General features: G+C 42.4%; 3 protein-coding genes across 3 annotated transcripts; 1 reads left to right on the forward strand and 2 right to left on the reverse strand.

Annotated features, from left to right (window-relative positions):
* Positions 1 to 5,670: 5,670 nt before the first annotated feature.
* On the reverse strand, positions 5,671 to 69,152 carry PRKAR2A (protein kinase cAMP-dependent type II regulatory subunit alpha). Its single transcript, XM_086469829.1, has 11 exons — positions 68,900 to 69,152; positions 44,077 to 44,112; positions 26,093 to 26,145; positions 24,445 to 24,528; positions 20,749 to 20,855; positions 15,358 to 15,511; positions 12,174 to 12,275; positions 10,280 to 10,354; positions 7,153 to 7,218; positions 6,356 to 6,494; positions 5,671 to 5,809 (listed from the first exon to the last, which is right to left on the reverse strand). Exons 1-11 carry the CDS (start codon positions 69,150 to 69,152, stop codon positions 5,676 to 5,678), a joined length of 1,203 nt encoding a protein of 400 aa, XP_086325955.1. The 3' UTR covers positions 5,671 to 5,675.
* A 23,489-nt stretch (positions 69,153 to 92,641) lies between these two features.
* On the reverse strand, positions 92,642 to 104,894 carry SLC25A20 (solute carrier family 25 member 20). The gene is made up of 9 exons (XM_086470154.1): positions 104,787 to 104,894; positions 103,973 to 104,065; positions 101,938 to 102,065; positions 99,509 to 99,599; positions 98,417 to 98,534; positions 97,099 to 97,171; positions 96,400 to 96,509; positions 94,320 to 94,444; positions 92,642 to 93,831 (listed from the first exon to the last, which is right to left on the reverse strand). Exons 1-9 carry the CDS (start codon positions 104,889 to 104,891, stop codon positions 93,769 to 93,771), a joined length of 906 nt encoding a protein of 301 aa, XP_086326280.1. The 5' UTR covers positions 104,892 to 104,894; the 3' UTR covers positions 92,642 to 93,768.
* Positions 104,895 to 107,310: 2,416 nt separating this feature from the next.
* ARIH2 (ariadne RBR E3 ubiquitin protein ligase 2) lies at positions 107,311 to 137,246 on the forward strand. The gene is made up of 15 exons (XM_009951221.2): positions 107,311 to 107,410; positions 109,411 to 109,757; positions 122,837 to 122,904; positions 124,624 to 124,687; positions 127,052 to 127,199; positions 127,909 to 128,030; positions 128,930 to 129,039; positions 130,086 to 130,203; positions 131,664 to 131,714; positions 131,815 to 131,836; positions 133,527 to 133,678; positions 134,755 to 134,898; positions 135,229 to 135,297; positions 136,238 to 136,321; positions 136,759 to 137,246. The coding sequence occupies exons 2-15, from the start codon at positions 109,509 to 109,511 to the stop codon at positions 136,828 to 136,830; spliced, it is 1,473 nt and encodes a 490-aa protein (XP_009949523.1). The 5' UTR covers positions 107,311 to 107,410; positions 109,411 to 109,508; the 3' UTR covers positions 136,831 to 137,246.
* Positions 137,247 to 138,009: the final 763 nt, after the last annotated feature.

Consider the following 138,009-nt stretch of genomic DNA (forward strand, 5'->3'; position numbering starts at 1 on the left):
TTTGGAGAGAAACAGCAGAAAGGATGGAAATATCTTTGCCAAAATAATGAAACATCATCCTCAGCATATGAACTTTACAGAATCCTACTACTTTTTTAAAAAAGTTGAGCCCAGAATTAATATTGACCCCAGCAGAGTAACACTGTAGTAGACTACATGCCCATCGGACATGCTTGAGTTAGTGCCCAACTCACAAGCCACCTATTTGCTTTTGCCATCAAGCTTTTCAGTCTGTGCAAAGAAGCTTCGGAGTTCAAGATGTTTTCTCTTTGGGGGTTTTCTCTCTGTCCCACAGGGAGCCTGGCCTCCTCTGTCCCAGGTGCTTGGTAAGCTTTGGACCTGAGCCCTAGCACGCTGACAGCCCACTTGCGTGTCAGGCTGTAAAGGGCACATCTCCCTCTCCTTTACAGGCACTGATCTGTTTTCATCTTCCTGCTGCTGATGTGGCACAAAGCCTGGAGACAGTGTACTTGCGTCAGCCAAAGCCCCTGGTGATTTTTAAAGAGGTATTCATAAGAAAACAGCAACATATCTCAGAAAAGCCTGCCCAACAGGTTACCTAATCCACCCCTGCCTCAGACAAATATTGTAAGCATTTAGCAGAGCTAGGTTACAACTGTGAGGAAAAAAAAAAAAATATTTAGTGCTGGAAGATTTCATGCTTCCCCAAGCAGTCAATTCTAGCCCTCTTCCAGACATGTTTTCAATGCTTAATCAACAGCTTCCCTAGTGTAGTTATGCCCTACATTAATAGGCCTGTCCTAATCAATATGGGATCATTCCTCTTTGAATAGTCCATGCTCCCTTTCCCCCAGTCCTTCTTTCCACAGAAAAAAATCCTGTTTTTTCCTTATCCTTCTGGAAAATGTATTGTTTTCTAGATACTCATTTATCATGCTGCTGCCCTCTGGCCCCTTCAGGTGTCAACACCTCCCCTGAGCTGAAGTGCCCGAAGCTGAAGTACTGTATTCCGCCAAGGCCTTCTCATGTTAGCACCACAATCCATCTGAATTACTCTCCCAGACCAATTTAAAAACTGCACACAAAATCCTAAAGATTTCGAAAGAAAACTTCAGCAAAAGCAAATATTGAGTATTTGAACAGGCAGTTTTCACACGTACCAAAGTAACTTCTTTTCAAATTGTTAGTTAGGTTAAGAAAAAGGCAGCTTGCCACATAAAATTCAGTAGCTGTAAGCGTAGGCCAGAAAGAGACCTTCAGGAATACTGTGTTTCTCCTAGGAACAGAGAACCAGTTAGCACAGTGCTCAAACAACAAAACAGTTCTACGATAATTTGGCAGACATACCAGAGCAGCCAGTTTTATTGGGAGCAATAATATCTACAGAAACTGGTATTATTTTTAAGATATTAGTAAAATTTTATCACCAAACAGCAAAACTTGGTGGTCAGGTAATGTATAAATCTCTTTTGGTTATTGCAACAGGGCGAGTGCTGTTCTCCATAAGGCTCTGATAACACCAGCAACAGTAACTCAGGCACTCCGAGTAGATCTAGTCAGCTGCTGTAAAGTCCGCTCCTGATGTGAGCACTGGGGGGGTCAGCTGCAGTAAGTCAATAAAGAGCACACACAGGATTGTAGAGGAAGGCTGGACACAACATGTCAGTTTTTTATTAACCAAAAGTGGAGCTGAACCCCAGAGTGGTTTAACTTGTTAAAACCATATGTTTATATGGCAGATTTTTTTTTCCATGTTCAACACTATAGTGCAAGAACCAAACTTTGCAGCTGTTCATCTTTTGAGAATCAAGTACTAAACGTAAAATGAGTTAAAATAAGGGTCCCTCAATGAATCAATTAAAAAAACACTTAACTCAAAAGAACAGACCAGTTTTAAGAACTGTCTTATTAAATTCTCCCAAGTGAAAGACCTTTAAAAGCACCTGGAGCCTTGAGGTAGCAACTTTATGCAGAATTTAATTCCCCTCCTGCCTCACAGAGCAGAGGAAAATTAGTAGCGCATTATTAGCTCCAGCCAGCTAAGCAGAGTTGAGTGTTCTCCTATGAGGTTAGTGACTTTCCCTCGCATCTTGAAATAGCAGTGTTGTGCTGCAGCCCGTCAGCAGGAAATCCACAAGGAAGGCCTCTTGAAATAAAATACATGGTTTGAAAAAAGTGAAAATAATCAGCAATAAGCGTAACAACAAAATTTACCTGGAGTGAAAAAAAAAACACAAACCAAAGCATTTGTATTTTGGCAAGACTAGTTTACAAATACATGTCAAGAACAAGAGTCCGCTTTCAGCCAACAGAAAAAAGAATGGAAGTGACATTCAAAGGGGTTTCAGTTTTTTGCCCTCTGTGCAAAATTGCACTTTGTTTTTAAAGTTGTAACTTCTGCACTTTTGTTTCCAAAAAGAGAGCACTGTCACCCTTTTTTGTTCTTTTACAGTGTGAAACCTATGCCATGACATTAAACAGAAATACCATATGCCAGGATATTTGACCACTGAAAGCTCCTCTCACTGACTTCACAACAATCACAAGCAGGGAATCGCAAACAAGAGACTTTTCTTCCTCTAAGTCTCGAAGACACTATCCTTTTTGCCCACTTTGCTGCTGAGTTCTTTTATTAAAAACTAGATCGATCTCTACTGCCAATTTCAGAGACCCCACGGCAGATTTACCAAACGCTGAGCAGTAACAACAAAAAACCTGGGCTCGTTCTCCACGACAATGAGATGCACAGCCATAGCGCAAAGGAACAAGCTGAGAGACAGTGATGCAGGCAGATCATTACAAACAGGCGCCTCACTTCACTGCCTCGTCTTCGTATTGCCACTCACGCTTTCCGACTTCGCTCATTGCTGGTGCTCTAACCAGGTATCTGGCAATGCTGAGTATCTTACTACAAGCTTCTCTCACTACCCTCATGCTCCAAAACTGTACGGAACAGGTTGGTTAAACCAGACCAAACTAATCAGGCACATTGCAAATTACAGCTTTTAAATGGATGAGCCTTCTTTCAGGTTTGTTCGTTTCAGCACAAGGTCAGGTTGCCTCTCTGCACCACAGAATGATGCCACATGGATCCCGGATGCAGGATGGCATTGCCCAGTACACCTGTGCTTCAGGGAGTCTAGAGAAAGGTAAAACTTCAAAAGCTTTTTCTTGCTTGCACGGGATCCAAATCTTTTTGATTTTACATTCTCATCCTTTCCTTTGACTTCTAGAAGCCATCAAATCCTCCCTCCCAGGCAGAATTACCTTAAGAATTTAAGATCAGCCTTGCCTGTTTTTTTTTGGTTAAGCTTCAGAACAATTGCTGATGTTTGCATATGCTGAGGTATACAATCCTGTCCTGCAGAGAAACGAAGGCTGTAAGAACCAGAATCCACCTGTAAGGCAGCCCAACCTGCCAGGCTCCTCTGGATGAAGGATATTCTGTCTGGGAGCAACAAAGGCCAGCTGATGATCATGCACAGCGAGTTTCTTTTTAGTTCACGTGACAGTTTAGGCAGCACAGAAACTCATATTGGAGTTTTGGAGACCAGTTTATGTCTGATTCGCAGGACAGTCACAAGCTGGCTTCAGGAAGACTCTTGTCTTGGAGCCCAAAGTATCTTAAATTTTTATCTGTTATCAATGCAAGGACCTGATGAGTGGGTCGGTTTTGGTTTGGGGTTTTTTTGTCCATTTTTTCTTGTTTTCAGTTTGTTGGTTTGTTTTTGTTTGTTGAATTTTTGTTTGGGTTTTTGTTTGATTGGTTGGTTTTTTAATTCTGTAATCAAAAGAATCATTTTGTCTTTGGTGTTAAACCTTGGAAGCATGAATGAGAAGTACCTGCTGCTTCTTCGGCTGCAATCTACAACAAAAAACCCAGCCCAGTAAGCAAGGGAAGTTCACTGTTCTAAAATGCATGCAGTTAGAACAGCCACTAGACATCACAACCAGGACTTTAATAATATGGAAACACCTAGTTCAGTGGTGTCCATTGCAAATCATTTGCATTATATAAAAATATGACTCCAATTACAGTAACTGGACAACAGCCATTCAAACTTGTCAAGTTTCCATGTTACCCATATTGCAGGAACCGGGAGGAGCTCATCTATTTAGGGAAAAAAACTGTCCAGAAATCAACTTAGAGTTGCAGCTAAGCATCTCGTGCCTTAGAGAAATGTCCACTGTGATAACGAGAAGCAGGAATTTAACATCAGCATCCTTCTATTCTTGCTCACGTGGCCACGAATAAGAGCAGGTTCTGTTATATTACCATCCACAATTAAAATTTTATAGCCCCATAAAACACCAGTAAGTTTTGCATGAGCTGCAGAAGAATGTAAATTCAAAGGGTCACTAGATTTATTACCTACAAATTCAATGTCTTAATATTCTGTTTGTACACCATAAAAATGTCCTTCTTATGGTCTGATTCTTATTTAGATAATACTCTGATAAAATCTCAGCGGTATGCCAATTAAGATCGTTAAAGCTATAGAAATAGAAGCTACCTAATAAATGCTGCAAATTTAACAGGTATTTTAGATAAACATCATTAGCTTAGTTATCACCTAAACCAAAAAGACTCCTCAAACACACCAACTGCGTAGTTAGCAAAGACATTTGCTTTACAAAGTCAAATGTTGCCAACTTTTGAAAAGTTCAGCAAATCAACATGGTATTTGGAAGCATTCACGTGTCTAATGAAGTTAGAATACTGTGAAATGTTAGGACTGGGGGAAATCTCCTGTAAACAAGTACAGAAGTAGTCTTCATTTAAATTACAAAACATTCACCTCCTTAAAAAGCTTTAAAACTGACCCAGTCAACAATGGCGCCCTGGGAAATCTAGCAGTATAAAGGATCTCTGTAAGCAAGAGAAGGTCATATATTGTGATCTCACCACAATAAAATGTACTCAGTGTCAGGAACAAGGAGCAAATTTGGAGAGATGACAATTATGACACCTTCAGGCCATTTGATCTGAACCACTGAACCACTGCACTTTTTTGGGCAGCATAAAGCAAAACAATTTTCTTTGCTGCTCAGAAAACATTTAAAATACAGTAATGCTTCGTTTTATGCCTTTTGTTGCTAAGCAGACTCTCCCATGTCCCCAGCTCAGTTTACTTGGTTTAAAGAGCTATAGTACCTGCTGCTTTCAGCAGGTGGAAGAAAACTTCAGTGCCACCTTATTAACTGGCTCCATTGATATTTGAACTTCAAACCCAGATGCTACAATTAAAAGCAAATTTGACATTGTGTAAGGAAAGCATCAGATGAAGGTAGTAAGCCCGTAAAAGGCTCGTATTCCACAGGTTGCCTCTGCAGAATAGGCAACCTCCCACTACAGAATCTGATCTGAAAATTTATCCCAACAGTAACACCAGAAGGAAGGAGGCTTCTACGTCTTGCACACTTGGGGTTTCATATCAGGCACTTGAACTGTTGGAGAGATGCCATTCTGAACCAAGTAAGTGAACATAGGGTTAGAATCATCTTTAATCTAGGTCTAATAATGAAGTATCAGCAGCAAAGTGGAGGCAGGGAGTGAGCAATCCATCTGTGCTGAGACTTGTTTATGGTTTCTAAAATGCCCAAGAAGACAGCAGCAGTAACTGTTCCGTAGTGTCCGTTTTCCTTGTGAGTTGTGTTGCTGATAGGAGGCTTTTCTGTGTCTTGAACTAAGGCGGCATTGAGGTACCTTGTGCCTAATTCCCTGGATCCAACAGGTCCATGCTAGAGCCAAACATTGCCACCAGCTGCTCCTCATAATGTGTTATATTCCTCTTCATAATGTCCATGCAGGGTCCAAGCAACCTCTCAAACGCTTGCACATCCATGACTGCAAAGGAACAGAAGTGAAAACAAGACGGTTTGTCAAGGACACCACACGCCCATCTATTTTTTGAACTCAAAACACAGACCCCAAGTCCAACCCATTCAGGTTTGAGGCTTCAATAGAAGCCACAGAAACAGAAATCATATTTCTGATTTCCCTCTGTACTGTTACTTGGAGAAGCAAGATTAATGAAGTACACACCTGACCTCAAGGATAAATACAGAAGCCAAATAACGCACCACACTGGCATTAGAAGATCACCTGAAAGCTGTGTGTGACAAACAAGCCACAGGCAAGAAGCTGATGCCACTTACCCCTTCAAAGAGTACAAACCACACAAGCAGAAAAAAGAGAATCTGCTGGAAGGAAGAGCAGTGCCTCTCAAACTTCAACACGGAGATCCGCTCCAGCCCACACTCCTAGCTTCTCATGTCTGACCACCAGTTACCAAAAGGCCGATAGGTTTTGAATAGCTGCTCACTCAGGCATGGTCCACAAAACAAGCAAAGACCAGAAAAGCGTAACTAGAAACACAGAACATCTGCTTACCTAAACATTTGACCTCTCCAACAGCATAGGCAGAGGCTGCTCTGGGTTTGTTGGTAACAAGTGCAAGCTCTCCAAAATACTGCCCTCTGTGACACCGGGCAATCTCCACTTCTTGGTTCACTTCTTTACTCGTCATAGTCTGTTAAACAGTACATTTTAATTATTTGCATACAGTTCCGGTTTTGTACGAGGCTGCAGTTAATCCCAGATACCTTACAGATGTACAGCAGCTCATTGGTTTAGGGCTTTTCAACTAACAATTCCCAAGTCGTGCTCTGTGCTGTTCAGTTAGAAGTCTGATGAGAAAAGTGTACGCCAGCTGACAAGTTTTAAGATTAGCAGGTATTTACCATGACAGCTTTGGGAACTGCTATTACATTAGCCTAAAACAGGTTTTATCATGTACAACATGTTGTTGTTCCCTTTTCAGACTGTACAGAGATCTGTTCAAATGCCAACTTCTAGTATGTCACTAGAGACAACAGAGGCCAGGTTTTGTAAATTGCAGTTTTCTATAATCCCAGAAGAAGAGTTTCATCTCCACCCCTAAGGCCAGGGAGAGTATATCAGGTTAGTTTGCAGAGGAGCAGATAAAAGTAGAAGACTTTCCAACTTTACTAAAGTGACTTCTGGCCACTTCAGAACAGGTCTGGGGATTTACAACCTACATCACATGAGTGACAATGATAAATATCACAAAATAATATCTTAAGTCAGGGTAGGCTTTTTCACACTACTTGTATTAATCAATTAAATCTGGGATTGACCTAAAGCCTGATCATCCAATTTGAACTCACCTTGCTTTTAATCAAGATTTTTACTTCACCAGATTCTACAATGTAAAAACAATCTGCTTTATCGCCCTGTGAAGAAGAAAAGGTAAAAAGTATTTTTTTAGTTTACTGTAAAAGTATGTATAAATAGTATTAAAGCATTCATTCTGAACTAGGCCTTGTGCAGAAATCTGCTAGAATTGACATACACTCAAATTCTTACCATTAAGCGCTGCCTGGTTAGGTGATATAACAGAGGAACCCACAGGTTAGTACACATCATTCAGTGAGAGGGCAAGTGGAAAGGAAAAAACAAAGGAGATCGACAATATATAGCAAAATCACTAAAGTGCAAATCTTCTGATCCTGATGGAAGTATCCAATAGCTGGTGAAACTAAGCAGGGCCTAGAATTTCCAGAAGCACATTTTAATAAAACACCAATTCAGTGACCGTGTTTCTAGATGTCAGTAGGAAGAAGGATCCATTAAGCCAAGTACGAGCTCAGTCAATCCAGGATAAAATAGTGGGAGTCAGCAGAACCCAGAATAGCTGAATTTGAGGAGCATGAACACGGAAAGTAAGAGGACGACAGTTTACAGAAAACCAAGTCCACGATACAAGCCATCTATACAAGGAATGATGCAATGGCTGTGTAAAGGTAGTGAGAACAGTGAGGAATAAAGCACTCAATAGCATCATGCCATTAAAGGAAATTAAGTCACATCAGGCAAGTGGGAGAAAATAAAAATCAATAGCCATTTTATATCAAGTTCTAGAAAGGTATCACAAGGTGTTGTTGAGTAACTGAGTGTGAAATAAAAAAAAAAAAAAGATTGGGTTAGTCAAATTCAGCTGTTTCTATGAAAAAGTCACTGTGAGGGTGACCAAGCACTGGCACAGGCTACCCAGAGAGGTTCTGAAGTCTCCATCCTTTGGGATATTCAAAAGCCACCTGGACATGGTCCTGGGCAACTGGCTCTAGGTGGCCCTGCTTGAGCAGGGGGGTTGGACAAGATGACCTCCAGAGGTCCCTTCCAACCTCAACCATTCTGTGATTCCATGAGAGTTTCTAGAACCTTTTTCACATCTCTCTAAACTGCATCAGGTTGCAGACCTTCAACAGATCATAGCTTTCATCTGCTCTGGAGAGCTTTGCCAGAACTTAATATTTTGAAAGTTTTAGCTGTGACAGAGAGTACTTTCCTTCTCTATACCAACCCCTGTGGGCTTGGTATAGGACTGGAAGTCAGAGTGGACAGCCAGCATGTGCCTCCTGATATGAATTGGAGGCAAAGGGACTAAAGGCTTCAGGGAGACAGAGGCTGGATAAGGAACTGGTAAGGGAATGGGAGCAGCTCAGCAAAAAACCCCTGTGAAACAATGTGAAGAGAGAGATAAATCTTGACATTACGTAACATGGGCAAGGAGACTATGAATGTGACGGGAAGGATGGAGAGAGATGATTACAACTTGTGTATGAAACATGGGCTGGGAGAAGATGATAGAAGATTTAAACATGGAGTTACAGAAGAAACTAAGCCCTCAGCTAAGCTTCCTGGGGATGGTTGTAAACCATCTAGCACAAAGCTCTTCATTCGGTGTTGCCATCTATCACAACATGACCAATACACTCAGCACACTTCTGAAAGAGTAAGTACTGAAACAGTACTTGTATTTTTAAAAGAATGAAAATGGAGTAGGAGACATCCTTGTAACACTGGCAGGCACTAACAACTTTCAAGTGCTTTAAAGCATATTGCCCTTAAGTGAAGGGTCAAATTCCAGAAAGGTAATTAAAATGTAAAATTATCCACGAGAGAAAAGGGGTTCAAGGTATTGATGCAACTGCTGTAATATAAGAGCTATCACATCTTTTCCAAGCATAAAATTTCATCATCTTTAGCAGGGTATTACCATCACCCAGACCTATCCAGACCATTAATCCTCCCTTTAAGGGTAATTACATCCCTCTCCTCAATGTAGTTATTACAAAAGATTAAAGCCAACTGCGTAATTGGATCACTGATTGTGTGATTTCCCAGTTTTGAGACTGATTTATAAGCTTTGATTTTGCTAGAGTTCAATTTTCTCACGGCCTTAAGCAACAAGATTTTCAACTTACAAAACTGAGTATTTTTGGAGAGAAGTAATTTGGCAGTATTTGGTTATCAGCAAACTAAGGTTTCCTACATTCAGAGTTAATTGACATTCAAGGTAATTAAGATTAATTATCCAAGACATTATCAAGAAGTCATATTCTGTTTATAAAACAAGACAACAGTTGTGATCAAAAGCCTGCAATTTCAGGTAAGCCAAGGACTTTCTTGCATTAACTTCTACTTGAACTAGAGCACTTTTGCAACAAACGAAGTGACCTCGAGCTAAACTTGATGGAAAATTCCAGTGTTTCATCAGGAACAGTGTTCCAAAAAGTTATTTGTGTCCCAGCCAAAAAATCACCACTGCTTTAGTTTGAGTTTGTCCAGCCTCATGTTCCACCACTCTGGCCTTGATCTTTTACAGCAGACAAAACATGTATCAACAGCCAAAGGCTGTCAATTGAAGCTAGACTATTCCAGCATTGAAATACTCTTCTTAAGAGCACCAGGAAAAACAGTGGTTTTAATTAACCCAAATAGTTTCTTAGAACAGTTAACTGAGTTGAGACCAACTAGTGAAATATTCCCAATGACTTCATTTACTTGCATCTAAATCACGCTCCTGTTGAATTGTTTGGGGTTGTGTTTAGTCAGACCTAGGCATTAGAGATGCCTTTACTACATGCTTGTGACTCCTGGTTGTAGGTGCCTATGAAAAGTCTAGCTGGGGGCTTTCATGGAACATTGCATAGGCAGACATTTAATTTCAGCTTCTTAAGCCATACTCCTCTTGAAACCTTGCACAGACCATTTATAAAAAACAAACAGATGAGTGAAGAAAAACCCAGAAGCTAAAGTAATAGAAAAAAATTCTAGTAAAAGACGTACTGTCTATTACCAAAACATTCACACAATCCTTAAATAAATTGTAAGTATTAAAACAGCAAGTGCCAAGTTGGTCCAAGTAAGAGGATTCTGTAAGTCCATTCCAAACAGGAGAAAAGCAGCAGAGAAAGAAGTATGCTAAAGAGAAATTTAGACTTCAGGTACCTGAGAAATTATACGCTCCCCATCTTGATACACCTTCTCCCCTATAACATCCACTATCTTCATTCGCTCTGATGCCTGGAACAAAGAGGAAAATTAAACATAATCACCTATTATAGTATATCTCTGGTAAACTTTGTAGCCCTGAAGCGGCATTCACTAGACACACAAACACACAGTATCTGGGTACTGAAAAATACAGCCCCTACAATGACATTGTCACACTGCACCACAGCTTTCAAGACTACCGTAATCAATAGGGAAAGAAAATTGCCTAGTATCCCATTGGTGTGCTTTTCTTACCCCCAAAGTTAACAAATAACTGATTTGGCTAGTTTAGAGAGGAAAAAAAAAAAAAAAAAAAAAAAATCACTTCCTCTAAGATTCAGTTGAAATTTGAGGAAAACACAGAAAAACGTCATAAACTACCTAAGAACAAACTTCAATGAGAAGCTTCAACACATTTTCAAAATATTTTAGTCACCATATACTTGAACATGTGCGGTTCTTTTGTGTTCCAGCACTCATTCCTAGTGTGGAGAGACGAAAGGGATATGAAAAGGATACCGGCTCTAAATTGTAAGCAGGCACTGCAACAGGATGCCCAGCAGCAAGGGCAAGAGGTACTGATCCAACATGCAATGAAGCATGCCTGAGCCTTCATAAACAGCAGGGGAGAAAGAGCAGTTAAATTTACCTCCAATGCTTCCCACTGCCCATCTAGAACACCATTGCTTCAGAGCAGTGTAAAAAACATATTAAGAAAGGAAGAGAATCCTACAGTTAAAATTAATATCTCAACAGACGATTCAGGTGTAATCCATTCATTCCACAAATGCACCTTAATCTAGCACATGTTTGAGGAACTTAATTCTGATTCACGCATGATTCAACTGCAGCGTGTCATGCAAAAAGCCATCCAGTGCTAATGAGCTATTTTTCTATATCTTTAAATATTTATGAGTCATTTTGTGCTCAAAAAAGTCACATTGATGGAACTAGTTTAAGCCGGGCACCAAGGGAGAAGGTGTGGTGCAATTTACCTCTTCCAGAGCTACCAACGTATGTTCAAAATAGTATGTATTAGAGGCTGCTGTTCACACTAATGATACTTTGCAATTCCATAATCTTCTTTCAAAGGGATTAAAAGCTCTTCTCAAATACCAAAGATTAATGCTGAAAAATATCCTTATGATGAGAAAACAACAAAGAGCTAAGTTATGGTGTAAGGCAATGACAGGCACACACTAATTTCAAAGCAGTTTGGTATGGCTCCAAAAGCCCTCTCAAGATACAGGCTGCATCAATAGCTTAGAAGTGATAATTTACATGTTGTTCCTAAAGTAATGCACCACATTATCAACATCTGTCATTTTGTTCCCAGGCAGTAGTGCTTCCCCATAGCCTATTCTTAGTTTACCTCCTGAACATCGGTTAAGGTTAAAGCAAGACCTACTATGGCCCACATCTTTGTCTCGAATTTAAAATCATTCATGGCTGATAAAGGCTAACTATCCTAGTGACTGTATCATTACTTCAGTATCACATCCTCAAAGGAAACCACAGCCCTGTGTTCCAATTTTCACTTTAATACCTGTTCTCCAACATATTTATAGATTTGTTTTGTTTTGTGGTTTTTTGTGATTTTTTTTTTTTTTTAAATCTTTACACAGGCCGAGATAAAAATCAGCAAATCGCTTACTGGGAATAAAGAATAGAAAAAAACAGCGTACAACTTCAACAATGCAAATTAAGTTGTACAGTAAACACAATACCAAAGCAGCTCTTAATATTTTGTTCTAAGCAAAACCAACACACATTTCTGATATAGCAGAAACACTGGCTGCGGAGCTTATGCTAACGCAAGAATTCAACGCAGATGTCTGGGAGGCTTTACCTCCAAGGATTTCAGAAGGGGCACAGACTCAATAAATAATTCATATGTCTTCCTCTTCTTTGCATTGTTTTTCAATATAATTCTTCTGAATGTCACTCGATCCTGCAGGAAACAGCACAGAGAAATACATTATTCCTCTTCACTAAATGCTCCCTGTTTAAAGAACTAACAAACATGAACTACTATTTGCGACAAACACTGCGTTTGACAAGCTGGCTGTTAAAATGATACCATGTCCATCACAAGAGTGATCCTAACAGCTCTTCTGAGAGTACTTGTTGAAATACAGACTGAAAAACAGGGAGCTGTAAGACCCAGTCCTTCTCAGACAAGCATTTAAGAATCCCATTTTTAGTCTATCTCATACTGGTTTTCACGGTTGAGGTTTTGGATGTTGTTTAGCTGATAACATATCTTTCATGCTTCCACACACAATTAAAAATCTATGCTTTTCTTGCTGAAGCCATTGCAAATTCGCATTTCCAATGCTTATTTGTTAAGGCAACTGCGGGACTAAGTCTGAACTGGATTCTTCTCCACTCCAGTCACAGATTTCAAAAGTACAGGCTCGATTCTCTCCTCCACCTTCTCGGATCGGAGAGCCAGCTTTTTGCAGCAACTGCTTCCCAATCGCCAGCTGTCCACGCGTACCATCAGCACCTTCCCGATGGAAAACCGGTTTGGTTTTGAAGCCCAAGCAGTGGGCAGGATTCCCCACCAGCCCTGCCGCCCCGCTCTCCCCCCGGCAGCAGCCGGGGCTGTGCAGGCCCCGAGCCGCTGGGCGGCACTGCGCGCCCGGCGGAGGCAGCGCGCGCCGGCAGACATCTTCGGGAGCTCGTCGTCGGAGAGCTGCACGAAATGCCTTTCCCCCCCCCCCAGAAAAGGCAGGGCTCGCCTACCGGCCAACACCGATGAGAAAAGCCACAAGAGCTGAACCTAAACAGGCTGAGGGGAAGGGCACCTGCCCCCCAGGTGGTTTTGTTTGTCTTGGCATGACAGTAATGCCCGTGGGCCCTGGTAGGATCAGCACTAACTTAGGAACAGTGAGAGTTGCAGTTAACCTTACACAACATGAGGACATCAGTGTAAAAAATCAGAAGACAAGTCAGAGGAAAGGAGCAAAAATTTGGTTGGGAAAACGGTACCAAAACAAAACAAAACAAAAATATTTTAAGTTTACATATACCACAATTAACAGAAACATCAAAAGTCCTGAGAGCCTTTCCTCTGGATCTCATTTTCTAAAAACATCAACTGATACCTCAGCAAAGACATTTTTAGGTGAAGAGTAAGAGAAGCTTTTTGATTTTTAAGAAAAATTTTTCACGTAAGAGAACAGTTTTATAGATGCAGGTTGCAAATACTTGTAACTTGAAGCAATGACTGACACAGGTGACACTAGTGGAATGTGAGGTGAAAGATAAAGGGAAGAATGGTATTACTGGTATTACTGTTATCCAAAGGAGAACAAGAGATGATAAAACATGAGGGGACTCTTCTTTTTTTTTTAAAGAAATTCTTCAGTGGTAGAAGTCTCTTCAAATGTACACGTTTGGAGAAGCAGAAAGGCACAGAAATGGTCAGGGGAATTGCAGAAGCATAAAAAATTCAGAATTCATTTGTTTGAGAGCATCAGTGAGGGAGGAGCAGCAGTATTTGAACAAAAAAGGCAGAACAGTGAAGGAAACGTGTGCGATCGTCAGGTTTTCCCCAGACACATTCAGTAGCAAAGGCTGAGGACGTTTCTCTGCTCCAGAAGAGACCCACGTTTGATAGCTGCTTTGTGCCTGAACCTTCCAGGCTTTTGTTGGCCTAAGTCTGCAGAGCAGCAGAAGTAATCCACATTTCCTAAACAGCAGATAACCTATGAGCTTTAGCAATGACTTCTGCAGACTAATAAAAATATATTAGGCACAAAATAGTACAGTAAAACATAGCAATGCAGAATAACTGGAAGAAATAACAAAAGTTTTAGGCAGGAAACATGCAGCCTAAATTAATAAAATATCCACAGGACAGATGACTAGCAAGAGGTCCCCCTTCAACTACGCCTTGCTAATTAAGTGAATGTAATCACAGAAAAAAACAACCCAATTTGTGCAGTTCTTTTCAAAGGCAAACTGGAACAAAGAATCATCATCTTATTTTCTCCCTTTTTGAATGAGCTCAGTTTGCAGGTAGCTGCTTTCTTCTGTCTTGTTCAAGAAATTAGATTCTGACATTACTCCCTGGTTGATTTACCAGAATCTTTTATTTCAGTTCACAAAGAAAAGGGAAGTCACAAGTCAGTTACTTCAGCAAGTGCAGAGATTGCATAAGCACGCCATGTATAGCTGCTCACCAGTCCTATAATCAAGGTCACAACACACGGTCAACCCCCAGCGATAGCTGCAGAGGAGCCCAGTGCACACAGAAAGCATACACCACTTCTGGCTTCAAAAGCTTCGTTGATCACACAATCCACTTATTATGTGAGCCCTCATAGATGAGTAAGAGCACTGTGAAAATAACCCTATCCAAATACTGCAGAGAAAAGAACTAAAAAAGGAAACTAATGTCTACAGCTTTGCATTTAATACTGCTGGTCCAGAGACAAAAGCAACACCATAATTTAGCTTGGCAACTCATAGGTCATGATGACCTGAGAACCTCTTCCAGAGTAACACAAAGGAACCAGAAACATCATGACAGTTTATTTTGAAGGAAAACAAAGCTTTGGCCAGTTTTCCTAGCCCTTCAAACTACTGACATCCTCAAGAAGATATTTAACACCTTCCCATTCCCCTTAAAGCAGACAAAATGGTAGGAAGGTGAGTTGAAAATAAAGAACATCATTTAGATAGTTTCCCTCTCCCACAAAATACACGCATTAATGCCTCCACTATCCTCTGCAGGATGAAAACAAAACCAGGGTTTTTTTTTTTCCCCCCTAACAAAAGCCACAATTACAGCAAATGCAAAATAATAACGGGACAGATAAAACTAGCGATATAGTTTTTACAGTCAAGTTGTTCTAGAAAGGTGGCCAAGAAGATCTGCACAATGGATCTCTTATGCCAGGAGGCGAGATAACAGATCACGATAAAATAGCTATTAGCACGAGGAGCCATACTAAGAGAAGCACTGGTCACAATGAGTTACTGTTTAAAACATTATGCATATGAGAGCAACTTCCTTTCCTTACCAGTCCCCAAAGGGCTCCTTCTGTTGTGGCAACAATGGTGGCAGCTCTAGGAGTGTTGTACATCAATGCCAGTTCCCCAAAACTGCCGTGATTATCATAGCAGCCCACACAGCGTGACTGGTTGTCTTTTGCTACAACGATATCATACAATCCCCTGGAAAACAACGAAATAGACACTTTTTATTAGACAAAGTTCCAGTATAAATCATAAAAATAGCTTTTTGCTGTTATACAAATAGTCCTCCTCTTGCTGGGTGGAATGGAAGATGCTTTATTGAGCTTTCCAATTGCCTGATACTAAGCTGCTTCTATCTACACTATTTTCACAATAATTCTCTCTTAATAAAGCATCTCCCTCCTGATATAACCGGGCAGGATCTACTTGGTTTCCTCTACATAGTATTTAGACATTGCTATTGTAAGTGTTCTGGCCAGGGTGACAGGTAGTTTCATCATCTTTAACAGTGTTTGTCTTTTCACAGCATGCATGTTATCCAGCAAGGCCTCTTTAGAGTGACCGGGATCCACCTACACCCATTTTCTCAGTGACAGTGTTGCTGCAGTACCTTCGGGACACACTCAATCCAACTGCTCACCTGCTCCTGTGGTTTTGCCTCAACTTCAGCTTAAGCACATGTCTATATCATAACCCCAAGATGCAATTGTAGCTTGTATCTGCCTATGCCTGTGCTAAATTTAAACTATCCAGCTCTTGTATGGACAAGAGTGGTGCCGTAGAAGCACAAAGATCACAAAAAGGGTCTTTCTTTACATACCTAAGGTACTAGAGTGAGTTTCGCAGTGCAAACTGATCAGTTTTATTATAAGCAGCACATACTGATCTTCAGGCTGGAGGATTTAAAGCTAGTTCAGGGATGTTATACACGCCACATCTTTACAGTGCAGCACAGAGATCTCCAGAGGCAACCATTTCTCACCTCCTCTTTGTCTAATAGCTCCCTTAGTTCAACTTCACACCATGCTGCAACTCCAGGCACACTGACAGTTGAACCAACCAATTTTATCACCATTTTCATGGAGATGTGGCTACTAAAGAACACAGGTTACAGTATGCAGCATTGGAAGAGGATCTGTTCAACTCAAACCTCTGCATGCTGAGGTGACCCTGTAGGATGCACAAGCTTAGGAAGCACGGGCAAGTAACTTCCATCAGTTCTGCAGAACATTACAGGTTCCACTCTAGTCACACTGAGCTGCTTCAAATTAAAGCAGCTAAAAGGTTTTTAACTTTTTCTTTTTTGTTATAGTTCACTTCTACAAACAGGAAAGTTCTCTAAAATTTCTGACATCTAGGCAGGATCTCTGAACAGATCAAGAGGAAAGTGTTCAAGTACCAGAAGCCTCCTTGCACTTTGTTCATAGGAAGCTGTAACCTGTTTAAATTGGAAAGGCCTCCTCCCCTGTTCCTATACTTCCTCCACTATAATGAAGTTAAGGGAACAGTATTGCAGAATTTCTGATGAAGATGCAGGTGCAAGTCCAGAGCATCAAGGCTCAAGACACAAACCTGGATCAAACTGCACCTCAGCAACTGCGTATGAAGAAACAGGCTGTGCACAGAAAGGCAGCCCTTCTAAAGTCAAACGTCTGTACCAACCTCAGGCCTGTCTTACGCTTAGGGCTTTAAAAAGTTAATTTATAAATATAGCTTGATTAGGCTTGATTAATTCTTGGCTGTGGCACCAGAGATCATTCAGGGACTAGCCACTGGCCTAAAAGACTTTACAAAAATACATCATGCCCTGGCAAAGAGCGGGTAGGGAACACCTTCTTGGTTTTAAGCAGCTAGCACACATATAATTTTCTTCAGGAGTTTAGATCTGTGTCAGAAGGAATGGTATTATCTCCCAGAATATCACTACGCATGTAAGAGGAAAAAGAAAAAAAAAAATCATCAGAAATGGCAGTAGGTGAAACTTTCTCATGGCAAACAGGTATGGGAACACTCATTGGTGAGACCTGCCTAGTATTAACAGCAGAGGGTTTCAGAATTGCTGATGGACAGCCCTGGGTTTGTTAGATAACTTTTTTAAAAAATTTAAAAAAAAAAAGTACTACACAATAGCTTTATGCCAGCTTCATTTGTAGGAGATTCCACAAAGTGGACATTACATGCATCCAACAAACAAAATACATCAAAGGGAGGAAGCTCTACACAGTGACTTGAGGGTCTACTGTATTAAAGCCTTTCAGAGCCAGTGAAAAGTTTGGGTACTAGATCAATAGTAGATGGTCCAGATTCAGCCATACGAGAAGATCCAAGAAATTTAGTCTCTCTGTCACCCAGAAAGCTAGAGGAGCAAGCTAAGTACATGAAGACTGCATAACATCCTTACTAGACACTTTTTACATTCTACTGCTTACTCACACCTAGGAGACAGAAAGAAACCAACAGCAGACTAACAGTAAACTAAGTAAGGATTAGTGTTGATGGAAAGTTTCACTAATTCTTGTAATGTCCAATATCTATTAATGATTCTCTAGGCACCAGAGGCAACAATCTTCAGAGGTTTTTTTGTTCTAGGAAAGCCATCTGTGAGCACCTGCAGCAAATGCAACAACTTCTTCCCATCCCTCAGCCTGAAAGTCACTTACAAGTGACATTTATTTCCAAATAACTATAACCACGTAACCTTCAGCCAAGCAGTCATCTGCCTGTGGCCCAAGGACTAAATTGGTGAGGCACCACTAGGTGACCTTGGCTCAGCTTTATTGAGAAAACTGCTGCCGAGCTGTGAGGCAGTCTGTGAGCTAAAGCCCTGCGAGATAAGAATAAAAACACAGACCGAAGTGTAATTGTTGAGATGGTAACAAGGAGCTTAAGGACTCAAAAGAATACTACTGACATGAAAAAATATAAAACCCCAAGGAAAACAAAAAAAGGCAGAAGAAAAACTCAGCAAGATCGTGGATCAGTCTGTTCCAAGAGGCAAGAGGCCAATGCTGCCCCTCCCGCCTGATGACTGCTCAATCAGCAGAGACTCATCAGGCGCCTCCTCAGCAGCCATGAGCATACTAATGTTCAGCCACACAACACATTCATCCCAGCTCCCCCTTCCATGCAGTAAGCACTAAATAGCTGCTGCATCCTCAAGTTACATCTGTCCTGCCTGCTGTCCCTCTGCTCAGACAAAAGTGATCTGGTGACGAACTGTTACAATCGGAAGACTTTGGGGGAAAAAGGCCTGTGCCAGAAAGCCCATTCTTCTGTGTAGACAAGAAGCTGAGAGTTACATCTGCAACACAAAGTCACTGTTCATTCAGACAGAAAGAAACTAATCCTCAAGGACATTTAGGCATTAGTGACTTATCTATCATAGAGTAACAAGACACGCCTACTGATGCCTTGAAAGAGTCACCCTTGCAGGCAAGTGGAAATACTGTAGCTTTCCATAAGCACCGGTGTCCTGCTATTCTTTTGCAGGAAAAAGTGAGGGGGTGGGAGGTGGAGGAGGAATGGAAGGGAGGAGGACTGGGAAGGGAGAGAGTGAGACAGAAAACTCGTAACTGTAGAATTCTTTCTAATAACTGAATAGCCAACGTAAGAGTTGCAGCCAAGTTGGTGTTTACAGCCAAGGCTGGTGTGCTCTATTGCTAGACAACACTGAGTTTAATTTCCCCTCACTGTAGCCTTTCTGTCAGGTACTTTTGGCAAAATATTTACATTACTGGTGCATTATACCTTGAAAGTAAAACAAAACAAAAATTTAAAAACCTGAAATCTTCCAAATCCCTGTCTCCTGATAGAAAAAAACATTGTGGAATAGCATTACATCTGTGGAACAGAGACCATAAAAACATTTACCAGACTATCAAAGCTAAGGTTCCATTTCACTTTTTTATTTTAGGTTAAAATTCGTAGCAGGAAGAGCTTTTTAGTAACCAACAGGTTAAGAGCCTTATACAGAAGCAAATTAAAAAAGGCTGATGGTATTTAACGTTTCTGAGAGGCTCTCAAACTGAGTTTAAGTTCCCTCAAGATTAGGAACCACTGCTTTGCATATATCTCATCTTTGCAGAGCTGGTGGCTCTGGCTCCCATGAGTTCTGATCTGCAGTACCTTACTCTTACCTAAGACAGCCTGGTCTCCCCAGTGAACATGGCAAGAGAAGGAACTTGTCCTATCTAGCCAAAGACATGGGACTGGTCTGAGGCAGAGCAGCTGAGGGAGATAAGTGTAGAAATGGAGCACGGGTTTAGGCTAATGGGATGGTGTGGTAGAGGACAGGGGAATGGGCATACGGGCAGAATATGTTTGAGGTAGCCTTAGGTTCTGTAACTCCACTAATCAAAGGGGAATGTCCTTAAAATGAAAAAGGATCATTTAAAATGAACAATTTCTAACCTAGAAATTCTTTTGCAAATTCTTAAAACACAGCACAAATGTCAAATCAAAAGGCAACAGGTTGTCTTGAAGTACTCCTTTGAAAGTATTTAATACAATATTAACGGTGCCATTATTTCAGTGATAAGGAAGATAATGGTGCATCAAAAAAGTAGTTTGCTGAGATCGTGTTCCAACAGACATTTATAATTTGGTCAGTAATACTCCATTTAAGATTACAGTTTAAATACATCCATGTCCTTAATTCTTCTTCAAATATGGTGATTAAAAGTAACATTAGCTACAATCTCTTCCAACAGGGTAAAAGACAATCAAAATGTGTATGCACACACATGTCTATTACATGCCTGTTGCACATATGTATGATCCACAAATTTATCATGTGAATTTGCTTGATGCAAAATGGCACCTTAAACTCCGCGAGTACAAATCACGACCAACAGAAGCAAAGTAACCACAAGTCTCTCTGAAGTCAGTGATCAAAACTAATTGGACAAAGTCCAGGTTGTTGCATGGTGGCCACTACCATAGATTTTTATTTCTTGTATTCTCCTTCCCCAAAATAATCTCCTATCCCTTCTCTTACCATATGGTTTCTTTTGCTGCCTTTCCCCCTCCTTTCTTCAGAAAAAATACATCCTGGTCTAGAGACAGAATGTAATACGGCTGGTTTTAAGCTACGCATATGCTGATGGGCACAAAAGTGAAACGGAACAAATCACAGACAAGCTCATGCTGCGGCCCTTCCCTCAGAGAAAGTGGTACTTGAGTTTTTATGCAGTTGCACAGAATGTCTTAAAACCCAGCAGGTTTGGAACATCCACCTCTGTCAAATTTGATTGCCCCTGGGCAAACGATCCAAAAGTTAATGGGGGCCCAAAAAAGAAAACCGAAAGATCAAAGGAAGAGGCAATGACTGCAAAAAGAAAGTTTCCTTCAGAAACTGTCCTGCAGTAAGCATTCCATGCCATTTCTAAGAAACAGAAAAGAAGCAAACTCTACATTTCAAAGGTGCAGCTGCTTACCGCTCAATGACATAGAAGTTGTCTCCATCGTCACCTTGGTCAATCACATGTTCCTGAGGTTTCACCTTCCTCTCAAACATGGCATCAAGGACCTGAGACAGCTGCTCCTATAAAACCGGAAAAGAAAAAAGCAAAAGATCAAAAGACTCTCAGAAAGTACACCTTCGCATTACTGCTGGACAAGGGCGAGTTCATCGGACTTGGACAGCCAAGTGCAACATGCATAGCATTATTTTTACTGTACGCAAATACAAGTAATACTGATATAAAATGTTGATTCCCTCTAGCACCTCACTTGTTTCCAGCTTATTAATGTAAGTTCAGTAATGCAGACAAACATAGATACTTCCATTACACAAGAGATAATATCTCAAATTTATGTCCAAATGCCTTAACTGATGCCTACCATTTCAGTGCCAAAGCGCACATGTACAGCAAGCTCTCACTTGGTATAATCTGACGCAGCTTCTCTGCAGTGGATACATACTGATTTACATCAACAGTACATGTATTTCATTGTATGTGTGTATGTCTAGAAACTGCACCACAATTTATTAACAACCTATTTTACTGTCATCATTTAAGAGCCCCATCACGATCAGGACTGTATTGAACAAGACTCTATACACAGTTATTTCCCTGGATAGTTTGTGTCTTACAGAACCTGCAATTCCAGCACAAAACAAGATCGGATAGGTACAGATGGGGAGCACACACACACACACAGAAAATGGGATAACACTGGTCTGCACAGCAGATTCAAGCTAGGTTTCTCTGATGAGCCATGACTAAACTTTTTTTGTAGGCAGCACAGCCAAAGGAAGCTGTGAAAGCCAGGAGAGATGCTGCCATATAAATGCCTTGCCTCAATGCTGAGCTGCTTTACCATCTTTTATTCCGAAGTCCATTAACAATAGACTTTCTTTGCATTTTCAATGACCAGATGTTCAAAGTTGAAAATGTAGATCACAGCTGAGTTTCTAAAAATATACTGCATGTACACAAACTAGTCTGCCTGCAGCTAGATACACTTGAAATATTTACTGTGCTCCTTAAGTTGGCAATAATCATTGCAGCATCTCTAGGCACCACTGTATTGAAAATATTGCCTGTCTTTTCACTGGTATCCTATTTTTAAAAACTCTCCTGATATTTAAACTAAACAAACAATCATTGCATGAAAGCCTTTTATTTTAACCACATATTTCACAGTGTGCATTTAAGTAACAGTTGTCAGAAACGACGCAATGCAGATTTTTTAAAAGCTTTTCAAAAATACTGTAACTCAATAATGCTTTATTTGGAGAACAAACAGGCAAAGGCTTAGCATTTTAAGTAAATAAAACACTTGAGCTCTTCTGTCAATAACAGGACAAGCTTTGTCAGATTTCTAAACTGCAAAAAGCCCTCTTGGTTTAAATATAGGCACTGAGCATGCTCAGGGGCCTTGCTGGTAAGGGTAACAGTCATGGCTCTCACCCCATACAAACTTCAGTCATAACTAGGATTCTCCAAACTCATTTATAAAACACTATGGAGCCTACACATGATACAGAGCTTTTAACAGGTGAGAAGTCAGCTGCTCCCCCAGCATTTTACATTGAAACACAAATTGGTTTTATCATTGGGGATGCTCAAAATGTCTGGGCTAAACTCTGTGACAATTCAAATTGATTTTAGTCCCAAGTTCAACATGAACCTTGCCAGAAGCAATCCAGTGGACACTGTCTCCCTTGTGTTTGATACCAAGTACTACAGCAACTATTCATGCAATGAAGACATTTAAAAGGGTTGTTGAGTCACTGGGCCTAAATTCAGCCCAGTTCAACTAAATGCAACTAGTGGAAAAGGGATGAATTTGGCCAGGACATTTGAGCCACACAATTCTATTTACTCCTAAAGGGGGTTTAATGCAGTTTTGTTGCTGTTGGGTTTGTTTGCTTGTATTTAACAGTTTTACATTACACTCTTTAGAGGTTAAGAAGCAGAATGTATTTTGAGCCTTAATTTGAAAGGGTTCCTCACAATTATTAAAAGACAATATACACTGCACAAAAGCAGCAGCCACGCATTCCGCCTCTCAGTGGGTATTCTACAGCCAGCCTTCCAAACCAGTCACATTATACAGACGGAATTAAAAAGAAATTATTGGGAGGAGCAGTGAAAGGATACAAGTTCCATACTCCCTTTATACCCATTACTAGGAAAGCTCTCCCCTCTCTCCTAAGTGCCTTTTATATACTACCACCAATGTACAGACTGCAGTCATCTTTTTCAGCCATGTGCTACCTTAAAGCCTGAGTCTTTAACCATTGCAGTTAAGATCATTTCCATTACTTCTCTCCTCAGCTGCTTCGAAAGCTTTTCCCAGGAAGCAGTATTTTTCCAAGCCCACTTTCTCAGTTCAACCTTGCTTTTCAAAGTCATTTTGAATATAAACTGGTTATTAATTTTTGCTTCTGGGTGATTTTGCTGGAAGCTAACAGATTGGCTTATTCAGTTCAAATGGTGATCACGTTTTGTACATACCACTTGAGCTGCTGAATGTTCTTAAACATATTTCATTTCTTACTGTACATAATCAGGTTACTTGCAAAAGGAACCTTTACATTGTCTTAAGTAAACAGCCTTACTGACAACACGAATCCCAGAACAGTGAAAGGCCAACCTCAGAAAGGACAGCTTTCAAGGAAACTTTTTGACAGAATGTCAATTCCTCAAGCCTGCTACAATCAAAAGCTTTCAACAATTATGTTGAGAATGCAGTTCAGTGGCTCTTGGGGTTTGTACAGCAACCAAGAACTGGCAGAACTTCCTGGTTTTCAAGGAAATCTGAGCAGCATTTCTGAAACCATAAGCTATTACATCCATCCTTTCATATCTCAGGCAAAGCTCAATGATTCAAAGCAGGAAGCTACAGGGACCATTACCGGTGTTGCAGCTTTCATTCTTCCCCAACCTGCAGTACAGATGTCAGTTGTGTTTTTATGGAAACAACAGAACAGAGATGAGACTCCTTTATTCTATGGCCTCTCAGAGGCTGGATTAGAGGATTTCCAAAGGTCTGTTCCTGAACTAACTTATGATCCTCATTTAAAAAATTCATACCAAGTATGATTACTAAGTGTGCGCAGTGGAGATGTTCATCATTAAAACTCAATGCTGAGGCAGCGAGTAAAAATAAGACGAGTAAGACTGAACAACCTAAAAACATTACATTCATTTATAGAAAATTTACTGACATATTGGCATTTAAGAAAAAGGTGCAGCAATCTGAAATCATGCAAATATGGACAGTGTTCAGCATCACAACTGTGTAAGAAATTTCATTTTCAAACTGCCCCAAAAATTACCAACTGTTTCCTAGGGAAAAGGAAATCAGGTGCAATGGTACCCAACAGCACGTACTGAAAGATAAGCAAAAGAATTACAAGAAAATGCCCAAACTTTTCTCTAACAGAAAAAAAAAAAAAAAAAAAAATCAAATTTGCAGGGAGAAGGATCTGACAATTATGGTAACTGACAATTTGACATGTTTATATTGTTCATTGTTGATCTCCAAACACATGTCCCAGTCCAGCCTGCATATAATTAATAATTCATGAACTACCACAAGTGTCTGGACTGTTACATCATCCTATTACCTGTACCTGTAAATCATCAACTCCAGCTAAGATTTCCTTAAAATGATATTACCTGATCTAGGTTTTTGAAGAGCAGGATATCTTTACATGCTTCCTGCAGTCTGCATCGCTGTTCATCAGTTTTTGGATGAACTACCTTTAAAACAAAGTAAAACAAAACTGTCATGACAACAAAGAAATACGATTACAGACTAAACCTTCATTGCAGAGTGAAAAAGCAGAACACAATGTAAGACTGTCAAAGTATACAGGTTTTTTTGTTGTTTGCAACATATATATAAACATGCAATGTAAGAGAGAATGAAAGAAAGAGACATAAATACATTATGCTGACAATTAACACATGCAAAGTAACAGTCAAGACAGACAAGAAAGAAGAGGATGCCTTTTCCTTTCCCTTCCCTTCTAACCCAGCCAAAGGCTTGAGCATTTGGAACAGAGGGAAAAATCAACAGTTTTCTTTCTAAACTCTGGCTATATTAGTCCCAATATACTTACTGTTGGCATAGTAGTAGTTTATAAAATTTAAGATACATATGTATCTCAGTCCATCTAATCACAGAAGTTATCTAAGAAGGGCATTTTTTTCCTCCAAGATAATTACTTAAATAAAAGCTTTGCTGTTTGAGAGATATGTTTTGTTACTACTTTCAAATTATAAACATCTCATCAGGTTAAAGGAACCAACACTCACCATGTCATAAAAATGTTTATATATGTGCTTGTTGGGGGCTAATTATGAAAACATACAGAAAACTATTAATTACCTCACATTCATGACATTAACTATATTTCTGGAATAACAAGGATTCCAAAAACGAGTTACATTAGCAGGCATTTCTAAAAATTCATTGTCCAAAGTTGAGCAGACCTCAGATACTTGTTTTAAAAAAGTCAGGAAAATCAAGACTTTTGATGGAATAAATGTATCCAGGTTTACAAACATCTGGATGATCAGACACGCTCACACAGTCTTTTTTTCTTTTTTAGCATCTTATTTATGAAGTATCTTCTTTTTAAAGTGAAATTAAATTAGACTTTAGTTTTTTATTGAAGAAGTGTAAGCATCCTTGGGATGGAATCTGGAAATGGAACACCAGAAGTCCAGAGAGAAAACATGGACCCTCACCAGCCAGGCTATACAATTTGCTCACATAAAAGCACCTCTAAAGAAATACAAGTATCTGGACTTGCAATTCCTAGAAATGCCCAACTTTCAAAAAGAATAGAACAACAGGTGGTCAGAGTCTCAAAATATTTCAACAAAGTATTTCTCCTACCCAGGCAGAACTGCTTTGACAAGAAGGGCAGTAAAAAGCATGTGAGGAATTTTAAGCACCCATGAAGAAACAGCTGTGATAAAGCTTAACTAATTCTTCACAACAGCATTGATGCTCTAGGAATTGCCTCAACAAGCCTTTAAGATAATTAAGAAAGGAAAATATCCAAAATTTTAAAGATGGTAGACAAGCACAGCTCTCGAGTCCTTTGAAGTAAAATGATATTAAAACTATAGTGACTAAACAAGTGCATGAGATAAAGCGGCCCTAAATTTCAGAGCAATGTCACTTTGTCAGTGTCAGCATACCATGCAGCCTCTCAGACCGAAATGCACAAGTGGCAGGGAAAAGGTGACGTACAGACATCTGCCTGTCAAGCTGTAGAGAGAACCATGCATGATGCAGTTCACTCATTCTTACCCTTTGTTCTGTATCTTCTTCCTCTTCATCTGGATTGAAAGCTTCAGCACAAACTTGGAAGAAAGAGAGAGAGGAAATTAGTAAAAAGAAGCAATTACATGAAAACAAACAGATCAAGTTTAAATTCCTTTCGTCTACATTTTATTTTCCTACAGGAAAAACTAAATCGCTTTTGGTTTTATGTCATTACAGTGTCAGAGGCTTAAATCCTATCTATTCTCTGAGCAGGCACAGCATGGCTGTTCTCAATACTGATCTAAGTAGTCTGTAACTTACAACAGAAAATAATCTTGCCTAGCGAGTACTCCAAAGCATGCACACAGATTTTCCTTTCAATTCTTATCAAAGCATAACAATCTCCATTCAGATTCATTTACAAACACCTTCTCTAAAATGCAAGGGAAAAACACTCCAGCTACATTGCCTTGTTCTTTGCAGCACAACCTATATAGCAAAACACATTAAGAAAGAAGTACAAGAAGGCACGTGGCACCTACTCCACCTCTAGTCAGATTTGCAAGTGAGTACCTGTATTTTGTTTTTTTCAACACAGAGAGATCACATTTACACAGAAATTAACCTGGGAAATGAACAATCAGCTTGACCATAGTATATTCTATGACAAAAAAAAAATGTTTAGGCCCCTCTCCCATATGCTTCTGTATCTTACTACATTTGAATCAAATGAATGTCAAGTTTCAATATAAAAACAACTTTTTTAAAAAAAAAGGCACAAAGTGATTTTTTAAGAAGGATGAGAACATCTGTGGAAACCATACACTGTAGTGCATAGGAACAAGACTCTGCCAAACATGTCATTATAACTACAGGAACAATCGTAAGAGAGGCAATGATAATGGTGAGCTTCTAAAATTTCAAACCATTTTTGTTCAGTTTAATACTTCAGAAAAGGCTTATCTGCACTTATCTTAACAGTTATGCTGTTACACAATTTTACAATACTAAACACAGACAGCTTTGGCTGCCAAAAGCCTATAGCTCTACCTCAGACTTTCTTATTAATTCGTGGACATTTGCAGTTCTTACATGTCAAAGTGAACTCTGCACTCTAACCAGCTGTACAGATAGAGAAAGTGAGAGTCAGTCCTGTTTTCATCTAGTTCTGCTCTTACTCTAATAAGGGTGGTCTCACTTCTGAGGCTATACGTTACTTGCAAAATTTTACAAGGAAACACAGACAAGCATTTTTCTTTGTACTTTATCCAGCATCCTGACAATACTGAAGACTTGGCAGAATGCCCAGAAGCTCGGTGCACCGACATCTAACCACTGAATGGACTTAAAGTACAAATAAAAATAAGCAGATTTTTAAAATAAATAAATAAATCTAGAAGGCCAAGCATTCAGCAGCTTGCTAATAACTTGAAAACACATACAGGAATATTGACCTTGTCATCATGCTTTCAAAAGGACTATAAAAATGCACAAGCCCAGCACAATTTGTGAGGAAAGGCTTGCATTTTTAGGGGTTTTTCCTGCCTGAAAGTTACAGGTCTGTCTTAGCAAATTACATTTTAATTCCTTTTTTTCCTGGAGAGATTGCAGAGACTGGAATACAACACAAGCATTCCATTTATCAAACCACAAAGTAAAACCGCAATTACGTGATCATTAGGGATTTAAAGAGTGGTTATTGCTCGTACAATAAACCCAGTGTCGCACTGCCTCTTCTGGTTTGCACCATTTAACAATACAGAAACAGTACATTAACAGTGCACCTACAACACACACATGCTTTTAGTTTAAGAGAGTGGTCGACCCACATTTAGGGCAGATACTTTACAAAGGATGAACAACATTCTTCCCTAGCTGAAAAAAAAGTATAGCCCACCACACAGTCCAAAGATTACCAAATTATGGGAAGGTAGATGTGTACAAAGCTGCAGAACTTGGACTGATAGGCAAAGATCCACTTAATATGCAATACAAAGGCACTAACAAAGAGAACATTATTAGCATTTCGGTCTGAAAGCTTTCCTCCTCCTTTCACTTTACAGTAAGGATCCAAGTCTATTGTGAAAGCTTTGGATTTTCTAATAAGGAACATTTTCTTAGAAGAAAGGCTCCTTGGTTTAACAGTATGGTGAAACTGCAAGTAAAAAGTATCTTTATTCTTTACAACCAGTATATCTTACCAGTAACTAAAGCTCAATTCTTTATTATGCACCATAGAACATACTATAAATGCACTTAACGTACATTTCTGAAAGAACCTGGCATATAAGCACATTCAAGCTGTGCATCCATGAATTCAGAGATCACTGTACTTCATTATATCATTCTAGCATTTACATTCTCAATATTAAACTGCAAATTAGATTTTGTTCCTACCTCAACTGCAGGGAAGCTATTGCTAAGAATATGCTTTGGAACTGAGGAAATTCTCTTCAAGATTTCTTTGGGAAAACAAGTGTAATTACCATGGCTAAGACCCTGGTATTAGAGTAAAACCTTATCTTAAAACATGCAGTAATCAAAACAAACAGTTCTCTGGAGCTTCAGTATCAAACAGCTTTGGCTGGCATTTGTGTACGTAAGTCTCCCCTAGTTCACCTTACCCAGTAAGGGTGAAAACAGCTTCATAAAGCCCACTAAGGCTACAAACCAGGACTTAGTGCCCTTCCCTTACATATGGAAATCACTTCTGTAGTGCCCATGAATGGGCACCACAGAAATACAAAAAAAACGTGGCAAAAGTACTACTTCTTCCTATGCTGTCATGTAGAATGCCTTCCCATTATACTTTCCGTTCTTCAACCTCCTGCTTGGATTTCTTTTCCCATGTAGAAGCGGTAGGGCAGACACTTTGGACTTCAACTGACAGCTCTGATTGACAGGACTTTATTTATTTGCAGGCAGAGCTATAACACTTAATGTAACATCTGTTGTGGGATGGTTAAAAAAAGGGGAGAGAGAAATGATTAATTTTGACCTCAAGCTTAAATTAATATTGTGATATGCTGGAAAGCCCACAGAAAGCTCTTCAGCCTACTCGTAACAACGAACAGCATTTTCCAAATATTTTAAAACATGACTAATGCAAAGAAAAGGCGAACATTACGTCAACATCATCCTGTGGTTTATGTTACAATATGTCCAATTTTTCTTTCCACTATTTTTAATTGGTAAATTACTTGTGGAAGTCTATACTGGTGTACATATTACCTGTCAAGGTCTGTGTCAGTCTTACCTTCAATAAGTTTCATGTTATCTATGTTCAGTGTTGCTTCTCTGTTGTTCCTACTGAGAAAAACCCCTGTAACTACCCTAAACTCTGCCAACCCCTGTCAGATATCTGTGGCCGTTGATTTCAGGACTCCTGAAGGTTAGTCATTTGCAGGTTACAGTACAGCCAGTCCCAGTAAAAAGCCATTTGATCTTTCATCTTGATGGAGTGAAAACATACGTGCTCCACAATTTCACACATGACTGAATTAACATTTTAACTGTTTCAGTATCCCAGTAAAACCGGTACTCCAAGGCAAGCTTATTCTCACAAGATTATCCTGAAAAAGTGTACTGCTAGCATCTTTTCAGACTCAACGAAACAGCAGTTGGAAAGGATCTCTCTCTGAAGGTCATCCAGTCCAACCTACCCCTTAAAGGGGAGCTATTTGCAATGCTAGATTAGGGCTGACCTGGAAATCTCCCTGGGCAAAGATTGCACATCTCTCTGGCTAACCTGCTCCACGGCTGCACCACCCTTCTGGGAAAGGAAGTTTTTCTTAACGTGAGACCTAAAGTTCATGAATATCTTGATATAATTTGAAGTGACTTCTGAAATCACACCTTTCCTATGTGAGATTTTCAGCACAACTCTGCCCTTGAGCAAACACTAAGCATGAATGCATCAGTGAAAGTTATGTACAAGTGTGACACACACCCCAATTACGTATTTCCAATACTACAGCTATATCAGCATATATCATGCAGACCAAGCTTCCTTCCAAATCTACCCACGTAGTTCAAACAGCTTTGGAACATAAAAAACAGTTTTCAATTTTAAGAAGCTTTAAGATAAAAAGAAATTCAGGCTTTTATCCTACCATCTACATTTAGTCCCTCTTAGCTTCTGCAGCTTCTACAGCTAGTTTAGCTTTCTCCTCATACAGCACCTTCTTTGGCTTTCAAGAACAGGCACATCTGTTAACACTTCTGAAGGCTCAGAAATGATACAACTCGCTCACTGCTTTGTTATGCAGGTGACAGCATCTGAAAGCAATAAAGATCCTTCTAGCTGCAGCAATGACATAAGCAGTGGATGGGTGAGGGGGAAGCAACGGGTGGGGAGAGAATGAGAAGTAGCAAGAAAAGTTTGCCAGTACAAAAGCCACCTTTGTTTATGCAAGTTCAATCACTCTCAAGATAATATTGTTCTGCAAAATACGTGTTTGGTCAAGATCAAAGTCCTTGCACTCCATGCAAATCTACATAACAGTTCAGCATTCAGCTCCCATATGCAAATAAAGCCTTCGTGAGAAATGCAGACCATCCCGGTAGCTGAGAGAGTAGCCTAACAGAAGCTGAGGCCTGAATGCATTGTTAGTATTTCTGTTGTTATCAGAAGAAGTAGCAAAGACGCTCTGTCATACTCTCTTTGCAATTTTGGATAGCACCTTCTATTCACTCGTCTTTACTCAAGAGGATGCATTACCTCCAACGGATCCTATGAGACCCATTAAGGAAAACCCACCCCAAGTAGTACATGCAGAACAACTTTCCCAGTTACTTCTTCAGATCAGTAATCCTGCACTACATTTAGGGCGACCTTCTTTGCATGTTAGTTTGCCAAAGCTTCAGGCGTTTTGTAAGGCTGTCTCTCAAGGGACAGATGCATAGCCTCTCCTGGGAGCACTATGCCAGCTGGAAAGGTGACCACTTCCAGGGGCTTGTCATTCCCTCTTTGACAGCTGAGTTGCTAAAGCAGGCACTTCCAAAACGATGTAGTCGAGATGAACTTAGGGAGCTTAAACAGAGCTTTACGTAGGTCTTTGCTGGCACAGCTCAATGTGATTTTCTGCACTTGGGAAACAACTCCAAGTTTCCTCTCACTTCTGTTGCTGGATAGCTCAGAACTTTTTGGTTTAGAAATTGCACTTTGTTTCCCGAGCTAAAGATCTCACCATGTCAAAGCAGGCGACAGATTCATACCTCGACCCAGCAAGTGGGAAACAGAATCTGCCCCCATTTGCACTACCTGAACAATTTTCACAATTTGTGACAGAATGAAAAGCAACACTGAAACCTGAAAAAACAGTTAAGCCATCTTCAGGAAAATCAGCTGTTTCAGCCTTCAGTTCACTAATAAGAAGTGACTGAAATCGAGTGTAAAAAAAGAACGTCATTGCGCCAGCCCAAAGCTCGGATCTCTGGCCTTACAAGACCTGTCTTTTATTTTATGTGCCATGTGAAGATCCCCAGATGCAGGAGTACCCACAGCAGTACCACCTCATGACTTCATTCTTAATTCTCAAGGAGGCATAACTGAGACACGACTTACAATGACTGGGACTTGAGCAAACAACGCCCCCTCAAATCTTTGTCAAATACCAACGCAGAATATTCAAACTCACAATCACTTGCATGGCAATATATGTCAAACCAAGCTTAAGATTTTTCAGTTGAGAAGCATTTAGAAATCATTAATTTAGGTGGCAAAGGAAAAGAATGGATTTTCAGTTCTGGAAACAGCTTCAAATTTCACTTAGTTAAAAGGAAATTAAAATAAAATCAGCTCGGTTCTTCACAGGCAGAGTTATTCTGCATTACAGATTAACTACGAATATACAAAGGCACTCAGCATGGCTGTGCCAAACCAGCTCAGTCCAGCAAGGATTACGGGTTCAGGCGCAGCTCTGCACGTGGTCCCAAAGCCTGCTCAGGTTAGAAAGCTGCACAGATCGTTTTGTCAGGCAAAGAAGCCTATGAGACACTGAGAAGCCTGTAAGGCCCTAAAATCCTGTATTGCTTCACCCAGCTCTGCAGCAAGCCAGCATTGCCTCTCTGTAGTATTGTACATACACAGCAACAAGTGAGAAATGTCCCCCTGGCTTACCCAAAGCTTTGCCTGTACCCCTAATTCAACTTGAAAACGCCCATCTCCGATGTGGACGTTACTGGTATTTCTCAAGGCCCACTACTTTAACAGACTAGTAGAACCGCGGTCACAGGCACAGCTGCAATGGCCCGCTCTAGTTCACAGCTACCCCAAGGCACAATTCTGGATAGACGTTTTTGCCCAGGGAGGTTGAGGCATTTAAGAGGACTGGATGATGTATTACAGTCCTTGCTAGCCTTGCCTTTAGAAACCTTTGATAACCATTTCCTCAGTACGATTACATACTTGCCAGTAGTATTATCTAAATCTGACTCCTCCAGCATGTTTTCTTCCCATCAAGACAGAAATGCAACAGTTCCAGTGACAATGGCTTGTGATATAACTGTAATGCTGGTGTCACACACTCCTACTTCATACTACATTTCAGTCATGAGTTCAGAACAGACTGCATAATCAATTATAAATGCCACCTTTTATGATAATGTGTTGGGTTTTGTCTTTGCAGGAAACCCAACTCCACATGCACAGGCATCTTTTCTCCCAAGATGCATAAGTACAGGCAGTAAAAGCCCTTTAAAATTATGACAACTGGTTAACCACTATTTCCATATGTACGTTTATTTTCTATATTCTGAATGTATTTTTCAAGTATTTTTCCTAAATTCATATAGATTAATAAAAATCTAGTTTTAAGTGTTTATTTAAAAGGCTTTATCATCAGATATAAAGTAAAACAATTTAGACAATGCATTACAGCAGAACAGTCATTAAAATGATACAGCCACAAATTAATTTTTTTTCCATTACAGGAAGATTTAGCAAATTTATAATTAAATTTCCCTAGAGTCAAACAAAAACTTTCATGATAAAAGACCTAGAATAATAAATGGAAAGTAAATAATCACAGTGCCTTCTAGATTTGTATCTTTACATACAGATAATGAAAGCATTACATGCAGACAATGCTGCTTAAACTAGATTTTAAAAAGACAAACATAAAGTACTTTCAACTTAGGATACAACGCATTCCTACTTCATTATTGTTTCTAGGCAGGCTTTGTTCAGGGTTTGTTTTTTTGTTTTGTTTTGCTTGACTCCTCCTGCAACATCGAGTATCTAGCATGGAAACCGCCCCAAGTTAACTGGCAGCCTTGCTTTGCCACAGCCAGCCCACCCAGCGCAGGGCACACAGCGAGAGCCAAATAATAGACCAAAGGCTCCTTCACACGGCGAGAACCTGCTCCTGGGATCTGTTCTGGAAAGGCACTTCCTGTCAAAGCAAGAGGCAAATTCGGGGGGGGGGTGGTGTGTGTGTGCATCCTACTGAACTGCAAGGAAACTTCAGAAGACAATCCTCAGCCTGTATATCTATTTAAATCCTCCTCCTACTCAGGAGCAATCAAAATAAAAAAAAAATTGTGCCAATGCGGGACTGGGGATAGAATTCTCTTAGCCCCTTCTCCTGCCTCGTTGGTATAACCAGATGAATACAACATTTGCCTTTTTCCTTCTTTTTTTTTTTTTACATTAAACCGACAGCTGTTTATTATTCTATTTGCTTTACGTAGTTGCCTGTTCAGTTATATAGAGGCACAACTTTTACTTAATGCTTTTATGTATGACTTATGCAAAGTACTTTAGCTTGTCCTTCCACTTTACGTGCTCGCAAGTGGTTAAAGGGTCATACCCTCCCACCGTGCAGAAGCCAGGTGCTGGAGAATACTACTACTACTACTACTACTACTACTAATAATAATGTCATGAGGCTACTTTGTTTCATAGAACAAAACACTGGCAAAAATAACTGAATAAAATGCTTCTAGATCATCTAAACACACATTTGTGCATACACTCCAATAATTCTATGTAATTCCTAGATAGTAACTTTTGATAATTTGAAATCCTACCGTTTACAGAGGACTTACCATGAAAGCACTCTGTAGATAAAATACAGCACTCTGCAAGTAGTCTCTCTCCTGTACAGCTGGAGAAGCCAAGGGACAAGATTACCTGATTTCACAGAAGTCATCTGCTAACTAAGCCAAACTAGGGCTCCTGCACTTTTGGCTTCCCTGTCTCTATGCATAACAGCAGAACCCAGTATCCCAATCAGACAACTGGTGTGCTCTGGACCTTACAGTAAGAGGTGAATCTGCATGAAAAATAAAAACAACAAAAAGCTTTCCATCATGGTAGAGGACTAAATAAAAATAAGAAAGTTTTCCATGTGGCAGAATCAAAGGAGTTTACAGATCTGACATGGTAACAACCAAACACAAAATATTGCCCCTTCAATCTTAAACAGTAATTTACAATTTCCTACTTCTGTTTCCAACTCCCTTTACTACATTTAAACAAAAAAATCTTAAAATGGCAGCAGGGTATTTTAGAGTAAGACATTATTATTCTGTGCAGTGCAGCCTGAGAAAATCAAATGAAGCAAGCTTTATTCTTGCAAGTTAAGAAATCAGAAGACTGAACTGGATAAACATGCTGCTGACCTTGTTCAAGCCTTCTAAGAGAGCCTTACCGATGAGATAGTCATCCATAAAAAAGGTCTCCTGGAAAACATGATGCTACTACTATTTCAGAGCACCCAGATTCACAATTGTAGAACTAAGCCTTCTGCTTTAATGATCTTCTGTTTTAGCCCATCACATAAATCTTACCACAATTCTAAATGATTACATAAGCAAGGCAGATAAAAACAGAAATTAAGCACCAATAATGTTTACGTGCCTGATAAACACAGTGACACTTTATCTCAGTCAAAAACAGAATGGAGAATGTTCACTTTACGTTCAGTTTACATCAAAACACTACATGAAATGGCTCAAATCTATACCTGCCAAATAAAAAAAAAAAAAAGAGCCATGTATCTTACAGGCTTTTAGTTGCAAACAGTAGGCAAAAAAAGGTAATCTAGTGAGGAATAAAAAAGAAAAAGTGTTTTTCCAGTCTAGAAATAAGAAATTTTCTTTCAGTTTCCAGACCAAGGCATTTTTTGGTTTTACACTTGCAATTCTAATATGTGAATTGCTAAATCTGCAATAAGGCACATAATATTTTAAAAGAACCACTAGCATCTTGGGAAAAGTGCACTGAAGCACTTGTGTGTTAGAGCTGAGCAGATATTTAGCAACGAAAATTACCCACATTTTTCTGATATCTAGCATGACAGAGAATTGAAGGATGTCGAAGTGTTAGAAGGCATTCTGAAATTAATGGTTCAGCAACTTAGAATGATTTTTAAAGATTTCTAGAGAATGTCCAAATAGATTAAAAATCTCATTACCCCTAACAGAAAAAGTAATGCCTATTTACCTGTAGTGACAGGGAACAATGTAAAACTAGTGTGGCTTTGACACAAAAGGATTGCGTGCAGAGCAATGATGTGGAAGTCCCAGGTCCCCAAGCTTTGAAACAGCTGCTTCCTCTCTGAGCAGGCAGGCAAAGCAGGGAACGTGGAAACCTACTGTCCAGCCCCTTGAAGAAAAACCCAGCAGCTGCCCCCATTTCTGTGCAGCTACTGAGCAACTTGGACACCCTGGTGATTGCCAGTAATGGGGAAGGTGTAACTATTTGACTTGATGCAACTCGTCTTCAGGATGAGTCAAATCTCAGCTTTAGCAGCTCACTGAACAAATGGATTTCATTACAGGAAATACACAGCTGAAGTCATCTGGCAAAAGACTAATGCTAGGCAGAACTTCATCAGTTAGATCTTGTGTACTTTATTTATATCCACTTAGTTCTGTGTTTCTCCATTACAGAAGATTAGGGAGTTTAAGAAGAGTACACGCCTTCCTACCCTAAATTTTGGAGATGTGGGAAAAGCATACATTCAGACATGCTAATCTAAATCAGGTGAGTGCTCAGGCAGCCAAATACCCATGCACAAGCCATCTCCCAAAGCTAAGCCTTGATTTAAGTTTCTCTTTAAATGTGAGCACTATAAAAGTGCTCACAGCAATTCTTAACTGAGATTGCTTTAAACCCATTATATTCCCTGTATCTAGTTTTTCCTACACTGACTAAAGCTTTGCATTACTTGGAGTAGTACGCACAGTCTCATCAAGGTGTTCTGGTGTTAAAAACGACTGAGCAAAGTTTCTGAAAACACATGGGATATCCTTCCATATTTAAATCAGGTATGTTTAAACTTTCGTGTTCTACACAGAATCACAGAATGGTTTGGGTTGGAAGGGACCTTAAAGATCATCTACTTCCAACCCCCCTGCCATGGGCAGGGACATCTTCCACTAGACCAGGTTGCTCCAAGCCCCATCCAACCTGGCCTTGAACTATGCCAGGGAGGGGGCAGCCACAGCTTCTCTGGGCAACCTGTGCCAGAGTCTCACCACCCTCACAGTAAAGAATTTCTTCCTTATATCTAACCTAAATCTCCCCTCTTTCAGTTGGAAATGGTCACCCCTCATCCTGTCACTACCCTCCCTGATGAAGAGTCCCTCCCCACCTTTCCTGCAGGCCCCCTTTAAGCACTGGCAGGCCGCTGTAAGGTCTCCCCGGAGCCTTCTCTTCTCCAGGCTGAACAACCCCAACTCTCTCAGCCTGTCCTCACAGGGGAGGTGCTCCAGCCCCCTGATCATCTTCATGGCCCTCCTCTGGACCCGCTCGAGCATGTCCATGTCTGTCTTGTGCTGGGGCCATCAGAGCTGGATGCAGCACTGCAGGTGGGGTCTCACCAGAGCAGAGGGGGAGAACCGTCATTTAATCTGAAGTGACAGGAACCTAAACTTGCCCTGAGTGTATTAATCAGTATAAAAACATAACATCCACGCCTTTCTCTAAAACTTTATATTAAAAAGGGATAAAGTGCTGCCTTATTTATGCACAAGAAAAACACAAAACACATCTAACTTCCGAGGTCACTCCACATATATACATCACAGCACCATGTTTTGCACCAAGTATAAAACTGCCCTTTTAGCCAGTATCATGACATGAATTTTGAGATTCCCTCCCATGTGTTTGCTTTCAGTTTCTTGCACACACACATGGGAATATTTTCATTTGGGCTTTAATTCACATGTTAAAAAGTAGCTTTGGTTCAAAACAAATAGAGGGAAACCCAGCAATTTGTATTGAGTAAATTGGATCAGATTTCATCTGACCAGGTACCGCACTGACTCAAATTTTAAATAAAGATGCTCATTGAGTGTTGTATTTCTCTTCATGTTATAAAATAAATCCAGTAATTACAAGCAAAATTATTCACAACAGTGTAAAATCCAAGTAATTGTGAAGTCACGACTGTTAATTTCCAAAAATAAGCTTTTCATTATTCACTGAATGCCAATTACATGCCAAGAACTTTAAAATAAGTCCCAATATTGCAAACAGAGAAAACAAGCTCTTTTTGTTGTTGTTTAACGAATAATGATTCAGGCACTTTCTTACAGGAGAGCACCCACACAATTTATCACCACTTTCATCTGTCATCCCACACACTTGGCTTTTGCTCATATCAACATTTTTCAAAATGAATTATTTTCACTCTGGTTATGGTATCAGTTTTGCAATCATTAGGGCTAGCAAAAAATGAGAGGCATCAGGTTGTTGGAATCAGAAAGCTGTTTGTGTCATTTGTAAAAATGCAAATTTTTAAATTCGAGAGTCTCTTAATGAACTGCCTGAAAACCTTTCAGCAGAAGTTATTATGCGATTGGTTTTGTAAGTAGATGAATAATCAACATAGAAATTAGATAGCTACAAGAGAAGAAACCAGAACATGATTTTCAAGTTATCCTCTGATAATCTGATAATCTGACATGTAGAAAGCAGAAGAGAACAGCACAGCGAAAGCTAATCACTCAGTCTTCCTCCCTTGATGATTTGAAGTGATGACATTTTATTACCTAAGTAGTAGATAGTAACCTGCAAGAGAAAATACTCAAAATAACTGCCCAAAAAAAGCTTTGCTTCATTGCTACTATTTAGCTGCCCTAATTTAACAGGATCCTCAAACTGTATTCTTTACCAAATACTAATATTTTGCATGGCAATAATTAATATAAAAGCTTTCTTAGAAAATGATTTTTTTTTTTAAAGCTGTCATTTTAAAAGGCTACTAAAAAGATTTTACTACACATAACATTACCATATCCTGACATCACCACTTGCCAGGGTGTGAAGAAAATGCTGTATCTCACTCAAAAGCCCAGAGAGATATCGGACTTTAACAACATATCTACTTTATCAGATCACTGCTCATCTTTGGTAGGAGCCAAAAGAATGAAGAGCTCAAGGTAAAGAGTCCCCCATTGTCAAAATGGAGAACCACCAGTGCGTTTGAAGAACCAACAGTCATACAGGCCTCCTATGGAAGTTCATCTTATGAGGAAAGAAAAAACCAGAAACTGTCAGGGCACATGGATTTAAACAGTATTGGAATACAGAATTCTATACCTATACCCTCTAAAACCAGCATGTAAAAATATTGTATGAAGATGGATAAAAAAAAACAACAAAACCCAACCATACCGTTATAACAGACTGCTACAGAAAAGCAAAAAAGAAACATCAAAAATACTAATTCCAGATGCAACAATGTCAATGTTCTCTATACACAGAATAGCAGGATTCAGTAACATTTAAACAAAATTATTCTCTATATATCTAAACATTTACTCAGCAATTGTACCTTAGGAGATAGCTTAGCACCTGATTCCAGGGACAGCAGACAGGACCCTTCACTGAGTCTGCTGAAAGCTGCCCTACCAAAGCGACTGAAGTAAGTCTTGTTTATTTGATTACTTTTTATATTAACATGAAAATCGTCACCGATCCTGACAGTCATGTTATTTTGCTGGTATAAAAATATTAAGGAAATAACTATCACATATTACTTCCCCAGATTATGTAATTATTCTGCTTATATAGTTGTTCAATGTGAAAACTGTAATCTCATCCCTACCCCACAGAGGCCAAATAGAGCAGATTGAGGAGGGAGTGCAGGAACATGCAAGAGAAAGAAATTATACCAGGTCACTCAGATAAACAGAAATAATTTGAGAAAACAGATTAAAACCTTCTGTCACACGTGTACGGTATGGATATCATATTTTGTCAGATTTTTTTCTATCCCATTAAGAAGTCAGCAAGTCTGCTGGAAAGTGGGTGTTCTGTGGAATGAATCAAAAGTGTCTAGAAATGGCAGAAATCTAGAAAAAACTTTACTTTTTGAAACCTGCTAAAACTAAAAGAGGAGAAACTATGCCCAAGTAAGACTGTAGTAGGCGTCACACTCTTCATTCCAAAGCCACAATTAACTTTCATTCATATACTGCCAGGAGCAAAATTCTCCTCAATATTACGTATCAGTTGTTATAGTGGGACCAATATCAGTGTTCTCTTCCCTCTAGTTTTGAAATAGCTTTGATATCACTACTGAGAAAGGAGGGGTCACTGGTTTCTCCCACCTTCCTGTACCCTGTAGTCACTAATCAAGGGCTGAGATATTCTGCAGCCTCTTTCACTACAGAAAAGGAAGTGACTAACAAAATAAAGTTTGTCAGGAGTCCCTATGCTTGGAGGAACATTAAGAAACGTAATCAAGCAAGTATGAATTTTGACACAATCCAACTATTGGGAGGCAGGAATCTGTATGGTTTTCAGGCCATCCAAACCAAGCCTGGGCAGACTGAGTCAGTCAGCAAGCTGTGTAACATGAGTTACTCACACTAGCAGAAGGCTCAGACATTGCTAATTCACTTAACGCAGCAGCAAGAAGACTGTTCTACTGGGTAATTAGCGCTGAAATTGCCCGTGGCACCCAGTCGATGGCACCCTATAGCTAGGAGATTTCAAAATTAGTGGTGGTTTAGTTTTTTATTTTATTTTTAGTCTCTACATAGGGATAGCTTATGATTTGGCAAACAGAGGATTATTTTAATCAAGTCAGCACCAGCTCATATACACAATAGAACTGACCGACAATGCTTGGGGGTCGTGCACATGCCATGGAACCTCAACGTGTTACATGGCCAAACATGCTATACTCAAATAATCTATTCATTAGATCAATTTCTAGGGGAACATCAAGCTCTCATTTCCCTTTCTCCCTCCTAGCATTTCCTGGAAAAGGTTTTCTCTTCATGAGAACACTACTTTACCACTCTGCACTTCTATAAATAATTCCATGAACGTGATTAGATAAGTCCCCCTTTTCCAGGAAGACCCTCCTGCACAGTCTATGGAGTTTCTCACTACCCCACTCACAGACCCCTGCTTTGCTGGCTGAGTCTCTGGCCAGCACACAAAGCCACGTTTCTCTGGTCAAGAAGCAAATGCAATTCCATGCAGAGCCTTTATAGCTGTTGAACCGTTTGGAAGAGTTTAATGCCAGCCAAGCCAACACTATCCCTCCCCCTCAGGGAGCACATCAGCCTAGGAGACAAATAAGTAGCAAGCATTGCAGAAGTGGGGAGCGTAAGTGAGCAGAATGAATCCCCATGTTCTCAGTACTACAGGATGAGAAAGATGAAGTAGTTTGTGAGAATGTGCTACTATTACTTGTGGGATATGAAAGCAGTATCATCAATTTTGGGCAATGATTTGAAAAATGCAGAAATAAAATTTTTATTCTTTTTGTCCAGAAGAACAAACAAGATACGTTTCAATGTACAAGGTCAGCTTGACCTTTCTAATAGATTACCATTTATCAAGCAGTTTTCTTAAAGACTTCTTTAATATTCAACTGAGGTAATGCATAAGCTAGAAGTAAACTCATTTGCTCAAAGTTTTCAAAGAGCACAAAAATAAACTTCCTGACCAATTCTTGCAATGCGGCAGAAAACTCGTATTTTGAGTAAGTCTTAAAGAATGACAACTAAATATTTACAATCATTAAAGAAATATTTGCCAGTACAGTCAAGAGCCTCAGGTTTAGCTGTTTCATAACTAAAAAGAAACATCTAAATGAAAATTCAGTAATCATTACAACAGATTTTTTCTATAGGTTTATGTATCCTTAGAATTTGCATTAGTGCACCAAGGGAATCGCTATAATCCTGTTATCTTTAGGCAGCTAATAACAACTGACCAGCAGTAAACACTCCGTATTTAATATTGAGGGCATTAATAAAGAAGTTTAAAACAGATGCTGTAACTGCTATGCGTAAGAGAGGGTCATAAACATTGTTAGTCTCCCAGAACAGCTATCCAGTTGAATAGTTTACTGGAACAATTATCAGCCTGTCCTAAACTGCATGTATAATGTAGACAATTACTTTATTATCTTTTCCTTTAATTAGAATTATATTTTTTCTAATTTTTCATTCTTGACCTACTGAACAGTGCCGTACTTCCCTAGACAGCCAAATGCTCAAAAGAAAAATTCTTGCTTGAATTTTAACTCTTTTCTTCAATACATCCAATGTTAGTTTTTAAATTCTTCTCCTATTTTGTTCTTCCAGAGTACTGTAAATCTACAATTTTGTGCATGAGAGTCACGATACCAGCATACAATTTAGGTCTGCTCTTTACTCCCCTTACAAATGTGCACTGCACTGGAAACAAGGTTCAACATGGACTAGCAGAAAGTTGTTTTGAATAGAAGATCAGAAAAGAACACACTAAATGCAATTACAAAAAATTTGTGTCAGCTTTTCTTCTCCATGGTTTGTTCCACTTTACTTAATTAGTTAAAACCAGATACATTTAGATACTACACTGAGTAATCCATAATGCAATGTTGGTTTGTTATTTGTTGCTATTTCTTGGTTTACAAAGAAAAAAGAAATCCTATAAAAATTGCAGAACGAAAAGTTTCTTAAAACCTAACAAATCTAACAAGGAAATCAAACCAAATTCAGAGCACCAAAACCAACAAATCAGCCACTTGTTTTACACAAGGAATTATAAAATGCAGTTGCCTATGATAGCAGGGAGCTGAGTTCAATAACCTAGGAGAACCCTGTCTGTCAATCTCATTCCTATTTGGGTAACTTCTTGACAGACACAGCAGGTATGGAGTGCAAAAAAAACCCAACCAAACAACTCCCCCCTACCCCAAACCAGTAGGTGTCTGTAATTTCCTGCCAAGAGAAGGAAAATGGGGTCTGCTTGTATATGCATGGCTGCTGTTTGCATGTCTTTCACATTTTAACAAATCCCACAATGATCACTGTGTACAGTGTATATAAAGAAAGTGGAGAAAAAAATACTTTGTTTTTATTGTGAAAAGGGTTTAACACACAGTAATAAAATATACATATTCTGTTAATGTTTGTCTCCATGAGAATTCTAACATGTACCGTAAACTCTGAATTATTCTAGCTCTTCTTGGAACAGCAGTGTTATTAAGCATCTAAGCAGTCCCCCTTAATCTAATTGCATAAGTTAGCAATTCAATTTTACATCTGCTGTTTAGTTGTTCACATTAACCTCTAGACTCCTTCAATGAAGGAACCTTTTTTTTAACTAAAGGTAGCCCAGCACTATGACAGCATCAGTATTACACTTCAGTACTGAAGAGTCAAAAAGATTACAACTACCCCCTGGTTAAGGCTCAACTTTTTAACTCTGGGAATAATTCAGCCTTTATTTAAATTTAAATCTCAGATGCATTCACTTCTCATTTATAAGATTTTACTCTGTCAGCAGGTTCCAGGATGGATTAGTTTCATTAGCACAGAAATGAAAATGTCTTGGGACTCTCCAGATTAAGATACTCCGCAACATATGACTCCCAACATTTACTATCAGAGTATCAAACTCCATCATTCAAGATACAGTTTAGTCTTGCCTAAATTTCTCATGTAATAATATACCAAAACTACCAGCACTGTCAAATTTTAAGTTATGAAATTCTCATTACACTCACAATTATTTATATGTAGTGACATAAATACAGACTCATACCCTTAATCATACCCAAGCAACTAGCAGTAAAGCAACTGAACTGCATGGGTATAAGGACATTTTGCACATAAAATTAAACATGTATTTGTCTCATATATATTCATATACCATGTATACAATCCATAATGCCCCACGATAGCTATCTACCAAAGAACATGTCAGATAATATACACAAGTTACAGACTGAGTAGACTTGAACTGAAAACTAGAGAGAAAACAGTGAACACGCTGGCACTTTTACGAAGGCATTTTTCAAATCAGAACCATAATGACCTTCTAGACCAGCTAAATGTTATAATTAAATATTTGAAGAAAAAAAAGTAACATACACAAAGCAATCCACACTGCACCTCAAATGCAAAAATTATACAATACCTTCTCATCTACACATATCATTTTATTCATGTCATACTGTTCAAATATAACTTTAAAAAGAATTTGTTAGGAATAACCAATATGAAATGTTTTAATGAGTAGCTGTTAAGATAGAAAACAAACAAACAAACAAACAAGTACAATCTGCATCTCCAGAACAAGTGAACAGCCACAAATCCAACAACTTTAAATATCAGCTGCACAAGCAAGGGGCTAAAACACCACAAAGAGGGGACACCCCACACACCCCGTGTATTTCTGTATTCTAACTAGAGATAAAATTCTTAGCAACATGGAAGATTAGGAGATGTGTTCCAGCAGAAAGAAGCTGTCACTTTTTCAATTCACTGCAAAGCAAGCCTTTGCCATAATTATTTTGTTGCGTAAAAGTTCTGGGAAGTTTTTCTGGACAGAATCGTTACTACTGCTGAAGTTGCTTCAATAGTCTGTGATCATCCACAGAACTGTTTTCTAAACTAGTCTCAATGTGTTGCTCATTGGTTTCTACAGTGAATTAAACGATTCCCACTATTTCAAACAAAAAAACCTGAAGTAGTATGAGAAACAACATAGTGATGAAGAGCAATGTCAAATACACATTTCAAAACTTTTTCCAAAACATTAAATTCTTAAAAGGAAATCATACCTGATACTCTTCTGTTGTATCGGTTAACAACTGGAGCTGCAAAATAAACAAATCAAAATTACAAATGGTATTATTACAAATTCAAAGTCATCATCTTGAATAATCAAGATACATTTTTACCACACAAATCCCATACAAATGTCTTAAAAAAAAAAGCTTCCATATAAAGCTTTCTTCCACTTAACTGCGAGCCAGTAAGTGTTTATTCAAAGCTAAAACTTGATATTCCAGAAGGCCATTACATGCTAAGATGGAGGGTAAGCATTTTTGAGGTTTTTTTACCCGATTCTGAAAAGATATACCTCTCCAAAGGTTACCAAATCGTAACCTACCATCAGTTCCCAGCTCACTTTACTTAGCATGATTACAGAACATTGAAGCACTCTAAGTTAGCCATACCTGCTTAACCCAGATCAAGAGCTGACAGAACTGATTAGCTACACTGTCCCATACGCCCACGCCACGCAAGCCACGTAACCGCTCAGGCAGTGCTCCCGTACTAACTCCAGGCACCCACCCTTGACCAAGGCTGCCTTCCACAAGGGTACGCATTTAAGTTGAAAAATTCTGCGACGGAGGATACATCATTCACTGCTGCTTTGTTCATGCTGTTAGGTATAGAAGGTATTTATCTCTAATTCAGGATGAACTTCCTGACTTTCACTATTCACATATATTTTGACATTTAGCCACCCCTTAGTAAACAGTATTCTTCCCCCTTTCACTGTAACCAAGTTACTGTCTTTGTGAATTGCTTCACTCTCAACACAAAAAACGATCGACCTTCACCCAGAACACCACCAAAACACCAAGCTCCCCTTCACCACTAACAATCAAAGTAATTTTATTCTGAATGCTCCGTGTTTTCCCATTTCTCTTCCCCTGTACTGATAATTGCATTTTCCTGATACAACCAGTGACATTTCTATTCCGTTCTTTAAACATTTAAGCATTAGATGAGCCTTTATACCACATCAAAGCATGTGCACCACAAAGCCACATTTATTAAACACATGCTACCAAAATCTTAGTGATTTCATTGTTTCTTAGAAGTTAGACACATTTGAGTATCTCGGCACCACCAGAATACAAAGAACAATGCTTTCTTAAGCAAATACACAAGAACTCAGCTTCTTTTGAGCATTTACAACCACCCTGTGTCTATACTAAAACACCTAACTGAAAATAATACCAGAAAAACAAGACCAAAATTATTATTGTGTATTCTTTTGTAATGATAAAGGAAACCAGAAGAAAGAAGATGTTTGGAGGAAAAATAACGAGGCTAACTCCATAGAGTTTTCAGCCAAATCTATCAACAAGGAGACAATGCTCAGCTTAACAAGAAGCTAAGGAATAAAAGCAATATTATGTTACATTTTACAAGATCAAGACCTGAACTTCTAAAATACAGCACTGACGCACTGTTTCACACACCATGCTTGAAGAGGTTCAAAACACTGCATGATAAACCTGAGAATTCAAGAAACTTTATTTTCAAAACTTTAAGCAATTTTTGACAGCAGCAACCCTTTCCTGCACATAAGGGCAGCATATATTGCACTTGTCAAAGCAACTTGCAAGATGTTTATATCACCTTAAGGGGAGACAGGCATTTGGAACAGAGATCTGTTCTGGTGTATTAAACAAACAACAATCTCATGCGACTCCCTGAACTGAAAACGTTCATACGTTTTGCCCTATTCTTAACATTTGCACATGGGCCTGCCTGTGGCCACTGGTTGCGACAGAATACTGCTCTAGACGTCCACCTGCCCTGCAACATTCTTATCTCTAGGTTACTGAGCTAGTGTAACTGAGTCGCCTGAGTCGCTACTCAATTGGCAAGCAAATTGGACCTTAAGAAATAGGAAAACTCACTTCTTGTCTAGAGACACAGACAAATGCCTCCTACCTCAGACACCGAAGAACGAGAGGGCCAAAACCAATCAGTTCCATTTCCACCACAAAGTGATTTAGAAATACTAAATTCAAAACCTAATTTTGATAATTTTGCAGTAAAAACACCTCATCTAGATCGTAACAGTTTCAATTAAATTATTAATTACTCTCATATATGGATTTGGATACTTTTAATCAACACCATTAGTAAGCAAATGCATTATTTTATTTCAGGCACTGTCTTGCACACACAGTCTTTCTTCTCCACTTTTGCCTACTGCACTAATTTCTTACTCATGTTTGAGAATAACATCTCAACATCTTTGAACAGAACTAATACCTCGAGGGAGGTGATTCTCCCCCTCTACTCCGCTCTGGTGAGACCCCACCTGCAGTGCTGTGTCTGGTTCTGGGGCCCCTCACAGAAGGACATGGACCTGCTCGAGCGGGTCCAGAGGAGGGCCACGGAGACGATTAGGGGGCTGGAGCACCTCCCCTGTGAGGACAGGCTGAGAGAGTTGGGGTTGTTCAGCCTGGAGAAGAGAAGGCTCCGGGGAGACCTTACAGCGGCCTGCCAGTGCTTAAAGGGGGCCTGCAGGAAAGGTGAGGGCAATCTTTTTAGCAGGGCCTGTTGCAACAGGACAAGGGGTAATGGTTTTAAACTAAAAGAGGGTAGATTTAGACTGGATATAAAGATGACATTTTTTACAGTCAGGGTGGTGAAACACTGGAACAGGCTGCCCAGAGAGGTGGTAGATGCCCCATCCCTGGAAAGGTTCCAAGGTCAGGTTGGACGGGGCTCTGAGCAACCTGATCCAGCTAAAGATGTCCCTGCTCACTGCAGGGGGGTTGGACTAGATGGCCTTTAAAGGTCCCTTCCAACCCAAACCATTCAATGATTCCATGATTTAATATACTACAGAAAATTCTGCCATACTTTGGGTACCAGAGAAAAAAATCCACTTTTCAAAGACTACGGCTTGTTTTAGAATCTTGATTATTTTATCCCATAGCAGGCTTCAGTGTCATCAAAACAGCATCAAGTTTTCCACAGTGTTAAAAATGAGGAAAAAACCATAACCTTTTAAGGACATTTGAGAGCACTATTATTCTGCCTCCACAAAGCTTTCAAGATTAAAATGATAGTTTGCTTTTCTTACACCAATGACAGTTTTAACACGTATAAAATTTCAGGTTCACTTTAATATGTTGTCAGAAGATTACTATTTTTATGCTAAAGAGATAAAATCTGACATTTCCTACTAGAGAAGATCAGCATTTGCTTTTGTTCTGGCTTACCAATGAAAAGGTCTCTTTGTTTATTACTATTTCCAGTATTGCACAGACAGTAGAGCCACTCCTATGGCATCCTCCTGTTTTGTCATTAGAAGTACACTGAGAAAAGCCTGGCATCAAGGACTGCTGAGAGGACAACTCATGAAGGCTCCACACACACCTAGATTAGTCTGTGGACAGATTCCAAAAAATTAGATGGGGCGGAAGGGAATAATACATTTACGGTTAGCCCGGCCTATTTCCTAGACTGAACACTAAAGGGCATCTAACTTAAAGCAACAGTGATGGATACACTAATAACCACCTCTTACACCAGCACAGCCATTAGAGCACACCTCTGCCTACACTGTAACAAGAATACAGCGAATCCAGCACACCAACCTGGTACCACTCAGTAGAGCTAGTGTCTTCAACAATAAAAAGAAATTGTTGCTTTGAAACAGGAAACAATTCATGGTTTTGAACTCACATTTAGAATTTCCCTCCTGCGCACCAACAGGGCACGTCTCAGGCCAGTTATACGTTAATTGCAGAAATTATAATGAGATTAGAAGATTCTGCTGCAAGATGATTCCATTGCAAATTCTCCATTATGTCAAAACCTCAGGTGCAACAATATTCAGGTTCAAAATGCCTCATCCCTTTGGCACAGTCCCTGCTTTTACTTGGCTCATGGGAGCCAAGACCCAGTAATTGGGTAAACACAACAAAAACAGAGGTATATTAAACCATTGTACCAGAAGGGACCAAAACGGCCCCATTTCCTCCCTGGCAGCCAAAGGCAAGTGACGCCAGCAGTGGAAAGGCAGATCAAGTTCTGCATTCCACAGTTTTGCCAGAACTGACTCAGGACAGCGATCCTACTCCACTGTTCAAGAAAAATCAGAAATTTCTGCTGAACACGTGTGTATTTTCCACACTGTCCTGAGGCACAGACTGAATTAAGCGCTAGATAGGAACACTTAACAGGGGCTGTTTCAAATTGAAAAAATTGTAGGTTTCTAGCTGTAAGATTCTTTTTTATTTATACTTGCAATTTCTAGAACCAGTCAGTTCTCTAGTTTAAATCAAATAAGTATTTATCAACTTTATGTCAGTATCACTTAACCTCACTCATCATTCTCCTTTTCCTGCACTGGGGAAAAAGAAAAAAAAAAAAAACAAACCACACACACACAGAAAAAATAGTGGGCATTCATTCATATATATACACAAATGCCACATATATATCATAAACACTGAAAGAAGAAACAATGTTATCAAGTTGCTCAGCTTCCCAATTTCAAAAACATTCTATACTACCTTCAATCAACTAACTCTGCAAAAATTAGCCACATATATATTTGCTAATAAAAGACTGCACAATTTTTCTTCCTCAAAGCAGAGGTATGTCATTCCGTTTATTTAATAAAAATTATTTGAATCATTTGTATAAATAAATCAGTACTGTACATTCCATTAGTTAAATTCACAAAAGTACCTTATCTCAAACAACAAACACACTACTGCCATGCAGCTATACTACCACTTGTTAATGGCTCCATTCAATTTGGTCATCTTACTTAAAATATAGGGATGTGAATTTCAGAAACAAAGGCTGGTATGTAATAATCCTGGGAACCACTGACCTCAAACATAGATTTATTTGGTTTTAATTATTATGTTCTAAAGACTTTCCAAAAGTGAACGAACAGTAACTTCTCCAATATTCTTCAGTTTGCTTTGGCACTGAGGTTTTCTTTGAAATACCCGATGCTGGATTTTGGCTCGCCATGCTTAACTTACAAGAGTTCTGACTATGGTTATAGGTCAGTGTTAAAACTCAGCCCCACAGGTGAAAAAGGACACACATTACCTTTTATTACCCCTACTTTCAAAACCAAACCAACAATTAAAATATTTAAGCCAAACAAGTGACAGTAAAATTGTTCTTCAACTTTACAAATCAGATCTAAAAGAATGTGTGGGATCCCTTCTTTGTCAGTGTACTAACAAGTGACTGGTAAAAAACACCAGCAAGCTTTTTAAAAGGTACACTACTACCGTAACGGTGTAAGTTATTTCTCTACAGTACTCATAAGCATTGTACAGTTACAGAAAACACTAAAGCTCGAAATGAACAGAAAAGTTACAGCAACCGTTCTCCCAGCTATTGCTACCCTCTTCTTACATGTACTAAGAACACTGAATTCTTACAGAAAGGATAAACAAAACTGAACAGATCAGTTCAGGGTCACAGGAAAAAAAAAATCAGGGACAAACGAAGAACTGGCATTCCAGGCATGAGCTTAAGAGTACTAGATGTTACCACTCTGTACTGGCTACCTTGAAAACTATTTTTCTTCCTCCACAAGCACTTTGCCTTTTACTAGGACCTGTGAGCCCTTCCTAATTACAACTGGGGGAAAAAAAAAAATCCCTACACACTGATTGTTTCCGATATCGGACACAATTTATGGCAGCAGACTAAGTTAAGCTATTGTGTACACAAAAATTCAACACAGATCTTCTTGTAACACTCCAATCAACTCAACAATTTTTGAAGGTTTCCTGTTGAAAGATGGAGCCAAGTTTGTAATAGGTCGCATAAATTCAGTAGTATAGTACTCAGAGTTCATAGAGAACAGGCATAAAATACCAGCTTTATTAAAACAAATTAGCAGAAATCAGCAATTTCCAGAGTACTTTCCCATTAAATCATAGCACAAAATCATCTTATATGAGTAGAGACAAAAAGAGAAACAGAATGTAAACTGTTCTTATTTAACAAGTCAATAAGATTATCCAAACACGCGAGTTGACAATATAAACTATTAAAGGTGAAATACCAGAAGCAGAGCGGAGTATAAATCCGAGGCGTGACTGTCTCTATGGAATGTTCTATCAAGTTACGATAAGGAAGCGCTAGACTACAGCTGTCAAACTGTTTTTCTCCACACCAAGATGTTAATGGACTTACATGAATATGAACCATTGCAACTGTGAGAAAATGTAAAGATTCAAATATCAACTTTTATGATTTCCAGTAATTAAAAAGTAATGCTATAGCAGAAACAAGACTTCCATCATCAGATACGCAATCATATTTTAATAAATGCAAATCTGAACTTTTTTTTCAACAAGTAAGTAAAATAATGGGGTTCCTGATGACTATTACTAATATGATAGTTACGTATCCACGATTTCCTTCAGGCTATCCCTTCTGGACAGCGGCAAACTCCCCTTACCCCTTCCCCATTTCTGCTTGATAAGGTGGGGAGTGTGAGCAGGGCTACAAACTACTACAATTTTTCAGAGACAGTCCTAGAACCCAATAGGCCACCTGTCAACGTTTCTTTCAGAAAAGCAAAACAGACAGAAACGGGCAACAGTTTTACAGGTGCCATTTTTTTCTTTCTTTCTATTCCTGCCCCCCCCAGAAGAGGATGGAAACTCAGAACCTGGTTAGAGGCAGGCAGGAGAGATTCTGATGGTGTCAAATGAAGCATGACAGATATTTGGAGGAATACAAAAGGTCAGGGAACACTAGAGAGGAAGTGAGTTCTTTCAGAGGACGGACAGAGGGAGCACAGAGCTTTAAAAAAAAAAAAAAAAAAAAAAAAGGGGCAGAAAAATGGAAACCGTGGTCCAGGATTGCCTGTGTACACACATATACACACTTTACTCTTCTGTGAGACTTTTACATCTATTAAGTTGGAAAACATAACAAAAACTACATTAACATTAAACATTGTTTTCGTCTCTGCTACAGAAGTAATAGGGGCATACACACCTTTTCATTCCCAATATTTTAAAACAGCTCTCATCAGTAGCAAGAGATAATAAAATATAAAACCAAAGTAATTATACATCCTGGTCTCCAATTTAATTGATTTTTTTATTTGGATTTAAAAAAATCACTGACCCAAAATGGAAAAACACCATCAGGAGTTCCTTGCTTTCAGGGTTTTTTAGAACCTGATAGAAAGTATGTAATAAATATTTCTGAAGGAAAAAGTTGAGTCAACAAGCAAGGCATCTACATCAGTTAAAAAAAGATATTTTACAAAGTTATTAAAGCTGTTGTGCTATTTTGGGTTGGCTCTTTCTTGTTTTTTTAAGGACAGAAGAAAAATTATATGCCCTCTGGAATAGACAGACTTTAAACAGCTGATAAATTCAAGACAGATAAATCTTTACTTGACTCTCCGAAATAAATTTGGGTGAACCTCTGGTTATAATAGCACTTCTTGACTAAGATGTTAAGAGTTTTGTTTTGTTTTTAAATTAAAGACACTTCACAAAAATGTATCACTATTTCAATATTCTCATTCCACGACCAAATTTGAACAGTAAAGCATGGTACTATTTTGATTATGTTTCTTCAGCAGATATTAATTCAACACAAAAAGGACCATGACCCTGTTACGCAATGAACCCTGCTCTCAGAATTCAGGAGGTAACACAGCCTGACTGAAGCCTAAACACAGTAGAATGAATACCTATCAAGCAGCACTCCGTATTATCTGACATTGCAGTGGCATGACCCACGCAGCCCTCTCCTATTTCTTGCTGACATGTCTCAGAGATCTAGCCAAACACAGCACTTTTTTTTTTTTGCATTCATTTTTTATGAGAGTAATCCATGTTATGAAGATCAAAGAGATAGCAATAAGGCATGCACTTGCTTTACAGACACGAAATTAGACAAATTCCCAGTGCTAAGGTACAATCCCAGCTAAAAGATACATTTCACAGTGATTAAGGACATAATGGTCTGCTGATACTACAATGGTGGTTGTCAGGGACTGAAATGAAAGACTTGGTAATTTTGCCAAGGATTAGAAAGACAAAATTATACACTGCACAGAAAAGAAAGGATGCTGCAAAGAACTAGGAGAGTTAAGAAGCAGCTGAAAAATCTTCAAAGTATCGTCAGAAGATGCAAGACACTGGAGGGTACAGCAAGGCAAGACACAGTAAGTGAAAAAGGGACATTTGCTTGGGCTTCAGGAGCAAGCTTAGAGGAAGGCATTTCAGAGACAGGGAAGCAAAGGAGCCACACATTAGTGATATCACAAAAGTTTTAAGAGCCAAAATGATGTTAGGCTTGCAAACCCAACATTAAGTAGATGACAAAAAGTAAAGATCCTGAACATATTTGGAAGTGACTTTCCTACGGATTCTCTGACAATGCAAACACCAGACAGGGCCAAAGGTGAGTATGAAACTACAGAGTAACAGAAACATCACATCAAGGAGAAATAACTTCAAGTTTCCTTAAAATAAATGCTTTGTTCAGGAAAAGATAGTTGCATCTTATCTAGGGAACCACAGGGCATTTCCCCATCAGTAAGAAATATGGGCAACTCACCCTTATGACTAAGTGCAGTGGCAAAGGAAAGACAGCCTCCTCCTTTTCAAAGTCTCTTGAATCTTCCTTTCTATCTTACCAGTCCTGCTTTCAAACTTTACCTCTTTGTTCACCAGACTCCCATCCCACCAGAAGTTATAGATGTATTAGGCAGGAGGACTGATATTTCAGGATGTTTAAGATCTTTGAAATACAATGAAGACAAATTTTGTCCGAAATCTTGGTAGAAACTTCAAAAGTTTTAAAGCAACATTTGACAAGTACAATTCTTTTAAAGCAACACTTTCCTATTTCAACTGATTTTTTACTATGGTTTTGACTTCTAAGACACTGAGAAGACTTAACTTCACATCTTCATATCTTATAAAACATCAAACCCTAAAGACTTTTGATCAGATTTTTATCCTTTGATTGATAAGGTGCAAAAGCATTGCTCTCTGTTACAAATTAACAACACTTAAATCTCTTGGCTTATTTGGAAAGCTGAGTTTCACCAAACATACTTGGAAATCCTGGAGATGGTTTCTAAATGAGTCACAAAAAACATCATTTAACTACGTCTAGCTAAGCTACTCCATTTTTATTATTTCCAACTGCACCTCTTGCACATATTTCTTTCCACAGATTAATGAACTGTATCTAGGTAAATGCAATGTGAATAAAGCTAAAACAAACAAACAAAAAAACCCCACATAAACCTGACACAAATTTTTATACATTTCACTATTATTAAATTTGCATTCTATCACGGCACAGAGCCACTGCTAAGTATAAGTCTAAGGTACGTAAGTCACTGCCCCAAAGACCATAGTCTCAGTCACTCCTTCCGACCTGTCACTGAAATCAGCCAGGATTACTTGTTTTTCCATTTTCAGAAGCCTAATTAAAAGTCCCACTATTATCCTGAACAACTGAACGCATTAAACATTATTATTAAAATTTTAATGAGAGCAACAACCCACTGGAGACTTCTCATGACAGGTAAGGCAGATTCACCAGGCAATTTCTAAACTCCTCCCTAAGGGAAATGGCACCCACACTTGTAGTCTGGGACATCATCATCAAAACCAGCTTGAGTGAGGTCCAGACACAGCTCTTCCTCACTCTGACAGCACCCAGTCACTGCTGTCCTCTCTCAAACCTCACGGGCAATTCTGCTCTCAGTCTCACTGTGGTCTGGATGTTAAAACCATGTTTTATCGAATGAGTATTATCCTCAGGAGCAGCACACAGCCAGCTTCTCTGAAGATATGCATATATCACTTAAATAAGTACCCTTGCTTAAGCCAGGAACCTCCTCTTTACAGCTAGGCCTGTAACGGTGAGAGAAATTTTAGCCAGGCAATGTAACTACAATAGCCAAACATAACCCAAATTTAGGTCTGGGGGAAAATCGTCATTAAAGTAATAGGGATGAAGTGGAAAATTCTATCACTGGCACTGGCCTTAGGGTTTACACAGCCTCAGGTATAAGCTATTGTAAAATTAAGCATGAAAAGGGTGGAAGACAAGCACGTCACAGCTATGGCAACAGCACTAGGGAGTTAAACAGTGTACTGGATTTACATATCTTACACCTCCTGTCACTGCCTTTTCTACCACCTCTTCCCCCTGCACCCAACTGCTCACTCCCTTCTCACACACCTGCATTCTGCCTGAGAGGATAACACAACTGCAGCAGCGAAGAGGTGAGTTACAACCCCCACCCACTTAGAAACCTTTCTACTTTCTGTTTCAATACCACACTTAACCCTGTTATTTCCAAGACTTTTAATATATTCCTACTGCCAAGGCTTTACTCTGTATCTCAAGGACTGCCACAGAAGCATGGTCAATACTTAAGTTATTAATCCACACACTTTCACAGCTGGATTGCTGCCATTTTCTGACAGCTAACTTCGGGTTTGCAACACACTACGCTGCACTGCACCTCTACGCTCCGGTCACTCATTTCATTTCCCGGTTTTATACTACCCCTCCTATCCAAGATGAACTTCTGTTAACACACCTCACAACATCTGCAAACCACAAGTAAATACACACACCTATATATACTTTTACACAAGCTCTCAATGAACAACTCCACAAATGACTGCTACATTTCAACTATTATCTGTTGCCTCATATCTGTCCTTTAGGCAGAGGCAGGTTTTAAGGCACAGCAAATGCTGCATGCTTTCCTCATTTTTCTAGGTACATTTGGCATTTAAGACAACTTTGATATGGCATAATGCTGTATTTTTATTTGGATGCATAACGAAGAGTTGATTTCCTCCTACATGTAAAGAAAGATGATGATGATACACAGATATTCTTGTTGTTTAGCAATGAAAAAGCAAAAAAAAAAAAAAAAAAAAGTAATTTTGACTGCCTTTCAGCTTCCACCAGAAACCCAACCTTAATTTTACATTCACTGCATTGTATTTTAAAGAGATTCCATCTGCTCTGTCTGTAGTACACATTAATATTCAGAAGACATCTGCAGTGTGCAGACCAAGCTTTTAATTGGAATCGTGTCACAGCTACCATCACACAACACTGAATGTAAATGTTGGCTATCTGCACTTGGCAGCTGCTTGGCAGGCTTATTATAAAGTCCTACTGAGACTGATAGTGTCTTTAAATAATGAAGTATCAGGACATAAAATGTATCTTGAAAAATCAAATATTTACTATCATGAAACAGTTTTATAATGCCATCCATACCTAATATAGTTTACTAGCACCTTAAACTACTTATAAGCAAAATATTATTTATATTTCAGCCGTAATTTCCAAAGAGAGACAACAAATTGGTACAACTGAACACTCACAATTTGCATTATGATAGATATTTACGCAAATCTAACTTGTACACAAAAGAGGAAAACGAAAACTAAACTTCAGTGCAACTGAAATTATGTAGTGAACCTCAAAGCACTTATAAAAATCTAAAACTCGAGCATTGCTAAGCATGTAAGAGCACCTGAACAAAAGAATTCAGTTAACAGGTGAGCTCAGTGATTTAAGACACTTCCCTACAATGACTAATTATTCTAGAATGAACAATATAGTTACCTTTCTTTTATTAAGGAAAAAACCCAACACTGAGTTACTAGCATCATCATTTGCTTCAAATCCTTGCCAAACCATGGTAACATAGAATTACATTTTCGCAATCTACATATTTTCAGCTTGTACTCTTCTGTAAGCTTCTGACAAATGGGGCCGTAATCAGCAATCTACAGAGAAAAGTGTATGTGTATATATACACACACAAACTGAAGTGACCTAATACAAGCAACTAGTTGTTACAGCGCCAAACTGATCTTATACATGTTGCAAGTTATTTAAATCTTATCAGTAGGTAAAAGGGACACAGGAACTCTAAGAACAGCAGCAATGCTTGCTTTTCATGAAACACACATTTTGTTGGGGAATTGGTCTTCCACTATCTTTGCCATAGGTATCACAACAAACACTTTTTTCACAGATCTAACGGAACTTCATGACAATAGCTCTCTAAGATATAGATATGTTGCCACAAAAATAATTACAGAAGTAGAGGCAACAACAGAACAGAAAGTCATCGTGATCCAACTGTTCTAACTCTAGTGCCCTTCTCTGAATGAGCTAATTGGCTTAACGGATACCGCTTAACTTCAGTACAGCTTCCAACATAAATAAGTGAATTACACAGAAGGGGAAAACACAATGGTTTGTGCTCAGGGCATACACAGTCAGTTAGTCTCAAGCCTGTACTTGCACATCCACCACCACTTTAGAACACAGTATGGTGGAAGAGCAACAAAGAAAAAAAATCAAGAGGATGGAGCAAGATTTCAGTCCCAAATGTGAGCACGCAACAAGCCGATTGATGACCACTGATTGCAGCAGTGCTTCCAATCTGTTTCAATGCAAAGGAAAAAAGCTTTTTCATCAGCGATATAGAGCTGGTCTGCTCAAGTTTGCACTAGAACAGAAAGGAAGAATTAACGTGGGCAGTTACGGATAAGATGCAGCCTAAGAAGCTTTTCCTTTTGCCTCTTAGCTATTTACAGTCTCAGATAAAACAGATTGGAGTCACTCTCACAGTCAGGTACTGTATCTCATGTGACAGCAAAAAACAACTATAACTGAACTAGTTCTAAAAAAGAGAGCAATTTAAAAGAAAAAAAAGGAAAGAGAAGACTTGAAGCTCAGCAGAAACAACCGGCAACACTGATGGGGCATGATGGTGTTTTCTACACCCAGCGTGGATGTTACGCAGCTATAATTGCCAGGTCAACCTGAGCTCACGATTGTATAATTAAAGGTATCTAGGCAGGATTTAAGAATAGCATCCTACGGCTAAAACAGGAGGCACATAAAAGCCCATAGCTCTTTGGTTGGGTCACTTCTAATTTCACTACCAATTCCTACTGTCATTACTGATTTGGATGATGAAATATAGCGTGTTTTTACGTAAGACAAAGCTGGAATGGGTTGTGCTGTCATCTGATTTAATCTGTATAAAAAAGTAAGACGAATTTCAATTAGAAACACCAGCATCAAGCATCACTCAAGCTGATTCAGAGCCTAATCTCACACATCCACATTTAAATCAGGGCATAAGTACACTTGTATATGCTCAGCAAGACATTCAAGTTTCATGGTATCCTGGGCTGCATTACGAGCAGCGCTGACAGAGCGAGGTAGATGGTCCTTCTCTTCTACTCAGCCCTGGTAAGACCACACCTTCAGGAGCACTGTGTCCAGTTCCAGGCTCCCTAATACAAGAGAGACATGGACATTACTTGAGAGAGTAGCAAACGGCCACAAAGATGATGAAGGGACCAGAGCATCTCTTGTATGAGGACAGGCTGAAAGAGCTGGGACTTGTAGCCTAGAGAAGGTAAGGCTCAGGGGAGTTCTTATCGATACCTGAAGGGAAGGTGCAAAGACGACAGACAGGCTCTTTTCAGTGGTGCCCAGTGACAGGACCACAGCCAAAGGGTGCAAACCGAAACACAGGAGGGTCCATCTGAACATGATGAAACACTTTTTCCACTATGAGGGTGACCATGCACTGGCGGAGGCTGCCCAGAGAGGTTCTGGAGTCTCCACCCTTTGGGATACTTAAGCCATCTGGACACGGTCCTGGGAAACCACTCAAGGCAGCCCTGCTTAACCAGAGTAGCCAGACAAGGTGACCTCCAGAGGTCCCTGCCAGACTCCACCACTCTGGGATTCCGTAAAGATACTCTGACAGCTCACTAAAAGTCATACTTCATTTCCAGTTCAAGTTCCAACAGCCAGAAGGCAAACAGAATTCAACTTCATTTGCAGACAGATGCATTAAGAGACCCTGTCGTTTCAGACACCCTTTTTCCAGGCACGTAACTATAAATTTTGACAGAGCCACTGTATAGGTTTTGGGCTGTTGGGGTTTATTTGTTTGTCTGGTTTTTTTAAAGGGGGAAGGGGAGAAAGGGAGAAAGAGAAGATGCTGAGAAATAGCCCAGGCTTCTACAATTTCTTACCAGGGGCACATTCTCATATTTGCAAACCGAGCACTTTCTTGGGCATTTTAAAAAAATTTCAGTGATGATCTTACTGCAACATACTAAACAAGTTCTTATTCTATTAATGCCACACAAAAACCAACAAGCATCCACATCCTGGACAAACTTCAACCCATGTATCAGCCCTCTTAGCCAGTGTCACAAAAGGCATTTACTATGAGTTGATCATCTATGATAACCTCTGCATCCTTCCCCACCTCACAGTTTCCTAGGATTTAGCCCTCTATCCTGTACACGTAATCACCACTGAAGGCTCACTCCTGCCTGAACAGTTCATGAATGATCTCTCAATCCAGTCTTTCTCAAAAGATCAACCATTTAATGAGCTGGCTCAATTCCTCTTGAAGTCTGATTTTGACAGGTTTTAATTCAGTGCTTAAAAAAGACCAAAGATGTGTTGTTGATTTGTGAAATTAAAAAAAAAAAAATGTATTCCAAGAACTAGTGTCCCCATATGCGGCATGTTCAAAAAATACATTTGGAGAAAAAATTGTATCATGCACCACATCACACTTTTTAATAACCAAAGCCAGAAAACCTTGATCAATTGTTTAGAAAACGTTCTAGATATACTTGCAACCGGAATTATCGCTCTTCCACTTAAAAAAAGGCAAAACAAAACCACAAAAAAACCCACACCAACCCACAACTTGTGTCCTATATACAGATTTATCTACAGTAGTGATAGAAGAGGCACACAGGATTTACAGGATTCTATCCTGTAGTGATAGCTTCAGAATCACAGTGCTGGACACTAGGTTTTCTGCCTTGCCTCCCCTCATCTCCAGGGTGCAGGATTCTCTGTATGAGCACAATAAACTCTAAAATTCATGGTAATTTTCTTGTCTAGCGCTTTACTAGGGAGACAAGAAAACATGAACCGCACCCAGCCCTTCCACACCGCCGCAGCAGGCAGCACAGCCCCAGCTCTGAGGAAGGATGACAGCTAGCAGACTGAGGGGTGGCACAAAGTGACGAGACAGAGGATACAAAAGAGTATCGTGGATTCTACAGAAGTACTACTAACGTGTATTCAACATGAAGTACTACTTCATTACCAGTACAATTATATTCATGAATAATTCACAAGTGGATCTTGTTCCATTCAGATACAATTTGGTAACAATTTCTTTTAGTAAATAAAGTATAAATAAATTTGAGTAGATTCTAAATATGTATTTTTTAAAGTTTAAAAAAGTTAAAACTTCTAATCAGGGCAATCTTCAGGATGTGATATACAACCAAATCATGAGCAAAAATAACTTCCATACCACATCTCAAAATAATGTATTTTACACCTTTTCTTCCTTCAGGTTCACACTTCTAACAATATTAAGTCAACATTCGCCAAAGCTTACTTAAAACATATAGCTGTAAAAAGAATAAACTCCATGTAAAAAAAGTATTTTGACACACGCACACACACTTCCAGTAATTGCATCCTGTTCACAGGAAAAGGATTTGAGGGAAAGAGGAAGGGTGAAGACAGATAGATTTGTCCTGTTTCCTAAGAAGGCATAATAGTAAATATCAGTGTGTCCTCCCCAGACCAGGGAAAATCCTTTTTTATAGAATCATTTAGGTTGGAAAAGCCTTTTAAGATCTTTAGAATTAAAATTGTTATACAAATTATATCCAGTGATGTTTAATTTCTACATGCTTCAGAAACTGAAGTGTTTAAAGTAACATCACCACTCGGAATAGTATTGAGTTTTAGCATTTTAGAACAAGAATACTTGTGGAGTCTTTCCCCCATCCTGCCCCAAGGGTGTCAAAGACAGAAGACTGAATGTTAATCTAGTTTAATGAGCCATCTTTCATAACTTATCCCTGAGAAAGCTTTGAGTGTTACAAATACTTATGAATTTTAATCAGAAACATTGATAACATTAAATGTTAAAAAAAAAAAAACAAAACCTGTTTCAGAACAATTACTTTCAAAAAAAGAGAAAAATGTAACTCCATCATCTTTGAATTTTAACTCCAGGGCTGTCCATGACACATCTTTCATAGGGAGGTACTCCCCATTTCCATGACAGCCCGAGAACTGACCAGTTCCTTACACTACAGCATATCCCTGAGGAAGCAATTCTTCCTGAATGACCAGGATTAGCCCAAGTGTTGCCAGAGAAATCGCAGTGTTTACTGAAGCTCCAACAGGAAAAACACACACAAATATTTGTATTTTTCTTTTCTTAAAATCTCTTCTATGGAATACAGTTGTCTCAATAGGAAGCAGAAAACAATATGCTACCCCACGGGAGGAAGAACCAAAATGGAAATGAAGGGCCATTGTGACATCCTGCTTTGTAACACTCTGTCAATATACAATCACCAAGAACAAGGAACTTGGCATTACCATTTTTTCAAAAAACTCACAGGAAAACTACAGAGTACTTTCTCAACCCTCATCTAAAAAACATAGAGTTTACTCCCCACACAAACTCCGTACATGTTTTTAGAATGCTCTGCACCAAGAGAAGCAGTACTGTAAGCTTTGCAATCCTTCACCAAGTACCACTCAGATTCAGAGAAGGACAAAACCGGTTACCAATGGAAGAACATCTTTTTACTAAAAACCACCACTTCATCTCCAACTCGCAATCCTAATCCTTCTTCACACAACAGTTCAGAGAGAAATTTTGTGACAATTTGCTCAATTTTGTTGATAAAATCTTTTTAAGGTTTTTTAAGGCCCCTGATCATGGACCATCTTGGTTTGGACTTCACCAACACCTAAAAAGGAGTGCAGGGTTCCAGACTTTTGCAAGATGACCTCAGAACAAAACCTGACATCATGCCAGTTGGAAACTGAGTTCCTGCAGGCTGTATACCATTTCGGAGGAGAAGCAAAGCTGTTCTTCAAGCCACCCTCAGAAAGTTAACAGGAAATAGGAGGGAACAGTACGTGGATTAAATTTTTTTTAGAAAAATAAAACCCAAGTTTGATTGTTGTTGTTTTTAAATTATCATAAAAGCAGTGCTACAGAAGGCATACCTGCAGTCCCTCCCACATGCCTTGAAGGCAGGCTGTTCCTAGAGATGACTTTCCCCCAAAGGGAATTTCCAAGTCCATACTCAGAGCAGAATTGCCACTACTCATCATTTGCAATGTCTACATAGAAAAGAAATGCCCCAGTATGAAAAGGGCTAATAGCACAACTGCTACTGATACAATGCTGGGCTTCATTATACTCAACTTACTGTATATTTATCAAACAGAGGCCAAACCCTAGCAGTATGGTAACTGTAAGACAGGCTTGCTTTCTTCTAAACCTCCTACTTCCTAGACATTAAAGCACACAGAGAACACTGCCATTATCACCACAATTTTGACAACTTCACGGACAAAACACAAGAGACGACAAAGCAGCTGCTTCTTCTGTGTAACAGATTTCTGGAGTTTCCTCCCGATAGTCCCTTTTTCAGACCTGTACTTTCAAAACAAAAGGATCCTTTTGCATGAAAGGATCTCACAAGCACACACCCTTTAGCACAATTAGTATCTTGGTGCAAGAGTGTTTTATACATTGGTGTTTCATCCACACTCAGATTTCTGAAATTCCCCACTAGTTACTTTTCCCATGATGTTCCCATGATTTATGATTTACCTTCTCTATTCCACATTACAGTGATGTATAAGGATACTAAAAACACAGAATGCAGAAGAGTACACATCATCTGCCATGCAACTAATGGCGCCTCAGGAAAAAGAACTAAAACTATGTGAATCAAAGAATCTTGGTGTACCAAAACACCCAAACAACAGTTACATACCAAAGAAGTACTGATGCAAAGCCAGACATGAATCACAAAGATGCAAGTGCAGTAGCATATCTAAAGGACAGTTAGAGAGACAAGAATAATATCCCTCTAAAAGAGAACCAGTACATTTGTTGGAGTTGTAGTTGTCATTGTCTCCCTCTTCTTTCACAAAAAAATATGAATGATCATTCATGAAGCTGAAAATGTTACTAAAGCCAGTGAGAAACATTCATAGCTCATCTTGGCTACACTTCCAGTCTTCATTTGAATAATGAGCAACTGCTCTTTGTTAAACATTAATGCTTTTTAATGACTGACTGGTGAATAATTTGAAGGGAGCTTGTTCTCTGTCGTCTCCTCCTCTTCCCCGAGATCTCCATTGTTCTATTTCAGATAAGAGGATACAACTAAACTTCAGTATTGGCAGAAGAGGAAGATGGCACTCTGCAACACTGACAGTGTCTCAGCACTCTAATATTAGTTTATTAAATGAAAAAAAGCACAGTTAAAAGAAGCTAGTATTCAGTACAGTATCTAGTATTGCAATACAGTAATTTCCTTTAGCTTACTTTTAGAACCAGCTAGAAGAATCCAATTTTTCTTATAATAAACTTTTTCAATGTGCAAAAAAAATCTTTTAAGAATTCAGCAATAATTTACGAAGGCCAGCTACACACTTCCTTTATAGTTAGTCATGGTCTTTTTACAGACTAGTATACAGAGTAATGCAGTTCCCATTTGCCCAAATAACAGCATGATACTAAAAGAGCAGAAACTGAGTCCAGAACTTAATTTATCTATACATTTATACCTAGCATCAAAAGCTCTTTAAGGAAATACCAAGCTTAACAGCAAAAAGTTACTAGCATGTAACAGACCACAAATATGAATTTAAAAGAAATTTAAAACAAAACAAGGTACTGCTTGCTTCCCCACATTTTAGGATGTACGGATCACTTAAGGAAAGTGGAATGATTACGTCAAGCCACTAAGAGCAAACTGGAATAAGAGAATATCTTTCCTGAGTGATCGTAAGGACTGTCCAACAGATGCTAGGAATAACAACAGTGCTGATGCCAGGATGTTACAAATAACTCTGTAAGAATACTATGTCAAAATTGCAAGAAATTCATCTTTTAAAATTAACACAGAAGTTCCTCCTTCCTGATGCAAATCAATATACGTTTAGCAATATCCAGTGATATTGCAAATTTCAGTCAACTCATCTACAGTTCTGTTTCTCAGCCAGCTTGCAGCTTTTATCCCTTCACTTCATACTTTCAGTCCTTTTACTGTGTCAGATAAAACGACGTATTACACCTGTATTTTAAATAATTGTCATTTGTACTGAAGATTACTGACGAAACCTTCCTTAGCACTACATCACTTACTTAGAAAAGTCCTAGTCTAACCTTGTACTAGAGTAAGTATGATGTTAAGAACAAATGCTGAAAAACAAGTCTTTTGTGATAAGCAAATACAGAAGCAGAAAGACCTCCAGAAAAAAGCTTCAGGTATTTTCTCCAAGTAACTGAAGAGAATTGAAATCAGTCTTCCTTAATAGTTTATCTTCAAAGTTCCCCTGTGTGAACAAGATAAATATAGGGAGTGAAGTTCCATTAGTACTAACAGTGGTTACTCTATTTAACCCTTCAGATTTAAGTCAGTGAGAACAGTCTCTGCAAAAGCAGAGACATGTGCAAGCACAGAAGCTGCACAATGGTAGTCTTTTACTTGGTATTTTTTATGTTAAACACGTTCAAGATGCTATGCTGCCAAGACCTCTTAAAATTAGAAAATTAAATGTAGAAATACATCCTTCTTAAAACATGGATGCATCATTAATACTTTGCTTTATAATTCATTTCATGTTATTGATGGAGATCAAAGAATAAACAAAACTCTAAAGCCTCTTCTACACCTTCAGGTTGTGAGGTGCACTTACACATACACCCTTCTAAAACGTATTATAAAGCAAGCATGTGTATTTCTTTCTTTGCATGCTAAACTCAAAGGCTTAATACTAGTAATTATCAGATTATGAAAGTGCCCACTGTGCTACCTAGATTTTAAATAGAGCAGCTATTCTTTGGGCTGAATTTGCATCATACAACGCAATAACACTGTAAAAAAGGTGTTCTGCAAAGAGAGGCTCTTTGAATGGTAAGAACAAAAGAAAAAAAAAGTGAGGAAAGAGCTACTGGGCTTATTCCCAGTAAATTAACAATTATGGAGGAAGTAGGTAGGTGAAAGTACTACTAAAAAGTTAAAAGTACTTTCATTTTAAAGGTGACCGTATCTCACAAGAACACTTGCAATAACCCATGAATCTGAATTACATCTGAAAACTTGAACAGTATTCTTCAGAAGGACACTACTCTCCTTACGCTATCCTTCAAAAGTCTTAACGTCATCTGACTTTTACCATTCAATAAATTTCCTTGAATTATTTCAGGAAAACAGCAAGGAGTTACGCCTGACCTGACTGAGGCAGAGCATAAACGCTTTTCAATTGATGTAATACAGTAATTCCTGAGGAATTCCACAGGACATCTCAGCCTAGTACAGAACAAGAAAGCAGAAGCAAATGATGTGTAAGAATAAGAAGCAATCTGAAACACGTTTAATTTAGTATTACGCACTTCTGTTAACAGTTAAAAAGATAAATATTTCAAAGATGGACTGAACTCTTTTCTGTATCACATCCCAGATCCATGTAAAAGCGCATTTCCCTGCTCCCTTCTGCACAGATATCCTATTCACGTTTTAAAGATGACATTTAGCAAATCCTTGCATTTTCAGAAGCTCAGTGCAGAACTAAACAGCATCTTTTCACCTGTTCATGCAGATTCATATGCACTATCTTCCTCTATAACAACAGAGAGCACTGAAGAGGATTATTTCAAAAGCAATATATTGAGAAGTGGTCTCTTTTGCTCAGGAAGCAGCTGAAAAGCACACAATCTTTCCTTCAATATCAAGAGCAAACCCTGGGAAGGAAAAATTCGATTTGCACTAAAATACTTTTCATTACTTAAAACATCTGAGTTGCTCAAGTTGGTACATAATCCCAAAAAATATTTTAGTTCCTCTGTTAGTTATATTTAATATCTCCAAGAATAAACACAGCTGTTTAACTACCTGATTACTATTACAAACAAGGACACATAAAACGAAAAGTTAACGGTCCAGAACCTTGCACCTCTGTGCAGTTGCCCCAACTGACAATGAAGCAAAGCTGCCAGCCTGCCTTCAGGTGTGCTATTCGCAACAAAAGGTTTCCCAAAGCCACGACTCAGTCTCAAAAAGTGGACAGACCATTTCTGTGGCTTTAATTTCGCAGCCTTAATACATCCATTCAGAGCTTCCTGGTTAAAATGACAAGTGTCATGGTCAAGGACACATTTTAAGAATACATATCCATCCTTGGTCACATCCTCAGCCTGATTTTTGAAGTTGTCACTTCGCATCTTTTCCCAACTCCATCAACTTGTCAATTTTGCAGCTACAGCAACCAAATAAAGGCCCTGAGGAAAGCTTCCTATGTATAAATTCTCGGCCACAGCCCACTGGATAAACGTTTCTGGAGGTTTCCCCACAGACACTATCATCATTTTCTTTCTACACATTCCTGACACTCCACTCTGCTGAACAGGCACATCCTGATGCCCTTTGATCACACATAAAAAGCAATTAAAATGAAGGATGAAACTCCAGGGGGTTCAGAGAATAAACATAAACCTATAAGTAATTTCTTAAGTGCTACAAGAGCACAGGAGTCTTTTTTGTAGTCTAGTTAGTTTCAGCGACTTTTACCACACTGATGGATTGCCATTGTGGCAGAAAAGGAACTACTGTCTACACGAAGGCATTTGCCACATGGTTTACACCTAAGGCCAAGAGCTCATTCTTATTTCTCTCTTCTATTACCATATGCACTCAAAGCGTACAAAAATACCAGATAACTTGTGTAAAGTGTTCTCTAACTCATAGCACGTCAATGCAGCCTAGTGAGACACACAAATTTAATACTGGGCCAGAAGCAGATGCACGAAGACAAGCACATTATTTGTGCAGACATCCTGCATACTCCCAACATATACAATCAACTTAATTATTTAAACTAGCTTCAAATTTTCTTAACATAATACGTTACAAAAACAATTGCTCAGTTTCATCTTTATATTTAAAAACAGCCATGGAAACATTTTACAAACATCCATTTGACCTGTCTTTGCAACCTGAAGGCAACAAAGCCTCAACCCAGGGAAACACAGTGAAATTAACTGAAGTCTTCCCTAAGTCGTCCAAAATGAAAAACCACAATTTTCATAAACAGTACTAGGGTCTGTCCAATGAGATTATCTGAGACTCTCACTTTGTGTGCTTTCTCTATCTTTAAGTGTACTTTAAATGCTAAGCAGTCTATAAGCACACAGGATCTGGTCTTCCACAGCAAGGCAGCAGTACTGTCCTATCTATAATCTTTATGGAAGACAGAGATATCGGAACCTCTGACTTAACATTTTCTTGTTAATAAAGCCTTCTATGACAACAGTTAAAATGGAAATCTAAAAACCACACAGCCATGGCTGACTGCCACCCACGCTGTTAAACAACATAAGAAAGAACCATTTCCCTGACCCTACAGCGAGACCCTCGCCTGCCGTTACACAAAACATGGCACTCTTCCTCCCCCAGGTCTTCGAAACCGCACGGAGGGAATAGCACGGGTTTTCAGATCAGAAGCGAGGCAGCATTACTGACAGTGCCACTTGCCTCAAGGGCTCTGACTACAACAAGTGACACTGACCAGCCTTGTTAATTTAATTTTCTCTCCGAGATAGAAAGATGATGAGCAGAAACTTGAAGCAAAGGAACCATCCTTCTGCTTTGGGCAGCTTCACCACATAAAGCTGTATTTGAAAAGTTGTTTGCCACCATCAAGTTTTTAGATTTTTACCTTGAAACATTTAACTTCAGAGGATCTTTTCAGCTGCAATTGCCAACATTCACCATGAAAATGTTACACTTACTTCCCTGGAGTAACCCTAAACCAAGATGAACTTACCAAGAAACAGAAAAGTTGCTTTCAACGACACTAAAAGCTCTGGTGGAGTGTTGGGTTTCTTTCTTATTACGATTTTTATTTGGTTGTTTGGTTTTTTTAAGGAAAACAGTACATACTGAAATATTGCACACTTAAAATAATATATCCAACTATTTAGTTTTTTCCAATCTAGAACTTTACTTTAAATAATACATTTTACCAGAAACTACAACTTCTTGTACATTTACAGATGCTTGAAAATATTGCTGACTTGGGTTGCAGGACAAACAAAATCACTTGTAATTATTGTCATAAATCTGTGCTCACACTTGCACATCCCATTAACTTCAGTCCAGTCACTACCAGTGTTCATCTCTTTACCTTTCATCTTTTCTTCCTCATGCCCTAAACAGGACCTCTCTCTCATTAGAAAAAATAACCATTCCAATTCACACAGTAATTGCTAACTGCTTTTTAATTCATCCCGACTGTACATTTCATTCTTGTCCTCTTGCATATTTCATGTCCTGTTTAGGTTGTGTATTTTCAAGAGCAGAAGCTGTGCTTTATTTTGTAAAGTTTCCAGCCTAAAAGGGCTGCAAAACCAGCTGGTCTCTCAATGCTTCCTTAATAAACCCAATGATTCGTTCCACAGCTTAATTTCTTCTTTAAAACTGATAACCAAAGAACAGATATAAGAATATGCTGCATCCACAAGGTCATATACAGTAATTGGTCTAAAAGAGGATCCTCTATCAATAAAAGTCTGAAACCTTTACTCATGTTATAGGTCAAGGGCACAAGACCTCCAAATGAGGGCACTGAAAGTTTAGGCAAAGCACACCTTTTCTCGCCTTTCCCTTTCCTCTTAATTACCTTCTAATAACAAGAGAGCATTCAGCAATTTCAGGTCCAAAATTTTGGGTGTGCCAAGCAGCACCATTCACAAGCATTTCAAGTAGCTTTTTGAACTGCAGCTCAATTACGGGTCAAATTATAAATGCTGGGCATTGCACAACACACAGAGTACGTTTTGACAGAATAAAAAGGGAAGTATCACAAGTGGCATTTCATTATCCAGCTGAGGTAAGTATCTGCTCTGAGAGAGCTACAGTATAAACAGGAGTATACGGGTGGTTTTGAATTTTCACTGCTTTAGTAACATAGTAAAAAGTTATTTCAGCGCTATATGATAACCACTTCAAACACACAACAGTGGCAATAACATCCCCAGCTTCAGTGAAGAAAAAAAAAAAAAAAAAACACACACTTGTCCGGAATGATTCAAAGACAGAAATGTAAAGATAAGTACAGAAGAGATCGTACAGTAACACATGATCTTCCGTATCACATGCTTGGCAGTATGCTCAATTCACTCCGATAACTCCGGTCAGACCCCAGGCGCAATTTTGGCCGTTACACGGCAGCTCCGTACATCTGTTTTCGGACACCCCACCCAGGGAAAGAGCCTCTTGCTAGAGGCTGCGGGCCTAAGGGCAGGGGAGCAAGGGTTCCCCCCGAGAGCACGGCTCTCCTGCGAGCGCACGGCTTCCCCCCCGGCACGGCTGACACCCGGCGGGGAGCACCGAGGGAAGGAGCCCGCCGCAGGCGCCCGGCAGTGCCCGCCGCGGCCCGGCGGTGCTGCGAGAGGAGGCAGCCGGAGCCGCTCCCCCATTCAATCCATCCCGCCCGCTCTCGCCCTGCAGCCCCGGGGCAGCGGCACCCGGGACGGGGCGGCAGAGGCGCCCGCCCGGCCTTCCGGGCTGCCCCCTCCTCCCCCGGGGACAGGACCCCGCCGCTCCCGACCCTTCCCCGCCGCCACGGGCAGCCTCCCGCCGCCGCCGCCGCCCCGCCCCGCCACGGGCGGCCCCTCACAGCCTCCCCCCACCGCCGCCCCTCACCGCCGGCACTTACGCTCGAAGTCGGAGTCCGAGTCCTCGTCGCCGCGGTCGGGCTCCTCATCGCCGTTGGACTCGGTCTGCATGGGCTCCCCGTCGAAGCTGACCACCCTGCGGCCGCCGCCGGCCGCCTCCTGATCGCGGGCATCCCGCAGGCGGGCGAAGTAGTCGGCGGCGAAGCCCAGCAGGTCGGGCGGCCGGTGCCGCAGCACCTCCACCGTGTAGCCCTGCAGCAGCTCCGTGAGGCCCGGCGGGATCTCGATGCTCATGGTGCTGGGAACCGAGGAGGAGGCCACCGCCCCCTCCCCGCTCCTCCGCGGCCGGCTGTGGCGGTGGCGGGCTCGGGGCCTCCCTCCGCGGGCGCTGACTGACTCCCGCCGCTCCGGTCACACGAGCCGCGCCGGAGCGGGGATGGGGGGGGGGGGAGGCGGGGTGAGGAGGGACGGGAGCGGCCCCAGCTGCGCAGGCGCGGGAACGGGCGCCGGCGGCCAACGGCCGCGCACGCGCCGAGCGGGGAGGTGCGTGCGTCACAGTGAGGGAGGTGGCGGCGGCGGCGCCGTGCGCCGGTGTCCGGGGGCGGGAGCGCGGGAGGCCCAGCGGGAGGCAGGAGGCCGGGAGCGCCGCCGCGGACCGGCCGGGGCGGGGCAGGAGATGGTGGTGCGGAGAGTTGGGCTTTGTGGGATGAACCGGTCAGGGCCTGCGCTTCTGCCCGGGCAGAACGGGCCGAAACCGTTAGGCGCTGGTCGCGGGGGTTGGGAGCGGGTTTGTGTGGTGGTTGCGAACCTTCGGGCCGAAGCTGACGGTGTTGGGGAGGGGAGGGGTAAAGGCCAACTGTGGGCGCCGCTGCAAACCCCGGTGTCCCGGCGGCTCGGGGCGGGGTGTGCCCAGCGGCGGGAGGCCGGTGCTGTTGCTTTTTGGGGCCTCTTTTGTTTCCCGTCAGTGACCCCATGTGCTAATTTCCTCTTCTGTTTCCTCGCCGTGTCTGTGAGGGTGTTTCAGAGCTCCCCCGGGAGTGGGAGAAGGAGGTTTTCTTTGGTCTCAGTCAGACCTAATCTAAGTCACCATCTGATTGTTGAATGGAATTAGATGTAGGACCTCTGACACCTCTGGTTTCTTGTCAGAATCAAGTAATTTGAGAAACATTCCTAAACCTAGTGAGCACAAGAGGGGCAGCGTGCAGGTCTTCAGACCTTTTAGTAGAAGCTGAATAAAGCCATAATGTCATCACCTGTGAAACGGTGGCAGCATTGATCTGCTTAATACTGAATGCCCGGGAGCATTAAAGATTAATTTCAAAAAAGTGAAACATGTCAACTGCTTATTTGTGTGAGCTTCAGAGACACCTATTCATATGTTGTTAAATGTGCTGTATTCAGATTTTTGCTTGCATTTGTATGTTACATGTGTTTTATTCAGTTTTTTGCCTATATTCTTTTTACAAGACTCATTCTCTGTGCGTACACGGGAGGTTTGGCTGATGCCCAGGGGTAGGTGACGGGCTGCGTGGCATGGAGCCATCGGCCTTTAAGGTTTGACGTTGCTGGAAAGCCAGTCTTGGAAGAAAATAGACCTGTGCAAACACGGGTCGAGGGGAATAGGGATGTTGGCTTAGTGACGCCGCTGCCTGTTGTCAGTGTAAATATTTTCATTTAAATCTTCTTCTGTTTCAACAATAGAAAGGCAGAAATCAACTTGTACTCAAAATACAAAATTGTACTTAGAAGCCCAGAACTGGCTGAGGCGATTTACTGTGTTTTGGGTTTGTTTGCTCATGTGCCAAAGGGTCCCCTCACTTACGCAGATGGTGCTCGCACAATCCCATACAAAAATAGTCTGTTGGTCGCCGGTGCACTGCGGATCCCAGAACACCCCATTCCGTGCTTGGACTGACTTTATTCTCAGGGAGGGAGGCCAGCTGGACACCTCGTGGCACTTAGCACCCAGCCTCTCCGGTAAAAGGTGTTCTCTGTAATACAGCTCCCGTACTTTTGTGCGGAGTAAGATTACATCTTGTAGCCACACAAAGTGAACAAATTAAAATCGAGCAAGTGAGATAGATTTGCCACATCTCATCAGTTTATTTGGAGATTTTGTGTGAAGCCATTTCTCTTCATTTTTATTCTTTTCTACAGCAGGCACATTGCTGTATCCCTTTTCTCGAGAGATACTTGATACTGATGGTCCATTTACCATCCTACCATACTGTCTTTCTGTCAGTCTCAAACAACACAAGGGCACATTTCACCAGTCAGTGTATATACTTTAACTACTGATGGGATTGGCACAGGGAGATGGTTCTGATCAACGAGAAAACCGTATTTGGTTAGTCCCCCACAGAATTAAGACTTTGGATGAGATCTTTCCTTTCCCAGTTGGGTGCTGAAGATACTACTGGTGGTGAAGAGGTAAAAATGAAGTTTAAAAAATGCTGTGAGAATGAAAAAAGGAAAATGAAAAGCATTGGCAAGTTGGGTCAAAGGAAGAAAGAGAAAATCTACTTCCGAGGGAATAATCTTACTTTTTTTCCCCACTCTTGCACCACAGCCAGCCACCTGACAATTGCCTGCTTTTGGCATTAGTCAGCTCTTGTATTAGCTTTTAACGTTTGTTGATAGTTTTCTCTTGTTTGTGCCTGTGGATATAAATCTGCTTATTTATATGAAAAAATGTGTTGCCAGTAAATATTGTTAAGTCTCTGAAGAGCTACATTGTGTTAGCCTTCTGATATTTATATGTCCACACGTAACTAATCAGCTTCAGAGGAAAGTAAACAGCAGAGGTCTGTTGAGCCACCTTCTGAAGGTCAACGGACAAAATAAAAAGCATCCAAGGTCCCATGAAGCACATTTTCAGGCTGGTTTACACCACGGTTGATCCTGTTTCTTTATATACCTTTTTATTTTGTGAGCATCGGGACTGGTTGCAAGAGATTGTCTGTGATCAGGTTAATTGTAGTACTGCCTGCTGTGCATACCTACAGCTCGTACCCTTGCTTTCACCCCGAATTTGCATAACTTTTTTAATTATTACTGCAATAAGCATCTGCATTCAAAGACTGTTAGAAAATAAATTAGGAAATGCACTTGCAGCCGTAATTTGATCCCCTTTATAATAACGTTTTTAATTCATGCAGCATGACCAATGCAATTTCGTCCTGCTGGCTTCATGGCGTATTCAGCAGCCGGCATGGAATTAGATGAGACTTGTGTAACTGGTGAAGCTGGTCCCCACAGGATTCCTATCAAAATAGATATGGTTTTCAGTACTGTTTTTTTCTCCTAAGAATTTCTTAGCATCTGAAAGCTATTCCCATTTTAATCATGTGTCTGTGCTCCCAAATATTGAGGTCTCTTCCCTTCACTCTGTCCTACCCGGTGCTGTGTGACTTTGATGCCCCTTAATGAAACTATGGTGGAGCTTCAATGCTCGTCCTACTAGCAGGAGGAGCAAAATTGCAAGCAAAAAAGCGGAATAGCCTGTGTAGTCTTGCACTGGGGAAAAATCATCAGATTAAGCCCCCGGACTGGCTCCTTAAAAAGTAGAATAAATCCTTTTATAACAAGTAATAATTTTCTTCTCATAAACCTATCAGCACCAGCCAGAGCTCAGACACTGTGTAAACACACATACATCTTGGATTAATTACACTTGCCTTCAAATTCACTGCAAGTAACACAGTACAAGGGTAATGCAAGAAAACACTAAATATTCTGATGGTATTAGAAAACACTATCTCTTGTTTAAACGAAGTTAGATTAGTTATCACAAGTGTATTTTTTGCATGTTGTTGCAGGTGACACACTAGCAAGCCTGCTCACGCCAGGCATGTCCCAGAGCAGTCCTCCCTGCAAGCCGGGTTCAGGGCCTTCTGCAAAGTGAAATCCTACCCTTGCCCTGCTGAGTTGTGGAATTCAGTGGTGTGGGATGCTTTGGGCACAAAAAGCGTGAACTGACGAGGAGCAGATTCAGCAGTGGCCTTGGGATTCAGTGCTTGCTTTAGTTTTGAGTTGTTTGTCAGTTCTAGCCATTTTCCTGCATTTCCTGCCTGGTAACTGCTTCAGTTCACCGCAGATTTTTAAAGCCCTCCATCCAAGGTCATGGAGCCATAGAGCTGGAGACAAACTGTTGATTATCTTATGTTTGTTTATCTTATGCTGTTTGATTATCTTAGGCAAAGCACTGTAAACCTCAAGACGTCACATTTTCTTCATCCACCTGTGTGCTGAAGCCAGTGACCAGGGTTTGTCCCCATCTCCTGTCTCAGACAGGACAGGAGGAGATTCTGCTCAGGGAGGGCACATAAGCCTGGCTAATGTCTGCAGCCTGGTCCCCCTGTAGTCCTCCAGCATCCCCAGTTGTTCTCTGAGGGATGTCAGAGGCTACGTCCCTGGCTATTTCCTTCTGTTTCCAGTTTGAGGACGTAAACATGCTGTTTATGATTCTCTCATCTTGTTTTGAACCTGCAAGTGTAGCGCACTTCCACAGCGTCTCACAGCAGCAAGTTCCAGAAGTTAAATATCTGCTAGATAAAGCAGCACTTCTCTTTCCCTAGTTTTGAAATGCTCTTCTCGGAGCTACCAAACGCCTCCTGCTCCTTGTACGGCAGGATTTGGTGAATGATGGTTCTCCATGTGTGTTATTTGTTACTTAGGGATTTTATAAACCTTGATCGTACCTTGCTTCAGCCTTCTCAAAATTAAGTCCTCACGGTCTTGCCAGTCTCTCCTCCAAAGGCAGGTGCATCATCTCCAAGGTCACATTAAATGCTCTTTTCTGTACCTGCTCGACTTCACTATGCCTTTCATGAGTGCTGCGTGCAGGTCTGGTCCCTACATCTCAAAATGTGGGCTCACCGCGTTTTTATACAGCAGAAAAATGATGCTGTCTGTTTCATTCTCTAACACATTTCCTTGGGGCTTTTTGGCTGCCACATCGTAATGAACTGAAGGTAGCCAGTGTTCATTTTAAGGTATAAAAAGATGAAAAAAATCCCCCTTCCCTTGCTCTCTTTCTCCAGTGACTACCCTCAGTGTAAAAAACGTCTGCTGAGTTTCATATTTTAAATTTTCAATGTTTAACGTTCAAACTTTGTCCACCTGCTGCTTGCTCCTGTTGCTGTAAACGTGCATTATACAGCTTCGTGCGTTAACGTACAGAAAACTTCTGAGTGCTCATTTTCACAGGGGGAAATAATCCTAACAAAAGACAGAGTGATCCTGGGCTTAGCAACCAGGATGCGGAGATCCTTCAACACAGTGTGCGAGATAAAACTGCTTCTCCTGCCTCTGTTTGGTTTTCTTCTTAGGAAGGTACTAAAGCTCAGAAACCAAAGCTTCAGTACTCTAACAAGCCAGTTTGCTTATGGCAGCAAGCAAGAGTCAATATATATTTTTCTCATTAGCTTTTACTGTGTATTTCAGTAAGTGATACAAGACAGTCTATCACTAGTACAAAGACAGAAGAGAAAAGTCAGCCTTTTGAATAAATATATATAAACACTGGTGTCAGCTGAAATATGTTACTTTGCCACTGCATTTTGTCCATCAAAAATACTTCGGATAATTCTTGGGAAGATATTTTGCTGAGTTTGTTGATAAATCTCAAAGTATCGAGTTAGGAGAAACATCTATATAAATGTCTGGAATTTCATTGCCACAATTTAGTTTATGAACACAGAAAAACACAGATTCTGATGGTAACAATTAGAATTTTTCAAGCAGTAGAAAACATCGGTTTTAAAATACCTGATTTTGTAAAACAGTTGTCCTAGCCATTACCTGGATGTAAAAAGAAATATCTCTGAATATCAGTCGTGTCATACCTAGAAATGTAGGAATCTAGATAAAAATAGTCTCTGCGATGTAAGACGTGGGATGACCACGTTATTTAAACTACCCTGAGCAACACGATGTAGCAAGTGTGAAGTTGACAGTTTCCACGTCAGAGAAGCCCTGAGCAACAGCACCCCAATGTGTAAGCAGGGGATATTCAAATAGGAACTCTGCTAATCATCTGGTTCCCTTGCACACCCACTGAAAACTGTACCTGCTTCAGCTGTACTTTAGTTTCTGTCCCCAGCACTGAAAACATTACATGAAGAACTTCTCCAGTGAGGTTGGTATGAATTCTGTGCAGAGGGAGCTGGTGGGAATAGGCCTTTGTGCATGTCCTGTGGTAGCCAGTCACTCACTGGGTAGCCCTGACCCTGCTGGAGTGGCTGTATTTGCGTTACAGTGCATGGGCATTGCTGCTGAATAAAGGTAGAGGGGGTTTAGATTGTTTTGTTTTGAGAGAAGACAAAAAGTTAACCTGCCTGTGCACTGTTCTGTGTGCTGAATCAAGTATCAATTTCTATCTGCGTTTTGAAGCAGAACCTGTTCAGTCAGAAGTTTGTTGAAGTTAAGGGGTGTGTCCCACAAAGAGCTCTGAAATTTGTTTCTTCCTTGAGCCTTTCCTTGGAAATCCCTTCCCTCCCTGTCTTATCCCTGCTGATAACCTGAACTCTTTCTGCCTGGAACAGTTCAGGTTATCAGCATTTCCGTAATGTCCTGACCTGCCAGTACCTGTCCCGTGGAGCACTTCAGACACGTATCGCTCCATCACTATTGCCACAGCTCCGGTTTTCACATCTCGTGTTGTCACCTCTGCCTACTGAATGTTATCAACCCTTTCTCACACTTGGCATTTTCACATTTGTCATATACCCTCACCAGCTTCTTGTCAAGTAACTATTGCCACTCCCAAAACTTCACCTCTGAGGTTTACCCCAAATCCATAATCTATCCCTTGCCCTATCTTGCTTATCTCCCGGGGGGGGGGGGGGGGGGGGGGGGGGGAGGGGCACCTTGAGCCTCCTTCCAGCCTGAGCCTGTCTCTCCCCTCTTGCAGCACTTGGTCCCTTGCTACATCAGGAGTCGCAGCAATTCACGGCGTCTTTGCTCTTTGGCCTCATTTTATGGTACCTGCAAGAAGCAAGCCGTTAACACGTTTCACTGTCCCCGGTGTTTATATCCCTGCCCTTTGGTGCCCACAGATCCACCCCGCATACAGAAGTGCCGTGCACAAACACAGGGCGGTACCGCGATGGATGCTATGCAAGGGGTACATTTTACCAGTCTTTCCAGCTCAGCACAGTGTGTTGACTAATTCCCAGTACTAAAGTTGCAGTATTAAGTTTAAATTACAACTGTAATAAATGAACTTTATCCACCAAATCCCCAACATTTTATATCTTACTCTGAAAACCCTTTTATGATCTCTATTACAGCTGTTAGCACTTGTTTTAATTAAACTTAGAGCACAGCATGCACCTCAGTTAACCAGTTTTCAGAGAAAATCAGTAAGCAGTTCCAGTTGCATTTTTTTGTCGTTCTTCACGTGCTGTGCTTTAGCATACAGTATGAAAATGTTGATAGAGGATTATATGATCTCAGGGGAGGGTAATGGGGACATGAAAGTTCTTATTCTAGGCTATTCTTTTCCAGCTTAGTTTATGTTCTTAAGTTTTATAAAAGTATTTGGTGTTTGACTGCAGCTTGGATTTCTGCATTAAAGGAAACAGGTAGTCTCAGCATCCAGGACAGAGGATTATAAGGCCACCTCACCATGGTTATATCCTTCATTGTCAGTCTCAGCAAAAAACTGATTGGTTTGTAGGGCTGAAAAATGCTTGCTGCCTTCAACTGCGGCTTAAAACATGTGTGTATCGGAAACTGACTGGATAGGTGTCCCGTGTACAGTGCCTCTCCTGAGGTTTTTTGTGACTTTAATTCGCAAGGCCGTCAGCCCAAGAGAGTTGTGTTAGAAAAAGAGGAAAAGAGTCTGGTTTTAGAGAATGCGGCGGCACAACCTTTTGTTGCAGCTGGGTTGAACTGTCTCTCCATTGACATCTAGTGTCCATATGGAAAGATCTTTAGATTCCTCACAGCTGTGCTGGCAATATTTCTCCCTAAATATTTATAAAGATTTTTTTCCATGCGTAGTTATTAAGACCTCTTATTGATAATACCAGGTCAGCCAGTAGGTGAGACTGATGGTGAAAACACACTTAACGCTTTGTGATATGCAGTGACATCCGTAGATGTCTGGGTTCCAAATGGCTCTGGAAACCCTTTCGATGCCTTGCAGTTCACAAATATTATCTTTTTTTAAGTTATCCTGTGAATACCTGCAAAATACTCTCAATCTCTATTCTCTTTCCTCAGAGCATAAAAGCAACTGTGAACCAGTAAATATTCAACACAGATTTTATGAAGCATTGTAGCTCTGTAGTCAGGCATTATTCTGTTTTTCTTTAATTAAGCAAGAGTCTCTTTCAATGATAGGAACCTCTTTATTACACTCCACTATATCACTAAAAGCTATTTAATAAAGAACTGTCTTTATTTTTACAATGATGAAAAGCGCTATTTTCATATTGATTTATTTATATTGCAGAAACTCCAACTGTTTACAAAAGGATTTGCTGTTTTGCTTTTGCAAAATCTTGAACGATGGCGGTGAGCAATTAATGATGTCGTTAGTGTACACTTTGCTCTGCAGGCAACACCTTCGCAGTACTTCCTTCTGCTCCTTCAGTCAGCCTTACGTGCTTATGTTGGGGTAGTGCACACAGGAGCTGTGCTAGGATCATGCCCCCCCCCCCATGCTTGGTCCTAGACTGGTGTGGAAAGGTCCGTCACTGCTCAGAAAACTCCCTGTAGGTTCATGTCTTGAGCTTTTCCATTATTAGAATCTGTTTTCAAAGGCAGTTATTTCAAATACATTATGTTATGAAAGCTTAGTAAGATTTGTTGCCCTAGTATTTGTGTAAGTGTTACAGCCTCCGGAGAGGAGTAGGACAGGTCCAAGGATGCACACTGAGCACAGCTCCCAGCCACAGCTGACTCTGTGGCTCCAAGGGGCTCATGGACTCCATTGTTTCTTGGCAGTGTTTTATGGTCCATCCCTTTCCAGCCTTTCCTCAATATATTGTAAGCTCTAGAAGAGCTCTCTCTTGGTTTGGTGATACCTGACGTAGCGGGGTGCTGTCCTTGCCAGCTAGCAGAAACTACTAATGTGCAAATAATAGATCTTTGCCTTGGAACAATAGGAAACTGCTGCTGAAAAAGAGCTAGAACAATCTTGAACCTTTTCTGTGAAGGTCAGAGGAGGGTGATACAGTATTTCCCACAATTTGTGGAAAAAGTAGCTGTCATCAGTTTTTATAGATGGTCAAATATTTTCCCTCTTTCTCCTTTCACTGTACTGTTATTTAAAAATACTTGTTATATTAGCCCAACTGCCAGAGTCTGCGTTGAAAGAACGTGCTGAATCAATACATCCAGAATAGGCGTGAAAGCATCACTAAAATGTGTCCTGCCTAGATTATTCATAATTTAACCATAAAGCAAAACATGTGACCATGAGCAATGAAGGAATGTGACACAAATCACTTCATTCAGAGCAGTGCATTAGTGCAGCAGCAGCCAGAGCCTTTAATATGAGACTGCTTTACAGTGAGAGTTACAAATATGCATTTGTACCCATCCTTGCCACGATCCCTCATCCACCCTGAGTTTTCATCCCCAGCATCCCCGAATTCTCCCTCCGTGGTGTCACTGGAAGACCATTCCGTTGCTGCGGCAACACATCCCACATCCCAGGGGACAGCGTTGCCGCGGCGACACCAGGCGGGCAGACGTCGGTGGATCGATTGTCTCAAAGCAGCTGCCCCCCCCCCCCCAAAAAAAAAAAAAAAGCAGGGCAGTCCTGGCCTTCAGGCGACATGAATGTGCAGAGGTAGGTGACCTGATGAGTGTAGGACCATGCACTCCCAGCCTGGGTCTGGGGTAGGAGAAGGTGACCGGCGTGCGTGGTTCTTCGCAGGCCGTGAGACAAGGTTACTGCCAAAGAGCTTGCCAGGTAGTGTGTTAAAACAAAACAATGTCAGCAGGAGGGGATTAGCTGGAGGCAGCAAGTGCTGAGGCCACCGTTCTTGGTTTGTATAATCAGGACCTGCAAACACAGTGCAACATCAGAAACGGTTGTCATTTGCTACAGGACGCGGCTGTGGATGGAAGAAATCTTGTACTTTCATTTTAGGGTAGTCCAGTGCTTCATTATGTTGTGTCCAGATAGTGCTTCTTTTATGCTGTGTCACACACAGTACACGGCATCACGAAGGCAGCAGATTAAAGATCAGTTTACATCGGCAAATGCCTCTATCAATACTGTGAGGCACAGAGCCTCCCACTTGTGTGCCTGCAGGCGGTCCGGCAACCAGACCCAACCCGTGGGAAAATGCTGACAAGGTTTCAAGAGCCCGTAGACCCTTTATCACAACTGTGTACCTGGAGATCTGCACCAAACACGTCCTGTGGACTTCACTAGAGCCGTCTGTGTAACCACTAGTGAGATGAGGGGGGTTCAAAGTTTGATGCATGGACATCAGTTATCCACAGCACTTAAAGAGCAATTTGAGAAGCAGGAAGATGGTGAAGGACAGAAGAATTTATACAAGACAACAGGTAATTTCCTTGTCATTTGTCCGTTATTGTTGTAGGAATCTTTTCTCCCTTTACACCGTTGGACTGAGAAGCCTCTTGCCTATGTCATTAGCCCTTGAATAAATAGCATCTCTTGAACACAAGCCTCTGTGTCCTGTCTGTGTGTGCTACCAGTGCTTTACTTCTTTTTTAAGCCTTACACTGATTCTTGCAGAAGAGCAGAGCCTGCTTCAGGGAGTCTAGTGTTACTTTTCACCTCTGGAGAGATTACCATATGCTGCAGTGCTGTGTCTCAATGATGTTAACATATCTGGTTTTAAGTAAACATTGCCTATGCTTAGAGCTACAGCCCTATTACATGACTTACCCTTGTATTTCTGACATTTGCCTTATTCTCTCTGAGCCATTCTTTGTGCATTTTCCACAAGACATTAGCTGTCTTTCTTCCCACAATCAAAACTATGGTTAATTGTGTTTACAAAAGATTACTGAACTGTGAGAAGTGTTTCTCAGAGTGTGCAGTTTTGCATCATCTAGCCTTGAAAGGATGTGGCTTTCCCTGACCTCTTGCTGGTTTTTCTCAATGACTCCAGTAATTGCATCAGTAGCCTTGGAAGTCACATTTTCCTTTCACATCTAGGAAAGATCCAACCTTTCCTTACTCTCTCCCAGCTGAATCACATATCCAGTCCCTCCTTTGTTCTGTGGCTCAGCCACACCAGCCCTTTTTCTGGATTCTGTGGATGCAATCTTGTTTCGCTCTTGTCCAGAATAGACTCTGCCACTTCCCTGGCTCATCTTTTCCACCACTCTACTTTTCTATGAATGTCTCAGTCCTCCTTCTCCTCCCCTGCATCAAACACTTTCTTATCTTCTCCATCACATCTTTTACAACCCGTCCTCAGTCGAGTCTGTCAGCAGTTGTTCTGCCTGTGTTGTCCCCTGTCACCGTTTCAGACAGATGTGTCGGTGGTTTTTCCACACCTCCCCACCACAGCTGGGCAGTGCTCTCCAGAAACATCTGCAGAGGGGGCTTGGGGCACAGAAGCCAGCATGGTACAGCATGCTCCCTCCTGTTGGAGGGATTCATCTCCATCCATGATGCCATGTTTCACCTTCTACTTAAATTCAGACTGCCTTGGGGAAGGCCTTTTGTTCGCCTCAGCACACTAAGAAACTAAAAAATGACAGCCAGGAATGCATCCCAAACCCACACATTTTGATTTCTGATGTCACCTCGAAGCCATTCAGTCCCCACACTGATGCTCCACATTATCTCCAGTTGTGTGGGGGGGTTCTCTTTCAAACGCACAGCAGCAATGTCAGTTCTTTGAGGTTTAATTTGCAGTCAGCAAGAAACTAGAGGCAACATGCAGAAGAAACCTGTTTCCTCTCTTTCTTCACACCCTTTTAAAGGTGACTGGTTATTCTGAGTCACAGCTAACACAAACCTGTTGAAAAAGATTCAGCCTAGATTTACAGTACAGCTCAGAGGAGCATAAAAGACCATTCAGTGTTCAAAATATTATTTTGAATTATTAATCAAGCCCCCTCTCTGGCTGAGCTCAGTCAGATCCTTCTTCAGATTTTGTGGAGTTTATTTCTCTTGTCATCCTAAGCGATCTTTAATCTGCAGAACATAGGTTTGCCAATGAAACAGGAAGATTTCTGGTGAAGTTTGGCTCTGTCTGTGCATTTGCAGGAGGATCTCAGTGCAGGGAATATGCATTGCAGTTGTTCCTTTGTTCATATTTAATCATACGAGAAAGAAGAATATAATTATGGCCTGTCTCCCTCAGTCTCCTCCCTACCTCTGTGAATTTGAACTCTTTGAGATAAAGGCGAGTGGGAACGTAGCTTTTTCTGACAGCGGAGTGCATGCCAGAGCAGATCAGAAGTGATTTTGCCCAAATCGCTCTGCAGTTTCCATTTGACAACAGTTTCCCACGGAGCTGTCTCCCGTGCGAAGGAACATGGCCGTTACAAACAGCCCTGCGAGTACCAGAACCTGATCAATGCTGGAAGCACGGTGCTTCCTCTCGGTTTTTATATGTTTCACAGCCCAGTCAGACTGTGCTTGCTTCGCTTTTCCCCTCAATAGCTGGGTGATTTCTCCTTGTCGGAAAACACCTTTATGCAGTTACTAGATTTGAGGATGCAGCATCAAAATGGAGTTTGGCTCAGAAAGAGACTTCTTTTTTATCTATTCAGCTATTTTAGCTGTTTATTTTCTGTTTAGCTTTGTATCGCAAAGTAAACTTGCTTCATTTACACCACAAACCTATTGACCCCTTCAAAGCTCAGCACAGGGGTTACAAAAGATTTGCTACCAAAGAATTCTGAAAATCGAAAATGTCGTATTGAAAAGGGTGTTTCAAGCTTGCGACTTTGTTTGGCCTCAGCCTGAAACGAAACCATAACAGCAAAGACAAGAAAGGACTGGAAGGAGCAAAGAAGGATGAGTCGACCCACTCGACCCCCAGGACGAGGGCTTGGGCAGGTGGCGTGGGGAGGCCGTTCAGGCTGCTGGCAGTGAGGGATGGTGTTTGACCAGACCAAAGAGAAACCTCCCGAGCCTGAACAACGCTGTAGTCCTGAGAGATACAGGAAAACTTGTCAATGAGAAGACAGTTGATTGATGAAATTGCGTGAAATGAGGAAGGAGGGTAAAGGCTGCAATATGTAAACATTTCAATTGCAAAGTTTAATCCGTGCTGTCCTAGGAGCTGACAGGGTAAGTGTTATGGCTGCTTCCTAAGCTATGTAACAGGCACAGAGACGGACAGGGAAATTTTCCACTTAGTGTCAAGGATATTAAATTATAAAAAAGATAAGCGTTTATCTCAAAAGCAATGAGCTGCTATTTTCTCAAGACCTTGCTGCTGAACTTCAAAAGGAATACTGTGGAAATCAAAGCAGTGCTCAAAAGGACAGAAATCGCTTACAGAAAGAATGCTGATTCAAATCTTCTTTCAGTTTGCAAAATAGTTTTTACCTACGGAGAGGCTTTAAACAAGGGGAAAATGTATTCCAGTTGCTTGGGATCAAAATCCAAGTCTCAGACATGCAGAAGAATAGTCCAGAGAGAAAAGCCAATAATTAGCTGCTGAAAAAAAAAAAAAAAAGCCACAGCAATTGAGAAACTCAATAAGGGTGGAAAGTGAAGGGGAGAAAAGGACAAAAGAATGGAAATGTTCTTGCAGTAGCAAAAGTGCAACTAAAGCAGATGATTTGAATATGTGAGGAATAATCAAAATGTTACCTGGGAGGATTTCTTGGGAGTTAGCGAGTATGAAGGTTGCACAGTGACAGTGCTGGGGCTTAGAAGAAAGCTGCGGGAATGTTGGTTTAACTGGGAAGAGCCTATTCCCATTGTGGAAAAACACAGAGGCGATGAGCTCAGGAAAGAGGAGGTTAAATGAAATGGAAAGGATCCTCCTGAAGAGCTTCAGTGATGAGTGAAATAGGGGCTGAGGCTGGGTGCCCACAGTGGGAGTGTGTCCAGGCATAGCGAGGGCCAGCAGCTTCCCTGCGGAAGGGGAGCCAAGGAGCTGCTGGGGATGGCAGCCAAGCACTAGCCAAGAGCCTGGCTATGGTTGGGGTCTGGCCAGGGGTCATCGGGGCCCACGGCCAGGGGCAGTGGGGACACAGAGGGAGCTGGACTGGGCTCTGCTGCTCAGCATCCCGCAGCTCCTGCGGCCCTTCTTGGCTGCTGCGGTCCTCCTTGGTCCCCCACCCCAGGGATAGGGCAGCCCCTTGGCTCGCAGGGATCGCCTCCATCAGAAGCAGCACATCTGAAGCTTTAAAAAAAATTATTATTAGTTGCCGTTAAATGGAGATATTTGAAGATCAAAAAAAAATAAACAAGGCAACAATGACAAAACTAAAAATCTGCTTCTGTTAGCTTAAGTCAGGAAAGTAATTGATCAAGTGCTAGACACAAAAGATCTGCTCCAGCAGCTGTTTTCTGCAGCTCAAGCAAAGGGAAGCCATGCGCTCTTTGTTAGTGTCCTTTCAGACTGAAACTGTGTATAAGAATAAGTGATGGTATCTTGTATTAAAGGACACTGTTGCTTGCCCAATTATCCCCATCACAGTGTTCAGATTCTGGTCCTAGTCAAAAGCAAATTGTTTAAAACGCACTTTAAAATAGGACAGTACTTTGGGAATGGTCAAATTCTTGTCAGAATTTTTACCAGTGTATATTTTTACAGGAAAAGACCCAATAGAGAAGGTAAAATAGAAGAGGCAGCAAGCACTCACTGTGTCAGCAATTCAGGCTCCCAGACTGCTGAGGAGAACCGCCCTCAGGGAAAAGAGATTATATTTTACTGAAGACATAGAGAGAGTAACAGATTTCTCGTTCATTTCTAAATTCATATTGAAACCAATTAGGCAAGAGCTACTGGAACAGCAGGAATATCATGACCAAACCTTAGAAGCAGTATTTGATCACCAGATGAAGTCTCAGGGAATACTCTTTTGGAAATGAATACTCTGGTCACTGGAACAAGTTAGAGAAATTAAAGAAGACTGCTCCGTGCCTTCAGTAGATGGAAACCTATTTATTTATTTATGAAAATAAGTTGCTTGAGCAATATTTAGGGCAGCTGGGCAGATGCCAGGCAGCACCCTCGAAGGACTTGCAGCTGCTCATGGTGCTGCATCGCCAGGAGATGTTTCCATTGTAATTTGACACAGAAAAGGCTCTGAAGGGCTGGGGCAGAACTCATGGGCCAGGGCCCCTCCAGGTGAATCTTCCTCATCCTCTCTGTCATTAAATGATGCAGGTAGAGCTCAGACAAAGCTGCCTTGGGGCTGGGGGTCACTAGGTGACAACTCATCGGCCATATGTTCTGTGAATCTACGAGTTTATGAATCTCAGAGCTATTCTTGATGTCCAGTTGAAAGCGCCTGTGTACATAATGAAGTCGAATTTCCCATTTTCATCACCACAGTCATCCAGGTGAGGTTGGCACTGCAGTTAGCCCTCACAGTCCTGAACACAAACATCCCAGGAAACCGGTGATTTTGGGAAGATCCTCCTCTTCGAAGTTGAACAGTGGCAAATTTCAGAAGTGACACACGGTTGCCAAAGATCTTCCTTCAGGAAATACTTAAGAGTAAACATTTGACAGATTTCAAGTTTTCTAGCAATTACATTTCAAAGACTCTAGAACAGACATATGACTAATATGATAAGCAGCTCCTCTAGCAAGTAAAACTAACCATAAAAATGAAGATAAGCATCTTCCATGGATACCTCACTTCAAGATCTTACTGTTATTCTGAGCAAAGCTTTAGCAGGTGAGCTGAAGTTTGAATAAAAGGGACATGAATTAAGAAGACACTCTAAATGCAGGGGGCTGGGCGTTGTCAATACTACCATTACTAGCAACTGAGTCAGGATAAAGGAATAACTGGGCAGTCTTTTGCTCAGAAAAACAGTACTTGTTTATTGATGGTGTAAATGTTGCTAGGCTACATGGATTGAATTAAAAACTACATCCTTTCCCAATGTATACACCACCTTCAGCAAAGAATGCTCTGTGAATTTAGTAGAAGTTATGTTTTTTCCCAGATAATCCAAATTTACCAGAAATGATGGAACAGAAGGTTTTCATTATAGAAGAACCTATAGAAGATAGAATATGAGCCAACCACTCAATAAAGTTTCAGCATATTTAGGAATCGATACCAATTTTAATTAACCAACTGTGCCAGTGCCCAGAGGAAAATAATAGAGAATAAAATAGAAAATAACAATATGGCTGTATAGATACTATTCTCTTTTCATTAAAAAATGGTATGTAGAACTAGAAGAAATACAAAAAAGGGGGAAAGGAGGATGGTGGCTTTGTACAAGGAGAGGTTCCAAGACGTCAGCTTGGAAAAGGACCCAAAGGTAATAAATCCTAGTCGCTGCTTGAGGGAGCGAGGTGGAGGAGCCGTGCTTCGCAATCCAGTTCTGACTGGGGTGTTTCCCTGCAGACCTCCTCTACCTACCCCTGCGCCCGGAGCAGGGGCGTGGGACGAAGCTGGGGGAGGGCAGCAGAGATCCGTCCCTGGGAAGGGCCGCTCTCCCATACCAGCAAACAGCTCTGGCATCTCTAAACATGCCCATACTGGCGAGCAGGACAGCTGTATGCTCCGTTTTGTGAGCATTAGCGAGAGAAATGCCAGGAACGACCTGTGCCCTTGGGGCAAATGGTATGTGGGACAGAGGGGTGCTTCATCCCTTGGCTGGACCCATAGGGAGGAAAATGGGGAAAAACCCAGCAATTTGTCATCAAAGAAAACTCGTCCGTATCACAGGGAATTGCTCATCTCAGGAGAGACAGATGTTTCACACCCGTGCCATGTCACCATGCCTCATCCGTGACACCCCTGGCAGAAGCAGAACCACCTCCAGGAGCGTTCCCAGCCCAGGAGAAATTGAACTTTGCTGTCCTGATGCCACTTTTGCTGAATGGAGGCAGGGGGGATCTGGGATAGCCCAGCTTCCCCCACCTGGAGCCGCTGGGGTGGTGGGCAAGGACAGAGACCAGGAGGGCTGCCAAGGGCTCTCTATCCGTGCACCTTCCCCACCTCAGTGGCGGCGGATGCCAGCCTGTTTCCTGGGGGGCTGGCGGTGCAGGAGGAGCCACTGCTCCGACCTCCTGCCCGGCGCAGCTTCAGGCTCCTTTCCAGGAGATGACTCTGCTGTTAGAGCCAGGGTTCAACCACCCCGCAGAAGGTGGCTGTGCCTTGCAGCTCAGCACGTCTGCCACTGCTGGGAAATGGGTGGCCGCGCTGAGAGAACAGCAAGTTCCCTCAGCCGAGTGATCTCCTGCCATCGACTGCCAGTTCCTGAACTTTGGCTCTGGCCAGGAGGCAGTAAACGAAGCAGATAATTGCCTGGCAGTGATTGATAGGGAGTCAAGGGTGAGCGGGGGGCGGGGGGGGCAGGGGATGAGCAGGAGGCTTATGTTTCAGAGGGAAGTATTTTTTTAGGATTTGTCCATGCAGGCAGTCAGGAGCTTTTCTGAATCACATGGGCTTAGCCCAAGCAGGAGGACTTGATGTAATTTTACACCTTTTCAGCATTTCAGCTGGTTCTGTTGAAATCTGCATAGGGATTAAAATGGGAAGGGACAGAGAATTGATTTCCCTGCTTTTGGTCTACCAGGACAAATATTCAAGGCTAAATCGCAGTTTAGAATTTTTTGATGGTATGAGTGGAGAGAGGAAGGAGCAAGTAGCTGCCAGCAATAAATAACTATTAGGAAACAGTATTAGGAAATAGTACCAAGAAGAAATGTTGCTGCTAGGGTATGTTTTCAGCCTTGAGGAATCCATAACCAGGCAGCTCAAAAGTTACTTTGGTATCCAGAGCTCGTGTGCAACTTCTCTCAGACCCAGAGCAACAGCAGCACTGCTGAAGAAATGCGAGCTCAGGTCTCCGGTGAAGAGGGTGAGCTCCAGTTCATTGCATGGATAGACATCACAGGTTTCCACTCGGCAACGCCAAGAATTGGCACCACCGTCATGTACTTCAGCAAATCTACATTCAAACTGTCACCTGCAAAGGGAAGCGGGGCTTATCTATAGCCTGTTGCTGTACTTTGACACTGATCTTTGTAGCTGGGCTTCTAGTAAACCTAGGGAGAACCCATGCATTTTAAACTGCTTAAACTGAACTGTCTGAGCTTGAACTGAAATGTCTGAATTCAGAGGCATGTGTTAGTAAAAATCCTGTCCACTCTCTACTGAAGGTTTACATTTTTACCAGGTTTGAGATACATTTGCAGAACTATTCTAACACATTGAGGTAATGGAAAATGTCCTCAGTTTTATACACAAATCTCCCTAAATTAGAAATAGTTTTCCATTTCAAGTGTCCAGCATCAGGCAGCCTGTTCCCTCTCCTTCAGTGGGCAGCTTTCTCAGGGCAGGGTCTACTGGGTAGAAAGACAAAAGTACGAGGTAAGACAGGGTCAGACAGAGCCATGGCCGTGGCCACCGAGCAGGCGGTGAGCCTGCCGTTATGAATGAGCCCAGCCGCCCGCGGTCAGATCACCCAAAAGGCATCCCGGAGAGCTGGGAGGAGGCAGGAATCCCAGCAATCCCCACAACCCTCCGCCCTGGAAAGCCCCCGGCTGCAAGGCAGGCGTCTCCCTGCCGTCCTCTGGGTCAGGAGCAAAAGTCCCCACCAAACAGCTGCCGGGGCAGCTGGGCCTGTGTTTGAAGGGAACCAGCTGAGCAGCGCTATGGAAGCCCTTCGGTGCAGGGCGCACCCGCTGGCCCCCGCAGTGCCACAGCGTGCGTGGCTTCGTGCCACCGGCTCAGCGGGCGTTTTTGTCCGTGGCCTGTACAAGCAAGCAGTGCAGTCACACGTTACGGTTGGAAGCAGGACGTCGTGAGGAGAACCATCCCACGCTGCACGCGTGAGGTGCGTTCCTGCCCGGGGGCTGCAAGCTGGCAGAAAGGGCTGTGCTGGCTGCTCAGTTGCTTGAGGTCAGCTCCAAAATGCCAGCCACTGGTTTACTGAGGTATTTCTTCTACAGCTGCTTCGACAGTCCCAGGCCCCTGAGACCTCATCAATGGTGAGATGGCTGGTTCAGCAGATGAGGGCAGAGCAGTGGAGGTTGTTTATCTTGGCTTTGGCAAGGCTTTCGATGCTGCCTCCCGTGACATCCCCCTGGACTAATTGATGAAGAACAAACTAGTGGCCTGAAAAGTGGCTGAGCTGCCAGGCTCTAAGTGTTGGGATCAGCCGCCTGAAGTCCAGGTGATGAAGCCAGTCACTAGTGGTGTACCCCAGGGTGATTACTGGGGCCACTACTGTGTAATACCTTCATTAATGACCTGGAGGGATGGGACAGAGTGCACTCTCAGCAAGTTTGCAGATGATGCCAAGCCGGGAGGGGTGGTTGGTACCCCCCAAGGGTTGTGTCACCATTCAGAGAGCTGACAGGCTGGAGAGCTGGACCAACAGGAATCACACGAAGATTGCCAAAGGGAAGTATAAAATCCTGCTCCTGGGGAGGAATAACCCAATGCACCAGGCAACACTAGAGGGGCCGACCAGCTGGGAAGCCATGCAGCAAAGGCCATGAGGGTCCCAGCGGAGAAAAGGTCAAGCGTGGGCCACCAACATGCCCTTGTGCCAAAGGCAGCCACCAGCCTGCTGGGCTGCTTTAGGAAGAACATAGCCAGCAGGTCACAGGATGCGATCCTTCCCTCCACTCAGCCCTGGTGAGGCCACACCTGGAGCGCTGGATCCAGTCCGGGGCTCCCCAGTACAAGAGAGACATGGACATACTGCAGCAGTCAGTGAAGCACCATGAAGATGGTGAAGGGATTGGAACATCTGCAATAAGAGGAGAGGCCAAGAGAACTGGAATTGTTCAGCCTGGAGTAGGTTCCAGGAGGATCTTACCAATGTGTATGGATACCTGACGGGAGGGATTTTAGAAGCAGATGGAGGCAGGCTCTTCTCAGTGATGTCCAGTGACAGGAGACAAATTGAAATACAGGAAATTCCACTTAAACATAAGAGAGAACCTGTTATGCTGTGATTGCACACTGGAGCAGGTGGCCCCCGAGAGGCTGTGGAGTTTCTATCCTTGGCGATATTAAAAACTCAACTGGACACGGTCCAGGGCATCCTGCTCTAGTAGACCCTATTTTGGGCAGGGGGGCTGGACCAGACCACCTTCAGAGATACCTTCTAACCTGAACTCCTCTGTCATGCTGTGAACCATACAGTGGTGAAAGCCACTTTCCTCGGGCGGTGCACAAGGCTGGTACCTCGCCTGCACAAATGAATGGGCTGTTGGCAGAGGAGTCGTCTTACCCAAGAGGCAGCAGATAGTAAGAACAACACAAAAATGTGAAACTGAGCTGTTAGAGGCCAACTGTGCGCGGGCAAAGCCGTGACTGGTGCTGTGTCCTAGTGTATGTTGTTATTGAGAAGGTAAATGGCCAGCCCATCCTCCTACATGCAGATGCCACAGAACTAGTCAGGGTTTTGCCCATTATACCCTAAGAAGAACACCAGCCAAACTATCAAAGATCAGATCAGAGGTTTCTCTCTTCTTCTGCCTGTCCTGCACCTGACAGTGGCCAGCAGCAAGTGCTTAGGGAAAGAACACAAGAAATAAAGCACCTAGTGTGATTTCCCTAGCACACTGTCCCTGTTCCTGACAAGCTGCAATTCAAGAGCTTGCTGTGCAAGGCTTGTAGTCATATCAGTTTTCAGTACTTCTTGACAAACTGTTCTTCCATGATTTTTTCTTAAAGCACTTTGCGTTCTGTGGCAACGACCTATATAGCTTAATTGTACAGAATACATAAAAAGTATTTTTGTTTTAAATATTGCTTGATATCCTCACTGGACACACTGCATGTCTTGTATTGTGAGAAATATGAGTAAATGCACCCTCTTCACATTACTTACCACTTGTAAGATCTACTGTGCAACGCCCTTTCCAAACTGGAAAGTCTGTAGTAATCCTCCCACAGGCAGCTTCCTTTAATTAGTCAAATTTGATCAAGACTGACTTGTCAGGGGTATTCCAAGACCTTTCTGTCAATATAGCAAAGCTAAGTGTACAAAGAGCCACTTGTACACAATGGGCAGAGAAACGCAAGTATGGAAGATTTGAAATGCAAGCATGGAAGATTTCTGTATCACGGATTATTTCTGGAATGCTTCCAGGCACCTTGAATCACCACTGGAAAAATCACTTGCAGAATGGGCCAGGAAGATGTACAGCACAAGAATCATGTGGAACTCTATGCTGATTTTGATATAGCAAAAACACACTATCGGCACAAGGAGCGAAAAGACAAATGTCATCAGTATCTTTTGCTGGTACAGAGACCCAGCTTACCAGCTGCTGCTGTGTACCACTAACCTGTATATATGCTACCTGAATTCCCACAAGAAGCCGGGCAATTAGAAAATAACATTTGAATGCAAATCTGGGCTTCTGAAAGCAAAAGAGTCCTCAGTGTGCAGGGAACGAACTCTGTCATGCTGAGGCTGCACACATCAGGGGCCAGGGATTTGGCAAATTTTGTATGGCAGAATCTTGAGAGACATGAGCAGGTTTTTAAACATTTCCAGGGCACCTGGGTTTCGGTTTTTGAACAAACAAGCAGGTATGTCTGATCAGCCTTCGCAAAGCTCCTCTCATCCCACCACAGCCCTTCATTCCTGATTGCCTCCTTCAATATTTTACTTATCTAAAAGCACGAAATGAAATCAAGTATGTTAAACAGCCAGAATTTTATGATGCAAAATAAAAAGCTCTGCAAAAACTCCAGGCAGAGGAGAATATAATTAGGACAATTGAAATGAGAAAAAGGATCTGAAATGCTTGGGAAAAAAAAAGTATTAAAAGGGATAGTCTGGCAGAAGAGAGATAGCTTACAGCTACTAGTAACAACTGAGGTATTAGAGAGCAGAGGGAATATTTCAGTCTTTCAGAGCAAGTACTGCTTAAGGCCACAGACAGGTGAGCCTGAGCTGGTGACAGCAGAGCCGAGGTGAGTGCTGGAGCACCAAGCAAGGAGCCAGCACACAGACTAGGAGAAGGCCTCTCAGTGCCCAAAGAGAGGAGCTGTGCTCTTAATCCCAGCAACCGAATCCAGGGCGTTACTAGTCCCTGATCTGGTTTCCAAGAATCAAACGTTTTTGGTAGTCTGAAGCACCCCAGACTAATAGGACTGGGATGGGAGGGAGCACTAACTACAACGCGTGGCTCATCGCCAGGCTTGGAGAATCACAGTCTTCCTCAGCAGGACCGATGGGGAGAAGAGGCTCCTGCCTTCCAGCTGCCTGCCTGTCCTGACAGAGACGTAAAACTTGCACAGCCCAACTCGGAAAGTTGCAGCTACAAGGGAGCGCAGTGCCCTGCCAGCAGCAGCTGCCCTGCTGGCTTCCTTGCCCCTGACCTTGCCTTCGGACCCGCAGGTTTGTCCATCTCGCCGGCAGCCCCAGACAGCCATCTGCTGGGCAACCGCGCCACAAACCAGCCTGGAACAGCACCCAACAACCGGCAGGGTTATGCTTCAGTTCTTCCTACCTCCCTGCGAGGTGAGGAGCTCAACAGGGTGCATTTGACGGGGCAGCTGGAACAGGCAGCGTTAATCGGTGTCTGGAATTTTAAGGAGATGCACGTCTGTCCCTCCCAAGAAGCGTCAGTATTTCCAGAACACATTAGTAACACAGAAGGAAAAAATCCAGCCTTGTTACACTTCTTAAAGCTGAAAGTTGCTTCCAGGCACCACAGCCCCAGCGCAGAAGCCAGCAAGGCAGCCAGAGCAACCAGGGATCCAAAGCAGTTCAGGAGAGCATTTGGCAGGTTGGCAGCACAGAGCCATAACCGCAGACCTGGTCCTCTTGAAAGTAGTTTGCATTTAGCCTCAGTAAAGCTAGAATTGTGTTGAAAACTATTTGAGGGGTTAATGTCCTTTAATCACCGTTTCTCTGAACCAGTATTAACTCGGTGTTCGTGCTTTAAGTGCTTTGGTCACCCATAGCTGCAGTGACTTCGGGAAGCAGGAGCAGCAGCAGGTTCCTAAGCAGTGAGGAGTGGGGAAGGCCCACGGTGGGTAAGGCAGCAGCAAGAAGGTGGAGGCAGCTCCAAGTGACTGAGATTTTCCCATGCCAGGAGCTACCCCATTGGTTTCCCACCCCCACCCTGTAAAACCCAAGAGTTGGACTCCGGGGAAGGCAGGTTCCCTTTTGGTCCTTCCAAAGCACTGGGAGGGAAAGGAGGACTCAAGGTTGCTGCAGAGCACTGCGTGGAAAGTTTTCAGGGCTGACCCTGCCTGTGGAAAGCTGAGGTGAAGACTGTGTCCTTATGGTACAGGCCAACAGAGCGCACCAGACCAAGGACAAACTCTCGGCCCCCTTTCCTGTGGGCCATCAGGACAGAAGCTTTCCTTAAGCTTCCCCATACCTGTGTCCAATCCTCTCCCTAGAAAACACAGAATACTTTCCAGAAGCAAGATGTGTTATTTAGCATCTGGCTTTATAGTTAAAAAGCTGTACCCGCAACACAGCACCTAACAGGACTTGTATAACAAACAGGGGAAGTGCAGAACACTTATTTCCACAGCTCATGGCAGAAATCCAAAAGCTAAAAAGCAAGGAAGGGGTTAACCATTAAACACAACACAGCACAACTTACTTCCCAATCACATCTCAGAATTAAGAATCCGAAAACCAAAACTAACCATGCATGACCATGCGAGAAGCAAACAAACCGAAGCACACATTCTAGCCAAGCAGCAGCTAGCTTTATTGAGTTCCAATAATACTGCATCAAAACCAAAAGAAATTAAAGTTGCTCGTTGCTTCTTAGCATTAGTCATTTCTCAAATAAAAACATGATCATGTTTAATGATATTAAAAGAAAACCAAGGAACAGGCACAAGAACAAAGTTAGACAAGACTGCAGAGCCAGCGTCTCCTCCATGTACCCCCCCTCGTGTCAGAGAACTGAGTTCTTAGAAGTACTGTGAAATTTTCTCAGGTCAATATCAGAGATTGAATCTCAGAATACAACATCTGATGAATCAAATATATCATGGGTTGCTATGAACTGTGCTGTACTTTTGAAATCGCATTTGGGATATCTTCAGTGGGACAGAAAGGGATTTCAGAGAAAAGTTCAGGTTAATCAAACCCATTTCCCCACTGGCTGCCTCGGTAAATCTTAGTAGAAACATTAAGCATAATTCTTTTTCCCCTCCTAGTTCCACAGAAAAGATCAGCGTGCAAGATCTGGTACGGTAGTACCTGTAACACCCCTCAACCCACTCAGATGTAGCTCTGGCCTGCCCTGCCTAGTTCTGTGTTTGCTGCATTGCATGCATGTAAGATTAAAACCACTGTCAATACAGAAATACTTAAACAAAAAATACTAGAGACGAGAATGCCATCTGACATTGCTTGTAGACACTAGTATGTCCAGCTGCTAACTTATGCCCTGAGAGTTAAGTATGCAGTGCCAAACAATTATTTTAAGGAAGTTTTTCAGCATTAATAGCTACAAGTTTCTTCAGTAAATAAAGAATTACATTTTAAGAAGTGTCCCCTTCTTCCATGAGGAAGTACTTAAGGTAATGTGTGTAATAGTGACAGCTGTCTGTTAGCAGCGTTACTGCTGTGGTCCATCGGCTCAGAAGACAGGTGTATCACCTCTAACTCCTCATCAGCTGTTTCCGAGCTACAGCTTACATTTCAAAAGGCACATAGCACCACCTAAAGAACGTGAGGAAGGCAAAAAGGTATTAGGCAAGCAATCATTCCTGAAACTTCAAGTGATCATTCATTTATTCCTCTGAGGCAGACTTGCACTCTCTTTCTTCTTTTCTCTAATTTCCAAAGACTTCCTAGTCTTCATAGACCTGGTGCAATCCAGTTAAGAAACTTCATAGCAACTTCAAAACCAAGAAAACATGCCTAGAAGAGAGAGAACACACAGAACAAATAAGGTTTTTGAAATGCAGCACTATAAACACCTGACATGGCTGATGTGGAAGGAGGAAAAGAACAAAAAAAGGTCTTGGACCAGAGGCAAGAATTCTGCTATAACCCTCCACACAAAGGCAGAACTTCTACTCTGTTAGGCTCGTTATTGATTGAAGGGGAAGACAGTCCAAACTTATCCACTGTCTTCTACTGGTGGATGTACAATGAGCAGCGAAAAGCTATTGGAGAAAGTCAACAAAGGGCTCTCACACAAAGCTTCAAAAGGTTTACTTGGTGTTCCTCCTAGATTAAGACATACTTTTAGAACCTGGACAGCAACAGCCAAAAGTACCTGCAGCGACAAGAACCTCGCTGAAGTGGCACAACCATAAGCAGACAATCATCTCCTCTACAGACTGCAAACATCCACTGCGAGTGGCCAGGTCCCCGAAATCCATCTGGACTCGCAATTTACGTACCGCGTTGGCAGGAAAGGCCCTGATCATTACAGCTGTGAAGCCCTTATACAGAGATGCAACTCCTTCCTCTCTGATAAGCTCTCTCAGCACGTCTCTAAAGCCGTTTGGGTATTTTCCTGGAGGGGCTGAAAGGGATACAAAACACGTGAGCTAAGATGTGTGACAGTCACAAGTGCTGAAGGACGTGGCATATGTAACAGCCCAGGATTTTCAACAGGTTCACATTGCTACACCAGAATCCACGCATTGCTTAAGCTATGCTGTGACAACATCTGCTTGGGAAAATGATCTATTTTGGTCAAAAGCAAGCAAACGAAAAAGACATCTTAAAGACTCAGTAAACAGAAGGCAGGTGCTCACCATCACCACAAAGAATTTATGTCATCATGTCACTGGGGGGCAGGGAAGAAAGGAGAAACACTTTTGTCAGGGTTGGAAGTCTGAGGTGCTATTTGCACTGCTAATCACAACTCTCCCAAGAGCTGCAATTAGGGGACAGGAAGGTCAGACGTAAAAATTGAAGAATCTGGTTTATAAGAAACAGAAAATGATCCTATCACACGCCCCAGCCAAGAACAGCAACAGACTTTAAGTGAAAAGCACAGGCTGATTCAATGCTGATGTTAACACAGATTTGATGAGGTGTTTTTAAAAAGTTAATTCTATTCAAAGAACAAGTTCTTCCTTCTCCTGATACTTCTCTGGGAAGTACTGCCTCTGTCAGCCCTCTGAACCAGTACTCCACAAAACAATCCAGTGAGACAGAACCACCATTAACCCACATCATCTATACAGCAGCACTGGGGATTGGCTCAGTGGAACAAGGATGCAGACCTGTAACGTATTTCACACTCAACCCTTGGTACGGTAGCAAACAACGACAGCAGCCATTATTCAGAGAAAAAGAAGTTTCCTGCACTAGATTATCATGATCTGTAACTCAAGAAAATTGGTTACTGTCCAGTGGAGAGCTGAGTCCACAGACAGAGACCACAGGGAGCCTTAACAAAAATAATTCATCGACGAAGACTCCCAGAGAAACCAATGAAAAACCTGTCAAACTTCGCTGAAGCGTATGGCCTGGGGCCATCCTCACTATAACTAGGGCACAGACACTTAAGAGCAGAGCTGCTACTCTAAAAGCAATGCTCTCAGCAAGGCACACCCAGTTACTATAAATTTCAGATAGCACAGGCTACAATTTATACTATGCCTGAAGTGAAATAACAAAACCTCTCAAATAATTACATTTGTAATAAAACAGCCATGACAAGCAGTTCTATGATTATGAGGTCTATGCTTAGGTTTCAAAACAGGTATCTCAAATTGGGATTGTTATAGAATCATACAACAGACTCACGAAGGTTGGGAAAGACCTCTGAGATCATCAAGTCCAACTGTCAGCCCAACACCACCATGCCCACTAAACCATGTCCTGAAGTGACACATCTGCACGTTTTTTTAACACCTCCAGGGTTGGTGACTCCACCACATTCCCGGGCAGCCTGTTCCAATGTTTGACCACTTGTTCAGTAAAGAAATTTTTTCCTAATATCCAATCTAAACCTCCCCTGGTGCAGCTTGAGGCCATTTCCTCTTATCCTATCACTAGTTACTTGGGAGAAGAGACTGAGCCCCACCTCACTACAACCTCCTTTCAGGTAGTTGTAGGCAGCAATAAGGTCTCCCCTCAGCCTCCTCTTCTCTAGGCTAAACAACCCCAGTTCCTTCAGCTGCTCCTCGTAAGACCTGTTCTCCAGACCCTTCACCAGCTTCGTTGCCCTTCTCCAGGCCCGCTCCAGCACCTCAATGTCTGTCTTGTAGCGAGGGGCCCAAAACTGCACACAGTATTCAAGGCGCAGGGAGGCAGAAACAGAAGTGGAGCCCAGTTTGCCAAAAATTTGTGAGGAAGCCAACTACAAAGCTAGGAACACACTGAGGTTTTTCATGTACTTGTCTCAAGCAGTGCCCAAGACACGCTGCCTCCCAGATGCCACGCTCAGATGGCATCTTCCATCGCTGCCCAGCCCATTCCCAGCAGCATCGCACCAAGTGGGGCTGTGACAAGCTGGCAACTCACCAGTCTGGAAACGGGATTTCAGCACGTCTGGTGGAATGGCAACCGCCCAGTTGAAGATCCCAGCCAGGCCCCCAGCAAAGAGGATCCTAGGCACACTGAGGTCACTCACACTGCGGTAGGATTGGGGTGGGGCAGGAGGAAAAAGAATAAAATACAAGTGAAAACACATCTGCTTTGACTAAGGTGACAATCAAAGACACAGCCTGGCTGACAGCCAGAAGGTAGCACAATGCTACAGACACGGAGTGCAGCATCTGAGCAAGATTTCCAAGAATCAGAGCCCTGTGGGCAAAATGTACCAACTCCATGCTAAAGCTTCAAACCTTTTCATTCAGCAGCACACACACAGATGCTCTGGGGGAAAAAACAACCAGCCAACCAACAACAAAAAAACACAAACAACAAAACCCAACAAGAACCCCCAGCTCTTTGACCAGACACAGATGTGAAAGCGAGGAGACCTACTTCAATTATTCTTTACTTGGCTAATAGGATGCAAGTCTAGAATCTGAGAGAAACTCAGAATACTATTCCAATTGTCAGTTAACCCCAGACCAAAACAGCTCAACTCACACAACAAGCGACGTTGGTTTTTTAAATTTGTTCCGATGATACCGCTCTAAATCTCTTCATAACTGGGGAGATTAATCAGCAGTGCCTGGGAAGTCCAGAAAATGATGACTGTGAGATTTCACTAACCTCTTTCCCTCAGGGGTCAGAATGTTCTTTAGCCATTCGTACGTCATGAAGTACATTCCGCTGGCTGGGACGTCTAATGGGTAAACAACAAAGACCGTGAGTAGTGGGAAATGAAACGAAGCCTAGAGGCACAGCAGTCCCATGCCAGCTCAGCAACATCACTAAGTACATCCAGATTCCTTTTCTGAACCTCCTCTACAAACAAAATAAAATCTTCTATTGCTCTAGACAGAGGAGCTTGAACTTTCCCAGGGGGAGCAGGTGCTAAAGGCAAGAATTGGGAAAATATCTGTTCTCGAGCGTTTCTGTCAGCAGCCTTTCAAATCAGACTGTCACCTGCCTGCTGGTCATTAAGCTAATGATGAGATAGCTGTAAGCTTTCTTAATTGCTGCATAGCAGATCAGAGCAGTTCAGGAACTTGAAGAGTTTTGCACAGGATTTGCTCTAATGATTCTATTTTGGGTTGGTTTGTTTGGTTGGTTGGTTGGGTTTGGGTTTTTTGTGGTTTTTTTAGTTGATGGGTTTCATTTTGGTTTTTTTTTAAGGTACTCCCACTAGCCCATTCTTAGCTCATGCCTAAACTAGAGAACAAGCCTCCGGCTAGGGACACTGCCAGAGTTACATTGCCGGCTGGTACACTTCTATGAGAAGCAGAGGACAGAACAAATTCCTAAACTGAGATATCAAAACACAGAAATTTCAGCTTATCTTTGGGAAATGCTGCCCCAGTACCGGGAACAATCTAAAGCTTTTAAGAGGAGAAAGTACCAAAACATGTAAAGGATTCAGTGTCTGGCACAATCACTTTGTTATTGTGAGAAGGGTCATGACATTCCAGTCCAAAATAACCCACACTCAAGCAGGTAGAAAGCATAACTGCTGCAATCACATCTTTTAGAGCAGTCAGCATTATACAGCAACGGTCACAGACAGTCACAACCCTTCTCCTAAGAAAGAAGGGGAAAAAAAAAAGAAGAAAAATAAAAGAAAAAAAAGCCCACTTCTATTTTTCTTTTATATTTGTTCTCTGCTCCTCTCCTGAAGTCTCTCATTCCTCTTGGCTTCTCAGATCTTAATTACTTCCTACATCCCTCTGATCCTTGCCATCTAATCTCTTCCTCACTCACTGAGAATCTCATGTTTATTTCTCAGTCCCTTTGCGGCACTGGAGTGCTTTGCAGACTGCAAAAAAAGAAAAAAGGGTGACACCGCATCTCCAACTGGCTAAAGGGACAGCGAGATCTATGACACTATGTCAGGCTTCTTATCTTAAAGCACCCCAGGCAGAACAAGCATCAGAATGTCTCCATCAGTTACCTCTCATGAGGGTGAGCACTGTCCCCTTGTACACGCCACGAACCCCAGCCTCGCGGTACAGCTGTTTTGCACAGTCCAAAGGGCCACTGTATTTAGTTTCACCTGTTGCTGCCTGGATCTGAAGGATTAAAGTGATAGTTTCTGACTGGTGAAGGTTTCTGGCTGGTGAACAATCATTCAGCTAATAGCTGGAAAGCCATGTGCCTGTTTCCAGAGAGGAAGGGCACATGCTCGTTCCACAGGCGCTCCTGCATATGAAACCTCTGCGCCACTTCCTCAAGCAGCTCTCTCATGTTCAAGCTCAGGACATGTTTCCTGTTCCATGCAGCCACTAGATTGTCACTTATTTTTCCACAGTGTAAGTTTGAAACAACTGAAGTCAGTCAAGTAATTCTACACTTGCACTGGCAAAAAATAGCCTTCAAATAGTTCAGCAAAATTCAAACAATTTGTGTGTGTATAAAAGCTTCCCTGATAATACCACGTCTGTCAGAACTATCATGTGACCACCCATCAGCATACTAACGGAGTTCAACATAATCTGAAAGAAGCAAAGCTTCCCATTTCTGCTAAAGATGGCATTTTCAGTTGTTCAGGTTTACATTTCCCGACAATACTCTAAAAACGCGTCAAGCTAATAGTTACCCAAACACTTGAAAACTGTTTCATGTATTTTGAAATGCATTCCTTAGTTATGTATTGGGAACGTGTCAAGCTAACAGAAAACCTTTACACTAGAAAGAGTCTTATGATCTAGTAGTTTTGCATTTTTTTAGAAAAAGTTTCATTCTGAAAAACTGGACTTTTCCACACTTTGAAGTGGACGGAGGCATCCACCGCTGCCTCGTATAATGCCACGTAGCATAAGGCTTGTGCTCTGTAAAACGAATAGAGCAACGAATGTACTTAGGTACTTGTACTGTCATGGTGAGTTTGTGTAACGCTTCTCCGTGACACAGTTGCATTAAATGACAGTTGTCTCAGTCCTGCCAAAAAACAGAACAGAGTAAATACACTAACCAAAGTAGTTCCTGGTATGGAAAGACAAGACCCCTAAAATTAAATTCCCATCACCACCCCTCAATGCCTTACCTGTAAAAGGCACTTGATTCTCTCTCCTGGAGCCATGATTACTGTTGTGAACACTCCCGACAACATGCCAGCAGCAAACAACTGAGGATATCTGCCCCGGGGAAACAGAAGAGACCCTGACGCAACACAGCACACAGGGAACAACGGGCAGAAAGACCCCTGTTCCGCGCAAGGCTGGCCCTGGAACTAGAAATGCATCCGCTGCTTTTGATCCGTGCAGAAGTGCCTCATCAATTCACAATTAGAGCTAAACATTTAAGATCTCTAGGACCCAAAGTGCTGGTTCCCACAGCAACCGTAACTCAGCTCTTCACATCCACTGTATTTACTAATATTCCTTGTACTTGCACTTCTTGCTACAGCATTCCCCATTCAGTTTTATTCCCAACAGTCTCTTCCTCCTCCAGTCTCCCGCACTCTACTCCATGACCCAGCTTCCACACGTATTCCTGCCTGTGCAGCCAGAAGCCTCCTTTCTGTAACCTCTCAGACTCTCACTCCTTCAGCCTCTGCCATCGTCAAGTCTGGCCTGCCAACCTGCCATCATCCCACACGTTCTGCATCTGCTTTCGTGGGGCAAAATCTCCATGGAAGAAATCCCTTAATCAGGCTGAGTTCCTCCATCACAAATTTATCTTTATGTCCAACCTCCTGGTAGCTTCCCTAGTAAGATGACCTAACATCTTGATTGAACTAAATACCACCCCTTCCGCTTCTCTCCACTTGCTCAGGAGATGGCATCCAGTTCAGGTTTTCCAGTTCTTACACCTTCCTTTACTCTTAAATTCCCATTAAATCTCCCAGACCATTCAGACCTCCCTCACCATTCCACATGCACCTCCTGCTCAAAATAAGCTTTGAGTTTTCTAGCTCACCTTAGGATTATTCAGCTCCAGGAAAGATAGAACAGGTTCCTCAAGTTTCTTTCCAATTCCTTCCTTGCAAAACTTCCCTTAAAAAACCAACATGGGGAACCACTGCCATCCTGCCTCCCTCTAGACCCATAACCATGGTGCTAAGAGTCATAGAATCACAGAATGGTTTGGGTTGGAAAGGACCTTAAAGATCATCTAGTTCCAAACCCCCTGCCATGGGCAGGGACACCTTCCACCAGACCAGGTTGCTCAAGGCCTCACCCAGCCTGGCCTGACCTTTCCTTTTGGGCCTCACATCCCAGGCACACTCTGTCTTGCTGTGTAAAGTCTACACCCAAGGTACAGCACCGCTGGGCACAACGACAGTTCCACCGTCTATTTGTTCTTTCTCTCCCGCTGCTCTGCTTGGGAGGAGTTTTGCATAAGAACTCGACACACGACGCTGCCCTGCTCCAGCTCGGTCCTTAAACCATCCCTTTGGTACGATGTGTGTACAACACGAGGCACTGAGGTGAACGGGCTGCTGGAAATAAGCCCCCAGGCCATTTGTTTCCTTGTATTCTCCACTCTAAGGAGCAGTAAGCTGTTCCCTTGGTCTTACCCTTCAACTTTGTCTGCTTGAGCACACTCCTGTGGTAAACCAGAGGGTCAGCCAGCATGCCCCAGTGCCTCAGCACTGCCTCCCTCTGAGCAGCCCGAGCATGGAAAGACAAGACCCCTAAAATTAAACCTCGCAAACCCTCGCAGCAGCGGCCAGCGCTGTACAGCCGGGTGCACTCGCAGCACCCGGGAGGCCCCTGCGCAGGCCAGGCTCCAACAGAAACCGCCCCACCACGCTTGGCTCAACACAATGGGCTCCTGCTTTCTGACAGGGCTCCTACGTATCACATGAGTAACAGAATAAAATGTAGAGCTGTAAATCACAACTCGACAAAGAAGTTAAGGGAGCACTCTATGGGCGGGGGGCTTTCTTAATGCACCAGTTAGCTTGTAAAAAGCCACAAAACGCTTTAGTAGCTTCCCTCTCTTTTCCAGACAGTTAGGCATGCCTGAGAGGAGGGCTGCCTCTTTTCAGAAATTAACAATAAAACATTTCTATGGCTATTATTATTATAGCCTCACGTAAGCACACAGCAAGAGTCACAATTAACAGGGGAAAAAAAAAAAAAAAAATCAGGATTGTGGATGTTGTCAAGACTGCTTGACCATGAATTTATTTCTCCCATAGTTTCTGTTAACAGCGAGACTGTTGGCAGGCAATCATTACATAACTCACGCTGTACTCCTCTAAAATAGAATTGCTCCTTAACGGCTCTTTCTTGCGTAGAAAGGGAATTGCACAGCACCTGCCCACACGCGGTCTGTTTTTAGCCTGTGCTATCAGTCCCACGCTTCCAGAAGCATTAAAACACACAAGTGTTTTGTTTTTTAGAACTATATTTATAACTTAGGAGAAGAGACAGATTTACACCACAACCCAACGTGCGACAACACAGCAGGCTGCAAGAGCCTTAGGGTGCCTCCCCCCACTGTCTGGTTAACTCAGAAACTCACGTCAAAATGTCATCAGGTTTCTTCTGTTGGAGTCTTTTTCCCAAGCCAAATCCAAAGAAGCACACAGCAAACATAGGTGTCACTCCGACAATAGGAGCTGCCATTCCTCTATATAAGCCTCGGACTCCCTGCAAGAAACGTTATCACAAGAATGACTTGGTTTTGCATAGACTTTGTGCACATTTCAACCCATTGAGAAGGGAAAGGCTACAATACAAGACAGTATCAGTCAGACAGTCAAATCAATCAGAGGAATAACGGGGTCTATTGTTCATTTGCAACTATACACGTTTAGCTGGGGCTCAGGGCCTGCTGCAGAGGAAAGCTATCCTTCCTGGAAAACACTGGCATCACTTTAACTCCCAATATTGCTCATCCTGTTCTTACATCTCAAGTAGGAGGAAGTTTGTGTCAGAAGTGTTCTCTCTCAGATGCATGCATGTGCTTTATTAAAGAGTTATCAAATGCAGTAGTGTAAAATCCTGACACCGAGCCTGAGAATATTGAATCAAATTCACTCTTTATCTAAAGGAAGAGCCAGGGAGACTAACCTGAACTACTTTACTCCCCACATGAACTCAATCTGGAATGAGTTCAAGAGCAAATTATTTTTCCTTTCCTTCCTGAAGTCAAAACTTTTTCACCGTACACCTTTACGTTCCTGATGTTTCCCTTCATCAGACTACACACATGGAAAAACTCTAATGCAGACCTCAGCAGTAGCATTTATTTCATTTATCTTGCCTTTGAACTGAACTTTTTCTAATAAAAAGGCAAGTTATCTTCCTAGATAAAGGCTAGGTGCACAAATTAAATATTTGCTGGTCCGTCTGCCCCTTCCTTCCCCCCCAGATAAATCCCAGTATGTGTCTGTACGCTTACAGGCACAACTGACTCCAATGGAATTGTATCTGGCTGACAAAGATCAGAGGCTCCTGCTCAATCTTCCCATGAGCAGCGGGAAACAAAAGGCCTTGGCAGAGAGGTTTAATAGTTTTCCTTATAGAAACTGATGAGTATTGAGTAGGAGTAGAGAGGCAGCATTACTTTTGAACTTCACATCACAAGGCTATTATTATGGTTCGGCTCTGACGTCCGTGCTTCAGCAGGGGTGCTAAAAACCGCAAGGGATTCAGAGCTAGCACGGCATTTCAGCGCTTTGTGGGAGAGACTAGGGAAGCAAGATTTACTTTGGTTATATAACAACTTGGTAATACCATAATAAATGTAGATTTCAGATATAAGGCAGATCTTTCATGTAACAGAGAGTGACCTCACGAGATCCAGTGGCTAGAAACCAGACTTCAGACTAGTGAACGAACAGGTGGGCTTTGCAGCCATTGTTTCCAAATGGTAAATAGCTGCTGGGAAAACTTAGGAAGCAGAAAACTGGATGTGACTCAAAGTCTTTAAACCAAGGCTGCATCCCTTTCTAAAAGCCAAATAGACCATAGTTCAGTAACAGGATATGACTGATTCAGGAGTGAAAACCACTGTCCACCTTCTGAAGAAGCCTCAACAAAACTACTATAATTGACCGTCTGTTCCCCAAAAAAAAAAAAAAAAAAAAAAAAAAAAATTAATTAATGTTCCTCTGCCTTCTCCTAGATGGCGTAACACATTACAGAAGAAAGTAAAAGTACTGCTTGTACCACAAAAGTCATTGCCTATTTTAGGATTTCCAGAGACAACTCCAAATACCAAAGACAGCAAGATTCCACCAACTACAACAACAAAGCTAGCAAACAACCGCCAACGTTCACTCCAGTCTATAACTTCAGATATTAATATCACGCTATTTTGAACCAAAAGCATTTCTTAACAACACAGAGACATGCACCTGGAGCATGTGGACGCTAAGTAATCCCCAAGTTTTGTAATCTGCTTAAAAATTTTAATTAGCATCAATTCAACCGATAACCTGAGGATTGCACAGTCTCCAGGGGGCAACACTCCCACATGGTTCTGTTCCTGCGACGTACAGGAACAACTGATATTTTTGGCAGGCAGCGCAGATGACGTGCTAACGCAGTACCTCTCCAACGAGAGTCTTTCTGAAGCAGTCAAAGGTCCCAGAATAGAGCTGAGGCTGACCAGGCTGCGGCTTGGGCTGGGTTTGGAGTCTGACCTAGTAAGACGGGATAGGAAAGCATTATTTTATTACATATTACCATCAAAACTTTGATTCAGAGAATTCAGAACCTCTGCAGGAGTAAGTTTTGTGACTGGGCTTTGTGATATTGGTAGAGATCAAAGTCATTTTAGCCCTTTGCAGAAAAGATTGAATTTTAATGTATCTGATAGTTAATGTATTCAATTGCTGGGATGACGTCAGGATAATAACCCCACCTCAACACCCGAGAGCTAAGGCCGTGTCACCGCTCAGCTCCCTCACACGCTCAATGCTGGGCTCCCCCTCCTTCTGGACCCGGATTTGTGCCCCCACAGTCACTCCGGGCCCCCCGCTGGCCCAGGGGCGCCGGGGCTCCGCTGCAGCTCGAGGCTGGCGGGAGCAGCTCAGGCTCTCGGCTCCTCCCAGCGCCGCCAACACCGACGCTCTTTTTCTTATTTTTTATCAGAAACCGGCCGCTGACGGGACGCGACGGCCGCCACGCCGGCAGGGGGCGCCCAGCCGGCCCGCGCCGCGAGGCACGCCGGGCCGCTAAGCCCCGCCTCCCCCGCGGTGCACGCCGGGACGCGTAGTCTCCCCTCACAGCCCGCCCCGAAGCCTCACCGTTCCCCGCGCAGTGCCCGCCGGGAATCGTAGTCCCCATCGTCACACACACCCCACATACACACACCCCCCCCGCTGCCCCGGACCGCTGGGCGCCGGGCCCCGGCCGCCTCACCTTGATGGTGTCCAGCGGGTGCCCCACGAACACCAGGCAGACACCCCCGAAGCCGCCAGCGAAGAAGTTCTTCACGGGGCTGATGGGCTGCGGCTGCTCCGCCATGGCGGCGGCGGCGGGTGAGGAAGGGGGCCGGAGCGCTGCGTCCCCGCCGAGCCAGTGCCGCCCCCTCCGCCCCGCGACCTTTACCCCAGAGCCGGGCCGCGCGGCACGCCGGGATGCGGGGGGAGGTGAGCGCGGGGCAGGCCGGGAGAGCGGCGGCCCCTGCCCGCGGCGGTGCGGCGGCGGCGGCGGCAGTAGTGGGCCCTCCCCCCACCGCGGTGCTGGGCGCTGTCATCTGCCGAGGCTGGGCCGCTGGGCCGCCAGCGTCTCCTGAGCCGGTGCCTTGGGGCAGTCCCGCGCCGCCGGCCCGATCCCTGCCCCGCCCCCCCCCCCCCCCCCCGGACCCAGCGCGGTGGTGTGGTCCGGACCGGCGGCTCCGGCCCCGCCCGGCGGAAGTGACGCCACGCGGAGGCCGGTGCTTCCGGCGTGCAGGCAGTGGCGGCCCGGCAGGAGGAGCCCAGGGCGCCGCTCCCTGCCTCCCCCGCCCGCCGCGCTTCGCGGCGCCCGGTAAGTGAGGGAGGGCTGGGCCACGCTGCTGTAGGGAGGGGGTCGCCCGGTGTCGCACCCGGTGTTGCGCCGTCCCGCGGTGGCGGAGAGCCGAGGGCGCCCGGTGAGCGCCGCCGCCTGCCGGGCCCGTGTCCCTCAGCGGGAGGCGGCAGGTCCTGGGGTGGGGCGAGCCCGGCGTGAGGGACACGGTGCCGGTTCTCTGTAACCCCTGCTCGGTTTAGCCCTCGGCAGCGCTCCGCCCCGGGGCCGGTGCCCAGGTCGGGCTGCCTGAGGGAGAAGCCGTGGCCCGTGAGCTCTCAGGCCGGCACCGGCACGGGCTGCGAGTGGGCTGTGTTGAGGCTCCCTCCTCGCCCCGCCGCCGTTTGGGCTCTTCCTCCACAGCTCCCTTCGCTCCCCCGGTTCCTCTGGGCTTTCTTCCCACCAGTGTGCGGTGTTCAACTGTGCGGGACAAGGGCAGGGATTACAAAAGAAACGGGCCTGAGGTAATTTAAGGGAACTGGGTGTCTTTCTGCCCGAGCTCAGAGGTACCGTGGCAGGAAGGCTCGCATAGGTATGTGTAAAAGAACTTGCTATAACAGTGAGGGCAGCCTAGAAAGGACGGGAATGAAGTGCATTGGAATTGTGGGGAAGGACAAGGCAGTGGTAATAGTATGAACAAAGACTGGGAAGCGGGAGGAGAGTATGCAGTTTCACGGGGGATGTGTGATATGGCTGCAGGGAGGTCTCTGCGGAGTCATCTGTGGTGAAAAGGATGGGGGGGTGTTGTTCTAGTTTCTCGCTCTTGGGATGAAAAAAATCCTATAGAAAAACTGGGCGGAGAAGGAAATGGCAAGGTACGCGTGCTGCGTGTGTGAAGAAGCAATTGAGGATGATCCACGGATTACAGGTTTGAGTGACATGGGCAAAGGTGCGATTAACATTGATAGCAAGTGTGGAGTTGGGGCTGTAGGTGGTTGCAGAGAAGAGTGTCGGTCCGTTTGAAGTTTACAGGGATAAGTAGTTCAGGAGGCAGACTTGAGTTGGACGTCCTCCATTTCAGAATTATCAGTAAAGACGTGAGAGAAGAAAAATGGCTGTTAAGTACCAACAGAAGAAGAACAGGAGGATTGTCCAAAAGGCTTATTAGATAAAGCCCCCAGAGGTAGACACGGAGGGCAAGAAATCAGAAAAGAACAGTGTAGAGGGACAAGATGGGAGGTGGGATCACATGATTTGCTGTGTCTGATGGTGGTGAGACAGGGAGAGACTGATGGTGGCATATTGGAAGGCATTTTATTTCAAAAGACCTTGTTAAGAAGAATGGTGCTGCAAAGCAGGAGGCAGCAAGAGGGCACCTCCGTTGGCACCGATGGGCGGCGGAGCGTGGGGGTGGGTGTGTTTACGGGCTCCTGCAAGGAAGCTGGAGGAAGAGAGGGGATTGACTTGTACCAGTGTTAGTGAAGATAAGGGAGTACCTTGGAGAAAGGTGGTAAAGAAGGACGTCATCCTCCCTTGGGTAGGAAAGCAATCTAAATAGCGTTTTAAACTTCATAATCTGATTTTAGGGATTATGGTAATTATTTAATCTAAATATTTTTTGCTTTTTTGACCCTCTTTTTTTTTTGAGCTTAAAGTCTTTATTGTCTTAAAAACTAGCACTATCAAGTATTAGCTCTGTCTTGTCATAGTTTGTATTGAGAGAGCTTGTGATTTGTTCACAAATGAGGGCATTAGACCGAGCATTAGGTGAGGTGAGTTCTGTTCCTCATTGTCCTAGTACCCTGCTTTGCTTTCTCCACAGAGCTTGTGCCTTAGTCTTCCTCTCCCTTCCCACATGTCCGTCTGATGTTCAGCTATGCTGGAAGTGAGCTCTTCCCGAGAATGTTGTGACAGGAGTCACAAAAGTCGTCCAGTCTGCAGGCTGTTTTCTGCTTGATGTATCCCATTTGCCCGTGCAAACAGTTCCTCTGTTTGTTCAAATAAGTGTGTTAGTGGCACAGAGCCACGAGTGGTCTGAGCCTCCTCCCCAGTGCCTGGTAGGTAACCGCTGAGGTACCGGGTAGGCCTATTGTCCTACTTAGAGATCTAAAAACATCTTACTACTTGGACCGGACTGGCTGTGTGTTGAGATAGCAAATGGACCCAGTGTTTTGGGTTTTTTTTTCCTCTGTCTCTAGAATGCGTGATGATCTGAGTGAGTTTGAGAAGTTTCCTGGCTGGTGAAACTGGCTCGGGCTTTGTGATGCTCTGAGGCTGGCTGCACGAAGCTGTTGCACACTGGGCTGTTGATATCTCTGTAGGAATGCTCACAGTGGGTGTCGATTCTCAGATAAGTTGCTCCTAAAACAGAAGTTTTAACAGGTCAAGACCCATTGCTTCTTTTATACAAGAGGTCAGTGTCGATACTGACCTTATTAAGGTCAGATTAAGCCCAGAATGGAATCATTAACTCTAAGCGGGGTAGAGGGAGGGACAATAGAGGTTTGCCTTGTGTCTCTCAAATCAGATTTCACGTCTGTCTCTTTCCTATATGGAGAGACAGTGCCTCTGCACCTCTGAAGTTCTATGGGAAGCAGTGCTGTGAAATATTTGTATGCTACTTGTGTTGTGGATAGCTAAGGAATCGAGAAGCAAATGAAAGGAATGGAGACCAGAATTCAGGGGAAAATGTAATTAGCTGCTAGCCTTCATCCTCTCTGGCCAAAGGCTTGTATCTGCTGAAATCACTGCAGCCCCGCAAATTAATTGTACATCACATCTCTTCCTGGTTATTCTGTGCTGCCTGGCCAGGTTGCTGGAAACAGAAAACAAACAAGTTGAGGAAAAATAATTAAAATTTACGGTTGAGATTTTTTGTGCTCTAAAGTCAAGATTCTCGAAGCTTGATTATGGTTTCCCCAGCAGCTATGAATTGTGATGCCGTGGGAATATATTTGAGTAACAGAGCCAACAACACAGTCATGCAAAATGCAAGCATGTATAAGAAACTCAATACATGCTGCTTGTGAAGAATATAGCTTTGATTTTATGTATATACTTTTATATGTAAAATTTGGTCGCAGCATTGTCTTAAGTCTTTTGTATTTAATGTATTCTGCCTTGAAACTAAAATTATTTGGCTAAATGGAAATTTGTGACTAAATATGAGAACACCATAATTCAAGGTTGATATGTGTTCTACTGCTGAACCTCTTGAACTCAAATTCATGCGGTTATACAAGCAGAAGGTTTGTAGTTCAGATAAGTCAAGTATGTGAATTTTCCAATACCGGTGAGAATCTTAAAAAAAAAGAAGTTGGCCATTCTGATTCTTCTTGAATAGCAGCTGTCAACAGCATAAATTTCTACATTCAGAAGGTAATAATGTATATTGAGAAGGTAAGAAAATGAGAGAATTAATTTCTTTTCCCCCCTCAGATGTAAGGCCCATGCCACATCACATCCAGTAGGACATACTTAAAGGGATTAACTGGTTTCACCATTTCTTTTGAGATGGTACTGAAGACTGTTGAATTGGGTGTATGTGAGAGATCTCTTTGCTTGTCTTACTTTCTGAAGTCCCACTTAATGGCTGCGGTTCTGAAGCGGTGTGGACTTGTACAGGATATCACAGGTTGCCTTTCTGGCTACTGTGGTCATAGTAAAGGGGTTGTGTTTTTTCCTGTTCGTGAAATAGATATGATACTTTCCTGCAGCACTTCAGGCTGTTGGCAAAAAACGTCATAAATTTAGTTGTATCTCCAAAAAGGTCTGTAGCCTTTTTCCAATTGTCAAAAGCCTCGGGGCCTGCCCTGGGGGCTTGGATGCAATGTAATAAGCCAGTCTCTGAGGTTTTGGGCCTCACCTGTAAGAGCAGCCTTGGCTTTGCGGGTACAAGAGTCACAGTGGATCCAAACCAGGGACCTGCACAGCAGAGTTGTCTTTAGCTGGGCCATTGGGTCGGTCCATTCCTGGCTGTTTGATCACCTGTATGACACTGACGTGGCCTCTCTTACCATTTCGTAGGCAACAGAAAAAATTGTTTTTCCCCCCTTAGGAGACAGAGCTCAGATGAAATCAAAAGAACGATAAAGTTTGGAGGAGAAAAAGAAGCTGCAATTGCTTTCCTGGTCTGCAGTTTGACAGGGCATTAAGATGTCCGTGGACATGAACAGCCAGGGCTCTGACAGCAATGAAGAGGATTATGACCCTAATTGCGAGGAGGAGGAAGAGGATGAGGATCCTGGGGATATTGAGGATTATTATGATGGGGTAGCTAACGACGTGGAGCAGCAGGGAGCAGATGCCTTTGATCCAGAGGAATATCAATTCACCTGCCTGACTTACAAGGAGTCGGAGAGCACTCTGAATGAACACATGGCCAGCTTGGCTGCCACGTTAAAGGTGAGGAAAGGTTTCTGCATTAACCTAGGTGTAAAGTGAGTCTGTGATTGTCAAGGCAAATGCTGAGCATACAGTTTGAAATAAAAGTTGTGGCAATGTTACTGTTATGGGGGGTTGGAGGAACATTATTGAAGGTCCCTGCTTCAGGGCTGACTCAAAGGTTTACAATCGCTGCGTACTGGTTTTGGGGTCTGAAAAATCTTCCTTACTCTATGTCGATTCTTACAATTTATTTGTTTTTTTACAGAGCTGGGCTTCATGACTGAAATTCCTGAGTTATAACTCTTTGCAATTAGCACAATGCAAAGAGGATATATAGAAAAGAAACAAACCAAATCATAAATGGTGCAGATTGGTACACCTGTGTTTGAGAAGATAGCTGACAGATAGGAAGACATGCTAAAACTCTGTAATTCTAACAAAAACACATTTCTTTGTTGGTTCTGAGAGAATAATCATAGATTTTTCAAAGATAGATCAGCTGTCATGCCAGGTATTAACCCTACTGTTGCAGTGACAGCAATTAAAGTACAATGAACTTGCCAGCTCTTGTGGTGACTAATTCATCACAGAAGAGTCACACTCTGAGTCAGCTCCATGGTATTATGCTCAATAAGATTTTTGTGGAGTTTTCTTTCTCTTTGTGCAGCTGATTGCTGTAGTGCAGACTAGTGATAAGAGGAGGTTTCCTCTCTGCTTTGCCAGTGTGCGTTGGTCCCAGTGCAGGTTAGAGGAAAGCAGAGTTTTCTAAGCCCTGGATGTTGACACTTACTTCAAGTTACGTATTTGAAGGGTTGAAATTACCAACGCATCTACTTTGTAATAGGTCTCCTAGTGCTTGTTCTTCTCTGGGACAACCCCTGAAAGCAGGACAGGTGAGCGCAGCCTGTGACAAAACCATGTTGGATAGGTTTTGATTCCTATTCATTTGGTCTGAATCAAACCTAATTTAAAAAACTGAGAGGGATCTCATGATCCTTATTTGCACATCAGTGTCCTATAGAAACAGTACAACCATGAAGCCTGCGGACTATGAAGCCTATAAACAATAGGCTCTGAAGCGCACCCATACTTTTTGCTGCATCTCTAGCTGATTTTGTTGTCTGTTGTACTTGTTCCTGGTATTCAGCACTTCATTTTCTGAGGTTTTACTTTTTCACTGTCAAACTCATGTCTGTGATTTCTTCAAAAAGTGCAGTTGGAGCTCTGAATGCCTGCTGTTCCCTACAGATTGTCAGAAAAGGCATGCAAAAGAAAAGAACAAATGAGAATAGTTGGTCAGCACTTTTGATCCAGCTGCCAGTTGCTCTTGGTTCTTAGTGGTTAAGTAAAGATTTAGATCGTCTTTTCTGCCCCTTACTGTTTGCCTTCAAATGCAGCACCCTTCAAAAAGGTGACCCCTGCCATATTGTTCTCTTGAATTAAATTAACAAAAGCAATACTTTATTTAGTCTTTAAAGTCAGGCTTCCAAAGTTAAAATAAATTTTCCAAGAATTCTGAAGGTCTCATTGAGCAAATATTATAGTTAACCAGATAAAACCAACCTGCTAGCTTGAATCTCACCCCAAATATGACCCCAGGAGACAACATTTTAAGATTCCTTTTATATCAAGAATATGACAGCATATTTGTTTAAAAATTAAGTGCTATGCATTCTGGTTTGTGCATGAGAAGATAAAAATAAATTTGGGTGGAAAACTGATCTTGTAAGCAACACACTAAGTCTTTAGTTCTTGAAGTGCCACATTAACTCTCTGTTCACTAGCAGCAGTGGTGCAAGAATTACACTTTTCTTGGAAGTATGTTGTGTATCTGCAGCATGTGCTTTTTGTTTCCTGGCATCCTTTCTTAGAGTACTTCAGCAACCCTGTTTCTTCTTTCCCCTCTCTTCCCCCAAGGAAACTCGTCTCCAAAAACTAACAAAATGACAAAGTGGTATGGAAAGAATTTGCATTGAATTAGCAAGCATAGAGAAGAAGGAAATTGAATAGAACATGTTGAACTATTTGTTATCATTATTTTCCTTTGACTTAATGGATATGAGTAAACAGGCAGACTTTTCTAAGAACTGTATTAACTTCTTTCCTCTAATTTGCTCGAGCTCTGAAAACGTTTTTTTTTCTTCTTTTGAAGACTAGCTTTCATAATGTCTTGGTTTTTTGGGTAGTGATGATTGTTCTTTTGGAGCACTCTAGTTCATTTTGTTGCTTTCATCTCCTTTACCTTGTGATAGCTAGTGGTTACATAGTGCCTTTCAGCATTAGCTCGTATTTAAGGCAGAAGGTTGCTCCTGACAGGGCAAGATGAAGGTAAATTAAAGACTGTCTTTGGGAGGTACAAAGTTGAAGGCAAAGCAATGCATGACATGGTATCTGAGCAATTTGCCTTCACGAGAAATGAATAGACTAATACAATTCCCTAAAGCAAATTGAATACAATAAATGGGCTCAAAGCCATGTTTGATTGTTCTGCCACTGTATATTGTCATTAGGTGATTCACTTTCTGAAGGTTAACTTGGGGGGCGGGTATCGAGCGTGTTTTTTCTCTGTGACATATTGCCTATACATTTCTAAGACCAGAAGCAGGTATTCAGAGCTTTATGTCTTCATTCTTGTAATCTGTACTGTTACTGGCTAGTAACAATCTAAATAAATAGTATGTCGTTTGCTCTGCTTATTAACCCTCAACATTTGTTTTTTGAACTGTTCTGTTCAGCTGTTTCAGGCTGATTGTTGAATTCCTATTTTCTTAAAACCATTGAGGGAAAGGGAGATCTTCCTTGGAAACCCTCTTGGCTACCTTTTTTCATTCCCTGTGGGTTATAGCTAGCCTTGTTCTCACTCCAACTGAAGCTAAACAGACAACTGAACAAACCTTGCATTGGCTGGCTAGCTTCAGGTCAGGGGTGAGCACCTTGTGTATGTTTAAAAGTTTGAATGCCACATCAAAAGAGACGGTCTCTTCAAAGAACACTTGGGTTTTTTATCTACCCCAATTAGACACAAAAATCAGTTAAAACCTCAAGTCTGGTAAAAAGTGTGAAACCCAGCATGTAGGTAGATGTATGCCCTTGTATCTCTTACTGTTATAGGAAACTTTTACCTTGAATTCCTCTGACTTGCTCTTTATCAGGTGGGGAATTCTGAATAGAAAAATCAGTACAAACAAGATAATACTAGATACAGCCAGCTGTGCTGTGTGGTAGGCCTGTGATTACAATAGTGGTTATCCCAGAACCATACAGAAGCTAGAGGGACTTTATAAGTGCTACTGTGAAAGTTTCTCCTCATTTTGGTTTTAGTAAGAACTGTGAGTAGATCCTTGCTTTCCAAGAAAAAGAAGAGGAAATGTTTGCTCCTTGGTTAGTGCTGTTTGTGGAGGGTTCCGTTAAGACCCCGACTGAAATTAGAACAGGCTATCTCTGTTGAAAAATGCCAGACGAAAATCTCAAACTAATGTCAAAAACTCTTGATTCTCTGACCGAAAGGCCTGTGAATTGAAGCAGATCACTTTTAATTCCTCAAAAGGTCACCTGTCCAACAGTCAGCGCTTGTTAAGGACAATACTCTTGAAAGCAGAATGGCATGTATTGCCTGCTTACCAGCAAAGGAGTTTACAACAGTTCTTGTTAAAAAGTAGATATAAGTAAAAAAATCCCGTGTCTTTTAAAAATAATCAATCGAATTTGTATAGTAAGTTTGTTTTCTAGATAACTCTGTCAGTTGTCGTTGAGTGATTGTGGGTCCCGGAGTGGCAGTGTCAGTACATGCATACAAACAGTATGACACTCAACAGTTGTACAAACAAAGTTGACCCTGTCACCAGCAAGCAATTAAGTGTGTGCTGATGTCATATTGTTTTTGTTTGTGAATGACACTTCCTGGCTCTGCTGAGGGTCTCCGTACAAGTCTGGAGTATCTGTGATGTTCCAAGTAACTGGCAGTAGTTTCTCTGTTTCAGTGATAAGATGGATCTTTCTAGTTTTTACCGTATTGTTTTGTTTGTTTTTTTTTTTTTAAAGTGGTGATCTAGAACACCAGATAAAACAGCTGCAATTACAGTTTATGAAAAAAATGTTACCTTGACTTGGGGTCTTTTTAGAAGCTGATTGTCAGTCATGAGGAAGCTGAGATATTTCTGCATAATACAAGGTTACAAGGAAAGATAGTTGTGTTGTTTTGCAGGCAATTGATACTCATGTAGTCCACTAAAACCAAAGGAATTGTGAAACTGAACAACTTCTAGTTTTCAGTTCACTAATGTGAGTAATTGCTAATATTTACCAGACAGCAAAAAGCTTACTTCCCTTGCTCCTTGAAATAACAGCTTATGATGTGGGGTTTTATTTTAGCCCTGTCCCTTGAAGAATAAAAGTTGGTGGATGCAAAAAGTATTTGATGTCATGACATAGTTCTGAATCTATTAATCCATGTTATCACTACTGATCTTTCAGAGATAAACCAGTTTTTCATATCCTCTTGTTCACCTTATTGATGTCCTGTCTTTTAATGCAACCAGATTAGTATCTGCCCATAAAAACACAGCCCTCTGAAACTGTTCCACACACTCAAATTGCGCTGACACAGAAAAGTTAGTTTGTAGAGCTGCTTGGTGAATGCTGGCAGCGGTCCTTTTCAAATACCATCTTTAGCAGATCCAGAGTCATGTGCATGGAGATTGGCAGCCCGTATGAGCTGCTCTACCCGAAGGAGTTGGCGCTTGCAGCATGCCTGGTCAATGCAATCGCAACAAGTCTGTGAAGAGCCAGATGTCGAGACCCTGGCACGTGTGCCTCCCTGTACCGCTGTGCAAACCGCGCCCGAGTGTGTGGTATAGGGTGCTTATCTGAACAAACCTGCCGTGCTGCAGAGTCACCCTTTTTGATGCCATCATGACTTCATGAAACTTCTATGCGACATAAAATGGCAGTCATAAAAGACCAGCTGTACCGAAATACCTCAAGTACACAAGAAGCATGAAAGCCCCTATATTAAAATGCACGTGCATAAGAACAGGGTTTGAAAAATTTGCGTTCAAAGTTAATGTCCATAAGAACCAACCTTGGTAAATATTAGTAATATTAGTAAATATATTAGTAAACAGTTAGTAAATATTTAAATTTATTGTAAATGGTAGACCCTGATAGGGAAATTGACTTCTCCACAGAACCCCTATGGGTGCTGTTTGGCAATGATAACGTGCTATTTCAAAGTACATGTAAACCCTAGATTAGTCAGGAGATGCAGGTTTCTATCTGTACCGTGTTCTGTGTTTTAATATCAAGCCAATGTTATGTGGGACATCCAGCCTGAAGTTGTAACCCTTAGGAGCACACACTTTGGGACACACTTTTGTCCTTTACCTGCTTTTTGTCCCCCAACAGAAAGATCCTGGAAGCTCTGCTGTACGAAAGCTGTGTTGCTTCCTACCAGATTCACGAGGTTTGTACTTTGGTAGCGTGTTAAACATCAAGAGGACGTGAATATGTCTGTAACTGCCTTCAGTGTGTGTTGTGTTTTGGCTCCTAAAGGTTTTTGGGTTTTGTTTTTTTTTAAAGTGTAGTAAGTTTTCATAGGCTTCTGGTCAGCAGGATAGGAGAGCTGGCTGGGGAGCCCAGGCCTTGCAACCTTATGACAACCTCATGAAGTCGTTTGAGGAGAGAAATCGGTTTTGTTGCTTAGTGCCCAGGACTGCCAGAATTCTCAACCTGATTGGAAAAATGAGCCACAAATGTGGAGGGTGATTATAGCCCACACATTTCTTCATGATTCATGCCTAAGTGTATCTTACAGCCAGTATGACTCTGCAGGGAGCCAGGGGAAAAAAAAAAATCTGTTCACAGCTGTTGATGAGTATGATCTTGGTGGGAGGTAGAGGCAAGGCACAAGTCATTAAAAATGCCGAAACAGTCTTTCAGAAACTGTTTCATGTTGCAAGCTTAGAGCTGGACAACATGATCACTGGAGTGGCATGAAGCAACTGAAGCGTGTTGCCTGATTTGTGTGCCGTGCTTATTAAGGATGGCACAGCAGAAGTGAGCTCTGCTGTGTGCTATCAACACTGTTTTACAAAGCAAATGTTCCTCCTCTTCATCTTTTTATAACAAAAGAAAAATGCCCTTAGAAGCTGGGATTGTCAAGTAAAGGACCATGTTATTTAGGACTGAACAGGGATTACTCACTGCGAAGTTCCCCAAGCGCTGCGTGCTGCTGTGGCTGCATGCACGCCCCAGTGCTTTCCAGTTCGTGCTGGCTGCCCTGTGTTCTGAGCCGCTGGTCGCGATTGTGTGGATTCAGGTTATTACCTGCCCTTCACTTCCTCCCTGCGTGTCCACTGTGTCCTCCTTTCTGTCAACCAGAACGAATTGTCCTCTTCTCCGGGGTTTTGCTGGGAAAGCACCTAGGCAGGGGCTGGTCTGAGTGCAGCAGCGGGATGTGTTGCTGGGGGTTCTGGCAGCACGCGGGGAGCACAGTGCAGTGTGCACTGAGTGCTGATGCTGTCAGATACTGCGGTGCATCGGAAAGAATAGCTGCAGCGAGCACAGCTGGGGAGTCTCATGTCAATCTTGCATCTGTGTGCTGTCTTACAGCTTTCTTGCTGCATTTCTTTCACTCTAAATCTTTCAAAGGAGAAATCTCATAGCTATTTTGTAATAATGCCTTCTGGCATACCATCTTGCTTAAGTCTTTTTTCCTTTTTTTTTTTTTTTTTTTTCTAATTTCTGAACCTCCTCGGGAAGAATAGCCTAACAGCTTGAGAAATACGTATGTTGAGATTTCCTAGCTGAGTCCTACTGATCCTGTTTGTTGGCAGCTGCAGCTGAAATTGTTGCTGTCCTGTGTAGGAGAGCGGATGGATTAAAGTGATGTGTAAGTGTGGAGCAGGAGTTAGAATTTAACCCGAGATCCCCTTTCTTCAGTATGTGGCCAACTAGGTTCTGCACTGATGGCTTCACAGTCCATGTGCATACTGCCGGCAGTATTTGTCATTCCCAAATGCACTCTGCCTCCTAAATATGCTTCTAATCTTGCAGACTGACACCAGGTCTCTCTATGCCAGAGAGCAAGTGATGGGGTGCAGATTAAAACCCTGTAATGGAGCAGAGCTCATGTAGTGCTGTTTGTCAAGACCTTTCCATGGTATCAAGGCTGCAGTTACAAACTTGAAATCGCATTTCTGTCCCTGGTGCAGCCTGCAGTCTGTAATCAGGAGCGGGGCTGAAATGTCAGGCAAATTGTAAGCAATACTGTGAGCGAAACTAAAGATGGAGGGCTTTTTCTCACTTTTTTTAAGTTTGACTGAACATAGAAAAAGCAGGATATCTGATTTTGTGGTAACTTTGTCTTTTTTTCCTGATAAGTGAACTTAATTTGAGTTCAGTTTTGAAAACAGCCTTCTAATGCTCAGAAACCTGTAAGATACGGAGGACTTTGCTACAACACTCGGAACACTTGGAGTGTCTATGGGAGGTGATGTTAATCACATCCCAAGCCCCTACAACCTCATGAGTTTTCTACCAGGAATGCATATTGGAAGTTTGCTTAAAAGAGAGGTAGATTAAAGCAAAAGAGGAAAATATGGTCCAAAAAAAGGTGTTTAGTTGCCTTTTTATTTCTTCTTAATTCCTAAGGTTTCTGCAGTTTTCTGAGAAATCCTCTAGTAAAAACAAGGTCGTTGAGATAGTTTTTCCAGTGGGACAAGGAGGGAGTTAGATCTACTTTCCACAAGAGAAATGAGTGTAAAATAGTATTTTTTCCATTTGTGCATCACTTTCTTTACCTCATTATCCTTAAGTAAAGCATGTCTGAAGATATTTTCTTCAGCAAAATTATTCAATACAAATTATGGTTTCTTTCTAAGGTGTTGCTCTTCTCTACTGCCAACTCAACTCAGTCTCTGTTTTCCCCATAGTCACTCACCAACAGCCACAATTTTAGAGGCTCTTGCTCTGTGTGGTTTTACTGTTGTAAAGAATTTAAGAGTGTGTTTTTAGAAGTTTTGGTGCAACACACAAACTGATGTCTTCCCAAGTTTTGTCTTTTCCTTGTAGAACAACAACTATTGTGAATTGAAAGAAATGCTTCTCAGGATTAATCCCATTTCCTTAAACCTACTTGTTTAAAAACCTTTTATTAGGAGAAAGACAAGAAATGGAAGCTGCATTTCTTTATGGCAGATTTGTATTCATCTTGGCCAGACATTTCAGTGTAACACTGATCTAACAGGAATTGTCAGCTTGGTGCAAAGCCATGGGGTATCAGCTCCAACTGGATCGTAATATCTCCAACTCATTCTGAATTGAATCTCTTTGAGAATCATGTGGTGATTCTTGTTTTAAATTCCTGATACCGTATCTCTGCAAAAGTGAGGGCTGAAACACACCTCCAAAAATTAGGCCATCCCTTGGAGAAAAGTGAAATGAACTCATGAGAAATGCATGCAACATAAATATGCATGAGCAATTTCTGTAGAATATAAGCTCTACAAAAGATGGTGGTGTTTTAGATTTTAGGAAACATTTCTGTCTGAATTAGCAACTGTCAAAGTGGCATGGTTGAAAACATTTTCTGCTGTAGAGAGATGAAACTTCAGCTCTTCAAATAACTTAGCTTATCTAGGGAAGCAAGTTGAGACATCGTTGTCTTGGAGCTCTCTAAACCCAGCAAGGTACCTGCAGAGTTTCTTTGCAAATTCTTTTGATATTGTCTTGTCCTAAAGAGTGCCAGACTCTCTCACACTTCAGAAGTGTGAGAATTTTGCTTATCTTTGAGAGTAAAGTACCCAGGACATAAATGGAGGTAGACATAATAAGAAAAAAAACTACCATGCTGTCTTCCAGAAGATGAATAGATGTGTGTTTAACGCGATAGCATTACTTCTTTGTTCTACTTTCAGAATCTAATTTTGTCTGGCACTATGTAGATTTTTTTACAACTCCTGTAGACTCTTTTCCTTATGCAGAGCAGCTTCCTCCTGACACCCTTCCTTTGTGCGTAGACTCTGCACTCCTTTTCCAGCGCAGCGATAAACATTAGGGTTTGGTAGTCTTTTGGTAAACATTTGCTGGCAATCAGCAGCCTTCTGTCACTGGTAAGTCAGAGTTAAGCTGATGGATGTTTGGAGGAGCCTTCTGAGGTGACCAAATTCCTGTTTTAAGGTGAAATGGGAAATTGCAGATTGGCTGAGATCCTCTCTCTTCAGCTTTATCGCCCCATCGTGAAGAGAGAAGCCTGGTCTTCAGTCGGGACATTTTCCGGGTTCAAATTTGGACTGAGCTGATCTTTGACCTTAAAGTTTTAAGCTGATGGTGAGAAAATGGGGAAATGAGAATGAGGGAAAGAAATAAATTTTTTAGCTTGTCTACTGCTTTCAGCTTTCATCTTCTAAACTTTAATAAATCTAATCACAGCTAGAAGAGTTCTGGAGAAGTCAGGCTACGTAGAAGCATTGACACAATTCCTCAGTTGCAGACAAAAACTGAACTGGAAGTGCAATATCTAGAATATACGTTCCCTTCTGCACTGTGGTCTGTAGAAGTATTTTGCTGAAATGACCTACTGCCAGCAGGACACCCAGTGGGCTATCGCGCTATCTTTTTGGGTCTTAGTATTCCGAATCGAGAATAAGAAAGTGTTTAAACAAAGGTGATGATTTATTAAAGGCATCTTTTTTAATTTGTTTTGTGTCTGAGACAAAGCATTATTGCTCCTGCATAACCTGAGATTCTTGTGGCATCCGGTGACTGACAGGGGACTGAATCGTAACTCTTTCTGAAATGTTTTATCAGCTTGAGATCTTTCATTCTGTGAAACTTCTGGCTGTCCGGGAAACGCTGTATTGGACAGTGTGCCTGAAAAGCAACCGAGGCTTATTTCCTAAGCTGCGAGGCTGCAGTGGGTGCGTACGGAGGGGGCGTTGATGTCTCCTAACTGAAAAGTTCAGCCAGCGGTATGAGCTTCTGTACATTACTTCTCCAGTACTGTAAGGTAATGAATGATGTACATACAGACCAAAATTCTGATTGCAGTGATATTTTTCTGTGCTCAGCCTGTTTTGGCTCCTGCTTACAAAGAAATACTTCAGTTATTCTGTGATGTTACTGGGGAAGAACTGGCTGACTTGGTACAATCATTCACTCGTTGTGAATGTACAGTCATTGAAGAGGCTGGGGAGTGCTGCTAATCGATGGAAGCACGCTTTTGTTAAACACTTGTTTTTCTTCTCACGCTTATTTTCTTGAATCTCTCCAGTAGTGTTGGCACCTGATGGCATTCATGTTTGCCTTCTGAATTACCAGCCTTGCTGGTGGTGAGCAGGACGTAGATTGTAATGTGGTGAGGCTCCACTCAGCAGGCATGGCCACAGCCTCATCAGTTATCTGCTCCTCTCCCATCTCTCTTTCTTACAGTTTGAATGTTATCTGTCTTTAACGTGTAAGAGCTAGTACTTCCATGCCAAGCAGACTGTGGGTATGTTGCTGCAACTGGCTGAGCCTGGGACTTCTTTTTTGCAAGATAGCATGCACTCCAGTCAGGTAGTATCAAAAACTTTTCTGCTTCAGGGAATTTATGAAAGTGGACTTATGTCATGAACACGACTTTGTGAATTGAACATGTTTTATTCTTGAGTGCTTTTATGATGCAAGTAGTAAAATTAGCACTACGACTGATCCAGTCAGTGCTTGCAGTTGGAGCAAAATAAGAATGGTCACAGAAGCTTTATTGTTCTTCTAGATCTGTTAATCTGGCATCTTTCTGGAGCATTAATTCCACATTTTGCCTGAGAAATAGTTTGACTCGGAAGCATTTGATTCTGTTAGGATAGTTTGTTAGATTTCAGAAATGCATAAGCTAGTAATTGTATTTCTCTTTCTGTACGTCTTCGTTCTTGACTGTACTTAGTTCCTCCTCTGGGAACCAAGTGAGTTCATGGAGTCATGATGCTACACCTCAGGCTCTGAAAATCCAACTGAAAAATACTCATTTTCATATGTTACAGATGAACTTCCCATTTAAGTCTGGTGGGGTGGTTTTTTGTCAGGATGGTAGTTCTTCCTTACTGCTACCGAGAAATAATTTCATTGCTGTTAAGGAATGATTCATTAGCATGTGGTTTGCATTTTCAGGAAGCCAGTCTTGTAGAGACCACATTCCTGATGCTTGTTTGTTTTACAAACGAGAAATGCAGATGTCTTCCTTGTGCAAGCAAGTCAAAGGTGTCTGTCTGGGTCTGCCAGGCTGGGGGCTTAAGATAACAACCCGTCCAAGGCTGGCAGTGGCATTTCATCTGTACAAACTGGAGCAGACTGTGTGTGTTGTCAGCAGCAGCCCTGTGCGCCACGCTCCATCTGATCGCAGGCTTCTGTGCTGGGAGGGAGGGCAGCGCAGCCTGGGCAGCCTTTGTTTTCCAAGGGTCACATCACTGGTAAAGTCGAGGAAGGTGACATACCACATCTTACACAGCGTGGGCTAATGCTTTGGTTCTTCTAGGAAAAGGATTATTCGAACACTGAAAATCACTCTTTTATTACTGGGATTTCTTAGTGGCCAGCAAAGTGGACAAATCAGAAAGTAGATGTGGATAAGAGCCAATTAAAAACCCCAGCTGCATTGTGTATTGGTGCTACATTGGTTTAGCTCACTGAAACAGCCATCCAGCACTGAACAAGTGCCGGTGCAGGACCAGGACAGTATCATGTGGCAGGATCAGTTGTGTTGTGTTGTGAAACTGCACCTCTTCAGTGGGGTAGATTTAGAAGAGTAATGAGTGTGCTGCTGCTAGGTGTGCAGAGCCTGTCTGTTTTGTAGAAGGAGCAACCACTGCTTGTTTTTCCTTCCAGGGTTGTGTTGGGGTTGCTGTGTATCTGTATTACCAGTACATCAGATCCCATGATTCACCTGTAGCAGGATTCAAGAAGGCTTGTGGCTTTTCAGCTGATGATTGGGACTGACAGCTTCTCTAGGGGAAAAAAAAAAAAAAGAGCTCTTCTGCAGCTAGGATGGGAGGACCTGTGTGTTCTATATGTGTAGTAAAAAGAGGTGCTGTGGTGCTAGCTTGTCTTGGAGTGAGGGAGGTAGAGCCCTTTAAGTTTAGAGGGTGTTTGAATGCAGAATGTGCAGATCGCTGGGCTTCCCAGCACAGAGAGGAGTGAGGAGGCAGGGGTCCTGAGCCTTCTGAATCCTGCTGGAAGCGATGTCTTGTTTGCAGGTGACCTGCTTTGTTTGAACTCCATGGGCCTGATAAAGCCATGAAGGAGTTGAGAGGCAGGTTAAAGGTCCAGCAGCTCAGCAAATGCCTGTGGCCTTGGTGGATATGAGCCTTTATGTGCTAGCACACCAGTTTGTGGTTTTTTTTCTGAAATAAACTAATACCCAGAAGCAAAGGAGAACTTGTTTGCTTGTGTCCTTGTAACATGACTTTAAATGTCGTGTTGCGGTATTCTGGAGGGTGCTTGGACTAGCGCAGACTATGCTAGTGCTTGCCAGGAGTCCACGTAGTGCAAGCAGCCCTGCATGGAAATAGTCCCTGTCACAGTAGCTTTCCATCTTCCTGTTCCAGTCCAGAGTGTAACTTTCTTCTCTACAGTGAAGGCTTGGGAAAATGATTTGGTTTTTCCCCCTACCCGTTGGTGTCACAGCAGGCCCGCATTTGCAGCTTGTTACTGCTTCTCCAGCTCAATACGTGTTATCTGTCTGCCCTGTGGTTCCTACTTTGCACCCTCAGTGAGGACCCTGGTCCCAGTCTGGTCTGGGCCTTTCAAGTGGCAACCACAGTCAGGACTGGATGTGGGCCTTCCATGAGCTGTTAAGCTAATCCAGTGAAGTTTTGATCCCTTCCTCTCTGTGCTCTTGTGACGAAGTATGTGGGTTAGTTTGGGCACATCCATGCTTCATTCCAGCCTGTATATTGCAGATGCACTGGCTCGGAACATTATGTCTAGTAGTTTAATGGGACTTGAGTATTGCTGGGATATTGTACTGAGTTTGTACAACTTAGTAGTCTTATAAGAGCATCGTTCTAAGCAGAGGCGTGGCCTTGAAATATGCCTAACTTGAGCTTTTTGTTTTCCCCACATAGGTATCACATGCTGTTGCAAAGCTAGTATTAGTTAGTTTCCACTGGCAAATCTCAGAGATTTTGGAAAGGTAAGTGTAAATAATCTTATCTCTTCTGTGCTCAGTGCTTTTTCCCCTTGCTTTGCAAGACTGCTCAGGGTGGTCCATAGGTGTCTTCTTGGCAAGTGTCTTTGAACCTGAAAGCAGGCCACACAATCCATTCCAGGGAGCAGAAGAAAAACACTGTTTTGTTGAGGCTGCATTGCCTGTAAGAAATTTGTGAACAGGAAGGAGGTCGTGGTGGTGAATGCCTTTCAGTCTGAGGAGCTGTAGTCGTGCTGGGAACCCTGTAGGTGCATTTAGCTTAAACTTTAAGATAACAGATTGAGAGTGCTGCATCTATATTTATTTATTTTAAAAAATATAAAGATAACATATGTTCTGTTTTGAACATATTGAGCCCTAAATCATCAAGGAGCGCTGAACCTATGCTGATGTATTCTTTAGTAGCACATTCACACTGAAGTTTTTGCTTCTTCTGAGCACAAGTGATGTTTTTTTCCCAAGCTGACTAGCATTTGGAGAGCAGAAGATGGTGTGAGAGAACAGAGAAGTGCAGCCCCTTTGTAGCTTGGTCAGTGTCACTGTAACAAAGTCCTCCAACTGATTTCAAAAGGAGGGTTCAGACTCTGCCCAAACGTGTACGGGAAGTGTGTCAGGAGGCACTGCTGTCTGGCAGCCCCTCCAGAAAATACTGGCTCAGAACTGAACATTGTCTGAAAATAGAGAGCACATCAGTCTGACTCATTCTGCCATGCCATTTTTGGCCCTGTAGCCAGCAACTTCATCCAGAGAACATATGGGAAATATATCTCATGTATGGATATTGTTGCAGCATCTTTGGTAACTGGCTCGTTGTATCCTGTGAAAGCTTTTATCTGGGGAACACAGAGGGTGAGATTCCCGCATAGCAACTCAGGGCGATTCTGCAGGGTAACTAATGAGATTTAAGCAAGAGGAAGTTTGGGGAAGGGTTTAGCTCTAAAGCTACGACTTTACAAGTTGACTTTGCAAGTTGTTCTCTGGTTGATCTGGTCCTCAGACTTCTGTCTGGGTACAAAATTACATTATCAAATGAAAGCTCCCTAGTACAACTAAAAAATGCTAGTGGGGAGGGAGGATTTACAGCACAGTCACAACAGTGATGCTGCTGTTTCTGAATTCATTGAGATATAAACATTCCTCTGCAATGGAAATCATAAACAGCAAAACATGTTTAATTCTAAGGCTGCTGATAGACTGCTTCATATGCCTAAGGGGAGATACTCTGTCACAGAGTAAATACTTAGCTGGATAATAGACTGGAATTAAAATCAGACCTAACCGAGATAGCTTGATTTTACAAAGGAGGAGGAGACAGACAAGATCCTCACTGGAGTGTGCTGTGGGCAGTGGCTTAGGACTGCTCTAGGAGTGTGGATTGAAAAATCTTAGCTTCAAAAATAATTTTTCAGCAGGAGGCAAAGTTATAGAAATATTCATCGAGGAGTATGAGGGGAATGTTAATCTATTACTGGGAGAAGTATTATTCCTGTTTCTGATTTTGAAGAAACTCTCATGAGGTTTTGTTGGTGAGAGTTCAGCTCGCTATGTGGAGGAGCCTCACACAGGACACACTTCCACTTTCCTTGTTGAAACCTACCCTACCATTTGCACAGAGCCTGTTATTTGTGCAGGTGAGAAGGATCAATTTAACAAAGCAAAATGTATTCAGAAATTGATTTGATTATTCTTCAATTCCCTTTTCAGGCACAAGTCTAATGCTGCCCAGTTGCTAGTAGAAGCACGAGTTCAGCCCACCTCATCCAAACATGTAAGTATGCAAACTATTTTGGTCTGTTCCCTTGGCAGACACCTCTGACCCACCTCATCGGAGGATTGCATTACTAATGGCGTAGTCTGTCCCATATTAACCCTTTGCAAACTCAGGTCCAACACCCTGACTCGATGCTGTGTTTACTTTTTAAATGACAGTGCGTTCAAGAGGTGTCTAACATTTAAATAGCAGCTTTGCTATTGTCTCGCAGGTAGTCTTCGAGAACTACTTGCCTCAAGAAAATTAAGATAATTTTTTTTGGCATGAGTGTGGTACACAATGGAAGGAACAGAGTGCCTGGGCTTGGCTGCCTCTTCCAGTTCTGCTCTCTCTGTAAAAGACACTCAAGGGAAGCTCTGGCTGCACAGAATGAACAAAGCTTGTCTGTGGCTGGAACAGAGGATTTTTATTTATTTTTTTTTTTTCCTTCTCTGAGATGACTGTTTGCTGTGCTGCACTGCTCTGCTCGGGGATGCTTAAGCCAAATCTCCCAGTGGTGTTGCTGCTGAGCCAGTCAGTAGTGATATTTGAACCAACAGCTTGTGTTTTGCAGGCAGGGCTACACAGGTCTTTAGACACTTTCTTTTTTTTTCCCCTTTAAATAGAAACTTCCTGTTGCATGTTTACGGGTTTCATTCACAGTGGGTGTCTTGGTACAATCCACAGTTACCCCAGGAACACATTGCCATGTGTCGGATTTTGAGTGATAAAATACTACATCTGAGAAGCCCTCTTTGGGTTGGGGGGAGGGGAGATTTTAAAAGCCTGATTTGGCATCTGAGCTGACTTGTAACTAGTAGAGAGTGAAAATGCTAGAACAGCTGACAGGAGTAAGCTTCATGAACTCAGAATAAATTGCCTGCCTAGAGTCCAGAAAAAAAATCTTTGTTTTTTGACATACCTACAAATTGGTTCATGTATTTTGAGATTCTCTTGAATCTTGTATCAGCTGTCACTTAACTACTCTCCACTGCAATGGTGATTTCATTTTGGGAAGAAAGATGTTACAGTTAAAAGGTTAGTTTAAGTCTTGACAAACTTGGTTTGGTAGGCCATTCATTACAGTCTGCCTGTATGTGCTAGGGCAAGTTGCTCTGTGCTTCAGCTCCCAGTGCAAAATGATGATATTTTGGGGGCAGATGCTTATACTGAGTATCTGTGGAGCAACTGACCCCATAGAGAGAAGCTGTCGTGGTGAGCTCAGAGGGACAGCTTGCGAAGTTCTGAGGTAGTGCACGTGCTGTTCAAGTTGAGCAGTTGATCTAGGCAGTCGCCACAGTTGCAGACTCGGTCAATCTTGTTGTGGTTCATATGTGAGGCCACTTAGAACAAAGACGCATTATTTCCTTTTTCGTGTGGTCATGCTGTAAAACAAGCTCTGTTGGTCATGTGGCTGCTTACCATGCTGCTGCTCCTCTGCGTCTCTGCATGCAGAGCTCGGCGTGGAAGCTGATGGCTGTCTCGCACAAGCTTCTCAAAGAGTAGCAAAGGTTTAAGTAGATGAAAAGTGACTATATGGCTTCTATCTGAAAGGAGAAATAGGAACATAAACTTCTGCTAACAGCTTTGTAGAGCCTTGCTTTTGGTGATGCCGTGCTAGACCCAGTTCTTCAGGTGCCAAGGGTGAGACGAGATGTGTTGAAGGCTAGATCTGTTGTCTAGGGATTAGCCCTGCAGTACCCAAGGGGAGATCCAGACTGCTTCCCAGCGGTTTGGTGAAGCAATAGAAGAACTATGCCTGACTTGAAACAAACCCTCTAATCCTTTTCAGCTGAAGGGTTGATGCCTACTTTGCCAAACGTAACATAGGCAGGAGATAAGAGATGTGAGATGAAGGTCTGTGAACTCCCTTTCCTCTCCTTATACAAACATTCTACACACTGCACCTTCAGTTACCTCTCCTCTTACCTAAAATCGTTGTCCAGTACAGCACTGCTTCCAGCTGTAGCTGCTCTCCAGAGACTGTGCAACAGTGATAGAGTCTGACCCAGCTAACAAAAGATATCAGTAAATTCAGGGAAGGACTAACCCAATGATGTATTTCCTCATTTTTCAAACAAGGCGAGAGTAAGAACAAGAAAATTAAAGGTGAGTTCTGGGTAGCACTAGGTCAGAGGCAAGAGCTGTTCAGTGACTGTCAGTCTGTTGTGCTCCATGATATTAAAGAGGTTCTTGAGAAGGACCGACTGTTGGGTCAGTGCAGCGCCCCAGCACACCAACTGCTTATGAACCTGTTCTGGCCTGGAGCTCCCCTGAGACCATTGTCGCAATGAAGGTGGTGCAGGTGCCCGTGGATGAGGTGAGAATACTCTGGGAGAGCTGGGATGCTTTCACTGTAATGCTGATTTGTCTCTCTCCCAGGCAATGGTACATTCCTCCCATCACTGTGCAGTGTGCATGCAGTTTGTCCGGAAGGAGAACTTGCTCTCTCTGGCTTGTCAGCACCAGTTCTGCCGCAGCTGTTGGGAGCAGCATTGTACAGTGCTCGTCAAGGATGGTGTCGGAGTCGGTGAGTTGAAGGCAGTTATGGTACTGGGTCTGTGTTTGCCATGTTGGCCGTTCTGATGATGACTGGCTGAATTGGTCCAAAACATCTCAGTAATGCAAAGATGAAGTATGGAATGAGTATTTGTGAATGAGTGGTCTTACCTGAGACCCTGGCTAGTGTTGGCATACCGCTGGGAGAGCGTTACTCCTGCCTAACAAAACATTCAAGTCCATAGATCCATTCGCTGCTTTTCTGCCTTTGTGATCTCAAGAGCAAGTTACATGACTGTAACAAGTTAGAAGCTGCAAATCTGAATTTTGAGTTTGCATCTCATGATGTATTGTTGCACTGCCCCTGGCGTGCTTGTGGATGCAAACATCTGTTCCCTTTGTGTTGGGTGGAAGCCAGTAGTTGCCAGCGTTGCTTTGGGCTTTTCCTGGCCTGTCTTTCATGCTGGCATGGCAGTTACTTAAAGCAGAAAATTGCATGTATCTGACCCTGTAAATACTGGTTGAAGCACTTACTGATTCTGCATGCACATATGCCCTGTCATCTTTCGGTGGAGACAGTTGGGCTTCAGCTTTTCAGCAGCCCTGATAGATTTGTTTCACAGTTGTGTCCCTCTTGCCACAACAACAGATGGCACCTAGGAAACTGTGTTGAATGCTCTCTGTGCATTCACTCCTTAGCGTAAGTTGCACTGTGCTGAAATGTTGCTTGCTCTTCTCAGGGGTATCCTGTATGGCTCAGGACTGCCTGCTTCGGACACCAGAAGACTTTGTGTTTCCATTGCTGCCTAGTGAAGAGCTGAAAGACAAATACAGGCGCTACCTCTTCAGGGACTATGTGGAGGTATTGGTTTTTTCAGTTTTAAAATACCCTGGGTCAATTCACCAATGACTTGCAGAAATTTTGTTTGAAGTGTCTTGCATCTTTGATGAGAACTGCAGTAACTGCAGCAAAATTGTCTGCGATAAACATGATGTGGCTGCTCCTGTAGGACAGCCTCACGGACAAAATGCTCCAGCAGGTTGCCAAAGTAAATGCTGCTGTAAGGTCACCCAGTAACTCCTTGGCTGGTGCTTCAGAATTCTCAGAATGTTGCAGCTGAGAACTTCAAACTTTAATCCTAGTTTTAAAGTCCTTCCTGCTCTTGCGTGGATGTTTTAGGTTCTGAAAAATAAGTCCCTTGTGTTAGTGTAGCCCAGCTGAATTGGCTTGCTCAGTAACATTTTATGCGAGGTTTTTTGAAATTAAAGCAGCAGTTGTTAAGGTTAAATGCGCAGGAATATTCTGGTAACTGGGAACAGACTGGGAACACTCAAGCAGCAGCGAAGCAGTATGAAAGACTCGTGTCACCTCTCTTTGATAACAGACCTTTTGGGAGGGAACAGCCACCACAGGAGACCTGAATACATTCTGCGGCGTAAGGAGAGGACGGGGAAAGAGCTCAAATGGAGTCAAATTGTTCAGGGTCTTGTTGGGGTCTTATGGTTATGTTGCTGTGCTTACTTGGTCTGTAACCCTCCACTTGAATTCCCTGTTCTAGAGAAGCTGTTAAGTCACTAATACTCCCTTTCCTAATGTGGAAGAAGTTTCTGCTCTGTTAGCCAAGACCTGGTGACAGTTTTCACTCTTTTTCAGCAAGAAATAACTGACTTGTCTGGTTTTGAGGATAGGAGTAGTTAAACTTGAATAGATAATGCTCTTCTGCACCCACTGCTGATCTTACCACCTTGGTATGTTCACAGAGCCATTACCAGCTGCAGCTGTGTCCTGGTGCAGATTGCCCTATGGTCATACAGGTACAAGAGCCAAAAGCCCGGCGAGTGCAGTGCAATCGTTGCAATGAGGTCTTCTGGTAAGAAACAGAGAAGGTTAAAGATCACGGGGAAAGCGTGTGCTGTCCTCAGAGCTACTTCATTTGCTTGCCAACAGGTTCAGTGTGTAGAAGCATCTCAAATGCTTTGCTAGAGTTGTTTGTAACTTGAGTTAGCTTGAGTAATTGGACACTTGGGGTCTGACTTCTGCAGGTGGTCAGCCGTCCCCTCGCTCCCTAAACTCCTTGGGAGTTGGGTGTTCTGACAACCAGGGAATGAAGGGCTTGAATAATGAAGGGGATACAAATCTACTGTTCTCATATTTTGGCTAGGTTACAAATTTTGGCACATAGTGACTGGTAGAGATTCTGGTAACAGATGTGGAGGCCTCACCACTATCTGCCAGTATTGAGTTTTTAAGTTTACTACAAGTATTGGGCTCCCAGTGTGTCTGGTGTGTTTTGAGGCTCATGTGAGAATACATTTCTGCTGAACAGGAATGCTAACGTTCCTTGTCTGACTTCAAGTGTATATGGGACTAGAGGAAAAAGATAGCTTGCAGGGCTGCTGAAGTGTTTTCTGCTCCTAGGTCTCCAGAATCACTGCTCTTTAGAATGTCTGTGGGGCGCAACACAACTGGTTTAGAGACCCAGCTGACTGCTATCTCCATGCAAATGGCCCTTGCTCGCTTGGGGCTGGTCAGATCATGCTGATGCAGGTGCCTGATATCTACCACTGGAGTCAGGCTACTTGTAAAGCCACTGGTATGCCCCAGCCCTCTGCAGTCACGTTAGAGCAGACATAAGCAGACTCCAGGGAGGGATGTGTCAGCCCTCAGTGTGTGATTTGTCAGAGAAGGTCTCAGTTCACTTCCATCCTGACTCCGGCTTCTGCACAAGAGGGTGGGAGTTTACTGGAGTTCAGCCTTGGTCTTTGCTCTGTAGTAATACACAAGTGCATTTGCATCCCTTACCCTCGCTTGGCCTCCCAGATTTTGGTGATCAGGAAAACCTCAATTCTTGAGTTACTTCCTTGGAAATCAGCATGTCTTTTTTTTGTTGTTTTTTTTTTGTTTTTCCCCACAAAGCTTTAAATGTCGGCAGATGTACCACGCACCCACAGACTGTGCTACCATTCGGAAATGGCTCACCAAGTGTGCAGATGACTCCGAAACAGCCAACTACATCAGTGCTCACACTAAAGATGTAAGGACAAGCACCTGCATGGTCTTTTTTCTTGTCCTATAGTCTTGCCTGGGAAGCAAGATGCAATTCTGTACATACGTAGCATTGTGTGCTGCTTTTTCACAGGCTGCAAATTCTCACAGCTCCCATGGGACTGTGATACAACACAGCTGAATGCCTTGGGAGCGCTTTGTGTGGCAAGTCCAGCTGCCCTCCTGTGGTAAGGACCTGATGGTCCTTTTTCCAGACCTGGTGTGAGTGTCTTTGGCAGCCAGGTGTGCTGCCCTCCCACAGGCAAAAGAATTGTGATTACTTTGAAATGATCAGTGAAGATGTACTTAAAATGGAAGGCAAGAGGGTAGTAAGTGCGGAGTCACTACCCAATAAGGCACTAGTGCTGGTTAAACCTGAACAGCTGTGTGGAGTACTGGAACGTGAGGAACATAGAGTCTTGATTTGGCAAGGACAGAAAAATGGAGTAGACGAAGTCTGTAAATTAGGCATTAGACATTAAAGTACTTCTAGTAGATTTAGACCCAAGAAAAAGAAATAGTATTGCATACTGTGTACTCTAGTCTACATCTTGTCTTTAGAAGTTATAGATATGCTAACTCTATCCTCTAGATTAGCTGTCTGCAGATTGGAACGTCTAATGTCTTTTGGGGCTGTTGTGGCCTGACTTCAAGGCAGTTCTTAGCTGGCATTTGTTCTACCATAGCCAATGACAATTGTGACAGCGCTAACTAGCAGCCAGCTTCAGCTGTGTTAAGAAAGTGGGTACTTGAATAGACCAGAGATCTTAAATTCCCTTCTTTCTGTGAAGAAGGGGTCAACGTGTGATGATACTGTTTCTGCTATGCTCTTGTGTAGAAATAAGGTTCTGTTATATTGAGCATTTTGCCTGCCATTAAAATTTATAAAAAGCAGGAAAACTCGCTTCTTCCTTTGTACCCGTGCAACCCAAAAAATGTAACTGAACTTGGCACTCCAGGGCATCAGTGGAGCAAAGAAGTGGGCAGCTCTTGCTGTGGTCAGCCAGATTCTCTGCAGCTAGCTAAGTTGTCACCTGTTAGTGGCTGATGAGGGCGGGATGTAGTGCTGATTATCTTGTAGTCTAAGTAGCCGTGGAAGCTACTGTCATGTGTGAACTAATTACGTCCCTATGCCTGAGCAACTGCTAAACGGTAACTCAGCGAGACCTTCAGTTTTACAGGGAGTAACAAGAGCAAATTTGTTTTCTTGAGCAAACAGTGTAGTGCTGCAGTGTAACTTCCCTGGCTTTGCCTTTCTGCCTCCTTTTAAATGGAGCTGTCAGGAATTGGTGGGAGGCAGGATGTATATATGCTAATATTCTCATATGTGCATATGCATATTTAAAAAAAAAAAAAGCAACAGTGGGGGAATAATCACAGAAGTGTTGTCATTATCCAGAAGGCTGCTGGAGGCAGAGTTGGATCTAACAAATGCTTCTGTTTCCCCAGTGTCCCAAGTGCAATATCTGTATTGAAAAGAATGGAGGCTGCAATCACATGGTGAGCAAATCCCTGAACGCGTCAGACCTTCCTTGCTCTAAGCAGAACTTCTTTTTCCCTGCTTTCCACTAACCAGTTCCTCCTGTCTCTTCTTTTTCAGCAATGCTCCAAATGCAAGCATGGTAAGTAGGATTTAGAAGCTGTTTTCTCTGCAGTGTTAGTAGTGAATGTTCTCTTCTTTTTTTTTTTTTTTTTTTTTATGATATGAAGACAAATTGTGAACGTTGACTGAAATTTTTTTTTCCCATAGTAAAAGGTGAACAGGATATTAATTACAGACTTGTGTGTGATAGCTTTATTTATATATATTTTTACTGGCTGATAGCTGAGTTCTGATTCAATGCTGCTTTAGCTCCCTCTCCCTGACATCTCCATTTTATAGAGGTCTCCGTCTCTGCACTGGAACAGGCTGCCCAGAGAGTTGTGGAGTCTCCTCTGGAGATACTCAAAACCTGCTGGGACACAATCCGGTGCAACCCACTCTAGGCAAACCTGCTTTAGCAGGGGGTTGGACTAGGTGATCTCTAGAGGTCCCTTCCAACCCCATTAATATTACCATGGTAATATTAAGAGTGGAATCCATCTCAGAGGAGAGTATTAAATGCTTTCCATGTAATTGTATTTGTCATCAGCTGCAAATACTGGCAGAACTGAGGCATTTACTCAGATAAGCTTAAGTCCTTCTGCTTAGTGATGGAAATAATGAGCTTCAACCCAGATGAAACTGCAGGATCTGTGAATTGTTCTGCCTAACATTATCTGTTGGACTTCTCAGTCCACCCCTGTGAAATTAGCAGCCTGAGACAGGCCCATTGTGTGGTCCTACAAAATGACAGCCTGTTCTTGCACTTATCTTTTCATGGCAGCATTCATTTCTGTTGCCTTGGAGCGAGATAGTTTGTATTTAGCCCTCTAATTTAAGTGTGCCACTAGGAAATATTGTAATATCAGAACCTTATTTGGAAGATGATTTAAGATTACTGTCCTCTCTCATTTCCTTTGCTTTGGGGTCCTCAGCAGCACTGGACGTGCTTTGATGGAGCTCTGTGACGGGGGTGAGCAGGCAAGTGCCCAGGTACTATGGTGACTAGCACTCGAGAAGGGTGACGAACTCTGGAAATACAAATTTCAGTCTCTTATTATGAGTAACACAGAAGTGATTCCTGTTGTAGCAACTTAATCTCCATCTTTTTTCCTTCCCAGTAGAACACTCACAGCCTCGCTCTGAAATCAGGAAACTGTCACGCGGGTTTTGCTGTTGCTCTCTTTCCTCCACTTCCTTCCCAATTCAGTAGCTCCTAACTTGAAGTGTCACAAACCAGTGATATCTGAAGTTACCTGGGTAGTTCCTTTCTTGAGAGAACTGAGGGCAGACTTTCTTTTGCATGAGTTAGTTCACTTTTGGATTTGATTGTTCACATTTTATTCAGCCAGGGTCCGCATGGGGCAGTGCGCCAGTGGTGGGGAGGATGCAACTCGCAAATAAGACTGCAGCCTGCCTCTTCTTTAATCTAGAGTGACAGCCTGTGCAGAGCACAAGTACAGTTCTGCCCATTGGTGTTGGTGTACAGGATGCAGCACTTCAGGATTTGCTTTCCATGGTTGCACAGGAGGCTGTACAATGAAAATCTTCAAGACAGGCTGGTATTTTTGGCTCACTCTTGTGTTCGGTTATGCAAGATGATACAGAACGTGTATGTTTCTTGGCTTAGCAGAAATATCTGAAAACAGATGGGCTGTGTCTCCTGAAGCTTTTCTTTCTCGGAGGTTTTTATCCGTGCATCACAGTGGGTTTTTCGCTGTTTTCTGCAGACTTCTGCTGGATGTGTCTGGGAGACTGGAAGACTCACGGCAGCGAGTACTACGAATGCAGTCGGTACAAAGAGAATCCTGATATTGTAAACCAGAGTCAGCAAGCACAGGCCAGGGAGGCCCTTAAGAAGTACTTGTTCTATTTTGAGAGGGTAGGAGACATCTCCTTGGCCAGAGCTGCTGTAGCCTTTTAATGCTCCCTGCCTGGTGCAAAGGTCATTGCCAGCAATCTTCGTGCAAGAAACTGCCCAAAGAGAATCTGTGCAGAATTTTCAGGCCCTGTTGTTTTTCACTGAAAACCCTGCCCCTTGAGTCCCATCCAAACCAGTAATGTCGTACCAAAGCAAATCATGTTTGCTCCTCTATTTCCTCGTGCTAGAGAAAATCGGTAATACCTGTGTGCCGTTCTACCTTTTTCCTGCAGGCTGAGTGCTGCTGCAGTAGGTAGATACTGCTCCAGTCATTTCCTTCAAGGATTGGGGAACTTCAGTTCCTTGCAGTATGTCTTTATAGAGACAAAGACTAAATAAACTCTGCCATGTTCAAAGCTCCATTGGCTGTAGCAAAGTTTTCCTAAAATTTCATGTAATTGCCTTTTTAAAAGTTGCAATCAGAGCACCTCTGTCCACACAGCAGGCTTGATGCACCTGGCCATACAGTGCAATCCTAGAGCAGCATCTCTAGAAGAGAATGTGGCAGAGCTTAAACACTGCTGCATTTCAGTTTCACCATTAAAATGAGTTTATTCTTCACACCATGAGCCAAGTCCTGTGATAAAATAAATGTGTGTTCATTCCTGGCTCTCCAGGCCAACAGGCTTTGGGAAATGGCCATGTTTACAATGTGCGCATGGATGTTGGAGTTCACTGAGCCCGTGTTAAACCTTAATTTAAACTCTTGACCTTTCTATAGAAATCCTTTAAGTAGGTGAATCACCATGGCTTTCCATCTTGTTAGACACAAGGTCATTGTGCCACCAGAGGGCATTCCCACTCTGAGGAGCTGGGTTTGTTCCTGCTCTTTGCTGCTGTCAGTCTGTCATCTACAGCCTCCGCCACTTGCTACTGGAGGTGCTGCCTTGCTGTTCTTTCCCACAGCATGTCTTGCCTTGCTGGACTCCTGCCCCACTTCAATTTCTGCTTGCTAGAGCTTGTGTTTTTACAGCAGCAGTACTCTGGTCTCATGCCATTTTTTTCTTTCCCTCTCTCCCCATCCCCACCTCTTGCAGTGGGAGAATCACAATAAAAGCCTACAGCTGGAGGCACAGACGTACCAACGGATCCAGGAGAAAATCCAAGAAAGAGTTATGAACAACTTGGGAACATGGATAGACTGGCAATACCTACAAAATGCTGCAAAACTACTTGCAAAGGTGGGCAGTTGTGTCTTGTTTGGCACAGAGAAGAGAATACACACCAGAATGCTAAATTCACAGCACCAAGCAAGAAAAGGAGTTTAGGGGGTGTGGGGGTGTGGGACAAGTACCTCTGGTCTAGGACATGAACCAGCCAAAAATCATCTGGAAGTGACCTCTGTGAAGTTATACTTTAACTGCACGAGTTCTTCCAAGGAAGGTATAGGAAACTCCACCATGAAGTGTCCAGTCATCCTTGTCAGAAGGTAGTCACAGTATGACTGTGCTGGCTTCCAAGTCTGAGACTTTTGTCCTTCTTTTCTCTCTCTTCTTCCCACTCCCCGACAGTGTCGTTACACCTTGCAGTACACATATCCATATGCCTACTACATGGAGTCTGGTCCCAGAAAGAAACTGGTAAGATGTTTTGCTCTCCTTTTGCTGATAGCTTTTTGGGGTGTAGGTGGCAGCATGCTGGGCTGAATTCCAGAGCTTGGCGGTGTCTGAAATAGTAGTCCTGAGTTTTAGGTAAGGACAGGACAAGCAATAGGTGGTTTTGCACCTTTCCTCTTCACTTTGAGTTGACCAGCGGCTCAGTCCTCTGATACATTACGTTATTTTCCCAGGGCACTTCACTGCACTTTCACTAAAAAGCGATTTATCCAGAATGTTTTCAGGCTGGAACTGTGTGATTGTTCCTTGGTAAGACTTATCACAGTGCTGTGGGCCGTATTTCATGTGGACAGCTGCTGGAAGATAGCTTTTCCAGCCTTGAATCAGGGATTAGCTTTGCTTTATACCCCTGCTGAAAGTTCTTGCTGGCTTGGTGCATCCCATGGGCTGGACATGTGCAAAAATAGCCTTGAATTCACTGAAGAGGTGAAGAGGTGGTTTCTTTGACTCAGCTGTCCAGTAAAACCTGTTATCCAGTCTCTCCCCATAGCATCATATATATTCTCTGAGGCTGTGGACAGATTTTCTCTTCTGGATCCGACTGTGCCAGTGGAACAAGTTCCTGCTCCCAGCAGTGGTTAACAACACCTCTGCTCTGCCTGCAGAGCTGCCCATGGGAGCAGTTTGTGACCCATTTATGGCAAAATGAACTGAGTTAGGAGATGTTTATCACTTGCAGCGTTTTTAGGTTGACTGGGTTCATTTTGAGTGATGCAGGTTGGGGAGTGCTTACACAAACTCCTGGAAGGAGCGATGCTGTCTAGCTGAAGGTGAATAAGGAGGCACAAACCTGCTCTGCCAGCACAGCTGTCAGCAGAACACATTTGTCTGCTCCTCAAGCGTAGTATGAAACTGCTCCACTAAACTACTTTCTTGTTGCTGTCTCTGATCTTGCTCTCTGCAGTTTGAATACCAGCAGGCCCAGCTGGAAGCTGAAATTGAAAATCTCTCATGGAAGGTGGAGCGAGCAGACAGCTATGACAGAGGGGTGAGTGTTGTGCTTGCTTGAGCCTGCTGGCCCGATCTTGTTAGGCTTCTGCAGGAGCGCTAAGGCAGGCAGGTGAGGGTTCGGGGAAACTAGATCCAGAAACTCACCGTTAGCCAGCGGATGTTGTAGAGAGGAGGGGAGGCTGCAGTGAGGCCTGCAAACTGAAACGGGACCACCAGAGTTCTGGAGGAAGCTGCATGTAGCCCTTTGCTGAAGGGCGGATTCCTTAAGTGTGTAGCTTTTTAGACGGAGCAGGAGCCAGGTAACTGCAGAGGGAGCCTGTGTCAAAAGGAAAAGGATCCGTGATCTTGTGATCCAGAGCGCGCATGAAGTGTGACGGTTGGTGCTTCTCAGGCTGGAGCTTAGCCTCTCCCGAAAGCAAACGAGCTTTTCTCTGGGGAGTTCATGCTAACAGTTTCTACCTTCTGTTTTACCAGGACTTAGAGAATCAGATGCACATAGCAGAGCAGAGACGGAGGACCCTGCTGAAGGACTTCCATGACACATAAGACAGAAGGGAGTGACAAAGTGCAGGGGTGAGAGCAGCAAGTGAAGTGATGGCAGCTTCACCAGGATAAGCAGGCACTGCCTCTGGGAGAACACGGCCAAGGACAAAGCCACCCCTCCCCTTGCAAGTCAGACACATGCAAACACCACATCTTAGTCCAGTTTGTTCTCTTATCTTTCTGTTTCTGTTTCTGCCAGGCTAGAGGCCAGAGTTCAGATTGGCATATTTCCTGGGACATTTCCCTCCTGCCCTTGAAGGTTTCAGAAGGGGAGGGAGTTTTTCTCTGAATGGCTGTTAATAGTATTAGATCATGACAATTTATGTAATTTTCAACGGTTGTACAATTATACAGACAAACCTTAGAATAACACACAACCCTTTTTAAAAATAAATTGGCAGTGGAGTGTTTTTCCTTAATCTGCTTGTAAATTTAATGGGCTTTTCCCCCCTCTCCCTCTCCCTTCCTCTGACCCAAAAATTCTCCTAGGCACTGAAGGAGGTCGCAAAATATCTCAGTTCAATTTCCTGATGCTCCTTTAACCAGGGCATTGCGGCATTGGCATTGCACGAGGAGAGTGGCTGGTGATAAGAGTGGCTGCTGCTGTGTCTGACCCGACAGTACCAGCAGTGGCTGTGATTCCGTATGATTCCGTGGGACATCTCTTTTCTTGTCAGTCAGCTGTGCAAAATCCTGCTACGCAGACAAAAGCGAACAGAGGAATTGTAGGGGAGAGACCAGGTTAATACTGTGGGATATGCCTTGAGTCAGGTCAGATTCTGCATTTGATGAGTTTTAGGTCTTCCATGTAGATTTTTGCTTTACTTGGTTTTGTGGGGAGGGTGTTGTATTGCCAAAGTGAATGATGAGGGAATAGTAGCATACAGTTGTTAATCAAGGCTTGGAGCTTTTGCAGAATGGAACAATCCATATTATAACACTGCCATGCAGCCTGGTAAAGATTTTTTTTGTGCCTGCTGGGTAACATGGCTGAGAAAATTTGATCCCACTTGTCAAGATGACACTAAACACCACTACATTATGAGGAGGAAAGATTGTATACAACACGCTCCCTGGCACTTGTTGGCAATGTGGATGGGCACTCGAATACAGGTTCACTGCTTGTGCAGAGCCTGCACCAAGCCAGGCAGAAAATTAACTAGCAAAATTAATTTATTTGTA

Source organism: Leptosomus discolor, chromosome 9, assembly GCF_034619465.1.
Source record: "Leptosomus discolor isolate bLepDis1 chromosome 9, bLepDis1.hap2, whole genome shotgun sequence".
NCBI classification, from domain to species: domain Eukaryota; kingdom Metazoa; phylum Chordata; class Aves; order Leptosomiformes; family Leptosomidae; genus Leptosomus; species Leptosomus discolor.

Excerpts from the sequence above, each read along its gene's own strand:
- PRKAR2A (XM_086469829.1), bottom strand. The coding sequence starts at position 69,152 with ATGAGCATCGAGATCCCGCCGGGCCTCACGGAGCTGCTGCAGGGCTAC. Across the intron at positions 20,856-24,444 it reads TCTTCAAAAACCTAGATCAG|GAGCAGCTGTCTCAGGTCCT; the intron begins GTAATATCATTT and ends CCGGTTTTATAG. Across the intron at positions 12,276-15,357 it reads AAGGAGCCCTTTGGGGACTG|GATCGAGTGACATTCAGAAG; the intron begins GTAAGGAAAGGA and ends TGTTTCCTGCAG.
- SLC25A20 (XM_086470154.1), bottom strand. The coding sequence starts at position 104,891 with ATGGCGGAGCAGCCGCAGCCCATCAGCCCCGTGAAGAACTTCTTCGCT. Across the intron at positions 104,066-104,786 it reads ACCCGCTGGACACCATCAAG|GTCAGACTCCAAACCCAGCC; the intron begins GTGAGGCGGCCG and ends CCGTCTTACTAG. Across the intron at positions 97,172-98,416 it reads AGTGCTCACCCTCATGAGAG|ACGTCCCAGCCAGCGGAATG; the intron begins GTAACTGATGGA and ends TTTACCCATTAG.
- ARIH2 (XM_009951221.2), top strand. The coding sequence starts at position 109,509 with ATGTCCGTGGACATGAACAGCCAGGGCTCTGACAGCAATGAAGAGGAT. Across the intron at positions 128,031-128,929 it reads TCTTCAGGGACTATGTGGAG|AGCCATTACCAGCTGCAGCT; the intron begins GTATTGGTTTTT and ends GTATGTTCACAG. Across the intron at positions 131,837-133,526 it reads ATGCTCCAAATGCAAGCATG|ACTTCTGCTGGATGTGTCTG; the intron begins GTAAGTAGGATT and ends TGTTTTCTGCAG.